Source organism: Trichosurus vulpecula, chromosome 2 (assembly GCF_011100635.1).
Source record: "Trichosurus vulpecula isolate mTriVul1 chromosome 2, mTriVul1.pri, whole genome shotgun sequence".
Taxonomy (NCBI): domain Eukaryota; kingdom Metazoa; phylum Chordata; class Mammalia; order Diprotodontia; family Phalangeridae; genus Trichosurus; species Trichosurus vulpecula.
The window spans coordinates 33,036,884-33,175,630 of NC_050574.1; the positions used below are offsets into that span (position 1 = coordinate 33,036,884).

The 138,747-nt window shown below is 50.9% G+C and overlaps 6 protein-coding genes across 10 annotated transcripts in view; 2 read left to right on the plus strand and 4 right to left on the minus strand.

The window, feature by feature from the left end:
* Positions 1 to 1,691: 1,691 nt before the first annotated feature.
* TAS1R3 (taste 1 receptor member 3) lies at positions 1,692 to 10,872 on the minus strand. Its single transcript, XM_036743644.1, has 6 exons — positions 10,785 to 10,872; positions 8,477 to 8,777; positions 7,132 to 7,917; positions 4,752 to 4,958; positions 3,859 to 3,979; positions 1,692 to 2,653 (listed from the first exon to the last, which is right to left on the minus strand). The coding sequence occupies exons 2-6, from the start codon at positions 8,765 to 8,767 to the stop codon at positions 1,692 to 1,694; spliced, it is 2,367 nt and encodes a 788-aa protein (XP_036599539.1). The 5' UTR covers positions 8,768 to 8,777; positions 10,785 to 10,872.
* An 8,254-nt stretch (positions 10,873 to 19,126) lies between these two features.
* Positions 19,127 to 26,025, minus strand: LOC118838726 (ceramide-1-phosphate transfer protein). Of its 2 annotated transcripts, none has more exons than XM_036746089.1 (4): positions 25,960 to 26,025; positions 25,255 to 25,345; positions 23,598 to 23,732; positions 19,127 to 22,474 (listed from the first exon to the last, which is right to left on the minus strand). In XM_036746089.1, the coding sequence occupies exons 3-4, from the start codon at positions 23,717 to 23,719 to the stop codon at positions 21,952 to 21,954; spliced, it is 645 nt and encodes a 214-aa protein (XP_036601984.1). In that variant the 5' UTR covers positions 23,720 to 23,732; positions 25,255 to 25,345; positions 25,960 to 26,025; the 3' UTR covers positions 19,127 to 21,951. The 2 variants fall into 2 exon arrangements, with proteins under 2 accessions (XP_036601984.1, XP_036601985.1); XM_036746090.1 differs by having other exon boundaries at positions 25,127 to 25,345.
* A 172-nt stretch (positions 26,026 to 26,197) lies between these two features.
* On the plus strand, positions 26,198 to 54,587 carry INTS11 (integrator complex subunit 11). Of its 3 annotated transcripts, none has more exons than XM_036744873.1 (18): positions 26,198 to 26,222; positions 27,572 to 27,718; positions 41,019 to 41,116; positions 42,089 to 42,162; positions 43,272 to 43,500; positions 45,005 to 45,103; positions 45,214 to 45,248; positions 46,107 to 46,245; positions 48,077 to 48,141; positions 48,730 to 48,919; positions 49,523 to 49,606; positions 50,274 to 50,363; positions 52,003 to 52,165; positions 52,707 to 52,814; positions 52,942 to 53,003; positions 53,292 to 53,434; positions 53,573 to 53,702; positions 54,106 to 54,587. In XM_036744873.1, exons 2-18 carry the CDS (start codon positions 27,691 to 27,693, stop codon positions 54,169 to 54,171), a joined length of 1,803 nt encoding a protein of 600 aa, XP_036600768.1. In that variant the 5' UTR covers positions 26,198 to 26,222; positions 27,572 to 27,690; the 3' UTR covers positions 54,172 to 54,587. The 3 variants fall into 3 exon arrangements, with proteins under 3 accessions (XP_036600768.1, XP_036600770.1, XP_036600769.1); XM_036744875.1 differs by having other exon boundaries at positions 26,212 to 26,222; positions 27,630 to 27,718; XM_036744874.1 differs by having other exon boundaries at positions 26,220 to 26,265.
* On the minus strand, positions 54,585 to 71,570 carry PUSL1 (pseudouridine synthase like 1). Its single transcript, XM_036744877.1, has 8 exons — positions 71,429 to 71,570; positions 66,602 to 66,659; positions 65,575 to 65,762; positions 63,157 to 63,303; positions 62,676 to 62,849; positions 57,908 to 57,962; positions 57,365 to 57,527; positions 54,585 to 57,065 (listed from the first exon to the last, which is right to left on the minus strand). The coding sequence occupies exons 1-8, from the start codon at positions 71,485 to 71,487 to the stop codon at positions 56,977 to 56,979; spliced, it is 933 nt and encodes a 310-aa protein (XP_036600772.1). The 5' UTR covers positions 71,488 to 71,570; the 3' UTR covers positions 54,585 to 56,976.
* Positions 55,013 to 56,136, minus strand: LOC118837782 (G-protein coupled receptor 183-like). Its single transcript, XM_036744876.1, has one exon. The coding sequence runs from the start codon at positions 56,121 to 56,123 to the stop codon at positions 55,029 to 55,031; it is 1,095 nt and encodes a 364-aa protein (XP_036600771.1). The 5' UTR covers positions 56,124 to 56,136; the 3' UTR covers positions 55,013 to 55,028.
* A 6,336-nt stretch (positions 71,571 to 77,906) lies between the features above and the next one.
* Positions 77,907 to 138,747, plus strand: part of ACAP3 (ArfGAP with coiled-coil, ankyrin repeat and PH domains 3) — a 66,018-nt gene continuing 5,177 nt past the window's right edge. Inside the window, exons 1-24 of one of the 2 annotated variants that reach the window (XM_036745360.1) lie at positions 77,907 to 78,116; positions 96,340 to 96,397; positions 98,655 to 98,774; positions 100,795 to 100,848; positions 103,306 to 103,364; positions 106,798 to 106,981; positions 109,509 to 109,553; positions 109,981 to 110,076; positions 110,323 to 110,397; positions 120,235 to 120,246; positions 120,523 to 120,635; positions 121,312 to 121,363; positions 122,045 to 122,145; positions 122,375 to 122,486; positions 122,699 to 122,907; positions 125,357 to 125,426; positions 125,528 to 125,622; positions 126,839 to 127,068; positions 127,349 to 127,456; positions 127,789 to 127,884; positions 133,112 to 133,204; positions 133,802 to 134,016; positions 136,679 to 136,788; positions 136,910 to 137,020. In XM_036745360.1, coding sequence (XP_036601255.1) covers positions 78,070 to 78,116; positions 96,340 to 96,397; positions 98,655 to 98,774; positions 100,795 to 100,848; positions 103,306 to 103,364; positions 106,798 to 106,981; positions 109,509 to 109,553; positions 109,981 to 110,076; positions 110,323 to 110,397; positions 120,235 to 120,246; positions 120,523 to 120,635; positions 121,312 to 121,363; positions 122,045 to 122,145; positions 122,375 to 122,486; positions 122,699 to 122,907; positions 125,357 to 125,426; positions 125,528 to 125,622; positions 126,839 to 127,068; positions 127,349 to 127,456; positions 127,789 to 127,884; positions 133,112 to 133,204; positions 133,802 to 134,016; positions 136,679 to 136,788; positions 136,910 to 137,020 — 2,465 coding nt within the window. In that variant the 5' untranslated portion in view covers positions 77,907 to 78,069. The remainder of the gene's footprint in view (positions 78,117 to 96,339; positions 96,398 to 98,654; positions 98,775 to 100,794; positions 100,849 to 103,305; positions 103,365 to 106,797; positions 106,982 to 109,508; positions 109,554 to 109,980; positions 110,077 to 110,322; positions 110,398 to 120,234; positions 120,247 to 120,522; positions 120,636 to 121,311; positions 121,364 to 122,044; positions 122,146 to 122,374; positions 122,487 to 122,698; positions 122,908 to 125,356; positions 125,427 to 125,527; positions 125,623 to 126,838; positions 127,069 to 127,348; positions 127,457 to 127,788; positions 127,885 to 133,111; positions 133,205 to 133,801; positions 134,017 to 136,678; positions 136,789 to 136,909; positions 137,021 to 138,747) is intronic. The other variant, XM_036745361.1, reaches the window with a different exon arrangement.

Sequence of the window (138,747 nt, forward strand, 5' to 3'; positions counted from 1 at the left end):
AGGGTTCACTCTAATAATAGTAGCTAACCTGTCACTTGAAGGTCTACAAAGCACTTTTGACCAGGGAGAGTTGCTGTTCTGTTGTCTTCTTTCCATGGTACTTCCTTTCCTGCACCTGTAGCTGAATCTGCATGGGATGGTTCCCCAATCCTGTGCTGTCCAGGCCTCCCACATCAGCCCGATCAGGGCTAAGGCTTGTGTGAGGTCAGAAACACATCTACAGCAGGCTCTTCTCTGACCCTAGGCTTCTTGGTCATGATCTAGGTTGAGCCACCTAAGGTTCCCTCCTTCCTCCAGAATTCCCAATTGCCTCCCTTTCCATTCCAGGGGAGGGGGAAGGGGGTGGTAGTAGTGGTGGTCCAGATAATCCTGGAGTAGATGATCCATAATTGGCCTCTGTCTGGCTAAGGCCAGTGCTAGGATGAGCCTCTTTCCTGAGCTCCCACCTACCAATAGGGATGAGGAAAGAGAGCAGAGTCTGGAGCTGACCTGGGGGTGGTAGTATCAGTGTTCATGGAGATAAACCACAGACAACAAAGCTGGCTGCAAGTGAACTCCCCACAGTTAGGTGGCAGAAAGAGAGCTGACCTTAGCAACAAAGAACCTGGATTCCAATTGTACCTTTGTGGCTTATTAACTATGTGACTTTGGGCAAGTCACAACCTCTCTGGGGTTCAATTGAATGAGGAAATTGGGCTTAGATAATCTCTGATGGCCCTTCTAGGTCTTTGGGTGCTCAGAGGTGCACCAGCAGTAGCCAGGCCTGGGGCCCATGCTCAGATCTCTCCCCTGCTCTGTACTTCAGCCAAACTGGATTCAACCCCTTCTCTTGTGTCATCTCAACCTTCATTGAGGCCTGCTCTATTTCAATACCTCCTCCCCTAATCAGCCAGAAGTGATCTCCTCCTCTCATCAATCTTGAACCCGTGAAAGCTGGGACTTCTTGTATCCAGTCCTATTAAATTTCTCTGTGCCCGTGTCTAATAGATTGTGAGCTTTCTGAGGGCAGGACAAGGGTCTCCTTAATTTTTTCTATCTCTTAGTGCTTGGCAGTTAACACTTAGCCATTGTTCCTTGGGTTGGTAGTGAGCTGACTCAAGCTGATGATTCCACAGGCAGGAAAAGTTCTCCTTTCAGGGAGCTGTCCAGTTTGGGGTGATCACCTGAGCCTGAGCTAGACTTAGGCGGGGGCCAAGGCTGGCTTCTTTCTCATTAGGGATTCTTTCCTCTTTTGCAACATGGCCCCCTTCTTAGATTTCTTTAAATTCATAAAACAAAATCCATAGGATTAAAAGGAAACTAATTATATTGAAATAGTTATAAAAATGTTTTTAAACCATAGCATAGACCCCAGGTTAAGAATCTTTGCTTTAGAGACTGCACAGAACTTGGAGGGGAGTGGTCACTGTGGGCCAGAATTAAGGGACACTGGTTTCATGGGGCCAGGTTTGAGGTAATGGAGTCACTGAGGTCAGGATTGTGGGACCTTGTGTTACTGGGGTTGGGATCGCAAAGACAGGATCATTATGGGGCCAAGGGGAATCTCAGGTTAGAGTTGGAGTGGAGTTAGAGTCTTGCTGAGGCCACAGTCTTAGGTTCACTGAGAGTGAGTTACTGTAGGGCTGGGATCATGGGGTCTTAGATCAGAATCCTTGTGGAGTTAGGGTCAGCCCAGGCCTAGACCTCAGAAATCACTGGTTCCCTTTCTTTGCAGCCTTCCCTTCCTGGTCTTCTCCTCTATCCCATGGCCCCAGCTCCAGAAAGCTCTGGAAAAACTCTTGAGTGTTGAGGTGTGGCTCCCAGAGCATCAGGTAGCACTTGGGCAGGTAGAAAGTGGCCAGGATCCCAAGGGCACAGAGCAAGATGGCAGCCATCTGCATGGCTGGCTGGTAGAGCTTGTGCACATTGGCAAAGAGTGGGATGAAGGAGATCCAGGTGATGAAGTACACCAGCATGGCGAAGGTGATGCCCCTGGCCAGATTATATCGCCCAGCCTGGCTCTGCACCATGAAGGTACCCAGGAAACAGAGGAAGGCCAGTGCCACATTGACTGTGTGCACCAAGCCAAAGCCAAACCAGGAGCGTACCCGGCAATGCACCAGGGCCTCGCGGGGCAGCGCCTGCCAGTCAGTCACCATGAATTGGGGGAAAGCAAGCAGGTACCAGGTGCAGAGTGCTCCCTCTACGAGCATCAGCAGAGCCACCAGCAGCCAGACCTGGGGCCCGTGTAGCCAGCTGCGAAGCCGCCCTGCCTGGCCTGGGAACTCTGATGCCAGGAAGATCTCGGCCGATTTAAGGAAGAGGGTGCTGAGGCATCCAGTGAGTGGCAGGTGGAAGAGGGGCTGCTGAGCCAGGCAGCTGACCCTGCTGGGCTGGCCTGGGAACTGGAGGACACTGAGGCAGACCAGGGTCAGGCAGCCCAGACCAAAGCAGCTGAGATTGCCTCCCGAGGCCCGCACCACTGGAGAACTCCAGTGGTGGCAAAAGAGCCCCAGAGCTGCCAGACTCAGACTCACCGCCAGCAGCAGCAGCAGAAGTAAAGCAATTACCACCGGCTCTCTCCACGCCAAGAATTTGATGGTCCGGGGAAAACATTGAGTGCTGAGATCAGGAGACCACTGGTGGTGTTCACAGGCAGTACAGGACAAGTTATCTGCAAAACAGCCCAGAGGAGGAAGGGTATGGGGCAGGCAGGCAGACAGATTCCGCTCTCCCCCACTCATTTCCTGGACTCCTGTTCCTTCAGGTCATAGATAACTGAGAGGGGGGTGCAGACAAGGGACCGAGAACCAGGTCCCCAGAATCTCTGTCTCTGAAACCTAGCTGACAGTGACATCCCTCCCAGAATCATCGGATCTTAGTCCTGAAAGAGCTCTCTGCAGACCTCCATGAAATCTCCGTAATATCCCCCAGGGGTCATCTGGTCTCTGTTTGAGACCTGACACCTCTGGTGGCAGCCCTTTGCAAATCTGGACAGCTCTTAACCGTTAGCAGAGTTGTCCTTATGCAGACAGGTCAGTGTGGTAGAGTAACAGAGCCCTGGACTTGGAGTCAGTCATTGGACCTAGATTCAAATGCTGCCTCAACCACAGTCAAAAAATATTTAAGTGCTTACTGTGTGCCAGCACATAGTACATTAAACACTAAGGACACAAAAAGGGGCTCATATTCTAATGGAGGGAGAAAATGTAAAACACAATCATGTACCCAAAAATGGTATATATGGATTAAATTGGAGGCCATTTCTTAGGGAAGGTACCAGCATTAATGGGAGCCAGAAAAGCTTTGGTTTCTTCCTCTGGAAAATGAGGGAGTTGACTTCAATGGGCCCCCAAGGTCCTATGATTATAGAAGTTTGGCTGTCAATGGTGCACAGGGGATAGTTAGACTGCTGAGCTCAGGAAGAGGCGGGCAGTGCAGTAGATTGAACACGGGCCCCAGGATCAGGAGAACCTGAGTTCGAATCCAGCCTCAGACACTCACTAGCTGTGTGACCCCAGGCAAGTCACTTAACCCTGATTGCCTCAAAGAAATAAAATACATGCAATGATTGCTTGCTTCTTCCTGGTTTTTTTTTCCCCTTCCTGTGATCATATGAACTAAAATGTGCTTCCCTTCTTACATTTCCCAGCCCCCCCCACCCCCTTACATTTTATTCCAAGGGCAGCTAACTTGGGGGCAGCTTTCTGAGGCCACCTCTTTGCACCAGTCTTAGAAATGGTACTATCTCTTCTTGGAAGGGGCTGCTATGAGGGCATGAGCCGGTGCTAGAAAGGCAAAAGGGTCTGAGTCACGTTTGGGGGGGAGTTCTTGAGTAGATGCATTCTCAGGCCAAGCTGGGGCTGGGACCGGGCTCACCTCTGTTCTGTCTGTAGGTTCCAGCTTTGCAGTCCAGACAGTCATAGCAGCAAGAGTGGAAACCTTTGACCCTCCTCACCTGGCCCTCCTCACATTCTCGGGAACACCTGGACACAGGTTCCTGGGAAAGGTAGTGGGGGAGAAGGGGAGAAATCATTGGCTAGACACAGCTACACAGCCTAGATCCTGGCTATTCCCAAGGTCCTGGGACCCCTTTCCCATTCCATCGCCATAAAGGAAGCAACTTCTTCACTAATCTGGAAGGGCTTCAGATTCAAGTCATGGCTCAAGCTGCTGACACTGTCTGTTCTTTAATGATCTGGACCTCAGTTTCCCCATCAGAGACATGAAAGAATTACCCTGGTACCTGCTGACAACTTCTGGGCTACATGGGGAAGAGGGAAGAGAGAGGCCCAGGAGGCATCTTTAGTACTGGGATCCCAGGTTCTCCCCTGGCCCCTCCACAGATAGGCTGGTACATAATGGTGAATGCTAGGGGGCACCATAGTGCATAGAGCGTTGGACCTGGAGTCAGGAAGATGCATCTTCCTGAGTTTAAATGTGGCCTTAGACACTTATTAGCTGTGTGACCCTGGGCAAGTCACTTCACCTTGTTTGCCTCAGTTTCCTCCTCTGTAAAATGAGCTGGGGAAGGAAATGGCAAACCACTCCAGGATCTTTGCCAAGAAAACCCCAAATGGGGTCACGAAGAGTCATAAACAATTGAAAAATGACTGAAGAAATCCCTAATACTTGGCATAGTGCCTAGCTCAAAAGAACGTGCCTCCATCTCCATGCGCACATGTTGGGACTGGCCTTGCACATAGGATCTTTTTTCTTTCTTTCTTCTATCCCTCACTCCTTCCCTCCATCTGCCCAGATGCTCCCAGTACCTGATTCCCTTGACTGTGCCAGCGGATCCTGGAGCGATTGAGCTTCAGGCTCCCTCGGAAGGAGCCCACGGTAAGAAACTCTGGCTCCGAGTTATTGTGCCAGACCCACAGCTTCAGGTCATAGGTCATGTCCACGCTCCCACTGTTGTCGAATTGCAGGGTGAGGGAGCGGGCGGGGAAGCGCAGATCATACATCTTGCTCACGAGCTGTGGAGAGGAAAAGGAGCAAGAATACCCAGGCCAGGCTGGGCCAAGGACAAAGAACAGTCGGGGAGGGTGGAGGGAAAGACGGCAATGGGATCCTGGACTGAGGAGGGCTTCAGTCATGCCCCATTGCTGATGAATGAATGAATGAAAAAAAGGTATTAAGCTTTTGCTATGGACCAGTCATTCATTAAATGAGACAGTACACACTAGAAGGAACCACAGCAGCCTTCAGGTCCAACCCCCTCACTCTACAAAGGAGGAAACAGGTCTGAGGAGGTTCGTGGGCTCGTCAATGAGGAAGGGATGCTCAGGAGTCATCTGAGCCAATTCCACTCTACAGAGAAGGAAACAGGCCCAGGGATGTGAAGCCCCAAATCCCTTAGGTAGTCAGGAGGAGAATGTGAATTAGGGGCCAAGAACTCGGATTTTACAGTGAAAAGCTTGGTGGACTTGGAACCAGAGGATGTGGTTTTATATCCAGACTCTGCCACCCAGGAGAATGTGGCCAAGTAGTAGAGCTCTGAGACTTGGTTTCCCCATCTGTAACCTGAGAGGGTAGGACCCTGCCAACTCAAATCTCTGCTCCTATGATACTCCTCTGATGCCTTGTCATACCCTGAATATGACCGTGGGTTTCACAGGCTGTCCCAAAAGAATGCAAACCCTGGCGAGTTTTACCATCCCAACAAAGCTTTGAATGCAATATCCATAAAAGTCTCCATCTGCTTCCTGAGGACTGGCCTAACTGATTGTGGCTGACCACTTGGAGATGGACTCTTTGGCTGTGGAGCCCCATGAAGAGGCACAAAGGGGCTGGAGTCTGCACCCTTGGAGGGAATGCAGACGTCAAGGAGATCCCAAATCCATTGGCATTTTACCACCACCGCCATCATCACCATTTGTCCAATATCTCTTTTCCTTTTCTTAGCCAGACTTCTCAGAAAAAAAAAAAAACCATCTACATCCACTGCCTTCATTTCCTCTCCTTTCACTCACTCCTTAACCTTTTGCAGACTTGTTTCTTTATCCAAATTAAACCACTCTTCCCAAAGTTACCAATGGTCTTAAAGTGCTAGTTCTGATGGTCCTCTCTTTGACCTCTCTGCTGCATCTGACTCCATTCATCATCCTCTCCTCCTGAATATTCCCTCCTCTCTGGGTTTTTTGGCCGCTGCCCTTTCTGGCTTCTCCTCCTGCCTCTCTGACCCCTCCTCAGTCTCCTTTGCTAGTTCATCATCCATATCATGCCCCCAATCATGGCTATTCCCCAGAGTCCTCTTCTCCCACTCTACTCCCATCTCTGTGTAGACGACTGTATATATCCATCCCTCATCTTTCTGCTGACTTCAGCCTCACATCACCAATTGTTTATTGGACATTTTGAAATAAATGTCCCATCTCAAACTCAGCATGTCCAAAGAAGAATTTGTTACCTTTGTACCCCCGTCTGAGACCCTTTTCCTTAATTTCCCTATTTCTATTGAGTCGTCATTGGTTTCTTCCTTTGCCACACTCCTTGGATGCAGGTAGTTGTTAATTCTCGCCATCTCTACATCCAAAGCATCTCTTGCTTCATTCCCTTCCTCCCGGCCCTGATCACCTTTTGCCTGGACCAGGGTGACAGCCTTCTAATCTGGCCTCTCTGCCTTTCCATCCTCTGCTCAGCCAAAGCAATCTTTCTGACATGGAGGTTTAACCGTATCACTTCCTGTCCAATAAATCCAGAGGCTCCTTATCACTGCTAGACTCATATTAAACACCTGTTGGCTACTGTTCATTCACTTGGCCCCCACCTACCTTCATAGCCTTATGACACAGGGCTCCCCTTTACATTCTTGACATTCTAGCCAAACTGGCTGTCTTTGCTGCCTCTTGGACACGACACTCCATCTCTGGCCTCTGGCCCTTTGCAAAGGTTGTTCCCCATGCCTGAAGTGCCTTCCCTCCTCACCTCCACTTCCTAGAATCCTCAGTTCCCTTCAGACTTCTGCAGGAAGACTTGCTGGTCCCCACTAGTTGCTAGGGCCTCCCTCCTCCCAATGACTTTGTGTTTCTTTTTGTATATTCATACTGTCTTCCCCAGTAGAACATAAGCTGCTTAATTTTCATCTCTCCCTATCCCCTAGCAAAGAGCTGGGCACATAGATGGGGGCTCCTCGCCAGCCTTCCTTACCTCCCAGGGCCGAGTGCGGTTCTGGGAGGGGCATCCAGAGGCGTTGCAGCCCAGGGAGAGGTGGAGAGCATGAGCTACGCTGTAGACGGCAGCATAGACAGAGAAAGTCTGGTGATGCTGCAGACCAGCTGAGATGTTCTCGAGGCTGATGTGGTCACACTGGGGACACTGCGGCCCGACCACGTCATCCTCAGTCTGGGGCGGGGCCTCTCCCAGGGTGTCACAGAAGGTCTGGTTGGCGGCCTGGGTCAGGCACTGTTTAACATAGTCACTGAATTCGGGTAACGAAGAGCCCCGCAGGAGGAAACCTAGGATGGTGCCCACCCCTTCAATGCCAGGCAGTTTGAGGACCTGGTCAGACACTAGCCAGGCCTCACTGGCCACCCACACCTTGGGGGTCACCTTGGTGAAGATGCAGTATTGGAAGAGGATGCGGGCAGCCGCCTCAGAGGAGAACAGGACCACCACCTGCACAGCACTCTGGTTAATCTGCCGCAGGAGAGTCTCCACCTTACCCAGATCCTGGGAGTCCTGGACCCTGGGCAGCGGCAGGGCGCCTTCGTGGGCAATACAGATGCTCCGGTTGTTGGCGAGGCTGGAGAAGAGGCTCAGGCCCTGGCGGCCATACTCGTCATCGCTGCCCACAGCTGCCACCCAATTCCAGCTAAACAGGCTTAGCAGCTCCACTATGGCCTGCAGCTGCACCCGGTCACTGGGGATTGTCCGGAAGAATGATGGGAACAGCTCACGGTTGCTCAGCCGGTCGCTGCCAGCCCCATAGCTAACCTATAGGAAGAAAGGCTGGGTCAGGAGGGTGGCTGATGTGCCCTCAGCCAGGGCTAGTTAAGAGAGTAGAGGCCCACTGAGGGGATGAAGCTATCAGGGAGGAGGTGAGGACTTTGGTGAATGGGGATGGGGGCTCAACAAGTGGGGATGGGGGGGGACAATGAGAACATGGAACATTCCTGACTGGGGTTGTGGTTTTGTGAGTGAGGGCAAGGAGGAGAGCTCAATGAAGGGAACAGAGGTCCCTGTTCACTGGATGGAGATGGGTATCTCCACCTAGATAAACCCCAGGCTATTTCCCAGCTATGCCCTCTGCCCCCTTAGTTAGGCCTCATAACATTCAAGTCCCACCAGATCAGGAGGGCAAAACTACTGCCTAATGTCAAGCCAGCGTTTTGTTCCCAAGTCCAAGAGGGCTGTTTCTCATGTCTCCTGCCACGGTGTTCCATTGCAGAGGACAAAGGGGTGACTCCATGCCTAAGAGCCTAAGACTCCATGCAAGGAGCTGGGGAAGGAGCTTCAGTCAGCAGCCCAGCCCTCCCTCCTGGGTTCCTGGTACCTGGGGCATCAGGAAGAAGCCAAAGAGCTTGCCCGTGATGACGGCAAGCTCGGAGGAGTGGGGGCCGATGACTGCCACCACGCGGGGCCAGTACTGGGTGTAGTTGCAGTAGGCGCCGATGTCCCGGCTCCCAATTTGTGACATGAACAGGAGGCTGGGCTTCATGGTCACCATCGGCAGGGTGCAGGTGTCATAGAGGTCATAGCCCAGGTATACGCCTGGCAGTAGTGCTGATGAGTTGTTGATCTCCTCGATGGCCATCTTCATAGCCAGTGCCCACAGCAGTCCCATTGCTGAGAACCTGCATTGCAGGAGGCCTCATCCTGAGCCCCAGGATCTCTCTGCCAGCTTGGGAAATCCCATGGGTCCTCCCACGGCCCTGACTTGGTACATCACCCCCTCCCCTGCTCCTCATTAATGCAGCACAGTCTCCTAAAGCTGCCCTCTTATTTAGTGTACAGATGCCCTAGGGATCTCCGCCCTTACCCAGTACAGAGATGCCCTGGAGCCCCTTCTGCCCCCTCAACCCACCCCCATGTCAAGTTCCTTTAGAGCAGAGAATGTTCCTCAGTTAATAAATAGACTTATTAAGCACCTACTATGTGCCAGGCACTGAGGTAAGCTCTGGAGATACAAAGAAAGGCAAAAAAACAGTTCCTGCCCTCAAGGAGCTCACCATCTAAAGGGGGAGACAGCGTGCAAACGAATGTGTACTAACAAGTTATATACAGAATAAATAGACAATTATTGGCCAAAGGAAGGCACAGAATTATGAGGGATTGATGAGGAAAGGCTTCCTGCAGAAGGTGGGATTTTAGTTGGGACTCGAGAAGGGAAGCCAGGAAGTGGATGTGAGGAGGGGGAGCTTCCAGGCACAGGGGCCAATGTCCAGGGACAATGCCTGGAGGTAGGAGAGGTTTGCAGAATCAGCAGAAGGCCAGCATCACTGGGTGGAAGAGGAGAGTAAGGTGGAAAGAAGACTGGAAAGGGAGGAAGGGCAGGGGATGAAGGGCTTTGAAGGCCAGACAGAGCATTTTGGAGTTTATTGAGGAGGGGCTGACCCATGGTCGGACCTGTGCTTTAGGAAAATCCCTTTGGTGCCTGACTGGAGGATGGATTGGAGTGGGGAGGGATCAAAGCAGGCAGCACCCCACCCTCCCTAGAAGCTACTGCAGTGATCCAGGGCTGAAGTGATGAGGGCCTGCACCAGGGTGGAGGCATTGAAAGAAAAGGAGGTGGACTCCAGATATGCTGCAAAGGCGAAATCACCAGGCATTGGCAACAGCTTGGTTGTGTGTGTGTGTGTGTGTGTGTGTGTGTGTGTGTGTGTGTGTTGGGGGGAGCGTTGGGGGGGAGTGGAGTACAGGATGAACCCTAGGTTGGGAGTCTGGGGGATGGCAGGAGGGCGCTGCCCTCTCCAGTAACAAAGGTTGGGGTGGGGGGAGTGTTCTTGTCTTCCTCTCTCCTGCCTAGCACTTTTTGTGGGGGGAGGGGGCAGATTAGTGACTGCATCAGCTAGATCAGAAGAATCTCTGCAGCTCAATCTTCGAGGAGAGCTCCTTTGGGCATTGAGAGGAGGAGACAGAATTTGCCCAGGGTGATGCAGCCAGCAGTGTCCAAGTTGGGACTCGAGAAACCCCTGGCTCTGAGGACGACTCTCTGTCTGTACCGCTACGGCTACCTCTTCTTGGCACATATCAGGTGCTTCATGAATGATCATTGAATGAATGAACTGGCTGGGATGTTCTAGGGCTGTTATCTGGCACTGAGATCTCTTGCCTTCCTTATCCGGCTCACACTCTCTATGGCTGCCTCATGCCTGGCCTGGTACCTGCTCTCTATCTGCCATTTCATTTACATGACACAAAGAATCCCCGGGGCCCTGCTCTCACCCTGCAAAGAACCTCTGAGTCACCCTTTCCCTGGCACAGCTTTCCTCCATCTTCATCCTTTACCTGCTCCACATTCCCTGGGGCTCTTCCTCTTCTCTGTCTCACAGACCCCCAGTCCTTCCCCACTTAGGGGTTCCCTTCATTTACCTGGCACAAAGACCCTTTGAGATTTCCTTCCTTCTTACCCGGTACTTGGACTTCTCCCTTACCTGCCATGCAGACCCTGGAGATCTCCTCCCTTTACCTGGAACAGATTCTCTGGGGCTCCCCCCTTTTCCTGTTATGGCCTCCCTGGGGCTTTTCCGCTTGTCTGGTCTCCCCACTTCCACTGGTCCCCCTCTTACCTGGCACACCCTCCCCTACCACAGGCATTCTCCCTCCCTCCCACCATCTCAGCCTTCCCTCCCCCTGCATACTTGGTACAGAGCACCCCCTTTGGCTGGGTCCGCTCCAGAACTGCATCTTCTTTGATTCCAAAGGGGAAGAGGCCCCCCAGGATGTAGTCCCCATTCAGCTTAAGCTGCCTAGAGAGGCACAGCTTGGCCTGGGCAGTGGAGCAGGCCAGGCCCAGGCTCAGGCCCAGGCAGTGCAAGGAGCCCCACATTGTAGAGGGAGGGTGTGGGCAGCTTCTTCCACAACAGAAGGGAAGGCAGACCCTAGCTAAATAAATGTGACCTGGAGCTGGGGGGCTGGGGAGCAGAAGGCCTGGATATTTGGTTAGCAAAACCCTCTCCCTCCTTGCTCACTGGCTCAGGACCCACTAAGCAAATTGGCTGGGGGTGGGGGCAGGAGAGCCGGGGAGGATTTTAATAAAGCCGCTTTACATAGCCCCATCAATGGAGGAATTTGCACACACTCCCAGCCCAGGCTGCCCAACTGGCCTTAGCATTAGGACCTGCCTCAGAGGACTCCCCCCATGGCCACAGCTATGGGACCACGAGTCCTAAACAACATAAGCCGGCCAGAGATGATCCTGGACCTGGAGGCAGGAGACTTGTGAATTCCCTACTGACGTGTATATTTTGTTGTTCAGTCATTTCAGTCATCTCTGACTCTTCATGACTACATTTGGGGTTTTCTCAGTAGAGATACTAGAGTGATTTGCCATTTCCTTCTCTGGCTCATTTTACAGATGAGGAAACTGAGGCAAACAGGGTGAAGTGACTTGCTCAGGGTCACACAGCTAGGAAGTGTCTGAGGTCAGATTTGAATTCACTGGGCTTTCTATCCATTATGCCACCTAGCTGCCCACTGACTTGTATATATAGAGTCATCAATTTAGAGCTACAGGAGACCTCAGACCTTCCTACATTTTGCAGGAGAAGAAACTAAGGCCCGGAAAGGCAAGGGCATTTGCCCATGGTCACACTGGTAATCAGTGTCACAGGCAGGATTTGAACTCAGGACCTCTGACTCCAGAGCAGGTTATCTTTCCACTGTGCCAGTCATACGTGAAACTCAGGTGAGGTTCAGTGACTTGCTGAGGTCAGGTGGGCAATAAGTGGTTAATTAAATCTCCCCAGTAGAATGGAAGCCCAAGAAGGTGGAGACTGTTTCACTTCTGTCTTTGGATCCCCAGGACCTGCTGTAGTGCCTGGCACATACCACTGTGCTTCCTAATTATTTGCTGGATTGAAAGGAAGTGGAGTTGAGGATCCCCCAAATGGCAATGAAGAGGGGCATGGGTTGGGGGGAGGGGTGACACAGGAGAAGCTTCATAAAAGAAGTTGCTGGAGGGATACATGCTTGGAAGAAACAGGGGTGGCCCAGATGATCTCTTGGTAGCCACACCCTCGTTGCTGGACATTATGGGAAGGATACTGACAAGCATCACCTGAGATGGGCTAGCGTGTTTGACTTGCCACCTGCCTTGATGGAGGGAGGGGTGGAGGAGATCTCAGATACATTGCACCTTAGAGGCCCTCCAGTAAATCAGGATTTCTTAGCTGTTTTTCTATCCTGGACCCCGCCCCCAACAGGCTAGACCCCTAAGGATCCCTTCTCAGAATTGTGTTTTTAAATGCACAAAATGAAATACATAGGATTACAAAGGAAACCAATTATACTGAAACAGTTATGAAAAAAAATTTTTAAGTTTAAAAAAAGTTGACAGACCCCAGGTTAAGACTCCCAATCTAGACTAACTCCTCTCATTTTATAGCCTCCCTTAAGGGAGGCTCAGAGAAGCCGAGCTGCTCAGAACTCCTCCTTGTGTCGAGGTGGGCCTGGGGCCTCTTCCCCTCACTAGGAGGAATATGGTGTGGCAGGCTGGCACTCCCCCTCCCCCTCCCTACCACGGTGTGGGGGGCAGGCCATGCAAATGGCAGAAGATCAACAGAAGGCAAATTCTGCCCTAATGACAGCACCCTTATACCAACAGCCTGGGGGGAGCTGGGCTGGCTCCAGATGGTGGCCCTTGGAGGAGGGTTGAGGGGGAGCCAGGGCATGAGGCAGAGATGTGGATGATGGCAGGCAAGGGCCAAGGACAGGGGTGCCCAGACATTCATTGTAGATGTGAGTTGCTCTAGCTAAGGAGTGACCTGGGAGGAAGCTGGCTCCCTCTCCTGGGGGTGGGTAAGCAAAGGCTGGATGGACTGAAGGAGAAATGGAATTGGAATTAGAAAGTCTCCATCTTGGTGTTACCACCCTAGGTGACCTTAGCCAAGTCACTCCCCTTGTTCCTTCCCGTCAATGGGAGGGCTGGGTTGCATGACTTTTGAGAGTTCTAACATTTTGGGATTCTGTGAGCAGGTACGTCCGGGTTCTCCATACTTGTTCCTGCTCGAGGGACAGCAGGTGAGGGAGCTATTTCTGCAACCTCTTGGGGCACCTCACCCAGAAACCATCAGGACTGGATTCACCTCTCTAGGCTAGTGAGGACCATGGCTGAGGGGGTCTCTGGTTTTCAGATCATTGGCAGGTGGGCCCTGCTGGCAGTTCATTGGTCATCTTTAGCCCATCCCCCTGAGCTTTTCTGGACAACTCAGGGGTTCAGGTTACCCCAGGGGAGGTTCTTTCATAATCCCACCTTCATGATTCCGCAGAGATTTTAATAAAACAATTTTTACTTTCTCTAAGTGAAATATCTTCTCATTGCAAACTCTCTTTCTACTAGGTCACCATGCAGGGCTGCCCTGATCCATGAAGTCCAGGTTCTTGCCCTGCCCTGACCCTTTACCCTTTATTAGATGCCCAGGGCTCCAGAAAGGTGTTAGGGCTCTGGTGACAATCTTCCCTATCCCAAAGGGATTCATGCCCTCTATGGAGTAAAGAATTTGTTAAAAAAGTATCACAAGTCCCAAACAAACCAGGGAGGCATGGGTGGGGGCAGCAGCTTGGTCGCAATTCTGTTTAGAGTCAGGACTGGGCTGGTTTCATTCCTTGCACTTGTGCTTGGCACAGCAGCTGCTTCATAAACACTTTTTGAGGGGCAGCTAAGTGGTACAGTGGATAGAGCACCAACCTTGGAGTCAGGAGGACCTGAGTTCAAATCCAGCCTCAGATACCAGCTGTGTGACCTTGGAAAAGTCACTTAATCCCATTGCTTCCCCAAAAAACCAAACAAACAAAAAACACAACACCCTACTTGTTGATTGATTGACTCTACTTGGTGGTCCCTTCACTCTTCTGGAATTCTCTCCCCCCAATACCCCCAGTGACTACTTTCAGAACCCCTTTCTACAGGACCTTAGTCAGTGAATTGAGTGCAGGGGAAAGAGCACTCCTCTGGGTTCAAATCCTATCCCTGCCACATACTGCCTATGTGACCTTGGGCAAGTCACTTAGCTTCCATGGGCCTCAGTTTCCTCATTTGTAAAATTAAGAGGCTGGACTGAGGCCTCTTCCAGCTCAGGAACATGATCTGTTAAATTATTCTGCACTGCAGTTTAAGCAAAATATAATTTAAGGTATTTGCTCTGTATATGGAACTCATAAAAGACTGAAAAGTGAGAGAAGTGATCATTTCTCTTATATTAATCAATTATTGAATTAGGACCAAGATTTTCTCGGAAGCCTGTAGGTTGTTCAGTTTCTCAAGGACATTGTTGATGGATTGAGATTGGTCCAATCTCCAGCTTTTGGATCCTGGGTGGGAGATCCCACTCAGCTAGAAAACCTTACAAAGAATTTAATCTAAGGTGAATTCTGGCCCATTGTGTTCCACTCAGCCAGGCTTGGGTGGAGGTAGACCCCTTTTGGTCTAGATTGCCCTACTTGAGGTAGTCTGGATGAGAGATAAGTCTCTTGTCCAAGACTGAATGATCAGTCATGTCTCATAGCCCCTCATTAGAATAAGCCCACCTCTCATTGTAATATCCATTCTTCTCATTAATTGTTAACCAATCTGAGTTGATTGCTGCCCTCAGGAACACCTACTCTTCTGAGGGCATGTAAGCATTGAGTGGGTTCCATGAAGGGTCTTAGGCATTTGAGAGTGTTACTGACCCCTTTTATTAATTATCTTCTAGCATGGTTAATACAATGATTAATTACACAGAAACTATGTCTCTTGAACTTTTTACGCTTCACAAAAACTTGAGAGGGCCCCAGCTAGGGTTCCCAAGAGAAGAATTTCAGACACAAGACAGGGCTTACCTGGTGTCTAGCCTCTGTCTTACTCTGCCTAGCATGAGGCCACAGGCTTATGGCCAATACTCTATTACTGCAGAGCAAAGAGCTACTAACCTAGGGTATGGGACTATTAGGGAAGCTGGTGGCCTAATGGATAGCACACGAGGCCTGGAATTGAGAGGACCCAAGTTTGAGTGTGACCTCAGACACTTACTACCTGTTTCCAAGAGTCCTTGGGAAAGTCACTTCACCCCTGTCTCTTCAATTTCCCCAACTGTGAAATGGAGATAATGATATAGCAACTATCTCTCAGGTTTGTTGGGAGGATCACATGAGATAATATTTATAAAGCTCTTAGCACCATGTCTGGCACACAGTAGGTGCTGTGACAATTCAAAAGGCTCAAGACTTCTGGATAATTAAATCATTTTATCAATAAGGCCAGCACATTATTATTATTTTTTGAAGTGGGGAAGGCAGGGCAATTGGGGTTAAGTGACTTGCCCAAGGTCACACAGCTAGTAAGTGTGTCAAGTGTCTGAGACTGGATTGAACTCAGGTCCTCCTTACTCCAGGGCCTGTGCTCTACTCACTGCACCACCTAGCTGCTCCCAGGCCAGCATTATTATTAATAAATTTATATTATTAATAAAAGGATGATCATTTGCCCAGCTCTCTTAGACGAAAGACAATCATAGTGGAGAGCTCAGGGCATATGTGTTCTTTTGGAAGAGGAGTGGCTATCAACTCTGATTGGCTAACACAATGGGAGGTGGGCTATATTAAAATGAGGGGCTGAGTGACATCACAGTCACCCTTGGACAGAGAGTCTTATCTCTATACCCTAGCACTCCCAGCTTTGGGTAATCTAATAAAAGAATTTATCCCCACCCAACCTTGAGTAGAACACAATGGGCTTCCCCACCTGAGATTAAATTCCTTCCAAGGTTGGGTGGGGTCTGACCAAGACTGAGCAGATTTAATTCAAACTCATTATCAGTAATGTACTTTAAGATACTGAACTTTTTACTTTTTAAAAATCAGGACTTTAGAAGAAGAGGAGAATTTTGGATCTCCTCAAATTATTGGTTATTAATAATCATTTTTATTATTGCTATATAAATGCTTGTTCTTTCACCCATTTAATAAACTATATGTACATACTGGATATGATATATACACACATATATATGCTCTGATTTTGCATGTGAGGAAGCTGAGAAAGATGAGGCTAAGTCATTTGGCAAAGATCTCATAGACCTACATGCTCCCTGCTGATCTCCAAGTTCACGTCTCCAACGGCCTTTCAGACATCTCACACTGGGTGTCCAGTAGTCATCTCAAATTTAACACGTCCAAAACAGAACTCATTGCCTTTCCCCCTAAAACCTCCTACCTTCTCTATTAAGGGTAACACCATCCTCCTGGTCTCCCAACCCAGGTCCTCCCTCTGTTTCATCTCCCATATCCAATATGGTGCCAAGGTCTATCAATTTCACCTCTGTAGCATCTCTCATAGATTTCACCTCTGCAGCATCTCTTGTAGATTTCATCTCTGCAACATCTCCCCAATACATCCCCTTCTCTCCCCTGACACTGCCTCCACCCTGGTCCAGGCCCTCTTCCCCTTGCACCTATTGCAGTGGCCCATGGTGGTGATGGTGGTAATGGAGCCACATCTGCCTGCCTCAGATTTCTCCCCTCTCCAGTCCAACCTCCATTCAGCCACCAAAGTGATTTTCCTAAAGCACAGGTCTGACCATGTCACCCCTCCTACTCAATAAACTCCAGTTGCTCCCTATTGCCTCCAGGAACAAATACAAAATGCTCTTTTTGGCATTGAAAACCCTTTATAACCTAGTCCCCCTTCTCTTTTTCCAGTCTTACACTCTACTCCCCCATACTTATTCTTTGATCCAGGGACACTGGCCTCCTGGTAGTTCAGTAAAGAAGCTTCCCCATCTCTCAGGCTCTAGGCGTTTTCTCAGACTGTCCTCAAAGCCTGGAATGCTCTCTCTCTTCATCTCTGCCTCCTGGCTTCCCTGGCTTTCTTTAAGTCCCTGCTAAAATCTCATCTTTAACAGAAAATCTTTCCCAACCCCTCTTAATTCCAGTGCTTTCCCTCTGTTACTTATTTTTTATTTACCCTCTACAGAACTTGTTTTGTATCCCCCATTAGATTGTAAGCTCCTTGAGGGCAGGGACTGTCTTTTCCCTCTTTTTGTATCTGCAGTTCTTAGTACAATGCCTGCCATATAGTAGGTGCTGGACCTTCTAGGCTTGTAATCCTGGGTTAGTAACCTTTTGCAAAGCAGTAAAGGATTATTACTCTTGTGGCCTTATGACAGGTCTCTGACACTGCCCTTGAGAATTCCTAGTAGCGCCCTTTACAGCTTTTCAGTTTTTTTTAAGAGTTCTCTATAAAAAGCAAATATTTTAAGCTAGTGGTGTCCATCTCAAATAGAAATGGCTGAATATTTACTTAGAAAACCACAAATTAACATTAATTATGTTGTAATTTTTAATTTGTTAAACATTTCCCAATTACATTTTAATCTGGTTCTGGCCTCACTTATCATTGAGTTCTAGCCCTAGATTGCTTGACACTTACTGAATAAGTGTCTTTCCTGCACCTCAGTAAGAAGAGGGGACTGTGGTCCCTTCCAGCTGCAGATGTAGGAGAGAATCAGATGAGGTACATGATGCTTTCTACAAGTGTGATTTGCTGCTATTTATTTTCAGCTTCTTGGCACCCATTTCATTCCTCTTTCCTCCTGGTCTCAATCCCCAGCTGGGTCTGTTCCTTCATGAGCTATGGGAAGTACACGGCACTGACCAGGGACACTTCTGGCCAAGAGCCAGCCAGGAGGAGCATCAGCCAAAGACCCAAGCTGCAAGATGGAGGAACAGTGGAGACAGGAGCGACAAGTAATGTTCCTGAGAAGGCATTCTTGCTGGTTCGACTTGGGTAGTGCAGGTGCCCACAGGGGATGTGGCATTATTAGCCTAATGGGAAATAGCAGGGTAGGAGAGATGAGTGGAAGGCAGTGTCAGACAGGGTTGGAAAGCCCCTTGGACTCCAAGATCCAGAAACAGAGGTTAAAAGTTGCCCATGGCCCAGAGATGATGTCACTTCTCCTTTCCTTGGAGGGCAGACAAGGCTCTCACCGCCCCAGTGGCTTGTTTCAAACACATTACCTTGTTGCCTGGTTTGAGGCACTGGGTGGGGCCCTGGGGTGACTGGGAGGATCCCACATCCTGCTAGGGAGGAGACAGAATGGAATGTTGGCCTTTGGATCACACCTCGGCCAAACCGGTCCCAAAGCACTTTTGGTAACCTATAACTGAAACAGTCAGTGCCTGGACGGGAGGATGGTGGGATGAGCCACTTAAACTGGATGGCACTTCCCAGGGTTTTGGGACGCCCAGACTGCAGAGTCCATAAGGAGTTAGTGACTCAGAGCACCCAAATGTCCTCACTCTTCACAGTGGTGATCTAGGGAGGGGAAAGTCCATCCACACCTCTGGAGTTTCAGGGTTTAATTCTGGGCCCCGCAGTGTAGGAAGGACATTGATAAGCTGAGGGCTCCAGAGGAGAGCTCCATACGGACAAGCTTTGAGTCCATACCATAAAAGGCTCAGATGAAGGGACTGGGCATATTGGGCCAAGAGAAGAAAGTTGTGGGGTGAGGTGGAGATGGGTGCAGGACATCAGAACCACCTTTGAGCATTTGAAAGGCTGTCAGAGGGATGGGGGATTAATTAGGCTTTTTCCCAGATGGCAGAGCTAGAAAACGGTGGCAGGTGGGAGCTCGGACTCAGACTTGGGCTCCATAGATACCCAAGATAAACATCTTAACAAGGAGAGCTATCCCAGAGTGAAACAGGCTGCCTCAGAAGTGGGAGGATCTTCACAGGCTTTATATAGTGAAATAATGGCCAGCATTTATACAACGCTTTAACTGTGACAAACCATTTCACAATCGTTATTTCATTGGATCCTCCTAATAATCACATGACGCAGGTCCTATTATCCTCACTGTACAGATGAGTAAACCGTGGCTGAGGTGACCTGCCCAAGGTCACACAACTGGTAAGCACATGAGACAGGATTGGAACTTGGATCTTTCTGACCTCAAAAGTTTTTTGTCCCGTGAACCCCTTTCAACAACAACCAAAAACTGTGTTGCCATCTACTAGGCATGACACTCTTTCCGATTTATTCATTAAGTGCTTACAATAACTACAATGATACCTTTTGCCCCTCAAAGCTCATGATGGTTTTGAATTGGTGCAGAAAAACGAGTCATGCTTTGAAACACATGCACATATTTGCAGTCATAGAGAGAAAATATATTGGTCACCTAATTAGGGGATTCTTTCCAGCTGAAGGGACTCTGACAGCATCCTTGGACCCCAGAATTGCTGGTCTATTCACTGTGCTACTTGCCGCCCTCTGGTGGAGAAGCTTGGCGGGTGGAGTGCTGGAAAGCCTCCCAGAGCCTTGTTCACTCTATAGGCCCACAGAAAACAGCTCTCCTACAGGTTCACTCAGTACACTTCCATCCACCAAGTATGATTTATTTTAAATGAAATAAATAATCAAACACATTATGATTTCTCCCCACCAAGGAATGAAGTCATACAGTCCTGCTGTATACATGTTACAGAAAGGGGCAGATCTGCAGAAAGTGCATCTCCCAGGGAATGTGGAGTCAGTAGCAACAGAAGATGCAGGGGAGTAATAGCCAGGGCAACCCCAAAGCCCTGTCCTTCCCCTCCCCCACCCCCAGCTGTAGTGAATGTCACAGATGTCAAGATCTGATCAGCTTCAGATCATCCGGTCCGTACCATCAAATCTGATACCATGTGGGCAACAGGGGCAGGAGAAGACCCTCTTGTGCTCCCCTCCTCCATCATAACAGAAGGCTTAATGTTTCCATTTCTGGGGAGAGGGAGGGAATTGGGGCACAAGGGGATAAGTGCCACCTTCTCCCAATTCCTCAGCTTTCAGTTAACAGCTCATGCAAGGGCCCTCTCTGTCCAGGGCTGCTGCCACCCCCTCCAAAGGGCAGGGCCAGAGGATGGAAGCCCATCACCCTGGGCTATCTGCCAGAAACCTTGTAGGTCAAAGGGATAATACAAGAAAGGAGAGCAGACAGGGGAGCCCAGATGGGGCAAAGATGGAGAAGTTGACTCGAGGGCCAGGGAAAGATGGTTACTGTACCCCAGTACCCTATCCCACATTCCAGACACCAGGCCAAGCGGCAGTCCTTGGGGTCTCATGCATAAGCCAAGGGCCCACTCTAGAAGCCACAAGTCAAATGAAGACCTGTTTGAAAGCCAAGTGGGAAACACGGCCCTTGGGCCTTTCTGCTCAGTTTGCTTAGAGCAACAGATGCCCCTCCAAGCAGCATTTTCAAATGTCTCTAAGAATGGGAGGTCCCCCATTTCTCACTGGGTGGGCGCAGGGGTGAGTATTTCAGTTCCAGAAGAGTCACAGGCTTAGGGGTAACCATTATGTGTTTTCCAGAGGAAACCTCTTCGGCAATGTGATCCCCAGGAAGGATGCAATATTGGGGAGAACTGCATAGGAATAGGCGTTTTGCTTTTTTTTAAGGATGACTCCTCAAAAGAGAAGAGCTTGGCTGGCATCTCCTGCTTCAAGCCTCTACCAGGGGAACGAGTCAGCCCCTAACATGGCTGCTTTCGGGCTATCAGCTGCTGCTCAGCAGCCACCCAGCCAGAATTTTGCTCTGCTGGCCAAGATGTCGAATCCACAGCATTTTTGTGAAGAGATCAGGAGGCAGCCAAGGTCTCATGCCAGGTGGGGACATGCCTAAATTTCTAATATCACGTATACGGCTAAGGTCAAGCACCCTTGAACTGGTCTCTTCAGCTGATGGGACCACTGCCTGATTTTAGCTGGTCTGTTATTACTTATAGCAGCTGAAATAGGGCCCTGGCATCCAAGGAGCAAAATACCAGTAGAGATGCAGATGACAACACTGTCTTTGGTAAGACACCAGAGATGCATACTGGGTACTTTGGTTTAAAAACAAACAAACAAACTCTTTAAAAGCTGCTAGGGGAAGTCCTGTGTAGGTTGTGGCTTCCCTGGCTAGAGATCCCAGAGCAGGAGGCCCGCCTTTGCTAGCTGAACTAGAAAGATACATGTAAATGTTTTCCTTACAAGAGGTTAGAAAAGAAAATAAATTATTTTGCCCCTGAGATAACTGGAATCTACCCTTGTGGTTTTACATATCACTAAAGAACATTTTCAGACACAAGGTTGACAAAGTAGTCAGAAATTAAAATGCCAGGTCCCTGGAATTGACTATAAGAAGGCTCCTTCTCTTATCCCCAACTCCCTATTTAAATATGAAAATGCTTCAGCCCACTGCCTTCCCCCATAGCTTCCGCTGATTCAAGTTTGTATAGCAATCTGGCCCAGGGAAATCCCCCCGGGTCAGACTTTTGGCCTCATTACTCCCAGCAGGCTGGGATATGGCGTCCTTCCCCAGGGGGAAAAGGAGTTGGAAACAGAATAGGTGGACATTTAATCATATAGACTTCTTATGTTTGCAGCCTGGGTACTGCAGCATGATTCAAAATTAAAAAAAAACTATACCAAGTTTTTTCTTTCTGCTTTTGATTAGGACAGTGAGCTGTTCAGAGTGAGGGCAGAGGTCAGGGCAGAGTTGTCTGACTTCCCTGGAGGCTACATGATTTTACTTAAACCTGGCCCCCTGGTTTCCAATGATCTCCAATCCATGGATTGTCAATGATCCTTTGGTGCTCCCTGCAGAGAGCCATGTGGCCCTGCAAATACTTATTCCCAGCTGAGTGACAACCAAGTCCAAGCTTGGTGGAAGATGGGGGAAGAGAAACCAAGGGAGCTCTGAGTAGGGCCTGAAGCATCAGTAAGTGCTGGATGACAGGTTTTGGTTGTATCTTCTCTACCTGGTATCTAAGGTAGGAGAGTCACCTTGGGGCCCGGCCTCCCCTCAGCTATGGAAGGTCCAGCAGGGTATGCTCCTCAAAGAGTTTCTGGGTGATCTGGTAGACCTGGCAGATGAAGGGCATGGCTTCATTCAGCATCTCCACGGCCTCCTCGGGGGGACCCACATTCATGGTCTCTAGGAAGGCATTGCGGCTGGGCAGTGTGCAGAATGCCACGGTGACAGCTTTGCGGATGATCCAGGGGTGGTAGGAGGCCAGGGTGGTGTTGTAGGAGTCAGTGCAGAGGACTGAGGTCTTGCAGTCCTCCTGGCTAGTCCTGAGCCCCTCCAGGAACATCTGCAGCCAGTGCAGGGCCCGGTGCAGGCGGAGGATGGTACGGCAGCCAGAGTCGGGGTGTTCAGAGCGCTTCTGGAGGTCCACCAGCTTGTTGTTGATCTCATATTGCACCATGGCCTGAAAGTTGGAGTAGTTTTCCTTCTGGTCACTGCTGCGGAACCTCTCCATGATCTGGATTTTGGTCATCACGTCCTTTGAGATGAAGGAGAAGATGGCTCCAAGGTTGTTCAGGAACCTACATTTTCAAGACCAAACAAAGTATCATCATTCTGGGGGAGCCTGCAGTGGCATCTCTCTGAAAGGGGGCTCCTCCACTGGGGAAGGACACTACCTCCCAGCCTGGTGAGAATAATGAGGCCAAAGGTCTGACCCCAGGGGATTTCCCTAGGCTAGACTGCTACAGACACATGAATCAGCTGAAGCAGTGGGGGAAGGAGTGGGCTGAAGCAAAGCCAGGTATTCTAGTTCTCAGGGGGAGAGTCACCAACACCAACGATGGGAAATCGAGGAGGGACATAGGTCACCTAAGTTCTCCAGCAAAATGCTACTTCCAAAATAAAAACAGCAAGACCACCTTGGAGCTGCTTCTCTTTCCCAGGTACGGCTCTGGTGGCCAAAGAGGGTGTCGCTGGGATAACAGGGTGACATCTCCTCAGTACAGATCCTGTATCAACCCTTGCTGCCCCAACTGTACCCCCCCAAGTGGCTACTGTGTCAGGAGGGCACACTGTGGGCCTCATGGGCCGATGGGAGAATCCAGTCACTGGTGCTTGTAAAACGCCTGTAAGGAATGTGGACTTAAGGAATGTCGACCGGCTGTCTAGCAAGTCTTACTCCATTCATGTGTGGCCCTGTGCCCACCCCCATCATGTGCCGATCAGCCCCCCACAGCTGAGTCCTAGATGTCCTCGTACCCAGGGCCTCTTCCCAGCACAGCCTGGCCTCCCACACTTGTCTGGTCCCCCTCTCTCCCACAAGTTGTTGGACATTCATGTGTGCTCTCCCCCTCCTCACACAAAAAGGAGAATAATGATGATGATGACAGTTCACATTTATACAACACGGTGCCAGGCACCACACTAAGCACTTTATAAACATCATTACATCTGATCCACCCAACAACCCTGCGCATAGGTGTGATTACTATATCCATTCTGCAGATGAGGACGCAGAGGCACACAAATTAAATGAATTGCCCAGGGTCACTCAGCCCCAGTAAGTGCCTGAGGCTGGATCTGAACTCAGGCCTTCCTGCCTCCAGGCCTGAAGCACCCACTAGGAGCCCCCACCAGTGTGAGCTCACCCTGGCACTCTAGCCAAAGCCCTTGGGATCCAGAGAATGACCCCCGCACACTCACCTGACAAGCCCTTTCCAACCAGTAATGTAAGGGTCCACGAGGACCTCCTCCTTCTCGTTGAGGCATTGCTTGAAACTGAGCAACACGACCTTGAGGTTAAAGTCGTCCTGTTCATTAGCCATGGTCCACCACAACCTGAAACACACAGAAGGTCCCTGGGCAATCGGGTCGTGTGTGTCTGCTTTGGAGGACGGGCTGGAATGGCAGACCTGATGTAATGAGGCATCTTTCTCAACACTTGCTCCTACTCACCCAAGTTGCTGCAGGACAGAAGTGCCCTATCCAAGCAGAGTCGGGCTCCCACGAAACCTTGGCAAACACAGCTTACTCACTGAATTTACACATCTGCCAGGAGCCAGTGGCTGCACAAGTCTGAGATGGGAAAGGCAAACCTGGAAGATGGGTCCTGCCCTGGAATCTCCCAGGCACCCTGGATTCTTTAGTAGCCCCATCTTTCTATCCTGGACCCAAGCCCAACTTCCCAGGCAGAACAGGAGACAGAACAGAAATTATTCAGATGAGAGAATGCAGGAGGTAGAGGAGAGAGTTTGCAACATTCCAGGTTGTTGGCTGTGGGCAGCTCCCATGTCCCCAGATTATGGGCTCTTTAAAGGAAGATGACATCTTAGACTTTTGTGTCCCTCTGTGCACCCAACATGGTCCCAAACACGGAGTTGGCATTCAATATAACCCTCAATGTCTGCCTGGATGATTAAAATTAACAAAAAGGGATGGGAACAGATTTAGGAATGGGGATCGAAGAGCTGAGAACCGCAGGACTCTAAGATGACTGAGAGTGGCTAACAGAAGACCATGGTTCTAGGAGTTAGGACACCTCATTCTCTCTTGGTTGTTGACTACTTCCTCCCTCTGGACCTCAGTTCCTTTATTCGTAAAATGAGAGGGTTGCATGAGATGATCCTCAAATTCCCTTCCAACTCTGACATTCTACTGTCTAAAGTCTCTTCCAGCTCAGATGGTCTATCACGCAATGATAGATCAATTTACTGTTTAAACAGCCTTGTGCTTTCTCATGACAGAGAATGAAACCAGCAGCAAGCAGGAAATTGCTGTTGAACTTTTTAATGATCTTTGGCCCCACAGTCTGCTATGTAGTACCGAGAAAGGAAGAAACTAAATGGTTTTGAGCAGGCTGCACAGCTGAGGTTACAAGCCGAGGATGGATGGGCCTGGCTCAGCTTCTGAAAGGTAAGGTCGATACCCCCACCAGACATCACTTTGTCACTTTGACTCCGCCATGATTACACTCTGTTGTATACCATTAGTCAGAGCTTGAAGGTCAGGGATGAAGAGCTGAGCAGGAAGAAGGATGGGGGCGGGGAGGGAGTAAGAGCAGCCAAAGAAACAGTCTCCACACTCTCCAAAGAGCCTGGCTATGCAGGCTCTCACGGGCACTTTGCCTAGCTCAAACCAAAGGCTCTTAGAGTACTCGGTCCAGGGTTTGATTGAAAGCATGCTGGCCCCGGGCTCCCATTCCACCTCATCTAGCGTGTCTATTGAACACTTACCACAAGCAAAAATAAATTTCAGAGCAGCAGAGTCTGAGTCAGCACAGAGCAACCTGGAGAAGGTCCCCCTGTCCCCTCCATGGAAGGAAGTGGACCCAACCACAGTGATACAGCAGTGCCATACATACCGGGGTCAGATGGGGAAGGTCAAAGGGGAGGGGATCCCAGGGCTGTACTCCTGGTTCTTCTGTCACTGCCTTGGGGTCCTAGAGTCACATCCTTGAAAAGAAAACACGAGAGTGGCAGAAAATCAGGCCTGTGGACCCCTTCATCCTGGGCATAAAATACCTACATTACAGAAGAAACTATACGTGTATATAAATTATATATATATGTACAATATGCATTTATATATACAGATATATACACAGTATATATACACATATACAATATACACAAATACACATTCAGCACAAGTATAATATAAATTCAGTTCTCAAGATTAAAGCTTAAACCCCTTGATTTTAAAGTCAGGAAGGGAGGACCGCGAGGTCGGGAAGGGGTCCATCTAGTCCTGCCCGCTTTGACAGATAGGGAAATTGAGGCCCAGAGGAGGTCACCCAGCGAGTCAGGCGGGGAGGGGCGGTCAGGGCGGGGACCGCAGCCCCGGGTGCCCCCAGGCCGTGACCCGGGACCGGGGCCCCTTCCCCCGGCAGCGCTGGGGGACCCGAGGGCTCAAGACCCTTGACCCCGCCGCCCCTACCCCGGGCTCTTGGTGGGGTCAGGATCCCCATCTGCCCTAGCACCCTCGACTCTCACCTATAGCTCCCCGACCCCCGGCATCTCAGAGCCGGCCCCCTGGCCCACCTCACCTTCACCTGCACCTTACTCACCTGACGTTTTCTCTATCTGCAGGTTCTTGGGTCCTGTCCTCAATCCCCTCCAATCACCGCCAAGACCCGCCCCCAAGTCCTCGCCCCTTCTTGATTGACTGGGACAGAATCCAATGGAGAGCCGGCAGAGAGCGCCGGCCCAGGAGGGCGAGTCCTGGGTGCAGGGAGGCCGACTCATAGGCTGGGGTTGCGCCTGCGCATTGACTTCGGGTCGTTGCCTCCGTTCCCGCCCCTTGCGCAGGCGCAGTGTCTTGGGACTAGCTGTGAGTACGGAAGCCTGTGCGGCTTAGCTTGTGGAGGGCTGAGGTGGGGCAAGGGAAACGTTGAGGACCCTCATCGTGGGGGGTGGGGAGCGGAGGGCCGGCCGATTTCCTAGGGAGCCTGGAAGTCTCCCTCTCTCACCTGCCTGCCTCTCCCAGCGGCCCCCTGCTCAGGGTCAGCCTCCCTCGGGTGGGCGGCCATGAGCACGATCCGGACTGGCCCGCTAGGATGCGGACCAGTGACGTCACCGCGGGCGAGCAGCTGCTCCGAAGGCCTGGGGGAGGGGGGCGGGGGTTGGGGAACTCCGGGCTGGGGAGACTCAGGGGAGCCCAGGGAGAAGCCATGCTGGGATCGTGGACCTTAGGCGTTCTCCCCCAACTTTCTCTTCCACCCCCACTTTACAAGTGAGGAAACTGAGTCTCCAAGGGCCTGTGGAACTTGCTTAAGGTCAGCGAGTCAGGGATCAGAGCAGAAACCCAGCTCCTGGCCCAGAGAATGACTTGCCTAGAGTCACCCAAGTATTAAGTAGCAGAGTCATGATTCGAACCTGGGCCCCTTGATTCCAAATCCTGTGCTCTTTTTTGTAATACCACATTCCTTTCTGTATGATAAGTAAGTGGCTTCTGCCGCTGGTGCTCCTAAGCCACAGCCTGGAACGAGCAGTTGACCTGTAATTCAAGGGATGGCTATTAAATTTTTTTAAATTATTTTTGGAGCCAGAAAAACATTTCAGACTAGTAGTTCTTATTTATTGTGGCCCCAACAGTTTACAAAATGCTTCCCTTAAAACAGCCATGTGAAGTAAAGAGGCTCTGTGATATACTGGGAAGAACACTAGATTTGGAAGTAGGCTCTCAGTGTTGGAAGGGTCCCCAGAAGTCATCTGGTCTGGCCCATGCCAACTCAGACTGGATTATCTGTGTGGCTGTGGGGGAGTTATTTAACTCCCATGGCCCTTAATTTCCCCTTCTTTAAAATGCAGGGGTGTGGACTAGATGATTTCTAAGGTTCCTTCTATCTGTAAATTCCCTGAGATAGCTAGGCAGTACAATTGTGACTTTCTCTATTTTGTAGGTGAAGAAAGTATCTAGAACTCAGGTCTCCTGAACCAAGTCCAGATTAAGATAGTGATAGTGGCATCATCACCATGGTTTCCTAGTATGCTTTCCCCTCCAGAGACCTCTAGTATGCTGATATGTTAGTAGGTAGATGGCCAGTATTTCAGACTGCTTTGGCATAGAGCTGAGGAAACCTTGCCCAGAATTGGGAGTGGTGGTGTCCCTGTTTCAGCACCTATTTCATGGTCATTGTAAAAAGTTACAGCTTTCTGTATTGGCCCCTTTCCTTTTAGAAATTATGGCATCCAGACAAACAGTACCTGTGTGATCTCAAAGACCTGTGCTTTGTAGGCACTGCTGTATTGTGTCCTGCATCTAGCCTGATGAAGTACTGAGAACTTGGCCACTCAAGATGCCAGAGATTAAAGTCACTCCCTTGGGTAAGTTAAAAGAAGTTAAGTTTGATTTAAAAAAGGTTTTCCAAATTAAAGTAACATCAAAATCAACAAAACTTTATAGTAATGTACTTGGATGCTGTAACATCCTCTGTAAGAGAATATATTGGTCACAGCTTAGCTCTTCATTCTGTGCTCAGTTCATATCAATATGAACCGAGTGTCTTTCCATGCCCACTGATGTGGGCAATGTGGTACAGCTGTCCAGTATCCCATTGATGCTTTCCTTGGGTGGTCAGTGTTATATGCAGAAAGCTCTCTTTCTGAATGATATTTTCCTTTGGCTTATGGTAAAACGAATTCACCTTCCCTTGGGGGTGACACAGTGGCATTGCAGGGCATTAGCCCAAAAGTATGTAGGAGAGTGAGAGATAATTCATTTTGTGGATCAAACATTTTAAGGCAGCTTATTCAGAGGGGAGAGAGATAATTGGGAGCTGGAAGAGTCAGAGACGTCTTCCTAGAGGAGGTAGTAGGATGTGAGTTGGGGATTGAAGGGTGGATTGGATTTGTTGAGAAGATGATGAGGCAGTGTCAGGTCAGGAGAGTGGGGAACTATGTTCTAGAGCAGGGAGATGGGCTGGAGAGCAGGGGGAAGGAAAGTAGCAAGTTCTGCTCTGGTTCAGCTGGAGGGGAGGGCTTGTGAGTGGCAGTCGATCCTTCACTCACTGTGAAGTAGGAGCTGATTCCACATTCTTTTGGGAGGAGGCAAGAGCATAGTAGATACTCAGTAACAACTCCCAGTCTGCCCTTGGGAGAGTATAACAACAATTTGGCTAGCAGCTGTTGTGGGGTGTAAGACCCAGTAAGCCCAGCAACAAGAGCTGCCAGCACAGATTCTTTGATCTGCTTTACTAAGGAAAGTAACGTTAAGGGGTTAACAATCTTACTTTAATCCATCATACAAATGTCATTCACTTAGTTCAGGAGGAAAAGCCAGCACCTTGAACTTCAGAGCAAATACAAACAAATTACAAACATACATTTTAAACAGACCAAATACAATTCATAGTTACCAAGAAAGCTTCAACACCTGGCTTGACAAGCCTGGAGACTCTTAGAGCGGCTGCCCAGAGTCTGCACATCAGCCCTCCTCCAGGAGTGAGAGCCTCAAACAAACAACTCTGTTCTCTCTTTTTACACAGCCTTTAGATGTTATCCTCGACTAGAATGTCATCTGATCCACCAGAACTTAGGTACATACCATTGGCTCTGGGCTTAGCAACTCCCCTTAGGGCCCTGGGGGCTTGCCACCTCTCTCAAACTAGCAAACTAGTTTGCTAAACAGCCTGGGGCTTCACACCTAATTAGAAAAAGGGCATGGGCCTGGGATTTAGCCCTAGTAAGACTCAATCAAAGACAATTAATTTATCATTCTAAAAAGTAAAAAAAAAAATCCCACCTTAATTAATATTACAGGGAGGAGGCCCCACACAGAGTAACAGGAGGTGATGTGGTTTGGGTCCCATAGCATTCCACCAGAGGGTGCTCACCACCAAGTTTCCAGGAATGGAGCAGAACCATCCAATTTAAAGGTTCAAGGGTGTTTTTGGTGTAGAGTGGAGGCCTCCTACGGTGTGACTTCTCTGAGACACAATCCTGTAAATGGAAGCACTTCTAGACTGATTCTTTGAGTTTTTGATGCTTAAACGTTTTGATCAACTTAAAAGTTGGTACTTAAAGGTATTTGGCCTCTTAGGTCCCTCCAGACATTACTAATATGGAGTCTTCAGCCTTTGAATAGGAAGATGCTGTGCCTATTCTCAGGACTTTTTCTCAGTTTCCATTATCAGTAGTCATGCACTCTTCTTCCTTTCCCAAGGATCTGTTGAGCAGAGACCTGGGATGGATCCTGAGGGAGATACAAAGTCTAGAGGAGACCCTGGTGGAACTCACAGTCTGGTGGGAAAATGCCCAGGAGCCCTTGACCTTCTGAGGTCCCCTTTGGCTTCTGTAGTGCTGGTGACAGTGTTGGAAAAGGGGGCAGATGGAGTCACGGTGTCAGACTGTCTGTTGTCAGTAACTTAGCTGGTGGTGGTTATAAACATGAGACTCTTATCCTGTGACTAGTGAGGGAGAGGACATGTTCCTGGAAGAAAGGAGCCCTGCCAGTCCTCACCTGCTCACTGTCAGTAGGACCGGAAGACAAGTGGGAGTTGGAGCTGGGCCCAGGGGTGGCAGCTGCCAAAGGAAGGAGCTGCTTTTATTGTGTAGCCAAAGGCAATCAGAAGCATCAAAGGGCAGTTAATCCTTTGGTCCATCAGTGCTTTTGATAGGTATCCCCCCATGAAGGTGTTGGCAGTGATAGCAAGATGGGGAAGAGAGTACATTCTCAGAACTGAGAAAGCCCCACCAAAGGGAATCAGCCATCAGGGGCTTTAAAGCCGAGGTGTGCAGAGCAGGGGACGATGAAAAATAGTTGGGAGAACATGAATTAAGATGAAGAATGAGGGGCCATAGACTGGTAGTTCACACAGAAGCCTCACACTAAAATGCTCTTTTTTCCTTTTCAAAAAGCATCATTGATACCTTTTGATTTTGAAGTTATTTCCATACGTACATACCCCTGCTGCTTAGACAGATGATGGTGCGGTGGATAGAACACTTGCCTGGAGTCAGGAAGACCTGAATTCACATCTGACCTTGGATACTTAGTAGCTGGGTGACCCTGGGCAAGTCACTTAACCTCTGTGTGCCTCAGTTTCCTCAACCGTATAATGGGGTTGATAAGCACTTACCTGCCAGGGTTCTTGTGAGAATCAAATGAGATATTTGTAAAGCAGTTAGGACAGTGCCTGACACATAGCAGGCACTACAGAAATGCTTATTCTGTTCTCCTTCCTTTATTCCCAAAGAGGCTTCTTCTGAAATAATGAAAACCAGTTAACACCAACCTGGGACCCCTCAGGTAGTGTTTACAAAATTTCACACCCATATCCTCCCACCTGTCAGACAGAGGGAAAGGTGTTACTTTATCATCTTTTCTTTGGACCCAAGACTTACTATAATCATATAACATTTGGGCTTATTTTATTGTTCTTTTCACTTGCAATTTTTTCTAGATGTTGTGTCTATTGTTTTCCTGGTTCTGCTTGCTTTACTCTGTATCAGTTCATGCAAGTCTTTCCCTGCTTCTCTGATTTTCACGTTTGTCATTTCTTACACTTCAGTAGTATTTTTAACATTCACACACTAATAGTTCAATCTGCCTCCATTTGATGGCCACTGATTATTTCTAGTTTTCCTGCTACCACAAAAAGTGGTGCTATGAATATGTTCGCAAATATGGCACATTTCTTTCTTTGACTTCTTTTGTGGTATTTGCCTTCTAGTGGGATTTCATGAGTACTTTCTTCAAGGTGTAGTTACAGGGGTGGGGAGCCTGTGGCCTTGGATTCAATGCTCGAGGATGTAGAGGGCCACATGTGGCCTCAAGGCAGCAGGTTCCCCACCCCTGGTGCTGTAGTGTATGGTGAACACCAGTAATACCATGGGAAAGGCAGAAGATGATAAGAAGTAATACTTCCTAAATGTTGAGAAGCTGTAGAAGGAAAAACATTTTACAAAATGTATAGCAAATACCCAACAAACACTAAGCCAGATTATCCCAAGGGCATTTAAGGATGAAACTGGATGGAAAATGAGATAGACCAATAATTGGAAAGCTCTATAAAGATTTACGTAACAAACTTTTTTTTAATCAGTGACCATGGAGCCTTTGCTTTTGAACTTGGTGAGTCTATGGCAGTAATTACATGAGGAAGTTGAAATGGCACCAGAGAAAACAAAGCTGGAATAAACAGTGACTAAACAAAGTATACAGAGATGAGGTCTGCGCAGGAAATGGCATGATTTTGAGGGGTATCTGAAAGGATCAAATACCAAATACCAGGAAAAAATACGGGCCTGGTTCTTATTCAGAAAAAAGGCAAATAAAAAATGATCAGTAATTAATGATTTATAAAGCTACTTTCCCATCCCTATGAAAATCTTTACAAGAATATTCCATCCATACTGATGAAGGTTTAAGAAGGAAACAGGCAGGTTTTTATAAATGATATTCTGTAGCAGATAACATTTCTGTAGTCACACAATTGACTGAAAGGTATAGAGAATGTAAGATCCCAGGATGTTTGAGCATTGTCTGAAATTATCTGTTCATTTCTTATGGCACAAAAAAACCCATTACATTCATATTACCATCATTTGTTTAGCTCCCTTCCCAGTAGGAGGACACTTCCTTAATTTCCAGTTTGAGGCTACATTAAACAGAGCATCTACAAGTGTCTTTTGTACATATAACTCCTTTTCCTCTTTCTTTTATCTCTTTTAGTGATCCAATGGGTGAAAGAATATGCGCATTTTGGTAACTTTCTGGGTGTAGTTCCAAACAGCTTTCCAGAATAGCTGGAGCAATTCACAACTCCACCAACAATGTACTAGAATTACTGTTGTCCTATAACTCCTACCATTCTTGACATTTTCTCTCCTTCATCTTGGCCAGTCTGCAGGGTGTGTGGTAGAATCCTCAAAATTGCTTTCATTTGCATTTCTCTAATTATTAGTGAGTTACAGTATTTTTCATATGATTGTAAATAATTATAATTTTAATTTTGTCTTTTGCAACCTACCTTTTCATATCCTTTGACTATTTCTTGGGGAATGGCTTTTAGTCTTCTAAATTTGAATTGTTTCCTTATACAGGGTGCCCCAAAAGGTTTAAAACTGTACTTTTAGCCTTTTGGGACATGCTCTATGTCTTGGAAATGAGATCTTATCAGAGACACTTGTTGCAAAGATGCTGCAGAGATGACATGATGGGCCTTGGTACCATATTGGATATGGAGAGTGAGAGAGAGTGGGGAGTCCAGGAAGGTTCCTGGGCTGTGAGCCCAAGGGACTGGGAGGATCGTGGTATCCTCTAAATAAGAGGGAAGGTAGAGGAGGTTTAGGTGGAAAGATCATGAGGTCAGTTTTGGACATGTTGAGGTTAAGATGTCCACTGGACATCCACTGTGAGGTATCCTGTAGGCAGTTGGAGATACAGGACTGCAGGTCAAGAGAGAGGCTAGGGCTGGATAAGTAGATTTGGGAATCCTCTGCAGAGAGGTGGTGTTCCTTCTCAGGCTTCTTGGCTGGTTTGTCATGTCTTGTCCACTAACTGTAGGTGTCCCAATCCTCTTCCCTGGGCCCCATTCTCTTCTGACTCTATCCCGTCTCACTTGGTGATCTCATCAGTTCCCAGAGGTTCAAATATTTTCTCCATGCAGAAGATTCTCTGCACTATACGTCTTAGCCCTAACCTCTCATGTGACCTCTAGTCTTGTATCCCCACTTGCCTTTTGGACATCCCGAACCAAATACATCTGCCTGTCCAAAGTATGGTTTATTCTGCCCCCTATCTCTCCCCTCTTCTGAACTTGCTGTTACCGTTGGAGACATCCCAGTCCCCCCACCTCACAACTTGGGTGCCCTCACTGTCACTACTGTCTGATCTGTGGCCAGGCTTTGACTTTTGTATCTAAATGCCATTTCTTGTACACATCCCTTTCTCTCCATGTATTTAGCCACAGCCTTTTTGGGCTGTCATCACCTTTTGCCTGGACTACTCCATTAACCTCCCTGCCTCCAATCATTGCATACTCCATTCGGAGCTCTGGCAGCTCCCTGTCACCTTCCACGATCCTTTGCTCATTGTTAAAGCCCTTCACAACCTGGCCTGTCCAGATGGTGAGACCCCCTAGATGCTCTGGTTTGTGGGTGACTTTGTTTTGCCTGCATCCAAACCCAGTATGTCGCAGACCCTCCTAAAAGAGATTCATAATCACCCAGGCATTCAATTGAGTTGTCCACACAGGAAGAAAACAAACCAATGAAGAATTCAGTATCTACAATGTGGCTTCTGACTTGGAGACACTTGGCTAGAGAACCCGCAGAACTGGCCCATCAGCCCATAGATCTTGAACAAGACAAGTGTTTGTTTGGTTTTTAAAATCTTTTAAATTCAGAACCTTGCAAACACCCAATTAAATGGACTTTGTAGAACAGAAAAAGAGAATTGTACCTGAAACTGGGAGTCCCTTGTCTGCATCTTGCTTTCCTTTTAAATATATACAATTCAGCACTTGACTTTTGAAACTTGTCTTGCTTGTTGATGTTTCCTTCTGGCCTTCTGTCTTTTTCCATGCTTTTAAAAAATGCTTGAGGAACTCTCTTTTTCTCCCACCAAAAAACTTGGGGAAAAAAAAACAACTACAAACTTTTCCCCCCAAAACAAAATCTTTGCAGCAAATATGCATCATCAAGCCATCTCCATTGTCTTTGAAATGTCTGCTTCATTCTGCAGCTTAAGGCCATAGCCTCTCATCAGGAGGCGCCTTGTGTGTACTGGGAATCGTGGGTGGTAATTTCATTGAACACAGTTGAACAGACACTTTGGATGGGCTGTGTTTGAACAGGAGGAGAGTGGGCCGGATAGCCTTTGGGAAATTGCAGAGTGCTTTTACTGGCCACCAAACAACTTTCTGAAGCAAAGGCCCATCTTTTTAATGTTAACAGTTAGGAAATGATGTGTTTATTCAAAGCGCTAGGCATTGGGTGATAGATACAGAAGTGAGGTCGGCCCTGACCTCTAGAAACTTACATTCTGCTGGGATGATAGATGCTCACAGAAAAGTAGGATCTGGGCATATACAAAATGAATGCATAGTAAAATTTGGAAGGAGGCGCTAACAACTGGGGGAATGGGGACTGGCCTCTTGAAGGAGATGGCATTTAAGCTGCGCCTTAATGAGAGCTATTGGTTCCAACGGGCAGAGGTCAGGAGGGAAAGGAGACTAGGTATAGGGATAGCATATGCAAAGGCATGGAGGTGGGAGATTGGATGTTGTGTGTGGGAAACCTCAAGTCGGTCAGTGTAGTTGGAGTGTGGAGTTTGTTTGGAGAAGTAATGTGCAGTCAACTTGGAAGGATTGGATACAACCTGATTGTGGAGGGCTCTAAGTGCCAAGCATGGGGGTATGTATGCTATATTCTAGAGGTAATGGGGAACCACTAAAGGTCCTTGAGGAGGGAGGGGAGTGACGTGATGAGATCTGTCCTTTAAGAACTCCACTTTGTCAGGGGTGATACTTGTTGACTGACTGAGGGATGGATCCTGAAAGCAGTCCGGGTGAGAAGCAGTGAGGGCCTGGACTTAGGGTGATGGTGGGATGAGTCATGAGGAAGAGCTGCGGTGAGATGTTGAGGAAGTAGCATCAAGAAGACTTAGCGCCTGGTGGGAGGGAATGAACAGGATGAGTCAAGGATGACTCCATGGCTGCAAACAAGGTGAATGACAGAATGGTGGTAGAAACAGCGGGGCTGGCGGCAGGGGCTTAGGGAACACGTAGTGAGTCCAGTTTCAAACTTGCTGAATTTGAGGAGAAGTTCGGGAGGAAGTTGGAGATCAAGGCCTAGAGCTGGGAGTGCAGCCCAGAAGCACCAGCACTGAAAGTCTGAACTGCCAGTGCTGGGCCATGGATCTAAGAAACAAAGGGAGTTATAGCGCAGGACTCCATGCGTGTGAAGGGCTGTGCAGGACTCCACCAAGCCTAAGGGAAAGAGCACAGCATCCCATTGGGGCTATTTCTGACCACCCAAAAGTTAGTTGGGGCAGAGACCTAGGCTGGTGAACTGTGAATCACCCAGAAGGATGCTGCTACACTTTGAGTTTCAGTCCCCAAGGAAATCAGAATCAGAGAGGAAGGAATAAAAAGTGAGTCATAAGGAAAGTAAGGGGGGAAACATACTAAAGGTTCCAAGAAGAAGAAAACTCAGAGGCCTTGAGTAAAAACAGATAAATGAGCAGGACAAACAGCAACAACAGAAGGAAATATGACTTCCAGATCTAGTGAACAATTTCAGGCATCTATGAATAAGTACTGCAAAATGAAGGAAAATGATTCAACACTTGATGAGACAGATGACCCTGTGGAAGTTGAGGAGAACATAGAACCACAGTTTACTGTTCTGAGTGGTTTAAAAAGAGAAATGAGGATTATGAGAGCAGAATGCATTTTCTGCACAGCAGAAATAATGAGCAGAATAGGAAAAACTTGCCTCTCAGGGCAAGCCTCACCAAAAGAAAGAAGAGCAGTAGATTAGGAATGCAAATACACAGAAGTTAAGGAGAGAGAAGAGAAGCAAAAACATTAAAAGAAAATATTACACTTACGATACACGCAGAATGTGCAGATCTTGAAGAAAGGATGCATAGAGACAACATAGGGATCATAGGGTCTCCCAGAAGAACATGACAGGACCAAAAACCTTCACACAACAATGAAGGACATGATAGAAATAAAGGAATACCTTCAAAAATGTAAACTATCCAAACTATCAGAAGACCAGAGAGAGATTTTAAATAACCCAATCTCAGAAAAGGGAATAGATACAGTTGTAAAGGAACTACCAAAACAAAACCCCAAAACTCTTACTCCCGATGGATTCACAGGAGAATTTTAATCAAACTAAATTGAGAAAGAACCCTATTAGAATCTTTTTAAAAGACAAATATAGTCCTAATACCCAAACCAGGAAAGATAAAACACAGAAAGAAAACTATAGGCCAATATCATTAATGAACATTCATCCAGAAATTTTAAAGGAAATCCTATTAAACAGACTACAGCAATTATCCAAGAAATCATTCATTATGATCATGTGGGATTTTTACCAAGGATGCAAGGACAGTTCAACATTTGGAAAACAACACAATTTCATTAAAAAGCAAAACTTCTAAAACCACATGATCATTTCAATAGCTGCAGAAAAAGCCTTTGACAAAGTACAGCACTCTTATATTTAAAACCCTATGAAGTAGAGGCATTGAGGGACCTTTTAAAAATATCAAAATCATCTGTCTAAAACCAAAAACAAGTATCATATGCAGTGGGGATATACTAGCACCTTTTCCTATAAATATGAGAGTGAAGCAAGGATGCCCAATTTCCCCACTGTTATTTGATATAGTTCTGAAAATGTTAGCAATAGCAATAAGACAAGGGAAAGGAATGAAAGGAATGATGATTAAAGGGAAGATAAAATTATCCCAGCTGATTGCTGATGATATGATGGTTTACTTGGAAAACCCCAGGGAATCGGCAACAATACTGAGACAATAGTGTCGGCAAAGTTGCAGGTTACAGAATAAATCTTTAAAAATAAATATTTCTATATACTATCAAAATACAAAAAGCAATAATGAAATGGAAATCTCATTCCAAATTACTACCAGATACATAAAATATCTGGGGATCAGCCTCCCAAAGCACACAAGACTTTTGTAGATTCAGTTACAAAATGTTCCTTAAATAAAGAACAACCTAAGTAACTGGAGGAATATTCAGTGTTCATGGCTAGGCTGTGCCAATATAATAAAAATGACAATACTACCAAAATTAATTTAAACTTTTAATGCCATACCAGTCAAATTAGCAAGGGGATACTTTACATAGCTTGATAAAATAATAACAAAATTCATTTGGAAAAGTAAAAGATCTAGAATATCAAGAGAATTAATGAAAAGAAGGAAGGCTGAAGGGGAAATAGACCTCAAACTGTTATAAAACAGCAGTTATCAAAATCATCTGGTATTGGTTAAAGAATACAGAGATAGAGCAATGGAACAGACTAGACAAGGTAGATTGAGAAGAAATAGAACTAAACTACCCATTGTTTGACAAAGTGGAAAACATAATTTATGTAGGGAAAAACTCTGTTTATAAAAACTGCTGGGAAGCAATCTGGTGGAAGTTAGGCTTAGACTAATGCCTTACACTGAATACCACATTTCTAAACCTTTATATTAAAGATCACAGTATAAAAAGATTAGAAGAGAAACATCATATAGCTCTCACAGCTCTGGGTAAGAGATGTATTTTAACCCAACAAGAGATACAGGGAGTTACAAATGATAAAATAGATAACTCTGATTACTTGAACCTGAAAAGCTTCTGCACAGACCACACTAGTGCATCTAAGATAAAGTCATTGAGTGAGAAAGAAAGTCTTTGTTTCAAATTTCTCTGATGAGGGTTTGGTGTCCAAGACATATAAACAATGAGCGCGCGCGTGTGTGTGTGTGTGTGTGTGTGTGTGTGTGTGTGTGTGTGTGTGTGTGTATAGAGAGATGGGAAGATAGATATCTAAGATATATTAACAATGAGAGTGTGTATATAGATAGATAGGAAGATAGATATATAAGATAGATATCCAAGATATATAAATGATGAGTGCATGTGTAGATAGGAAGATAGATATCCAAGACATATAAACAGTGAGTGTTTGTGTATAGATAGAAAAGTAGATAGACAGACAAGCTAATAGCCGTTCTGGTCAGAGGATTTGAACAAAGAAGAATTGTAAAGTATTCACAACCACTTGAAGAAAGTGTTCTAAACCACTAATAGTAAGAGAAATGCAAATCAAAACAAGCCTGTGATTTTACCTCATCCTGCACATTGGCAAAAAATGACCAAAGATGGCAGTAGTTACTAATACATTGTTGGTAGAGTTGTGCAGTGGTACAACCATTTTGGAAAACAGTTTGGAACTATGCAAATAAAACGGCTAAGACATCCGTGCCCTTTGAACCAGAGACTCCATTACTGGTCTTATATCCCATCAATGAGAAAAAAGTCCCCATCTATTCCAAAATATTTTTGAGATAGCTGAGAATTGGAATCAAAAGAGATGATCATCAGTTGGGTAATGACTAAACAAATTGTAGTGTGTGGATGTAACAGAATATGACTGTGCTGTAAGGAAGGATGTGTGTGACGAATACAGAGAAGCGTGGAAAGATCTGTGAACTGATGCAGAGCCCAGAAAACAATCTACGTACTAACAGCAACAGTTCAAATCGAAAGAACAGTGACACCAAAAAATCATAAGCAAACATGCGGGATTATAACGATCCAGTGGGACTTGGATGGAGATGAGGAGACGCCCCTAACGTGCGCCTTCCTGGGGGTGGGAGAGCCACAGGTGTTACACATTGAACATGCTTTGGACTTTTTCAATATATTGATCAATTGCGCTTTTTTTCCTCTTAAAAAAATTGTCCTATGGGATGGCTCTCAGGGAAGGCAAGGGGAGGGATACACGAGACACTGGTGACGTAAGAAACAAAATAATAAAAACATTTTTAAAAAGAAAGAAAATCAGGAAAGGAGAAGGGCTGTTTGAAGGGGCATTCTCCTGGAGGAGAATTGGGAGAGTCAGTACACAAATAGAGGAATTGGCTTTGGCAAGGAGAAGGGCCGCTTCACTTTCTGAGCCTGGAGCAAAGGAGAAGACGGTGTGTGATGTCGAGGTGATTGGAAGTGCAGAGGCGACTTGGGAAGCAGGATGCTTTGGACAGCTTGGTCCTCTGCCAAGGGGGAGGGGGGAGGTGGTGGTATTGGTAGTTTGAGAAGAGAAGGTTTGGAACAGAGAATTGATCAGGGAACAATGAAGGGATGTTTGTGTGACTGTCTCCAGTGGCCTGCAGCTGCATGTAAGCAGGAGAGGGGGAGGTCCCTGGGGGGTATAATCCAGGGTTGGAGTTTGGAATGGGATATCTGGCGATGGGATGATGGGACGGGAGTCAGAGGTTGGGCTCAGTTTGAAGCTGAAGGGGTTAACTAAATGGTTGAGATTTTTGAAGGGAGGAAAAGGCTGGCCAGAGCAGGGTGATGGTGATGACGGCCTAGAAAAGCAGGGAGGGATGGGAATATAGGCTATATGTGGTCAGATGGAGGAATTTCAGAGTTGTGGATTATGGAGGTAGAAAGTTTGTGAGTGATGGTGACGAGATCTGGCGTGTGACCATCCCTGTGTATGCCCAGGTGCAGTGAAGGGGCAGATCGTAGGAAGGAGGACATGATGGCTGGCTACAAGGCTTTGGAATGCCAGTCTTTGAAGGTTGTGGGCACCTCAAGGTGGGCATGAGGATGACTAGAGAAGTTGGCAGGACAGTCGTGTAGTGGAAGCAAGGGGATGCCAGTGTACAACCCACATGATTCACGAGCACCCATCCAGGGGTAGAAGAGCTGGCAGAAACCATGTCGGGGAGGATTTACAGAAGGACGGGGACAGACAGGACTCACACGGAGTGGGAAGGTGTGGATGGCTTGAGGCATGCTGCACATGGGTGAGATCTCAGCTGTACATGTATCAAATGTTGGCATGCCTCGGTTAGTCCCTTAATGATGCTGGGGCTTAGCTTCCCAAGCAGAACCTGAGGAGAATCAACCCCATCTCACACACGCATGTTGGGAGGACCTAGTGGAGCAGTGAGTTCAGCCTGGCCCAGCGTAATGCTGCTGTAGGGGCAGGCAGGCCTCGCCTTGGGGGCCTAGTCACATAGGCTTGAGTCCTTCAGACTCTGTTATTACTGTTGATTGGGAAGTGTACTGGGATGCCCAACAGACAGCAGGCACAGCTTCCGTCCTTTGGAAGCCCCAGGACCCCATGAGGTGTTGGCTGAGTTTCATACGTGGTCTTTTTTGGATGAATCAGTGACTCGATAGGTGTGGGTATTCCCTGCACCAGTGTAGATCACAGCCCCTCCATGCCTCCCCCTCCCTAGACAGGCAGACCTGATGAGATCTTTGATGCTGTTTCTCCTCTGCCAGTTGGTAAAGGGCTCCTGACAGCCTGCAGACACCCACCACAAAGCTTTCCACTGCCCTTTGGGTGACTTGTGACTTTATCCTCCCAGTGTGCGCCTGCACATGTGCACGTACACACACCTACAGCCCCCCCCCCCCCGCGCATGCACAGACCCACACGTGTACATGTACATGCACACAGCTAGAATCTTTCAAAAATAATTGCAATTGAATTTAAAAAAATTAATGATATTTTTATACAATATGTTTTTCCTCCTGGGACTTACCCAGAGAGCCATGCCTTTAAGCAAACAATGAGAGAGAGTTGGGGGTGGGGTGGGGGGGGAAGAAACCAGTTCAGCAAAACTCTAATGCCATTGAGTTTTAAAAGTAAGCTAAGTGCCCTGTGCCTGGAGAAACAAGAGCAAAGGGCTGGGCTGATTTGGGTGGGTAGAATGAGCTAGGGAAGACCTCTTGGAAGAGATGAATTTTGTGAGCAGTAGAACAGACCTGGAATGGGAGACAAAGAGAGAGGGAAGGGAAGAGAGAGCAGCGGGGGTGGGAGGGCATCCCATGTCAGGGGATGGTATGGAGGAGGATGGTGCTTAGCAACCACATGGATCTGGATCCTCACTCTGCTCTGGTTGCAGGGGCTGGTCAGGACGTGGGCCGCAGTTGTATCCTTGTCTCCATCGCAGGCAAGAACGTCATGTTGGATTGTGGGATGCACATGGGTTACAATGATGACGTAAGTTCTTCAGAAGCCCCAGAGGGTGGGGAGGACTCTCAAGGTGTGCCCAGAGAAGCTCCCAAGCCTGGGGAGTAAATAAAGCTGCCTTCCCCCCATCCCCTTCCCCTTCCCATTTGGGTGAGGATCTCCATAGACTTAGTGAACCTTGTTCTGCCTTTTAATAGCCATTGGCACCAAGGCCCCCATCTCAGAGCCACCTGATCGCCCTCAGACTGAGTCAGGCACCAGGGGCCTGGGCTGGAAATGGAACTGTGTAGGGAGCTGCCTTCCAGTTCCCCCATTGTTTTCCTTCCCAGCACAGCCTGGCTCAGGGGAAAGCAGGGCCTTCAGGGCAGGCCAGGCCAGGCCAGGAAGCTGGATGGGAGGCTCTCTTCCTGGCTTGCTTGTTTGCTTGTGAGCTGCTTGGGAGTGGGGGAAGGAGGGTGTCTGTGAGCATTTGGTCTAAGTGTGGGAGAGCAGGCGCTTTGGTCCAGGCTCTGGGCTCTGGCCCCTGCTGTGCAGGTCTGCCTCTGCATTGGCTCCCACCATGGGCTCCCTCCCAGCCCTGGGCTTAATGCCATGACCAATTTTGGTTGTGGCTGGGCTTATATTGCCCAGCACCCTGTGCTTAGGACCTTTCCTGTGGAGTAGAAGCAGCCTAGTTACATTAAATGAGAGTTTGAAACTGCCTTTTTTTTTTTCTTTAAAATAGCCACAAACGTTTAGGCATACTGACTGGTTTGCAAGGTCACCCCAGAGCCCCAGAGTTGGCAGCATTCCCACCCTTGACTTCTGAGCTCTTCACGGCTTTAAAAATAAATGAGACAAAATAAGAGCTCCATGGGGCCCGGTCCGGTGGCCCAGCTCTGATGTCTGACGCCATTGTTCCAGCCCAGTCTGGTTCGGCTGTCTCCCTGGGCACCTTGGCTCTGAGTCCTCTGGGCCCTCCTGCTGAATAACTGAGCCTCCTTCTGTCTTGCTTTCCTTCAGAGACGCTTTCCAGATTTCTCTTACATTACCCAGAATGGAAGGTTGACTGACTTCCTGGACTGTGTCATTATCAGGTAGGAGCCTCTGTGGGGTTATTAGAAGTAAGAGGCTATATTGGAGTGGGAGAGCCTGGCCCTGGAAGGCAGTGTCCTCTGGTCCTACCTCTCCCCTGCCCTGGGACTTGCCAGGCTCGTATCTGCCTCCTCATCCTTGGAGTAAAGGTGGCTTCCTGCTTGCGGCGGGAGCCTGGGCTCTGACTGTTCCTACCAGGCAGTAAAGCCCCTGGTGGCCTGCCCTCCACTCTAACTCGGGCACAGCTAGACGGTTAACTCCAAGGGGCTGACCTGGGAGCACAGGCTGAGTCCTGGCCTCAGCGTGTCTTCCTCACATCTGGTGGTGACCGGTCTTGTCACAGGTGCACAGGCCGAGTCCTGGCCTTGGCGTGTCTGCCTCACAGCCAGTGGTGACCGGTGTGGTCACAGGCCTGTAGATCAGCTGCTCTGACCTGCGTTTATAGCATGTCCTCCTGTTGGGCTAATTCCCCCAAATCGAAGGTGCACAGTCCTCGCCTTTGAGTGTCATGGGGGAGCTGGAACGCACCCTAAACAGAGGGGAGAATGGACCCTGATGGACCCTGAAGTCTGGGGGGCCACATCCTGGAGCAAACATTGAGCTCTTAAATGCCAAGGGGGCTGAGGAAGGGGATTGTTTGGGGAATTGGGCTGACTGCTGTGGGAAGGGGCGAGTCTGGACACTGGGCCCACACAGCTGACAGCCTCAGGACTCCCACTCCAGGCCACTTTCTTTTCTTTTGAAAAATGTTCTTTATTGATAAATTATGTTTTAATGCAGCAGATAAACATAAACCCTCAAACCAACCACAGTGTGTACTTCCTGAGGACTGTTAAACCAAACAACAGAAGAGTGTTTACAGGGACGGCATGAATGCCCTTTTGTGCTTTACCACTTGTTAGAAGAGCAGAAGTCCAGACATTTTAACAGGAGAATCCCAGTGCTGGCCATTGTCTTAGCCCGACTTTTGTTGCCATCGTAGATTGTCTTGATTTGCTTATAGTAGGTGTGCTGCTTATTCTCCTGGTCCTGCCACCTTCTCTCTGTACTTTATTTGAGTCTTCCTGTTTTGTTTTTTAATTCTTCATGTTCTTCATTCTTGACAACCTAGTCACTTCCACTTGGACCACTGTGGGGCCTTGCCTTACTTCAGTGAGATGGTGGGCTATGATGGACCCATCTACATGACTCATCCCACCAAGGCCATCTGCCCCATTCTGCTGGAGGACTACAGGAAGATTACTGTGGATAAGAAGGGGGAAACCAACTTCTTCACTTCACAGATGATCAAGGACTGCATGAAGAAAGTTGTGGCTGTCCACCTCCACCAGACTGTCCAGGTCAGGGGGCAATGCCTGGGAGATCAGTGGCTGTGAGCTTCCCCAGGGCACTGGCATCACTTACATCTTGGGATTAGTTAAAGCTGGCTTCCCCTCTAGGAGCCAGCTGGGGTGTGTTCCAGAATGCAAGCTAATTTCAGCACTTCTTAAACTGGGGTTGTGAGTGGAGGAAGTTTAAGAAGCCCTGATTTCCAGCCTTTGCCCAGTCTATTGCAGGTACAGCGGGTTAGGTCAGGGCTGTCCAAAATGTGGCCCGCAGTGTGACTTATGGGGCCCGCCTACGAGCATAGAAATTTACATAAATGCTTTAGTAAATGAAGCCAAGCTACCACAGAGCTCTCATTAAAATGGCAAATCAAAATATGTTGTCTAATGTTTCAGTAAAAACCTAAGGTTGGACAGCCCTGGGTTAGGTATTCCAGAGCTGAAATACAAACAGCCTCTGTTAGTGCAGATGAGTGAGAGCCAGCCTTAGCCATGAACTAGAAAAGCACCTGGAAAAACCAGCACTTCCTGCTGCGTTCTGCTTTGTGTAACAGACGTCGCAGGGGTTGTGTGTTGAATCACGTTTAAAAGTTCTTTGAGGGCTTACTATTTCACAGCAGTCATTTTGTCCAATCCATCCTCCCTCCTCCAGAACCAAACCCAGCCTGGATGGTGACCCACCTGAAAAGGGCACCCAGCCCCTGCTTGAAGGCCTGCAGTTTAGGGGAGACCCTGTCCCTCTCAGGGCAGCCCGTTGCTCCCATTGTTAGGGCTCTGACAAGCTCCAGCTGTTAGGAAGCTTTTACTAATTTCAAGCCAAAATCTGTCTCTGCGCTGTCCACTCGTTGTTTCTGGTTCTACCCTCTGGGGCCCATGCTTGAAGGCAGCCCCATGGCCTCCAACTCTTCTCTCTTTTAGCCTTGTGAACAACTCCATCTTAGCTTTTCTCTTTTGTAAATGGTGAGGTCCGTACCTCTGTTAAGAGCCTCCTTCTGCCGTGTGCTGTGCGGAGCAAGTTGGGCAGCACTGTCCTTACTCTCAAAGAGCTTCCCATTTGGGAAGGAGATACTAAAGCACATTGAGGAGCCTTAAACCGTGGGCAGAGATGCCCCAGCTGCCCAGGAGGAGAGTGGGGAGGGAGGAAGAGGAGAAGATCCTGGCAGGAAGGTCCTGGGAGGTGCTCAGGGGCTTGACAGAGTCTTGGCAATCTTTGGTCTGAGGATGTTGAGGGAAAGGACCCATGAGCTACCGTGAAGGATGGGGGTGGGCTAGGCCAGGAACCATCTTTTCTTTTCCCTTTAAAACCCTGACCACAATTCTGATGAGAGCACTCCCTTTAGAGGGTAAAGGCATTTCTGGTCGCAGGTTGTTTTTCTGGCAAGCCTGAATTCCCAGTTGTGGTAGTGAGCAAAAATTGGGTTTGTGCCTTCCCTGTCTGTGCCGGCTCCCTGTGCTGCCCATTCTGTACTCCCTTCTGTCACAGCCTACAGAAACGAAAACTGGCTTCTTCCCTCTGTAGGTGGACGATGAGCTGGAAATCAAGGCCTACTATGCGGGGCACGTGCTAGGTGCTGCCATGTTCCAGATCAAAGTCGGCTCTGAATCTGCGGTCTACACGGTGAGACGCCCTCCCCGCCTGGGCGTGGGGGGAGGTGGTTTGGGGAGGGTGGGCAGAGACGCTCTCTAAATGGTAGGCTGATCTCTACTTCCTTCTGGTTCTCTGGCTAGGGCGATTATAACATGACTCCGGACCGGCACTTAGGGTAAGCGGGCCGATGAGCTTCTGCTCAAGTGAATAGTTTGTTGGCTTTTCTGTTTTTTCCACGTGGGGGATCTGCAGCAAGGGTGCCTTTTAACCTGTGTGGGTGTGGGTGGCCATTTATGTTCCCTGCATGATTGTCTGCTTAGATCAGGCTGTGCTGTTGGAGCGTTTGAGAGCTGCTCTTTTCACTGTAACTGTTGGGATCGATCCCTCCCAGGCCCCCTGAAAACTGAGGGACAGTGGCCTTCTTCAGGCACTTAGCTGCCTGCTTTTCATGCCAGAGTACCAGGCACAAGCTCTGCTGCATAGACGACCAGGGTGGGCTTTGGGCGGCATCCCTTTTACCTGCCCTCTGTCATTTTGGGGGCTTTTATTTTGACCTTAAAGTAACTCCACCAAGAAACTCAGAGGTTTCATTTGCTCAGCTTGTCTTCACGGAGAACAGACAGCTTGAAAGGATTGATGGGGACTCAGAGCTCCTTAGGATCCTAGAATTGGAGCTCAGAGAGACCTTTGAGGCCATCGAGTCCAACTCCTGCAGTGGCTTGTCCAGGGTTACAAATCCCCAAGTCTTCCTGACTAGGCCCAGTGCTTTCCGCTATGCCTCATCAGAAGCCCCAGATAGTTACTCAGGAGGGCCAGGAACATGACTTTCTTGCATCACTGCCCTTGTTGAAAGGTAGTGGCTATTTGATATACTCAGTGCTGCCCAGGGTCAGGCAGATGGGGCCTCCTTGCCGGGAGCCTCCTGGGTGACTGTTGAGAAAAGTGATGGCAGACCTCAGTGTAGACAAGGAGAGCTGGGTAGGCTCTGGTTAGGGTGGGAGCTTCATGGCAGGCGTCCTGCCTTGCCTTGCAGGGCTGCCTGGATCGATAAGTGCCGCCCCAACCTGCTCATCACTGAGTCCACTTACGCGACGACTATCCGAGACTCCAAGCGCTGCCGAGAGAGGGACTTCCTGAAGAAAGTCCATGAGACTGTGGAGAGGGGCGGAAAGGTAACTGATCGAGGTGGGCCGGAGCTCTTGGGTTTCACAGCTTGGGCGTGAGATGGTGGAGAGGAGTGGAAAGGTAACCGAGCGAGGCAGGCTGGAGTGGAAAGGTAGCCGAGCGAGCGAGGTGGGCCTGAGACTGTGGAGAGGGGTGGAAAGGCAACTGAGCGAGGTGGGCTGGAGTCTTTGGGCTTCACAGCTTGGGCCTGAGGGTGACAGGGTCTTTCTGCATTAGAGGTGAAGTCAGTCAGTGAGTGAGCATTTATTAAGCACTTGCTGTGGACCAGGGCCATGCTGTGCACCTGGAGTGCACCTGGAATGCACCATTAGAAAGACAGTCTCTGCCTTTGAGGAGCTTCCATCCTCACTGGGGCAAGATGGTACATAAGAGGGAGCTGAGGAGGGGAGGGAGAGAGGGCCCCCAGGCGTGGGAGAGCAAGGCCTGCAGACGTGAGTCTTCTGGGCAGCCTAGGGAAGACTGAGGCCCATGGAAATCCTCTCCACCGACTCATGGAGGCATTTGTGATGCTCTAGGATGACTGAGGGAGGCAGAGCGCCCTGTGTTTGCTGCTCGGTGTGCTCCTGCATGCTGGTCCTCACCATGGCTGCTGCCCCTCAGGGCTGCCAGGCCCAGGCTCTGCTGCTTCTCTCCCAGTGTGGCCCAGAGCTCTGTGTGTGGCTGTGGGCTGCCCTTGGGGTGAACTCCCATTCACCTCCCAGCCTCTGGCACCCTCGTTTCTGGTCAGGTGGCCCATTCAGCCTCTGCTCGTTTTGTCTCTTCTCCCCTCTCCCATCTGCCAAGGCATAGGTCTAACGATGTCATTCCTCTGCTCCTTAAACCCCAGTGGCTCCCTATTACCTTCAGGACCAAATGCAAAGTCTGTTGTTTGGCATTCAAGGCTCTTTACGGCCTGACCTCTTTCCCCCAGTCCAGTCTTACATTCTGCTCCTCTACACTAACTTCACGATCCAGTGACACTTGCTGACATTTGCTCTTCCTCTCACTCTCTGTGTCCCCTCTCCAAGCCTTTGCACTGGCTGTTCCTCATGCCTGGGGTGCCCTCCCTCACAAACATCAGCTCTTAGAATTCCTGGCTTCTTTTCAGCCTCAGCTCAGTGGCCACATTTCTCTGCTGTGTTCTGATCTATCTCTCTTGTCTTTGCCGCTAGAATGGGAGCTTGGGGAGGGCAGGAACCATTTCCCCTTTTTCTTGATACTCCCAGCATACAGCTCAGTACCTGGAACCTTCTTGTTGACTGGCAGATAATGTAATGGCTCAGCCCTCCAAGGGTCAGGGCTGGACACCGGAGAACCCCTCAGCCCCAGCTCTTGCTGACGCTTTTAAGCAGCATCCTAGGATTTGGAGCTGGAAGGGACCTTGCAGATCACCGAGTGTAGCCCCCTCCTTTTAAGTAGAGGGAAGCTGAGGCCAGAGGCCAGGACTCCCAATCCTGCAGCGTATTTTCTCCTAAGTTGTCACTGAATTAGGAAAGCCAGCTGAGGGTGTCCTCTGAGACGAGTTGGCATTCTGGGAAAAGAAAATAATAATTCCTTAAAAGCGTGCATGTGTGAAACACAGGCAGCAAGGCAGCGGCCCCCCGAGCCTTGCTTTTCTTAGCGGAGCTGGGCGCTTCCTGGCGGCGTCCATCCAGAGAGCAGACAGAGCCGGGGAGGGATGCCCCCAGACTGGTTATTCTCTCCTTCTTGAGCCAGTTAGAGCTTTTCCTTGAAGCTTGAGTGGGCTGTGGGAATGAACCATCCCGGGGCCATGGATAAGGGCACAGATGAGGCTGCTCCAGGCTGATGCTTCCAGACCCTGGGCCCTTCTCTCCACAGGTGCTCATCCCGGTGTTTGCTCTGGGCCGGGCTCAGGAGCTCTGCATCCTGCTGGAAACGTTTTGGTAAGAGGACCTTTGACCCTGGCCTCCTGTACAAGCCTAGCTGGGGTGGGGGGTGGGGGCCAGGGCCTCTCATTGGCGTTTCTGTCCTTGTATATACATATATATATATATATATATATACACATATATACTCGTGTATGTAGAGAAGCAATCCCTTGAAGACTAGTGTCCTCACAGATAAACATCTCTGTATGGCAGTGATTTCTAAGAGCCCCTGGCAGCAGACGCAGGCCCGGCACAATGCCCAGGCTGTGGCAGTGTGACATAGGCATCTGCCTTTTACTTTGGGATTCTGCTTGTGGTGGATGGGCGAAGTGGGGAGCGCATGAGTTCATCAGGTCCTTCCAGGTGATGCAAATAATTCAGACCAAGCATAAAAATGTTTGAGCCAGCTGTTCAGGCAGAGCTAGGCCCACCTGTTTCCAGCACAGACAGTCACACAGGTCAGCCTGGGCCTGCAGCAGAAGGTCCTCAGCGGGTCCTTTGCAAGATCCCTCACCCCAGCAGGCGGGTGGCCTCACGTGGATGCTGGATGCGGGGAGACAGCTGCTGGTAAACACTTAGCACCTTCCATGTCTCTTCCCAAAGGGAAAGAATGAACCTGAAAGCCCCAATCTACTTCTCCACGGGTTTGACCGAGAAGGCCAATCACTACTATAAGCTCTTCATCACCTGGACTAATCAGAAGATCCGGAAAACATTTGTGCAGAGAAACATGTTTGAATTCAAACACATCAAGGCTTTCGACCGAGCTTTTGCCGATAACCCTGGACCGATGGTACGAGAGGGTGGGGGTCTGCTGGGCCTCTCGTCCAGGCAGGGACCCGGAGCTTGTCAGGAGAGCAGACACTGCTGCCCACACTGGGACGCACTCACAGCAGTGCCCCTGTGGGGTAGGGGGAGGCAGGAGTGGGCTGATAGCCTCAGCCTCTAGTGCTCTCAGAGGAGGGTCAATCGGAAACTAGCCTAGAACGGGAATTGGGATGGGAAAATCCACCTCTGGGCAGATGTCCAAACCTTGTTTTCTAGTCAGGGTGTGAGGTAATGCCCCTTTCTGGACCTCATGGCTTTGAGGCCTGGTGTTGGCTCTGCCAGGTGGGTGGAGGCTGCTGTGATCAGGGGAGCGTTTGGTGGCGGGTTGGGGAGTGTGTTTCGAGGGTCTGGCCCCTGAGGGGCTCTGGCTGCAGCCTAGTGTGGTCATGCTTGAGGATCTGAGGTTAGGGCTGGGTCTTCTTGGCCGTATGACCCTGGGTCCTGGCTTGGCCCAGGCCCTCGTGTCTGTCTCGGCCCTGTGCCTTCCGTGTGCTCTCCACGGCTGGCAAGGGTATGAGGGCGGGCCCTTGGGGTTCCTGTGACCACCGCTTCTCTTCTCTCCACCCAGGTTGTCTTTGCAACCCCAGGCATGCTGCATGCTGGGCAGTCCCTGCAGATCTTCAGGAAATGGGCCGGGAACGAGAAAAACATGGTAAGGGGGTGGCTGTCACCTAGTGACCGCTGCTGGCCCATGGGACGGCAACTGCAGTCCCTTGATCTTCCTGGTTATTTAAGGAAAAACTAAAGGGTGGGGCAGGGACAGCTGTCCTCCATGCAGGAAGGACATGTGCTGTGGCCTCAGAGATGGGAAGGGCTGTGGAGGAGGGGGCTTGGGGCCCAGCTGTTCCTCTTTAGATGGGTGGGCTGGGGGGCAGAGGGGGTTTGGCTGAGGATGGCTCCTTTCTCCCTGGTAGTATCATGCCTCAGAGCTGGGTCCTGGTGCCATCTGGGTTCCCTACCCCCTCCTGTCCCCCAGCTAAACTCTTTTCCAGGGAGGAAGGAGGGAAGCCCATCAGTACCCACCTGCCTTAGGGCCTCCCCTGCCCAGGACAGGAAGCCTGAGCAGAGCCCTGCCCGCTGCCCCACAGAGTGCAGAGCTCACATGGTCCTGCAGGGAGCTCAGTACTCACTGCTCCTTTAGTCGCACTTCCCACCTGCCCTTCATGGGGAGCCCTCAGGGAAGCCTTCACAACAGCGCATAGCACAGCTCAGCCTGCCCAGAAATGGTGCATTTAGTCTTAGTCACATGAAATTGTGCTGCTTGGGCCCCAAAGGAGAGCCTTGCTGGTGGGCCTCACTGTCTGGTTTCTGGCTCCCAGGTCATCATGCCGGGCTACTGTGTGCAGGGGACCGTGGGCCACAAGATCCTGAGCGGGCAGCGGAAGCTGGAGATGGAAGGGAGGCAGATTGTAAGTCCCTTGAGCGCTTGTTGGGGACGGGATTCTCAGGACAAGCCCGGGTACCCACCAGCTGGCCTTGCCTTCCACCCATCTGGATTTGGAACAGGAAGCCCTTGGGTATCTTCTGATCAGGCACTCTCGTTTTACAGAGCGCAGATAGCGGACGTTGGTGATTTGGAGTCAGGTCCTCACTCTACCGCTTATGGCCTCTGGCTTTGGGGTCTCAGTTTTCTCATCTGTAAGATGTGGGGGCCAGACTCAGTGACCTCGTAGGTACCATCCAGCTCTAAGCTCCCGAACCTTTGAAGGGTATTTCAAGGTTCTCAAAGCCCCTTCCCCATCTGTTTCACTGCGTTCTCCTAAGAGCAACTTGAGGTGGGCCCCAGCAGGTTTTGGGTGGGGAGCGCTGCTGGATGGAACCCCAGGTGGAACCCTGGAGCCGGTCAGTGGGTCTGAGTTCAGATCTCACCTTGGTGACCTGGGACAAGTCACTTGGCCTCCTTGGCCTTCCTCACAACAAATGTCTAGCTCTGTCATCAGACACCTTGGCTTGAAATCCTTCAACTGGTCTATTTACGTGACCTTGGTCAGGGCAAGTCACTTACATTGGTTGCCTTCCATTCATTTGTCTGTCAGAACGGGCCTGGTCTAGAGCTAGGATCCCAGAAGAGGAAATGAGAGCTCACAGGGTCAGTTTATCTGTCCAGGGTCACCCAGGAAGGGGCAGCTTTGGGGTCTGAGCTGGTGGGAAGCTTGGGATTGCAGGAGGGTCACGGGCTGAGAGCCTGTGGGCAGGGGCAGGGGGTTGAGGCGATGCATTCCAACACTCTTCTTTGTACTTACTGAGGAGAGCCTCCCTCCTCAGTAGGTCTCATGGCCCGAGCTTTTCTTCTGCCATGCCCACTTCTTGTCCAGTCACTCCGTGTTGTCTTTGATCCTTCTTTGCTAACAGTAGCTACGTCATCCTGAGTGTCTCGTGCGGTCGGCAGGAGGCTCATTGTGTATTTATGAGCGGCAGCAGCAGCTGCCGCCTGCCAACCACCAGCAGGGCTGAGAGGCAGCCCTCTCCTCCCACAGGGGTCCTCAGTGGCTACTCTGGGAAGCTCCTCTCCCTAGAAGCAGAGACAGGGCTAGACCCCAACCCTGCCATGCCCCCATGCATCCATCGTGAGCCCTCTGCAGAAAGGGGCTCGCTTCCACTCCCCAGGGCTCCCCAAGACCCCTCTCTCACCTCCCAGGGTCCTGGGTGCTCCTCCAGTCCTGTGGCCATGCACATGGCCCTGCCACCCTAGAGTCAGTCCTGGAGCTGAGCAGTGACTGGGCATGGGCTGGAGGAGGGCCAGTGTGGCTGTGGCCAGCCCCAAAGGTTTGCACAGGTAGCTCCCCACATAGGCTATCTCGATTGATCCTTGGCAGTTCTGTGATAGGTGGGGCTGTCACCCCCATTTTACAGAAGTGTAGTGCCTAGGGTCACAGAAGTATCAGAGGCAGGATTTGGACCCAGCTCCTCCTGCTTCCCACGTCCCATGCTCCATTTCCTGCACTGCATGGCTTCACTTGGGCAGTGTGACCTAGGCAGCCAGGCTCAGTGGTGAATTCTGCCCGCCTGTCCTTCATCTCTATGTGTCTCTCTTCCATCTGTCCCCAGCTAGAGGTGAAGATGCAGGTGGAGTACATGTCCTTCAGTGCCCATGCTGACGCCAAGGGCATCATGCAGCTGGTCCGCCAGGCCGAGCCAGACAACGTGCTCCTTGTCCACGGGGAAGCCAAGAAGATGGAGTTCCTGAAGCAGAAGATTGAGCAGGAATTCCGTGTGTGGGGCTGGCCTCGGGGGGAGCAGGGTGGCAGTGCTCTCAGGAGCCCCCAGAGCAGCCCTACTGTGCAGGTGGAGCTAGGTCTCCATGTCCTCCCTCCCTGCTGGTGGGCCAAGGCAGGGGGCCAGTGGTTGGGGTGGAGCTTCCTGGGATAGGGGGCAGGAGGCTCCCTACGGTGTGGTTTCTGGCCAGTTTGGTTATTGATGTATCCCCACTCATTGGCCTTGGTGCAGTGGGATGGATGGCCTTCCCAGGAGGCCCGAGAGGTGTTGGGAAGGACCCCTGCCCCCTGCCCCTGCGGTAGAGAAGGGCCTGCTGGGTGTGGGCTTCTTGGGTTTGATGTGTCTGGGTAAATGGTCCAAGTTGGCCCTGAGGCCTGTGGGAGCTGTAGTAGAGCGTTGTCTAATCAGTGTTGGCAGGATGAGTGAGGAGGGGAGGCCTGGGCCCACCTGAGGAGCTACAGGAATCTGGGTCACCTGCAGCAGGCTGCAGCCTCCTCTGCTCAAGTTTTAATCCTTTGACATCATGCCTTTGTCAGATGTGAACTGCTACATGCCAGCCAACGGAGAGACAGTCACCCTGCTCACCCACCCCAACATCCCTGTGGGCATCTCGCTGGGCCTGCTCAAGAGGGAGATGGCACTGGGTACGGCCCTGTGAGGGCAGGCAGGGGCATGGGAGGGAAGCCAGGTAGGTGGAAAGACCATGGTGGGGAGAGGCATGGGCATCAGGGAGGTGGTGGTGACTGTCCCTTCTGCCTCCCCTCCCACCAGGACTGCTCCCTGATGCAAAGAGACCCAAGCTCATGCACGGCACTCTGATCATGAAGGACAATGTGAGTGGCCCCATCAGGGCTGGGGGGTGAGGTGGGAGGGGTGTTGTGGTCACAGGAGGCCTTCCTGACCCACCTCACTTCTTGTCGCTGGCCTGGCCTTCAGCTTCCTGGATATATGGCTGTGATTCAGGGAGCTTCTTGGGTTGGGTGAGCCCTTGGTCTTGGACAGTGCCTGACATTGGTCACTTGGGCAGAAGGGGAAGGTCACCTGGTGAAGGGAGGGGTTGGGCAAGGCGTTTGGGGGCCCAGGAGAACCATGACACTCCCTCCCTTCCCCCGCCCTGCCAGAACTTCCGCCTGGTGTCCTCTGAGCAGGCCCTCAAGGAGCTGGGCTTGGCTGAACACCAGCTCCGCTTCACATGCCGTGTGCACATCCATGACACACGCAAAGAGCAGGAGACTGTGCTACGTGTCTACAGCCACCTGAAGAGGTAGGAGGGGTGCTGATGTGCATTGGGGCCTGCTGGGCTGGGGCTCCGCTGGAGGGTGGCCTTGGGGAGACACTGAGACCAGGGCCCAGGGGCTGCTGGGGGGAGGGGGCCTGCCCAGTCTCATCTCTGTCCTTTTAGTGTTCTGAAAGCTCATTTGGTCCAGCACCTGCCTGATGGCTCAGTCATGGTGGAGTCCATCCTCATCCAGGCCACTGCCCACTCAGAGGATCCAGGCACCAAAGTGCTGCTGGTCTCCTGGACCTACCAGGTGAGAGACCTCCTGCCCATCCCGCCCCCCATGTCCTGTTCGGTGATCCCTTAGGAACATCGGGGTGTCCACCTTGGTTTTGTGGGGCACCTCCCTGGTGAAGGGCCATTTCTTTACCCAGCTCCAGTCCTCCTTCTGGAGGTTGGGAGGGCAGCTGCCATCCCTCTTCCCAGATGAGTTAACAGGCCCAGTTTCTGGCCACAGAGCAGCCAGTGCAGAGAATGAGAGCCTGGATCTCCAGCTCCGAGGCTGTCACCACTGCATGGCACCACCCCTTCTGGAGGGATACCCTGCCCTCCTGCTTCCACACCCGGGTAGAACTTGGGCCCTGTGCCATCCTCAGTGCCCCGCCATGGGCCTCTCTGGAAAAGCGCTGACCCTCTTTCTCTATCTTGGTGTGTAGGATGAAGAACTGGGCAGCTACCTCACGTCCCTGCTAAAGAAAGGGCTCCCGCAGGCACCCAGCTGAGGTGCTGCTTTCAGCCCGTCTCCTCCTCTCCAGGACACTTTGGAGGGAGGGACCAGGGATCTTGGTCTGGCCATTCCAGGGAGGGGCTTGTGTGCCCTTCAGGCAGATAGCAGCAACACAGCTTTCTGGTCTATGGCTGGAGCAGGGGATGAGGCTCCCAGCCTTAGCCCAGGCCCACACGAGGTTACCCACTTCAGCCCTGGGTGCCCTGGTCCTTGCATGTGGTTTTCTAGGCCATGCTGACTTCCCTTTGCCTGGTGGGGATTTGAGGCTGACTTGTGAACTCTGCGAGGGCATGGACTGTTTTGTAGACTAGCTCCAATGCCACTCCCCTCCAAGTGCCTAGAACAGGGCTCAGCCACTGAACTCTGTCTTTAAGGATGAGAATTAAATAAAAAGCCACTCAACAGCTTGGACACCCTTCTTCCCCACCTTTTATTCATCTGTAGCAACAGCCCCTTAACTTGGGACTTGGGTCCCATGGTCATTTATTTCTCCCCACTACATGAACCTGCTCCTCAGGGCCACAGAGGCAAGTGTAGATGTGCCAACCCTGCAGTGACCAGTGGATGGGCCAGGGTGAGGCCTGGGCACCTCTGCCTCCCTCTGATTGGCTCGGGGTAGTAGGACCCTGCTTATGAGGTAGAAAAGAGGCTGGTGGGTGATCTGGAAGGAGAATGTGGACTTTCCTCCTGACCTCTGGACAGGTACAGGAGGAGGTTTTGCCATCCCCAGGCTCCTAAGCAGGGCTGCAGGCCCAGGTTCCCTCCCTCCATGGTCAGCTTTCCCAGAACTGCCAGCCAGCTCCTCGTGAAGAGGAATGGTTTCATTCTTTGTACTGTGTCCCTGTGCTTGGCTCAGTGTATGGGGCCAGGAGCCAGGGTGGCCTCTCTGGGACACTTGTCATTGCTTGCCTCAAGGCCTGCTTCTCCAGCCTGGGTCTCTCCGTAACTTCCAAACTGGCCACCACACCCCAGTCCCTGGCTGTATCCCGTCGGGGGGCAGGAGGTGGATTCCACCAGGTTGCCATCATAGATGGTAAAGATCTTCTTGGGTCTGCGGGAGCAGAGGCGAGCCCAGCACTGGCAGCTAGCCCGGGATGCCCACGGCAGGCAGATGACAGGGCTGAGGCAGGAACTCAGGCTGACCAGCATCAGTGTCACCCGACGCAGGTAGCTGAGGAAGGGGCTGGGGCCGGTGAGTTGTTGCAGCAGATGGGTAAGGGAGTAGGGCAGGAAGCAGATGGCACATACAAACATGCTGAAGCTGAGGGTCCTGAGGGTCCTGCGGCAGCGCCAGCTCCTGCGGCCAGAGGCCACACGCCATGCCAGCAGGGGATAGCCACCCAGGATGATGGTGCAGGGCACCAGGAATCCCACCACCAGAGCGTAGGCACTGTAGGACCGAGGCCCCGCACCTCCCACAAAATCCTCAAAGCAGGAGGTGCGATTGTCAGGGCCGGTCCAGCTTAGGGGGCTACCCAGGGCCAGGGGGCTGGCCACACCCCCAGCGAGCACCCAGAGTAGTGCACTCCCCACAGCCCAATGGACCTTGCCGAGCTGGAGGCGTGTGAAGGGGTGGGTCAGCGCCATGTAGCTGTCTAGGCAGAGGCAGAAGAAAGAAGTGGTGCTCAGGAACATGAAGGCCCAGTGAAGGGTGGCACTCAACCGGCAGGCCAACTCCCCAAAGTGCCAGTCACCCCCATGCAGGTGGTAGTGGATCTGCAGGGGCAAGGCACACGTGAAGGCCGTGGTAGCTGTTGTCATACTCAGCAGGAGCACCGACGTGGGGCCAGAGCGCTTCAGCCGCAAGAGGAGGAAGCTGCCGGCCACCACGTTCTCAGCCAGGCCCACAGCAAAGACCACGCCATAAGCCACGGCCAGCGGCCGGTGATGGCTCCAGAACTGGGTGATCAAGGGACTTCCTGTGTCGTTCCCAGTCGTTGGCATCATGGCCAGGCAGGGCTGAACATGGCCAGGCAGGACCCCACACCACAGCTCCAAGAACCTGCTGAAAATGACCAGGATTTCTCCACCTCTTGGTCAGGGTGGGGTCAGCCCAGTTTGAGGGCAGGTGAAGGACCAGTTGAGGCTCCTTGCCAGTCACTTGTGAGAGAAGGAAGTAGTCATGAATACTCACTCTGGGCCAGGCTGGAAGGGCTGATCCCCTCCTCCCTTACACCTCTCCCTCCCAACACACCTCTATTCCTCATGTCAACTCCTCCCCATAGGAAAGCTGGGAGAGTGACGGGGGGCCCCTCATCTGTCCCTCCTCCCAGGGGAAGCCTCGTTTCCTGGGTTCTGAGCTGGGCCTGAGGCCCCCTGACCTTGGGGAGGATGAAGCCCAGGAGGAATGGGTCTCTGCCAGCTTCTACAAGGGGAGACCTGGTTCTAGAGCCTGTGTCCCCCAGCCCAGCCCCATAGACTCCCCTCTCTCCCGAGGTTTACTCACAGGAGGTAGGCTGAGCATCCACTGCTGGGCTCTGCTGAATTCTGAGCCACAGGAAATTTCAACCTCTGAAAAGTGACGTGTGACACCTCCCCCTCCCCACCCCAGGGCCCTAGGCGGCTTTCAGCCCCAAACCCACAGGAAATGATCGGAACAGGCTGGGGCTGCCTGGAAATGAGGCTCCCCACAGGCCCAGAGACCAGAACAGTTCAGTTCTGGGTGGGTGGGAAGCCTACCATCAGTGTGGGGTGCTAAGGGCAAATGTGGGGAGCAGGGTTCACAGGGACACACCCAGGAACAGTCCAAATGTCTCCCCTTTATTTGACCAAACCAAATTCTGGAGCATCCCTGGTCCCATCAGAGCCCAGGCCCCTCTGGCACATCTCCTGGGCTGTGGCCTCTTGAGACAGATGGGCGATTGTACCAGTCCTTGCCAGGGCCCCAGTCTGTGAAGGGAAGGCGGAGCCCCGGATATGAGGGGAGAAATGGGCTCCTGCTGGCCCCAGGCACCTGGAGGCCCTTGAATGTCTGTTCATATCCTGCCTGCCCCCACCTCCTCCAGCTGAACTGAAAGCATCTTTTGTCTGCTGAGCTCCCAGCCCCACCAAGGGTTTGGGGTCCAAGAAGCCCGGGGGGTGGGATCTAAGCTCAGGACCTTCCACATGGGGCTCTTGCTGGGCAGCAGCAGGGAGGCCTGAGGCACACAGGGGCAATCAGGCCCGGGTGGGGGTGGGGAGACACTCACCAAGGCCATCATAGTGCACAGATTTTAGGAAGAGGCCCTGGGCAGGGGCCACCAGTAATCCAGGTCCACTCCGGGGGTCCTGACTCTCCAGCTTTTCCTTCACCTGGGAGGGTGTCAAGGTCCCCAACCCCACGGCCACCAGGCATGCGGTCATCCTCCGCACCTGCAGCAGGGCCCTGAGGGTATCAACACCAGTACCCCTCCCCACCTTCCCAGAGGTAACGTCCCACTTCTGTCCAACCCCCCAGGATGGCAGCCTTACAATGCTGGGGGAAGTCAGGTGACACAGCTACTTATCCCCCCTCAGTGAATGAACGCCCAGCCTTTCCTAGAGGCTGAGCAATGGATAAGCCTATGGATGACCCCAAGAAACCTGGCCCTGTGCACAGCCTGGTCCTTCATCACCACTAGGGGTCACTGTGAGCCTTGGCAATCCTTTTGTTGATCCCCATCACAAAAGGGGTTGGGGAGTTTGGAAATTCTTGGCCCCGCCCCCCCTTTCCCCCAGCCTCTATCTCCCTGCCTGTAAAATGGGTCACATACCTGTTTGTACAGAAAGGATTTGCTCTCAAACTCTATGTCCCAAAACTGCACCTTCCTGCAAATACAAATGGACTGACTCAGGCCCCCCACCCCACCCCTCTCCCGAGCCCTGGTGTCCCCCATTCCACCTACAGACCCCTTGCCTGCTCTCTGTCCCCAAAAGGTGTCTTTTGACTATTGACCGAAGGAAAAAACCGGTGCCCTGGGTTGCCTGGAACCCGAGCTCCCAGCTCTATCGGGGCGTTGGCCCATGCCCACGCCTCTTTTTCTGCCTCTTTGCACCCAGTCACCTTCTTTGTCCTTCTTTTTCATTGATAAAATGAGAGGTTTGGACCACATGAATTCCGAGCTCTTCCCACTCAGCTCTAAATCCCTCCTGTCCATCTCCTGGGAGAATGGGGGGGGGGGGCAGCGGGAGGGAGGAGAGAAGGTGAAAGCTACCACAGCTCCTGGCCTTCACACCAGGGGCCCTGGCTGCTGTGTGTGGAAGCCAGACAGGGCCAGCAGTGACCTGGCAGGGCATGGGCCTCCGTCCTGGCAGCCAGGCAGACCCCTGCACCAAGCCCCAAGCTGCCACCCCTCTACACAGGACACGGGCCAAGCAGCCAGCCTCGGAGGAACCCTGGCCAGCTCCCGTGCCTGAGCTCAGCTCAGTTCTAGCCCTGAAGATAGCGCTGGATTCAAATCCCAGATGTGTGACCTCAGTCAAATGACTTAACCTCCCTGGCATTGGTTTTTCCATCTGCAGAATGGGGGAAGGGGAGCTGGGCTAGATTACAGGCACACAGATTCAGAGCTACCAAGGGCTTGGAGGCAGGCTGTTGGTCCTGGAGTCAGAAAGAGCCGAGTTCGAATCTAACCTCAGATGCTTATTGCTGTATGACCCTGGGCAAGTCACTTGGCCTCCGTTTCCTCACCTGCACAAGTTGGATCATGACAGCCCCTATCTCCCAGAGGGGTTGTGAGGAGCAAATGAGACAGTGATTGTGATGTGCACGGCACCTGGCACATAGTAGGTGGCTTTATAAATGCTGGTTATTTCACAGATAAGGAGAGAGCTCAGAGAAGTTGTGACTTGCCCAGGGTCACAGAACTAGCATTTGGAAGCGCTGTAAGATCTTCCCAACACTGTGTGCTTCTAAGTTTGACTTCCGCATTTGATGTCCACAGCCATCCTGGGAGGTAGGGGCTATTACTCTCCATTTGGTAAAAGAGGAGGCAGAAACCCAGGAAGGTGACTTGCCCAGGGTCATCCAGCTTAAGTGTCTAAGGCTGGATTCAAAGTCAGGCCTTCCTGACTTGAATCCTGGCACTCTAGTCACTGGGCCAGCTGGCTGCCTCTGAGCAGGGTGATTCTCAACTGAATCCTGAGTTGGCCTCGTTCTGGAGTGGGAGCCTAATGTCAGGAGCTAGGTGGCAGGAGCTCTGGAACAGTCTAGAAATGGTGGCTCTAGAATACATAGACTCGGGAGCTGATCTGGGCTGGGTCCTGGCATAGAGGGCAAGGGGTCCACTGGGAGCCACAAGACACTAGAGGGACTTGGGAGATCATCAGCAAGCTCCTTCATTTTACTGATGCCAGAAAGGAGAAACAGTAACTTGTTCCAAGACACAGAGTATCACCCCCTGCCCCCCACCATCGGGATGGTCGATAGTCAGGGAAAGTCTAAATTACAGCAATCTCCCTACTGCCTAAGCATGGATGAATAGGGAGCTAGCATAATGCCGGGTAGACAGCAGGTGCTTAATACAAGCTTGACCAGCAGGGGATGTGGGGGAGGGGCCCCTCTCTGCCCCCTCAGCTCAGCTAAGAATTTTAAAGGCAGTTTCCAAGACACCAGGTTGGACAGTGGGCTGGCCAGTGCCAGGCACTAGTCTTGCTTGCCTACCATGGCTGTTCTCACCCTTATCTCCCGCATGCCCCTACCCCCGCCCAGGCATCTTAGTGCTTCCCAGCCCCATGGTGAAGTGTCTGAGCCCAGAAGAAGATGGATGAGGGCCCAGTCGTTCACCCCCCCCACAATGGGCACCTGCCCCGCACTGGCTGCTGAGGACAGAGCATCTCTTTTCTGGCCTCTTCTCTCCTTCCTCCCCCCACCCCCACCACATCTGGCACAGAGACCCGGCTCCCATCTTCCGGGGTCCTAGGAGAAAGGCTCTTTCTACAGCTGCCTGGCTTGCACCTGCCCTGGAGGGGCAGAGCCCACCCCTATCCTGCCAGGGAAGCTGATGGCACCAGATGAGGCTCCAGAATGCTCCCAGATTTCAGCTATTTAACCCCTGACTTCCTCAATTTACAGAAAGGGAAGTGGGGCCCAAAAGAACTTGGCCAGGAGTGGAGAACCTGTGGCCTCGAGGCCATGTGTGGACCTCTTGGTCCTTAAGTGTGGCCCTTTGACTGAATCCAAACTTCCCAGAACAAATCCCCTTAATAAAAGAATTTGTTCTGTAAAACTTGGACATAGGCAAAGGGCCACACTAGAGGACACAGAGTGCCACACATGGCTTCAAGGTTGCAGGTTCCCCACCCCTGGACTTGACCGAAGCTACAGAGAAGTTAATAGCAGACCTAGGCCTAAAATTTCAGTCTCCTGGATCAGTCCAGGGGTTTTGTTGGTTTGGTTCTCCCCCTCGATAGATCTTATATCTAGTTGTGGGTGGGGATAGGACAGAGCTGGCCAACTGGGCACAGGACTAGGAGTCCAGCTCAGGCAGACAGGCCTCAGGGCTCAGAAGGTCAGAGCATAGTTCAGGTATTCTGGTAGTGAAATGAGGACCCAGATTCAAATCTGGCCACCACTGCTTTTGCCTCAGTTCCCTCTCTAGGTCTCTCAGGTCCTTCCAGCTCTAAATCCATGATTCCTCTGAGTCAGAGACAAGCTTTAGAAAGCAGGAAGGGACCCTAACCATTGGTCCGACACTGCCTGCCCAATGTGGTGTGTGGGCTTCGCATCAGGACCAGAAGCAGGGTCATGGGGGCAAGGGAGCCCTGTTCTGGGCAGGGGCGAGGGCTGTTGGGCCTGGGCTAGCCAGAAGGAGATCAGGCTGCCTGCCAGACACTCAGGAGATATCAAAGGGAGAGAACTCAGAATCCCCTTCCCCAGGTCCAGCACCAAACTGGGCCCCAGCAAAGACCTGGAGGGAATAGATCTTAAGTTCACTCTCCATCTCCCCTCTCCCACCCAAAGGATCACTGTAGAAGCTATCTCAATGGCCTGAGGGGCACCGATGGTGACCCGGGCCCCCATCTCTCTTCCAATCTTTCTTCCCTCCCTGGGGGTGGAACCACGAAGCCTAGAGGAGAGGAGGTGGGCAAAGAGAAAGGCGGACATTATTTGCCTACAGGCTCTGGCATCGACCCCAGTGCTGGGGGGTTGGGGGGGTGGGAGAGACAGGTGATGGGGATGCATCTTCAATGAGTGGCTCCCATTTGCAATTCAGCTGGAGCATGGGGCCTCAGAGAGGCTTTCATGGTTGCTAGGCAACCCCCGAGAGCCCCCGCCCCAATCCCTTCTGTGAATAGACAAGCAGCCAATTGAGAAAGGGGGCAGGAGGGGAGGGGGAGCAGGCCACAGGAACAACTGAACAGTTTCTCCTCAGCCTAGGCTCTCCTGCCTGCCCACCAGGGTCAGCAAGGACTCTGCCCCAGCCTTCGCTTAAGCCTGGAGCTGGATTCCCTGGGATCCCCGGATCTGTTGGAGGGTCTCCAGGGTCACTACATCCATCCCTCTGTCTCTGGATGAGGCCTCCCACCCCCAGCTCTCCACTTGATCAGCTCTGGAGCTAAATTTAGCCTGGCTTCCACCCCCAAGTCACAGAGCATGAAATGGAATTTGTTGGAGCTGGGTACCCAGGGGCGGTAGGGGGGTGGTGGTGGAGGGGGGCACAGCTGTGAACACGGGCCTTAGCAACTCCGCCCCCCCCCACCATGACAGGCCTGGCTTAGCTCCGGCACTGATGCCCAGTGGGGATGGGGCATGGGGAGGAAGGACAGGAAAAAGCCAATTGCAAGGGCCAAGGCCTGGGCTCCATGTGTCCCCAGCCCAGGGCCCACCCCCAACACAAAGAGCTTCCAGACAGAGAGCTTCCCCTCTGTACCCCTGCTGCTCCCAGGGACAGGCTGGCTTGGGGCTTTGTTAAGTGTCCTGGGTGCTACCCAGATCTGGCCCTTGGTGTGAGAAGATTGGGGATACTGTCAATACCTTCCCTCAAAGCAGCTACTGAGGCTAGAGAGAGCCTAAGGCCAGAGAGCCTTCAGAGTTTTGGAGGAACCTGGGCTCAGAACCTGGGCCTGGTTGGCCACAGCTCCCCCAAGGCTGCTCTTCAGGATGCTGCTGTCTTGGTACCCCACCCCCAGCTCTGCCCACTCCTCTGGGCAGGCTAGGCTTGGTACCTGAGCCACACCTGGCTGGCCCCAGGACATGAGACATCAGACAGGCCTGGGGTCAGGGGCAGCACTGCCCCCTGCCCAAGACAAAGGGAGGGAGGGATGGGGGTCACCAACCCTTAGCAGCACAAGGTATGCCATCCAGCCATACGCTCCATTGCCCTGAGGGTTAGGGGAAGCTCTCAACCTCACAGGTCCCACAGGGCAGGGAAGCCATCTGGTCCTGAAGACGTAATCCCCTCCAGGGAGATCTGAGAGCCCTCCCAGGCTCTGGGGACCTGATGGCTGTGGAGCTGAATTAAGACACAGTCCAGCCCCTGTTGCTGGGGAAACTCTAGTCTCCCAGTCTGAGAGGGTTACCTGGCCAGATGTCCTCCTTACCTCTTCTCCTGGGGATGAGTGAAGGGGCTGGCTGATGCAGGGACCACAGAGGCCCGGAGCAGTGTCTTGACGGGGTTTTGCCAATTATTCTCACTTACTGACCTAAAGGCCTGGAAGTTGTGGGTGCCCTGGAGATGTTGGGCGGCTTCCTGCATGGCTGCCACATCCAGGTGACTGTGGGCAGAGGAGGGTGAGAAGCCATGAGGGTATTCTTCCTACTCAAGGCCTCCAGCCCCCACCCAGCCCAGGGACTGGCCTTCTCAGTGGCAGCACTGAAGAAGGGATGGAAAATGTTCTCTCCTAGCCCAGGGGTGGGGAACCTGCAGCCTCAAGGCCACATGCAAACTTCAGTTTGAATTTGGTTAAAAGGCCACATTTGAGGACCTAGAGGGCCACATGGGACCTCGAGGCCACAGGTTCCCCACCCCTGGTAGCCCCTTCCCCTGAATATGTACTAAGGGGCCATAGTTGTGGCACTTACTCAGCCCCGAGTGCCCAGCACAGGTTCCGTTCAAACACAGAGAGTGTGTCCAGGGAGCAGCCGGTTGCCACCCGGTATAAGTAGGTCCTTGATGTGGCTTCAAATCGAGCATGGAAGTCGTTGGGGGCCCGAAAAGCTCGGATCACCCTGGAAGGGGAAGTACTAGGATCAGACTCCAGGAAGAACTTCCAGCATCCAAGACTAGCTGAAGATCGCAGAAGACAGGAAGATACATTGGTCCCTCACCTGTACCCACCTCCCCAAGCTAGGACAGCCAGTGTAGAGGCAGAAGGTGAACCACAGGATCATGGACCATGGACTTCCAAGATGGCCCTGGTGACTAACTCAGTGGTTGGAAGTGGGAACACCTGGGTCCTACATGTTCCGCGCTGAGACCCTCTACTCCTCAGAACCAGTTTGAGAAGACCTGAGGTTGGGGTACTTCTATACCAACCAATCAAATGATCACCAAGGATTGATTAAGCGCCTACTATGTGTCGGGCACAATGCTAGGGTAGTGAGTGAAAGGATCCCTGTCCCCACGAAGCCTACGTTCTAATGAGAGAGACAAGGCTGCGTGTAAGCATACACAGAATGAAAACACAGAATCAGTGCATGGTAATTAAGGATGGTCCCTAGTAGCTGAGGGGAACAGGGAAGGCAGGGTCAGAAAAGAAACCAGGGATTCTAAGGGACCGCTAGGACGAGGGAGGAAGTGCCTTAGGAAGAAGGGAGGTGGAGAGCCCTGTGGGAGGGTGGGAAAGGCAGTGAAAAGCAAAGAGGCCAACTGGCATAGTGGGCAGAGAACCCATCTCGAAGCCAGAAAAGCCTGGGTTCAAGTCCCACTTCTGACACATACTAGCTGTTTGACTGTCAGGTCAACTAACTTCTTAGTACTTGTATACCAACAGTGTTGAACTCAAAGAGAAATGGGCACCACTAATCAGTTCATGAGGAGGCCTGCGGGCCATGAACTAACAATGATCTTCGTTTTATTGGATTTTTATTTCTTTTGTTAAAGATTTCCAAATGGTTTGGGCTGCACTGGAGGGCCGCATGCTGGCCTGTGGTATGGACACTTATCCTTCAGGCAGAACCCCACAGACTCTAGGTCACACAGAAGGTGCAGACCTGCATTGGTGGAGGGAGTGTCCTCGCCCGGAAGTTCCCTACATGAATGGTATCACAGATCAAGCCACTCTGGAAAGGCAGGCTGGAGCCAGGTTGGAGAGGTCTTTACCAGGAGTTTCTATCTGATTCTGGAGAGGACAGGGAGCCACTGAAGTTTATTGAGTAGGACAGTGACATGGTTAGATTTATGCTTTAGGGAGATCACACTGGCAGCTGTGTAGGGGGAGATTCCTGACTGACTGGAGGTTGGATGGCAGTGAGGAGGGACTGATACCAGCAGCCACTGCACCAGTCCAGGTGTGAGGGGATGAGAGCCTGTACCAAGGTCAGGCAGGGGCAGAGGAGAGAAGGGGGCGGATTCGAGAGATGTTACGGAGGTAAAACCAACATCTGACAACAGACTGGATGGGGGAGGGGGCAGGAAGAGGGGGAGTCAGCAAGGACACCAATATTGGAAGGATGGCAGTGGTCTCACTAGTGACAGGGAAGTTTGGGAGATAAGGATGTGCTGAGTCTGAGATGCCTACAGGACACCCACTAAGAGAGGATTGTCACTCGGGACAAAGGCTGACCACCACTGGCTTTGTAGGTCTGGCAATCAGCAGAGGTGAAAAGGAAAACCAGAGAAGCTGATGAGATCATGGAGAGAGAGTATATCAAGAAAGAAGAGGGCCCCAAGCAAAGCCTTGAGGCCTGTCCATGGCCATAGGGGTCTGGTCTGGTCTGGTCCCCAAAGCCACAGGCCGAGGTCAAATCCTGGGCTAGGAAGAGGCTACTTCCTGCCCTTCCCAGAGCCAGAAATTATCATGAGCCTTGGAGAGGCACTAGACAGACTGGCACTATGACCCACCCAGAGGCCAACCATGCCTGCCTCTATACTCATCCTGGCCTCCCACTCCAGTCACTCCCAAAGGTGGGCCACCTCTATTTCCTGCTCTCAGCAATTCCAGGAAGGGGCTGTCCAAGATGCTGGGTGCTGATCCTTGGTTATGTGAAAAGTCCTTTCTAGGACAGAGCCACAAGAGGCTGAGATATGAAGGGAGATCCCAAATCCTCGGGGCTGATATTAAGGATGACCAGGTCCCACAAGCTTGGCAAAACCTACGGATTTGATCATGGGGCACCGGGGGAGAAGGTAAGCCCAGGCTCCCTCCAAAACCTGGGACAAGACTGTGCCTTGAGGAACATTCATTAACCGATTAAGGATGGTTTAGCCTAGTCTGTGGGGTGGAGCGAGAGAGTGGCTGGGCCTGAAGGATCTAGAGTGGGGTGAGGCGGTTTCTGTACCTGATGTCAGGGTGCTTGAGGTGCTTATTGAGGGCCAAAGTGAGGATATCAGGTGAGAAAGGGGGTCGTCCAGTCAGCCGCTGAACATCTAGATGGGCAGAGTTGCCAAGGGCATGGACGCCAGCGTCTGTTCGGCTGGAGATGTTAAACTTGACTGGTGTGATGGACCTCAGCCGCTCGGCAGCTTTCTGAGAGTGGGTGGGATGCAGGTGAGGCAGGGGGCCCATGGACCCACTTCCCCTGCCCTCAGCTGGACAGCACCCAATGGCAGCACAGACAGAGCCCCTGAATCTGGAATCCTCAGAAGTCCTGGGTTGGAATCCTGGCCCTGCTCCTAAGTAGCTAGTTCTGTGACTTTGGATGAGTCTCCTCCCCAGTCTGGGGCCCATGATCTCTAAGGTTCCCCGCCCCCAGCTCTGAGTCCTATGACCCAACGCGCCCATAGGCTGGAAGTTCCCCAGGGATCTAGAGGAATCTTGCCCCATGGCGGGCAAGCATCCATCCACTTGCTCCCAGTCCCTGCTTCAAGTTTAGATGCCTTGGTACAGTCTATGTCCATGGGGATCTAGGGGATCCTGGACTTGGCAAAAGTTCAAGCCCTACCTCCCATCCCCCTCAACCCCCCATTCAGTGACCTGTTTCCAGACAGCATGAGGTCATTCTGTCCATTCCCCTGCCTCCAGGTGGGGCAGCTGCATCTAGTCCCATCCCCCACAGAAACAGAGACTTTAATCAAGGGGTAGGGCTGGAAGGTTGACAATGAAGATGGCATCTGCACCAACATGCCAGCCAAACCAGACTCCTGGCTGTTCCATCTCCAGCCTCATCCCCTTTGTGCAGACTATTGCCCACACTTGGAATGCCGTCCTCCCTCACAGCCACCTTGTAGCGCCTTTGTGGCTCCCACACTGCCCCCTAAGGAGAAGCCTCTCCTGACCCTGCTGCCCCCTCCCCAGCTGCTAGCGCTCTCTCCTTTTTCCCCAAACCACCCTGTGTCTATATCCTGGACAGTGACAACTCAACTCACCTCCAGAAGATTCTGGACTCCGACCCTCTGTTTGGGCTGTTTGATAGCCATGACCCCACTGTAGGGAGAGAGAGAGGGAGAAAGACAGAGACAGACAGAGACAGGGAGAGAGAGCAGAGACAGAGAGAGAGATAGAGACAGAGAGGGGGGAAGGAGAGAGACAGAGAGAGAGAAAGACAGAAAGGGGGGAAGGAGGGAGGGAGAGAGGGAAAGGAGGGGGGGAGAGAGAGAGAAACAGAAAGATGGGGGGAAGGGAGGAAGAGAGAGACACACAGAGAGAGACAGCAGAGGAAGAGAGGGGGGAGAGACAGACAGAGAGACAGAGTGGGGGGAGGGAGACACACAGAGTGGGGAGGGAGAGAGGGGGGGAGAGGGGGAGAGAGAGAGAGAGAGAGAGAGGGAGAGAGAGAAAGTGAGTTAGTCACACGTATGCACCACTCCCACTCTGGGAGGCAGGGACCCTAGAGCACAGAATGTCAGAGCTGGGAAGAATCCATAGGCCACCCATCCAGTTTAACCCCCTCAGGTTAGAGACAGGAAAACTGAGGCCGGGGGGTGCTGCCAACACTGCCTCATGGTCCTATCAGTTCGCAGAAGGCAGGGGCTGCTTTCAGTGCCTGGCACACAGAGGCCCTGTTTTCTTGGGTTAGTTGTTCCAATCAGCACAGGGGCCACCTCTCCTTGTGAGGGAGGCCTCCAAGGAGCCTCCAAGATCATGCAGGCACCCATTTCTGGCCTCCCAGCATTGGGGCTCATCTTTGGAACCCCAAGCCTTAACACCAGAGAGAGAAAAATGGTGTGTGTCAAGATGCCTTTGTGCAGTGGCCCCCTTTCCCCTCCCATGGCAGACTGCGCACCCGATGGCGACCCTCCTCTAGACCTTCTCACGCTGTATAGGTGTGCGAACAGAGGATCCAGACTTTATCCCTCACTGCTGTACGACCACTCTTTTGTTCCTTCCTATCTATTCTGACAAGTTACTGCTCATGTGACCTTGAGTGAATAATTTCTCCTCCCTGGGCCTCAGTTTCCTTATCTACAAAATGAGGAGGTTGGACGAGGTAGCTTTGAGGTCCTTTGCAGCTTGAGAGCTATGAACTCTGTTATAAAGGGCCTCAAACTTTGACCTCAGGACCCCTTTACCCTCTTAAATATGATTGCATTTTGGTTCATGTGGGCTTTCTCTATCGATATTTACCATATCAGAAATGAAAACATCTTAGTGTTATTAAGAAAAGAGTTTTTAGCTTAAGGAATGCTAAAAAAACATCCTTGAATCTTTCTGTTTCTGCCTGTCTCTGCTCTCTGTCTCTGCCTCTCTCCCTTCCCCCTCTCTCTGCTCTCTGTCTCTCTCTGTCTCCCTACAGTGGGATCATGGCTATCAAACAGCCCAAACCAAGGGTCGGAGTCTAGAAACCCCTGAAAATCTCAAGAGCCTCGAGGGGTCCCCAGACCACTCAAGTGCACGCCCACTTGGCCTCCATGTTAAGCTTCTATTTCTAAGCCACCTCTAAGCCACCTCAGCACCGGCCTTCCACTCAGGCTTAACTGAAGGGAGCGAAACCCCTCACCAGCAGCCCCGTCTTCCCCAAATCTCTGTTTCCAGTCGCCTCCACTGCACCTCCTGTCACACCTCTGCCCAGACTCAGAGGATGAGGGGGCCTTCTCTTTGCCCCCCGGCTTTTGCCATGAGTCCTGGCCCCTCTTGGCTCCTCCCGGGGCCCGCCCCTTCCACCTTCCCTTCTCGCCACCTAATTCCCAATTCCTTTAATTTCCCTCGCCACAAACACCACCAGATCGTGGCCAAGTCTAAAAAAAGCCTGCTTTGACATCCCCTCAAGCAAGTGCCCTACATCTCCCCTTCTGGAGGAAAACAAAGCTCCTGGCCTATCTTCACCTTGATTTTCTCACCTCCTACTCACTTCTCAAGCCCCGGAAATCTAGCTGTGTCCCCACTACTGATGAAACCACTCCTGCAAGGTCACCAGGGATCATTCTGTTAGCCTGTTCTTAGGTCTGGTCGACCTTCAGTGGCTGGACACTGGTCACCACCCCCCCTTCCCTGGGTTTGGGTGGTATGACCCACTGGTCATAGTTCTCTACCTCCACCTCCCTGGAGAAGCTCTGAGCCTCCTGTCTCCTCCTGTAGAATCGGCCTCCATGGGTTTAATCATCCCCTCTGTGCAGATGACTCCCAGGTTTATACTGGTTGTTATTCAGTCGCATCTGACTCTCCATGACCCCATTTGGGGTTTTCTTGGCTAAGATACTGGAGTGGCTTGCCATTTCCTTCTCCAGCTCATTTACAGAGGGCCAACAGAGTGAAGTGACTTGTCCAGGGTCATACAGCTAGTGAGTACATGAAGCCACATGTGAACTCAGGTCTTCCTGGCTCTAGGCCCAGTACTCTATCTGCTGCACTGCCTAACCCTATATATCCAGCCCTAACCTCTCTCCTAAAGACTGGTCCTGCATCTCCAACTGCCTACCTGTCCAGAATCTCCATCTGGGTATTCCATTGGCTTTTGGTGGCCCAGAATCAAGAAGACCTCCATTCAGATCCAGCCTCAGACACACAGCCTAGCTGTGTGACCCTGGGCAAGTCACTTAACCTGTTTGCCTTAATTCACTAGAGAAGGAAATGGCAAACCTCTCCAGGATCTTTGCCAAAAAAAAAATCCAAGGGCAGTGTTGGCACGCTATGGTCCACAGGGTCACCAAGAGCTAGGATCAGTCAGTCAACAAGCACCTGCTGTGTACTAGAGAAGGAAATGGCAAACCTCTCGCATCTTTGCCAAGAAAACCCTATGAACAGGACTTGCATACTATGATCTATGGGGTCACAAAGAGCTAGAATCAGTCAATAAACACGTATTAAGCACTTGCTGTATACTGGAGAAGGAACCTGCAAACCCCTCTAGTATCTTTTCCAAGAAAACCCCATGGACTGTATTGGTGTGGCGTGTGCTAACAACACACATGCTGCTTTTCTCCAAGAGAATAAAAGCTTTTTTAAAATTTAGTTTTTATTTGTGTAGGTAATTGGGATTAAGTGATTTGCCCAGGGTCACACAGCTAGCAAGTAGAACAGAAGTTTTCTCAAGGGGAGGGACTATTTTTGTCTTTGCACCCCCAGCACCTGGTATGGCACCTGGCACACCGTAAGACTGTGAGTTCCTTCCCATGATGAACAATGCTCTCCACCTCTAGAGACAGAACTGATGAACTCTGAACTCAGACTGAAGCAGATTTGTTTCACTTTATTTTTCTTGGCTTTTTTTTTAACTTGGCTACTACGGAAATATGTTTTGCACGACTTCACATGTATAATCAATATCACATTGCTCACCATCTTATGGAGTGGAGGAGGGGCAGAAGGAGGGCAAGAATTTGGAACTCAAAATTTAAAAAAAAAATGAATGTTAATTTTTATACATTTAATTGGGAAATATTTAATGCAATAAATAAAATTCATTTTTTTTAAAATTGAGAACTCCTTGAGGGCAGGGACTATCTTTTGCTTCTTTTTTTGTAAATCACGGTGCCTGGCACATAGTAGGCACTTAATAAATGTTTACTGCCTGACTAGATGACAAATGCCTGTTGAATTAAATTCTTTAAATCACAGCTCCACCAAGGCCTTTGGTGATTCCCCACCAACCTCCACTCAGTTGTGAGTTTTAATTTCCCTCCTGAAATTACTTTGGGTTGCTTTTACATGGTCTTACTGTGGTTGAGAAGTCATCAGAGGACAAGAGTTCAAATCCTGCCCGAGACCCTTATTAACAACCCAGGCCTGACCTTGGGCCAATCACAACCTCCCCGGCCTCAGTTCCTTATCTGTAAAACCAAGAGGTTGGAGCAGATGACCCCTGAGGTCTCCACCCAGCAGCGATGGGTGATTTCCTTATATCCCTCCGTTCCCCTCCCCGCAGCAAAATATAAGCTCTCTGTGGGCACGGCGTTTTTTTTTTTTAAATCTGAATCCCCACCGCCTTGCCAGTACTTAATTAATATTTAAATTGAACTTGATTCCCCACCCTCCAGTGGGGCTAGGTTAAAGTGCACAGGTCAGTCCCAATTAGGGTCCCTTTGACCCTCCCCCCCCCCATAATAGCACACAGGCAGTAAGTCTAAACAAAGCTGTTTCCCCATCAGGCAGAAATGTTTAGAAACCCAGTTTCCTGGACACATCTCCGAGTCTGGGTGCCTTCTTTAAATGGCCATCCTAAACTTAGCTCGGGTCCCAACCTTCCATCTTACCCTGCCCCCCCACCCCCACCCCAAGCCAAACCTGGTTACAGTCTGGCCACATCCTTCCTCTGCTCCAAGAGAGGAAGCGGGGGTTGGGTGCGGGCTGCGGGCTGGGTAAGTCCCCATCCTCGGCGCCCGGGTCTCTCTGACCACGGCCGGCCACCGCGCAGCCACAGAGCAGGCGCTTAATAATTGCTGGCTGGCTCGTGGGCTGCCTAAGCCGTGAACCCCCAAGTCACTGCACTGGCTCCAAAACGGGAAGGTGCTTAGAGATCACTGACTCCAGTCATTCTAGGTCCCGGGGCAGGAGGGGAAGGGGCTAGTGCGCTGTCCCCCGGGGCGGTAGCAGAGGGGGGCTGTAATCGGGGCACCCCACTGCCCCGCGCCGGGGCTGCCTTCCACGCTCCTCCTTCGGGCTCACTCCATTCCTTCCTGCTGCAGCCCCCCGGGTCCCACGTGGGCGCCCGGGCAATCTGGGGACACGGGTGGGGGAGGGGGCCCCACGAGCAGGGGGCGGGGCCCGATCCCCTCCCCCAGTGGGGTCCCGGGGCCCCAGTCTCCGCCCCTACATACCTAAAGGCGGTCCCCACGTATTGGAAGAACACGAGGTAGCGCGCGCGGGGCGAGTCCATGGCCGCGTGGGAGGGGACCGCTTGCAAGGGGGGGCGGGTCAGCCCCCGCCGCGCGTGCCCGCCCCCGGCCCAGCGGACCCCGCCCTCCCGCAGCGCGCGCGCCGGCCCGGCTCGGACTCCAAGGCCACGGCTCGCGATTGGACCGGAGAAGGGGGGCCGGGGGGAGGGGGCGAAATGGAAGCGCGAGGGGGCGGGGCCCCGAAGGGCGGGGCCTCATCTTAGGGAGCGGGGAGCAAGTGACCTCCGCGTTCAGGAACGCACAGAGGGCGGGTCGCGAGGGCCGAATATCCCCCAGCCGAAAGAGCAGCCTCAGGACCCCTCCAGGGAGCGCTCCCGCTTTACCCTAGACCCAAAGACTGTGCCAAGGCCAAAGGACTTGGGCTGCCCACACCAAGACGCTCTGGCATTCCCCGCACCTGAGATCGGTGGAGACGCGGCCCCTCGGGGTCCCAAGTCTTCCTGGGAATGCTTTGGGGTCCGCGCCTTCTCTGAGCCCACCCTTTCACTTGTATCCCCCCGCCCGGAGCCTGGGGGTGGAGGCTTGTTTTTGGAGGGTCCTGTGTACCGCTCCCCCCCCCCCCAAGTTTTATTTCTCTGTCTCTGTGTCTCCGACTGTCTGTCATACTGTCTGTTTCTCTTTATCCCTGTCTCTCTGTTTCTGATTCTGTGTTTCTTTGGCTCTGTCTCCGTCATACTGTCTCTCTCTCTCTCTGAGGTCTCTGTGTGTCTCTTTGCCTTTCTCTTTCTCCGTCTCTTTGCCTCTGTCTGTCTCTTTTTCTCTCTGTCACACACACACACACACACACACACACACACACACACTCTCACACGCCTTTAACAGGACACCTCTGAGCAGAGAGACCCAAAAAAAGCGAACAATCCGGAAGTCAAGTCGCTGCTCTGGCTTCTGTCCACGGACGGGAGAACGCTGACTGAGTCCTTTCCCAGCTGCTCCCCTCCCCCCTCCATTCACCGCTCCTGCCAAACTAGACTCTCTGCCCTCCCAAACACAGCCTGTGCTCTCCAGCCTTCGGAATCCCAGAAACCCAGGGCTGGGAGGGAACCTTAGAGAGAGGCTGGTCCAACCCAGACCTGACTGAGGATCCCTCGGACAGGATTCCCCACAAGTGGGCTCTCGGCCAACCAACCTGGGCTGGAAGACCTCCAGCGCTGGAGAGTTCACTGTCAGCCCAAGCAGCCCCATCCACTCCGCAATGTCTGCAATTTGAAGGAAATTTGTTTCTGCAATGAGCCTAAATTTCTCCCTGAACCTTCCACGCATTACTTTGAGTTCTGCCTTCTGGGGCCAAGCAGGGAAATCCCTCGTCCAAATAGCAGCCTTTCAACTATTCAAAGAGAGCCACCAAGTCTGGTCCTTCCCCACCCGCTTTCTCCTCTCCTCTCCTCTCGTCTCCTCTCGTCTCCTCTCCTCTCCTCCCCTCCCCCCTTCTCTTTCCCTCCTTTCCTCTCTCCCTCTCCTCCCTCTTTCCCTCCTTTCCTCTCTCCCTCTCCTCTCCTCCCTCTTTCCCCTCCTCTCTCCCTCTCTCTCCCTTCATCTCTCCCTCTCCTCTCCTTTCTCCCCTTTTCTCTCCCTCCCCTCTTCTCCTTTCTCCCCTCATCTCCTTCTCCCTCTTTCTCCCCCCTCCATCTCTCCCTCCTTTCCCCTCCCCTCTCCTCCCCTCCCCTGTCTTCTTCTCGACTCTCCCAAAACCCCCATTTCCTTTAAGGTTCCTCCATGGACCCAAGGCACTTCCCGGTCCTGTTTGCCTTCCCCTGGATGGACACTGCAAAGTGTCTGGGAGAATTGTGACCAGCGTAAAGGCGCTATACAGTCCCCCGGACTAAGCTCTCCCTCCCTTGCTCTGTGTGGGGGGGGGGGGAGGGGGAGGGGGGTCTGCCATGTTGCACTGTTAATTCTTGTTGGGCGTGCAGATCCAGTAGCACCATGAGGCACTGTGGTTTAGTGACTACAGCACTGGACACAGGGTCAAAAGGACCTGGGGTCAACTCCAGATTCAGACCTTTATGAGTTATGTGACACTAAACAAGTCACAACCTCTCTCTGTTCCTCAGTTTTCTCATCTGCAAAGTGGGAGAGGGGACTTGGGCTCTCTAAGATCCCTTTTAGTAATCGGTGGTCCCATGATCTCTAGCTAAGCCTCCCCATCCCAGACCTCACACTCCTTCCATTCTATCATTCCCTTTCCCCGAAGGATTTCTATTCATTAGCCTCAGCGGTCCTCAGTTTCTTTGCCAGTAAAATTGTTGGGGTTTGGGGTTGGAGCAGAGGTTGGATTTGATGATTTCTGAGGGTTGCTAGGTGATTCCAGGTCTGGAGTCAGGAAGACTCATCTCCCTGAGTTCAAATCTGGCCTCAGACACTTAGTCACTTCACCCTGTTTGCCTCAGTTTCCTCACCTGTAAAATAAGCTGGAGAAGGAAATGGCAAAGCATTCCAGTATCTCTGCCAAGAAAACCCCAAATGGGGTCACAGAGAGTGGGACACAACGGAACAGAGGTCCCTTCCAGTTTTAAATCCATGATCCTTTCAAGCCCCACCGGCTTCCTTACATTCATGTCCACCCTGCCATTGCCCCCAGAGGCCTTCCCTGACCCCCTTCCCCTTTGGGAAGGACCTTCCTTTGGCTCCTGGCTTCGCACTTCTCTGATGTGCTCATTTTTCAGCATATTTAACCAGACCTGTGGTTTCATAGGACACTCCAGGGCAGGAACTCTGCTTCCTCTGCTAAGGGCTTGGCTGTTGATATAGCCTTGGACAACTAATCGCCTGGGGCCCTGAGAGATGCCCCTCTCCCTGGTGATTGCCTCTAAACTTTGGCTATTGTAGCTAGTTGGGTATCTTTGAAGTGCATGGAGTGCTGGGCTTGGGGTCAGGGAGTTCCTTAGTGGCTTGTGACCCTGGGCAAGTCACTTGACCTCTGTTTGCCTCAGTTTCCCTGTCTACAGAATGGGGATAATAACAGCACCTACCTCCCAGGTAGATGTGAAAATCAAATGAGACATTTGTAATAACTGCTACATAGATACTATTACTATTGTCCCTCTATGCGGGACAAATGAGGGACAAAACACATCATCCCCCCCCAGAGCTCAGCACAGTGCCACCCCCCATAAACACACAGGAGGCGGTAATGAGTGTTGGCTGAATGGGCAATAAAGGCTTCTGTTTCTAGAGTGAGTTAAGGCTTGCAAAGCCCTGAACTTTCAGTAGAGCTTTACCACACCCCTGGGAAGTAGGTGCTATTATCACCCCCATTTTCCAGGTGAGAAGACTGAGGCTCAGACGACCGAAGTTGTTTGTCCGGAGTCATATAGGAAGTCTCTGGGCCCAGGGCTTCCCAATTCCAAGTCTGGTGTTCTAACCAGTACACCATGCTGCCTTTCTAAGAGCCCCAGAGTGAACCTCAGCCCTGAATCCCCCTCCTTTCACTTCCTCAATTCTATTTAATTCAACGTTCATTGTGCAGGCTGTGTGGAGGCATTGTACTCAGAGGCCAGTCACTGTCTTCCATGTAGATTTATCCCCAGGGCTCAGCACAGTGCTTGGCACCTAGGAAGGGCCTAATAAATGCTTTTGCATTCATTCATTCATAGCTGGGATACCAGCATGGGGCCCTGCACATACTAAGTGTCAATAGACATTCGTTGAATTGATGTGAATGATACAGATCATTCATTCGGAGTTGGAAACGCCCTTAGAGGTCAGCCAGGTCTCTCATTTAGGGATGAGGAGGCTGAAACCCAGGGAGGGGAAGTAGTTTGCCTGTGGTAAGAGATGGAAGTGGGATTTGAACTCAGGTCTTCCTGACTTCAACTCCAGTGCCCTAGCCAGTAGATCAGCCTCTGCCTTGGAGAAGCTTACTGCTTTCTAAGGAGCCATGCTGACATAGGAGTCCTATGAACAGCTAGGTGGCACCATAGTGCATAGAGCACTGGCCTTGGAACCAGGAGGACTCATCTTCATGAGTTCAAATCCAGTTTCAGACACTTTGCAGCTGTGTGACCCTGGGCAAGTCACTCTACCCAGTTGGCCTCAGTTTCCTCATCTGTAAAATGAGCGGGAGAAGGAAATGGCGAACCACCCCAGGATCTTTGCCAAGAAAACCCCCAAATGGGGTCATGGAGAGTCGGACATCCTAAGACAGGAGTCCTTTCTCACTCCCTTAGATAAGTAGGATCATAATGTCATGCATAAGTCACAGGGAGTCACCTGGGGCACAGAGTGGTGAAGTCACTCTCCTGCGGTCACACAGCTGAGAAGTAAAAGTGACAGGATTTGAATTTTTGTCTTCCTGATTCCAAGGCCAGCCCTCTGTCCGCCCTACCCCCACGGTCTCCCTGAGACCGCACACATTTTCATAAAAAAGCATGACACAGAATCGCGTAATGGAGCCGAGGACAGCGAGAGGCAGAGCATGAGGAATCTGAGGTGGACAAGAGTGCTTTCTAGTGGGAGGGTCCTGGCAGGCTCTTTGGAGGAGATGAGGCACGATCCAGGCTTGCAAGGAAGAGGGCATTGAGGCAGAGTTGGGGAGAGATGCCATTCCAGGCACAAGCTCCTTGAGTTCTGGGAGGGAGGGGTAGGCGGGAGCAGATCTAGAAGGAGTTGATTGGAGGGGGGAGTATGTGATGGGGGAAGGAGGGATGGGAAATGGGGCTGGGAGGGTAATGAGGCAAACTGTGAGTGGCCTTCAGTGCCAAGGCAAAGAGCTTTTTATCCTTAGGAAGGATTGTGAGAAGGGGAATTACACAGATAGACCCAGATCTATAGCTGGAAAGAGGCTCTGAGGTCAACAAATCAAAGCCCCTTCTGTTACAGAGGGGGAAACTGAGTCCCAGGGAAGGGAAATGTGATTAAGGTCATACCATAGTAAGTGGCAGAGTCCATAGGAGTGTTATTTTGGCATTAGTGTGGGGGATGGTGGAGATGGTGAGTCTAGGGGCAAGGAGGCCCTAATGTAACAAGCCAGGAAAGATGGGCTAAGGGCCTGACCTGGGGAGGGTGGGGGTGGCCATGTATGTGAAGAGGAGAGAAATGTGAGAGATAGCCTGGAGATTGAGGGGTTGAGGCAATGAGAGAGTGATCAAGATCATACGAAAATGAATTTAGAGCTAAAAGGTTCGAATTAAACTCCATTTCCTAAGGGGAAAATGAAGCTCAGAGAGGTTAAGTGACTTGCCTAGTGTCACACAGCTAGCCCATATCACAGGCTGGATTTGAACTCAAGTCCTGTACTCCATCCACTCTGTCTCTCCCGGTGTGGATGACTCTGAGATTTCTGTCCAGTTTTTGGATAGAAGTGTGGGAGAGTCATCAATTGAAATAGGTGAGTTGGGAGGGGGTGCAGAAGTTTTTTGGTGGGGAGGGAGTTTGGCTCCGGACATGTGAAGTTTGAAATGTCTAAGGCACGCTCAGGCAGAAATGTTTGACAGGCATTGGGAGGTGCCAAGTAACAGTGGGATACCCTGGGAAGATCCCAGATGATAGGGGAAAAGGTCTGTGTTCAAAACCTGCCTCTGAGGTTTACCATCCATGTAACGTAGGGCAAGTGCCCTAAGCATTATGGGCCTCAGTTTCCTCATCTGTAAAAAGAAGGGGTTGGGCCAAATGGCCTTAAGAGTCACCTCGAATTTTAAATCTATGATTCTATGACCAGTGCTCACCACAGTGCCTGGAATACAGTAGGCGTTTAATAAATGCTAATTGACTGACTAGGTGACCTTCCAGTTCTAGGTCTAAGATCCCTCCCTCTGGCACAAGGGATGATTGTGGAGGCTGGAGATCAATTAGTCTTATGAATAGAGACAGGTGCTCACCTCGCTGGAACCGCGGCCCCACCCAGAGGTTACCTGGTCCATCTGGGTTCGAGGAGTCGGAGATTTCGGAGGCATCCCCGAAGTTGAAGGAAGCCAGGGGAGCGCTAAGGGAGGGAGCAGGGGTCACCGCGCTGAGTACATAACCTTGGGGAGCCCTCTTCGTTAAAGGGGCAGCGGCAGCTGGGTGCATCAAAGTGGGGCGTCAGAGAAAGACCCGGGCCCTAGCTCTGCTATTTACTGACTGGGTGACCTTAGGCTAGCCACGTCACCTCTGGGTCCTCAGTTTCCTCCTCCGTAAAAGGCTAGAGTCTTCCTAGAGGACCCTCACGGGGTCCCTCCCAGCTCTAAATGGAAGACCCAGTGATCTGGGGAATTGCCGCCTCCGAGAGGGGGAGGAGTCGGAGGCGCGGGACAAAGGCCAGGCAGATGTAAACGACACGCCGGTGCCCGGGGAGGGGCTTACGGGTAAAGGGGGCGCGGCGGCGGCGGTGGCGGCTGCAGGACTTTGGCGACGCTCCCTGCGCGGTGACAGGCCCGGCGGGGCGGGCAGGGGCGGGCCGGAGCGGGCGCTGCGGCGGCCTCATTCCCCAGCCCGGGCGGGCTGGCTGGCTGGCGAGCGAGCGGAGCCGACGGGAACGGGCAGAGCAGAGCGGAGCGCAGCGCAGCCCGGCCGGGGCGAGCTGGGGTGGCCATGGAACGGGCGCTTCCCCTCTGAGAGCCCGGGCCGCGGGCGGAGCCGCAGAAATGACGGTGGAGTTCGAGGAGTGCATCAAGGACTCGCCCCGATTCAGGTGAGATCCTCGGACCCGGGACCGGCTGCGATCGGGGAGCCCTGGGACGTCGGGACCCCGCGCGCCCCTGGAGACGGAGGAAGGCAGGGACCGGGAGACGCGGCCAGAGACGGAGGGAGACGGGGGCCAAGGCAGGGACCGAGACACACCCAGAGGACAGAGAGGCAGAGGAGACACCCACCCAGAGAGAGAGACAGGTCCAGAGAACATGAAGGCAGGAACCCAAAGCCAGAGACAGGGAAACGCACCCCGAGAGAGAGAACCAGAGGCGCAAAGACCCAGAGAGAGAGACACGCCCAGGGAGAGAGAGAGAGAGAGAGAGAGAGAGACAGAGAGACAGAGAGAGAGAGAGAGAGAGAGAGAGAGAGAGAGAGAGAGCTGCCTCGCCTCCGAAACAGACAGAGACAGGGACATAAAGAGAGACAAGAGACCCACACACCCGGAGATGGAGGCAGACGGAGGCAGACCGGCACACGCGCACACACACACACACACACACACACACACACACACACACACACACACACACACACACACACACACTGCCTGGAGCTCCCACGATTAGCCTCCCTCCCCTTCCTGTCCGAGTTCCACGTGGGGCGTGTCAGTGACAGACTCTGGAGCCTTTGGCCCCCTTCTTCCTGGACGCCCCCCTCCCCCCAGGGCCCCGCAGCTCCTTCCTGGCCCTGAGTGCTCTCCTGGCCCCGGCATGGTTTGGGTTTCCTTTGAGCTCTCTGAAAGGGCAAGGGTCTAAGTTTCAGGGCATGCCTTGGGGGGCACCCCAGGCCCTGAAGGCAGACATAGTTTTGAGGGCCTGGGTCTGTTTATCTAGAAGATACCCCCATGAGAGAACCCCATATCCTTGCTGGAAAAGAAGGAAAACAAGAGAGGAGGGAGGGAGGGTCTTTATGTGAGCAGAAGGCTTTCTACTGTGACAGCCCATCCCCTCCCCCACCTCCTGCATCCAGGGTCTCAGGCCCTTTGGAAGGTCGGGTGGAAAGGCCAGTAGGGTGGCAGAGAAGGGGCTGCTGTTTCAGCTTCAGGCTCTCCCCCTGCTCCATTCCCTCCTGCCCCAGTCCCACAGCCCTTTCCAAGGGAACAAAGAGACCTTTCCAGATACCAATTGTCCCAGAGAGAAAGGGACAGAAGGTTTGAGGTCCCTGTTCATTGGGCTCTGGCTGCCTTCCTGTACGTGGCTGTCGATTGTCCATTTGTCCATCCCTGTACCCCTGTCTGTCCGTCTTCTACACTTTGTCCATTTGTGTGTCCCTGAGGCTGCCTGGCAGGGTGGGCAGTGCCCCCAATTTCCCGTTGGTGTGAGCTCTACTAGGAAATGTCTACCGGATAGGGAGATGCTGAAGAAGTGCCCCCAGCCTCAGAGGCAGCTGAAGGATCAGGCAGGAAAGCTGGCCAAAGACCTCACCAAGCTGCCAAGCCGGGGCCTCACCCAGCAGCATTGCTGGTGTGTGTACTTTGCACACACGTGTGCATACATGTGCACCTGTGCACAGACACTTGGTACCAGAGTGTGCTTGTGTGTGCAAGGTGTGTATATCCACACACATGCATGCATATTCACATGCACACTCACATGAACCTGTGTTTATGTGTGCAAACATGTACGGGGTGAGTGGGTGTGTGTTTGTGCTTGGATTCTCTGAAGGACTTAGGCCTGTGACTCCATACTCTTTCTCTAACTGCTCCGGGAGACAAAGACAGCAGCCCCTTCCTTAGCTTAGGCCCTCCCTTCCTCCTTTCCTCCCTCCCTCCCTCCTGCTGTCTCTTCTTCCCATGACTGTCCTGGGGACTCAAGCATTCAGGGCCCCAAGAAAGAAATTAAAGGCAGAAGTGAGCTAGGGGAGCATAACGGAGGTTGTCTCCCAGACTGGACAGTGGCGGAGGGCAAAGGTGGGGGTTGGGGTCAAGGTGCATGTGTGCTGGGGGGTGGGGAGGGGTGGTAGTAGGTGGGTAGATTCCTGTTCAGGAATTCCTATGACTATTCAGTTAGTCTTTACAGGTTTGGAAGGTGCAGAGGGCTGTGGGTAAAGATGGGGGGGATGAGTGGAGAAAGTGTGAGAATCAGTGTAGGGGAAGGATTATGGGGAGGAGGGGTCTCTGTTTCTCAGGGAGAAAAATCCTATTCTAGTCAGTGGGAATGAGAACCCCTTCAGTCTGTCTTCCTTCCTTTTCTGAGGGTTGTTCCTGCTTGGTCTGGGCGCTTTGGAGCACTCGCTCCTGTCCTCCTGTCTGCCTGTTTCTCTGGAGAGGGAGGGAAGAGAGATTCCTATGGAATATCCTCAGGGCTGGACCACCCCTTCCTGACCTGTCCCACCCCCATCCTGGCCGTAGGGTGGGGACTGGTCTTGGTAGGCAAGGTGGGATCTCACTGCCGGTCCTGTCCGAAGTCTGGAGGAGAAAGGGCCAGGGACCAGGATCGGGAGACGGCGCTGATTTTTTAGAGACTGCTTTTCCCTACCACTCAGCTCTTCCCATTTCTCAGAGGGTTTCCAAACCTGAGGCTGATCAGAGTTCAGGTTTAGCAGCAAACTCTCCCCCAGCCCAACCCTGTTTCTTCCTCTGTCTTCAGCCTCCGGCCCCATCCTAGAAGCTTCACTGTCCTAAGCTCTTCGTGCTTGGGTGGGATAGGGCTTTGGGATTTCTGGGGTTCCTATAACTGTGGTCTTTCTCTGTGGATCTAGTGCCACGGGATGGGAAGCTGAGAAGCTTTTGCCCTCCCCCCTCCACACCTTTGCTCTAGTCTCCTCCCTGCTCAGGCATGCCTGCCTGACCTGGCACTACCTGTTTCTGAGAGTAGCCCTGGGGGAGGGCCCTTGGGGTACCTCTCCCCCTCCTAAGATATGCAGAGTTCATCCTGGCCACTGGAGAAAGTCCTTCTAGATTTAGATTCCAGGTTGGTATGTGTTCTTAACCTCAGATTCCACCCACCTTCCCTGCCCCCCCCCCCATATGTACGGGAGCCCACTTCACCTGAGTTGGAGTCCAGACTCTTTTTTTTAATTAATTAATTTATTTTTAGTTTTCAACATTCACTTCCATAAGATTTTGAGTTCCAGATTTTCTCTCCATCCCTCCCTTCCCCCCACCCCAAGACGGTGTGCAATCTGATATAGGCTCTCCATACACATTCATATTAAACATATTTTCACATTAGTCATGTTGTATAGAAGCATTAGAACCAATGGGAGAAATCACGAGAAAGCAGAACCAAAAAAAAGAGCAAGCAGTGTGCTTGAATCTGCATCCAGACTCCATAGTTCTTTTTCTGGATGTGGATGGCATTTTCCATCGTGAGTCTTTTGGAGTTATCTTAGGTCCTTGCATTGCTGAGAAGAGCTAAGTCTATCAAAGTCAGTAATCACACAGTGTTGTGGAGCCTAGACTCTTGAGCCAACTTTGCTGTGTGACATGTCCTCCCTCTCTGGTTCCCTTTTCCTCAGTCAGGATGGGGAGAGGGGGTCTGTGTGCCTCAACACTTAGCAGGGAAAGCGTTAGTCAGAGGCTCTGGGAGTCCCCTCTGAATGCATCATTCACTGTCTACGGTCTCTCTTGCAGTGGTGCTGGGGGAGGGAGGGGTCCTTGCCACACCCACCAAGGAATGAGTAAAGCCTGCCCAGTGGGTACGGGGGAGGAGTTGTGGTTTGAACCCCTGGAAGCGGTGGCCCTTGGGGGCTTGTTCAGCTAGTGAGGAGGACTGGGAAGACCCCCACACTCCTGCTCCTGCCAGGAAGGTGTCTGAAGGCTGAGGATGTGACACGTTGGGGGATCTAGCTCCAGTAATATGAGCTAATGGTGGGGGGGGGGGGCAGAGACGGATCTGGGGGGAGAAATCTGTGGGCAGAGAGGAGCCAATGTTTGGGGGGAGAGGTGGAGAGTGGAGAGGATGTGGTCAGTGGGTGTCTGCTCACAGGATCGGGATCACCATGGCTTCGGGCTTGGGGGAGCCTTGTCTGCTTCTGCCTTGCCCCCTCCCAGTGTGGGATCCCTGGGAGCAGGGAGGAGCTGGGAGCAGGCACCAGATGTTCTCCATCTTTGCTGGCCCCAGTTGGTTGGGAACTAGAGGAAGGAGGCTGAAGCTGCAACAGGAGGGATCGAGGCTAGACCTCAGCAAGGCTTCTCTCGCAAAGCATTAGAATAGGCTGGAGGTGTAACAGGAGGCATTGGGCTTAGACCCTGGGAGCTGGAGGAGCATTAGTAAGGATAGTAATAGTCATAACTATGGTTCTTCGACCATAAAAGAGACCGGTCCCCAAGCGTGATGTCCAGGCTGTGGCTATTGCTGCCACACCCTCTAAGCAGCCCTCCCCTGGCCCTTCCCCCGCCCTGCTCTCCAGTCCCTGGGGCTCACACATACCTTTTTCTGCTCTCTCCTTCAGTTCTCTTCTCCCCCTTGCCTCCTAACCTCTTTCACACCCCCTGTCTGCTCCAGCCTTGACCTCTGTCCACTGCCCTGACACAGACAGACGGTCTGAGAGGCTGCTTGGAACTGTAGAAGAGGTGCAGAGTTGAGAGTCGGAGGACCTGGATTCAAATGCTGACACTGCCTTATTCAGCAGGTCACTGCTTCTCTGGGCTTCAGGCTTCTCATCTGTAAAACGGGAGGGTTGAACTCGATGACTTTGATGGTCCGAGGCTTGGCTTAGTGGATAGGGACCTCCTGGGTTTAAATCCTGACTTCACCCTTTACTGGTTGTGATCCTCAACAAGTGCCTTCCAGTGTTGCCCGCCGTGTAAATGGAAAGCCCTGGACTGGTTGGCTCCTAAGGCTCTGGCTCCAAACCTGTAGCAGCAGGATCCTGTGACAGGATGGGTCTCTTCCTCCTCTGAATCAATGACCATGAGCCAAGCAAGCTGCTAGTTTTTGGCAGATGTCAGAGGCTGTGTGAGATTCCCCAGGGCTGAGGTCCCGCTTTCCCCGTGGCTTCCTTTCCTGCCCATTTCCAGTGGGGAGGGTGGAGGGTGCTGGATCCCTGCACTGGTCCAGTTTGGAGGGGAATCAGATTCAGAACTGCAAGAGCTCTCCTTAAAAGTCATTGAGGCTAAGTGGTCAGTAAGTAGGTGTGGGCGTCTACACCACCTAGCTGTTTAATTCAACGGCACTAAGCACCTACTATGTGTCAGGTGAGACAGTGAGGTAGATGGGAGACCCAAGTTCAAATCCAAGCTCAGACACTTACTAGCTGTGTGACCCTGGGCAAGTCACTTAATCCCTATTTACCTAATTACTGAAAAAGGAAATGGCAAATTATTATGGTACCTTTGCCAAGAAAACCATTCATCAACAACAACCCGTCAGGCACTGGGTTAGGTGTTAGGAATACAAAGGCGAAAGTGACCCAGGCCCTCGCTTCAGGGAGCTTACGTTCTGCTGGGGATACCGCAGGTAGACAGGTGAGTAAATAGGTAAAAGTGCTTTCCAGAGGGGATGGGTGAGTAGGGAATGGGGAAGGCCTCAGGCAGGATGGGGCCCCAGGGGGGCTCCAAGGAAAGATGGAGCTCTCTGGGCCAGAGGTGAGGCAAGTGAGCATTCTGGATGTGGGACACTGCCCCAAGTCCTTGTCCTGGGAGCATATTCCGGGCACAGCCCACCCATGCGCTCGCACACCCGGAGGTTGGTTTAACAGGATCAGAGAGTGCGTGAAGGGGAGTTAGCAGAGCTAAGCCTGGAAAGGTAGGTGGGAGCCAGACTGGGGAAAGTTTGAAATGCCAGGCTGAGGATTTCCCATTTGATCCTGGAGGCAATAATGAATTGCCGTGACCCTGGACAAATTACTTAACCTCTTGGAGCTGCCTCCAGCAAATGAGGAGAGTGGATTAGTTGGGCCCCGAAGTCCCTGCGAGCTCCAGCATTCTGTGACTCTGGTGAGGAAATTCTGATGGGGGAGGAAGCCAGCTGAGAAGTGCCGCAGGCCGGGGGAAGATGCTTCCTTAGAGCCTGCGCTGCTGACTAGGCTGCATGCGCCTCTGGGGAGAGGAGAATTCTCAGGGATCCTAACTTAGATCTGCTTTAGGTGTTTTGTAAAGATCTTCTGCCCTCGAGTCAGAAGACCTGAGTTCAAATCCAGTCATAGATGCTTACTTTACTAACTGTGTGACCCTGGGCAAGTCACTTAACCTCTGTTTGCCTTAATTCCTCACCTACATAAGAGGAGATTGGCCTAGTCTTCTGAGGTCCTTCCAGCCTTCTAGGAGCTTACATTTTGTGTTTATATTTATATACAATGCATGTTATATTGACATAAACATAGGTTTAATATACGACATTACACATACATATGTATATATAATATATATTATACATGTGTCTCTAATATGCTATATAATGCACAACACACACACTACACAATGTGTGTATTTACAGTATTAATGCACTGTATTAGACACGTACGAACACACATATATCACAATATACAGACACATATGCATGTGGTTCATTGTATTACATGTGTGCACATATATGTCACAATGCACACATGCAGGCAACATATTATATTGCCTATTAATATCTCATGTATACATTGCATACAGCATGTTACACATATGTACATAGCACATTATATATCATACCTGTATGCAGTTATTGCACATACACAATATATTACACACACACCTGTCTCCCTCATTAGTCTGTTAATTCTCTTTGACTGATTGGTTAAGGCAGCCTTTCCTCAGGATGCGTCACCCATTCATTCTTGCAAAGAATATTTTTTAAAGGGCCTACCGTATGAAGCTCTGTCCTGGGCACTGGGGGAGAAAGCCAAGTCTGGAGAAGGCCAGCTCTCTGCTCTCCCTCCGTTCCGTGCAGCCAGCATTTAGGAAGGCTTGACTCAGTGCCTGGCCTGGGAGGGGAAGGCCACAGAAATCAGCAGTCCTGTTCTCAGGGAGCTTCCACTTCTGTTTGGGTGGAAGGGAGGGGAGACCTGATGATGTACAGGGATGGGGTGTTTCGTAAGTGCATACTATGTGCAGAGTCACTTCTTGGATTCTAAATAGAGCAGTCATAGGCAGCCACACCCTTCTCTGTACTAAGGATGGTGTTGATTTGAGAGGTGTAAGGGTGGGGTCCAGAGGGAGGCAGGTGGGTGGAGGGTGAACCCCTGGCAGGGCTTGGCTGCTTCCAGAGTGGGGAAGTGCCTTGGAGGTGCTCCCCCTGAAGTCAGCAGCCACAGCTCCTCCATTCCAGGGTTCGCACCTTGACACACATTAACCTTATTTAATCCTCACAGAAATCCTGTGACGTGATCACTCATTGCTTTGTGCCAGTTAGATTCTATTTTTTTGGAAATCCCCATTTTACCATGAGGAAAGTGAGTAGTAGAGTCTAAGGTTAAGTGACTTGCCTAGGGTCACGAAACTGAGTGGTATCTGAGGTTGGACTTGAACTCAGCTCTTGTTCTAAGCCCCACACTCGATCTACTGCACCGCCTGGCTGTCCAAGGAGAGCCTCTGGCATAAGAAGATCTTGGCTTAGAATCCCATCTGGCTTCTGTGTGACTGAATAAGTGACTTTAATCCTCCGAGCCTCAGATTCCCCATCTCTAAAATGAGAGACTGGGACAAAAGAGTCTCTGATGCACCTTCCAGCTAGGATTCATGACCCCAGCTTCTCTAACAAGCTCGGGGTCTAGGAGGGAGATGGGGCATCATACCCAGATAGCTCTCTGTTGAGTGCATTTTTCATAGACTGAACCTGTGATCTCGGGTCACACAGCCAGGCTAGGTCAGAGGTGAGATTTTGACCTCAGGCCTTCCTGGCTCCATGCTATGTGGGGTGCACTTATCAAACAAAATACTAGGTGAAATTTCTAGTGGAGAGGGCAGGGAAGGCTCTCTGGAGGAGGTGAATTGAGTTAGATTTTTAAAGGACAAGTGGAAATTAAGCAGGTCAGGAGAATAAAGAATAGCATTCTGGTCTAAAGAAGTGTGAGAAGAGGTTCAGAGGCTGCAGGGGAGAGAATGGAGAACAGAGAATATGGAAGAGCTTGGAAATAAGTCTGGAAAAAGAGGGTGGTCCCAGCTGGCGGAGGGCTTGCCTTGACTGCCCTGAGAAGGAGCAATGGGGAGCCACGGAGGAATTGGGAGTGAAGCCTGAGTGCTGTGGGACCTCCCCCCAGGCCACCTGGAGGATTCTAAGGTGGGGGTCCCCTGGGTGTCACCTAGGCGTGATCTAGACCCTTGCCACCTCCATTATCGCCTGCCTCCGTCATCATGCCCACAGACTCAGTGGCCCGGTGATCTCAGATGATCCCAGGGATAACCCAGAGAACATCTCATGATCTTGTTCTAGCTTACCCCCTGAGCCTGAGCCCACAGCGACCCAAAGGGATGGATGGGGGATCCTTCCATGAGAGACCTCAAGGGCTAGTGGCCACAGCCCTCTGGTTTGGGCTCAGTAAAGGCAGGATTCAATCCCACCTCTGGCACCGCCTAGATGGACCCGGGGCAAATTACCCAACTTGTCCATTTCCTCCTTTTTAAAATGAAGGGTTGGCTGAAGTTAGATGACCTTGAATGGTCTTTCCAATTTTAATCCTATGAAATTTCTCTGAAGACCTTCTGGGGTCTGAGTTACTGGGCATATTCTTGGGCTTGGAGTCAGGGAGACGTGAGTTTAGATTCTATCAGCCATTCACACAACAAGTGGCTTTGCCTCTCTTGTCTTAGTGTCCCCTTCTATAAAGGGGACTGGACTTGATGGCCCCTATGTCCTTCTAACTCTAGAGCTATGATCCTCAATTTCTGCCTGTGTGACCGTGGGGTAAGTCAGTTTCTTCCTCTGTAAAATGGAAGCTTCTGGGTGGCTTCTGGGAGGGATCAGGGAAAGCTTCAGGAGTGTGTGGCATCTGGGCTGCAGTAAGGAAGGGGTTGTGATAGGTTACTAGGAACAGAAAGCTGACCTGAGTCTGGGGGACAAAGAATGCTGGGAGCCAGGGGAGCCTGAGTGCAGGGGGTCTGAGCTGGCTGCCCCCTCTGGGGAAGTAGCAGCAGATGCTGGACATTTAAGATGAACTGATCACTTGGTGCAGACCCTTGGGAGATCTGGAATGTGAAGGCTGACCCATTCTAAGTCCACCTTAAGAGCTGGCTAGTGTGTGCTCCAGACAGGGACTCGTGGGACCAAGGGCCAGGATTTAGGAAGGAGAGCAGCGCAGAGAGAAAAAAGCCAGGGGAGAGAAGAGAAGGGGATTTCCTGAGGAGTGGCAAGCTGGGGGAGCAGCCCGGGAATGACTGGTGGCATCGGGCTGCCATGGTATAAGACAAAATCAATGGTGACTGAAGAGAAGGGTTTGAATCTGGAATCTGCCACTTAACATGTGAGACCTCTGGCAAGCGGGGCAGGGATGTCTGGTCTGGAGAGAAGGAGACCTAGGGAGGCAGAGATATTCAGGTCTTGGAGGGGCTAGTATGGGAAAGAGGGATTGGCCCCAAAGGGTGAAACTGAGCACTGGGCAGAAATACAGGAGGTTATGGGTTTGCTGGAAGGAGAAAACTTCCCATCATTTAGATCCTGTGCAGAGGTGGGCTGGGCTGCACAGGTGGAGGGGAGGCTGCAGGGGCTCCCGATCTCTGGAGGTCTCTGTGTATGGAGATTCTGCGACCGCTTGGCTTGGCACAAAAAGGTCCGGGTACAGATTGAGCCAGATGACTTCTGAGCTCCAGTTCAGTTCGGAGGGTCTAGTGATCCTGACAGATTCTCTGGTCACCTGTTTGTCTTGTCTATCTCCTCTGCATACACTCATGTTTGCTGAGCGGCTCCTCCATTAGACTGGAAGTTTCTTGAGGGCAGGGGACCATGTGGTTGCTTTTCATTGCAACTCACTTCATTGCAATTCACTTGCACGTCATGGCATCACCTCCCAGTTATCACGGTCCTCCTCTTCAAGAATAAAGGACAAACTACTGGAACACCCTCGGGGCTTAATAAATGCCCTGGTCTTCACAGGATCGTAGATCTGTAGTGGGAGGCATCATAGGAGTCATGAAATCCAACCTTCCTTATGAGCAACAATAAAACTAATTCATTTTTACTTTTCAAGTAACAAGTATTTTTAAAATTAATCTGCCCTTCCCCTTTCCCATTAGTGAGCATATTTAAAAACAAAAACCCAAGCCCTCAATACTTAGGTGTACAGTTGGACATCAGCTATGTCCAAAAATACGTCTCTGAGTTTTTAATTCATCAGTTCTGTTAGGAGATGATTCGGCTTTCCTTATTTTACAAATGAGTAAATTGAGGCCTGAAGCATGGCAGAAGCTTGCCCAAAGTCACAGAGGTAATTAATGCCAAAGTTGGGATGATAATAAATAATCATAATGATAGTATTAATAGCTGTTTATATAGGACTTTAAAGTTTGCAAAATGCTTCGTACCTGTTAACCTCTTTGACCTTCACAATAACCCTGTGAGGTGAGTGCTGTCGTTGCCTCATTTTACAGATGTGGAAACTGAGTCTAGGAGAGGGTAAAAGTGAATTGCTCGAGTCCCTAGAATGAGCAAGTGTGTGAGGCTGGCTCCAAACTCAGTCATCCTGACTCCCTCTCCCTGTCCCTGTCCAGAGGGTTTTAACCTCTGTTCCCTGACTCCAAATTCAATGCTCTCTCCTATTGTTCCGTTCTCCAGATTCGGAGTCAGGATTCGGGTTCAAACCTTGCCTCTCTATCAGTTACTGTGTGATCTAGGCAAGTCACTTACACTCTCTGTGCCTCAGTGTCTCCATCAGTAAAATAAGTGGGTTGGACTGGATGCTGTTCAAAATCCCTTTCAGCTCCAAACCCTGGGATCTTGTCTCTTTCTTCTTCTCTTGGACTTAAGGATAGATAGAGGTACTGACTTCGGAGGTAGTGCAGGACATCCTGAAACCATTGGGAGAATATCTGGGGTCAGGGGTGGGCTAGTAAATGTTTAACAACCAGATGTGGAGAGGTTGGGGTGGGGAATGTATCAGGACACATTGTCGTTAACATCTCCATCCCTTTCTTAAGTCCAGATAATCAACAAAGGAATAAACCAAGCCCTGATTTTATAGAGTTTGAAGATTTTAGAGACATAAATGTTCACACTGAAAATTTGACAGTGAGCTCTCCTCAGTCCAGCACGCACCTGCTTGGGGTCCAAGGACAGGACCCCTCTCCTGAGCTAACAGGGAGTTAGCTGAGTTGAGGCCGGGTCAGGAAATAGAAGGAGCACAATAGAAGGTGTAGTGTAAAGGGTATTAGATTTGTAAAGAAGTTTATAGATTCAAATTCTGCCTAGGAAATTAACCAATATGTTACCTGGGCATTGTACCCTGAGTTTCTTCCTCATTGAATGAGGGGATTGGACTTGTCTCTAGCTCTAAATCTGTGATTCTTTGAATAATAATGAGAAGGGTGAATCAAAGAGGGGCAGCCAGTAGAAGATAGGAGAGGCAGGAGAGGGTGTTCTGGTCATTTTGAAGCTGACCCTCAGCTCTGGTGGGGGTGGTGTAATCAAAAAGGTCAGGCCCTTAGACCAAGATCTGGACTCCCTTTAGGGGGCCATATTGTTGGATGCTTGCTGACTCTGAAACCGACCCACTGTGGAGGAGCCTCTTAGCCATCCGTCACCATGACCAAAGCTAGCATTTCTGGATTTCTGGCTCATTTTAAAGTTTGTAAAGTGCTTTATAAGCATCTCATTTGATCAATGATTAGGGAACCTCAGAAGGACTGGGGTGGGGGTTGGCCCTCTGGTGACACTCTGGTGACCCAGGAAGCTGCTTAACCTCTTGGGATCCCCAGAGAAGGAGGTGAAAAGGGCTCCTTCATCACTGGTGACCCTGGCAGTCTGTTCTTCCATCTCTCCAGGGTTGATAATGGATGGGGGTAGGGAGCTGAAATTGCTGGTCAGGGTCTCAGGGGATTTGCTTCAATACCTCTGCCCTCACTGGTGCTAATGGGCTAAGGACAGGAAGTTGGATCTGACTGGGGGTCCTGACCTTATTAGCTAGAATAATAGCTAACAGCTTACATTTATAGAGTGTTCTAAGATTCTTAAAACACTTTGCATGTTATTTTTTTTGAGCCTTATAACAACCCTGTGAGGTAGGTGCTATTTTTACGGGAGGGAAACTGAGGCAGATTGGTAAAGTGACTTGCTTAGAGTCACACAGCTAGTAAGCCTCTGAGGCAAGGTCTTCCAGACTCCAGGTATAGCATCCTATTCTTTCTGGGCTGTGGCCCAGGGCATCTTCCCCGGGGCAGACTTGTCTGTGTGTCCTGGTCTGGTGTTGGTAACACAGTAGCCTTGCCGGTAGCTGAATCAAGCTAGAGGACCAGTCTTTGCTGGGGGTGGGGAACAGTGGGGATTGGATGGTATACACATCCGTGCTCTCCTTTCTCCCTCTTCCATTCCAAGTGCTGATGACGGGGTGAGGGTCTGGGTGAATGAGGAAACTAGCCTTGCTGTGGTGGGGCACAGGGGACTGTGCTCTCTCCCTCTGAGACCCCAGCCCCTCCATCCCTATGGAGAGATAACCAGGGAGGGTTCTGAGAAAGCTGGGGATGCCCCTGCCTTCTTCTGTCACTGTCCCTCTCCCGCTCCCCGGGGCTGACAAAGGGCTGGGGGCTGGGGGACGGAGGCTAGGTGAGGGGATGGGAATCTGGTTCTATCCCCGAGACAAGTCGGTCCTGGTTGGGCTGAGATCGGGCTCCGAGACAGTCCTCCCCGGGGCTGTCAGTGCGCTGAGAAGGGATGGCTGTGGGGTGGGCCAGGGAGCGCTGACTCCGTCCCGGATACAAGTTAGATAGACCCGGCTGGGCTGAGGCTGGACTCCTGCCTATTCGGAGTCTGTCCCCCTCCTCCTCTTCGTTGGGATAGACAATGGGCTGGAGGAGAGGGTACAGGGGCAGAGTGGGGGGATAGGAATCTAGCTCCGACCCGTAGCCGCGATGGTCCTGGTTGGTCTGAGGCTGTTCTCCTGCCCATTCCGAGCCAGACCCCTACCCCTCCTCCTTCTCCCTGGGGCTGACAGTGGGCTGGAGCAGAAAGCACGGAGGTAGGGTGGGGGCATGGGAGTCTGGCTCGATCCCGGAGACAGGTTGATCCTGGTCGAGCTGAGGCTGTCTCCCTCCTCCCCCTTCTCCTTGGGGATCACTGTGGGTTGGAGGTGGGGAGACAGGGTACGGTCGGAGAATGAGCTTTGACTCGGGCCGGGAGAAAGGTTGGTCCTCGTCAGGCTGAGACTGTACCCGTCTCCCCCCTCCTCCCGGTCTGACAATGGGTTGGAGGAGGGGGTACGGGGTCAGGGTCGGGGGATGGGGATCTGGCTCGGTCCCGGAGACAGGTTGGTCCTGGTCGGGCTGAGGCTGTACCCTGGCACCTACTCCGGGAGGGGCAGAGCCGGGAAAATGGAAACCCAGCTGACCCCAGAGTCTCCCCCTCCCCCGCGGCTAACGGCGGGGGAGGAGCTGGGATACTGGGGAGCCTTTGTAGGAGTAGGGCTGAGTTCCCATGGGGAAGCAGATGGAAGGGAGGGTGGCTCCAACTGCAAATTGGATTGTGTTGGGTGGGGGGGGGGTCGGGGGATCTGAGACCCTAATTCCAGAGGGATTGGTGGGGGAGGAGGGGTTTACGATCACAGCTTTATTTCCTGTTCCCGGACACAAATCCGATTGGGGGGAGGGGGAGGGAGAGGGGAAGGGTCACGTGGTCTCGCTCCATCTGCCTCATCCCTTCCGGGGATTCTCCATCTCTTTCGGGTGACGTCATTTGTTAACCCTTCCCTTGCTGTCAGGAAAGGGAACCGGGTGGGGGGTGGGGAGGCATCCAGGATGGGCGAGTCCCAGACTCAGAGGGGAAGATGGAGGTCAGAGTCATTCCCTCCTTGGGAATCCCAGTTGGGGATTGGGGATGGGGACAGGGGTAGAGAGAGGGGCAGGGTGGCCCATGGAGGTCAGTGGGGTAGTGACCTCAGTTCTGTCCAGGGGATGGGAGGATGAAGTCCTAATATTCTGGGGTCCTTGAGGGGTTTGAGGGGAGAGGCATGGCTCACCTCCAGGAACCAATAGACTGATGGAGAGACCTGCCCTCTTCTCTTATGTTGAGGGGACACACATGGCATCTTCACTTGCACTGAGTGGAAGACGTAGCCATGGCTTTGGGGTCTACCAGGCTGAGGTGGAGATGTGGGACCTGCCGTCAGCCCCACCAGACCCCCTTTTTAAAGATGAGGTATAGCCTCCTCAGGGACACCCCTTCAATCTGATGGGAGACATATGATCTTCCCTGTAGGGATCCCCCTAGTCTGAGAGGCTGGACTCAGTTCTATGTTTATTGAGGAGCAGCACCCCCCCCATGCCCAGAGGACTGTAAGGGGATCCCCCTGGGAGCCTGGCCTCTCTGTAGAGTGGAATTCTGTATGCGCCAGGGGCAGGTTTGGGTCTCAGCCAAAGGGACTTGGTTCCTGTCTCCATCCCCAGGGAGCTGGTGGGGCTCAAGAGTTTCTCCCTCCCTATTCCACCCCCACTCCCACCCCAGGTTCAGGGTGTGTCAAGAAGGTTTTATTTTCTGAAAGTCTCGGAGCAGGGCCCCAAACTGAGACAAAACCTTGGGCTGCCCACCCCGCCTGCCCACCCGCCCAGTCGGGAGCAGAGCTGGGTATTAATAACCTCACACAAAGGAAGTGATTGAGGGAGCTAATTAAACACTCGTTTCCCCCCCACCACCACCCAAAAATAGGGGGCCTGGAGTCGTGGGGTGGGTGGCACTCTGTCTCCTTTCTCTGGGACTATTTTGGGAACCATCAGAGCTACGCTGGGCAGGGAGGGTGTTTGGGGACCCTGGCCTGTGGAATTCTGCTTCTGGGGACCCTATGGATGGGGAACAGTGGATAAAGGCTTGCATTCAGGGGAGCCCATGGTGGAAAGCCTCTGGAGACAAAGTGGTGCCTTCATTCAGTCAATTAACAGGAAACTATTAGGGGTATAGTATGTGCTAAGCAGGGCAGCTGCTAGGTGATACACAGTGGACAGAGCACTGGGCTTGGAGTCAGAAAAACCTGAATTCAAATCTAGCTTCAGACGCATACTAGCTGCGTGACCCTGGGCAAGTCACTTCACCCTGTTTGCTTCAATTTCCTCATTTGTCAAATGAGCTGGAGAAGGAAATGGCAAACCGCTCCAGTATCTTTGTGAAGAAAACCCAAGTGGGATCATGACTGAAAATGAGTGAATATGTGCCAGGCACTGAGGACATGAAGATGTAAATGAAACTGTCCCTTCCCTCAGTGGGAAGACCTTCCATCTGGAGTCAGAGGACCTGCCCTGCCAGACTTCACCTGTAAAATGGGTTGGACTAGATGCCTTCTGGGGTCCCTTCTTTCACTAGAGTCATGACCCTATGACTTGAGTCTTGTTTCCTGGGCAGCTTAGTTCACCGGCAAGTCAAGACATCCCCATGATGGCGTTGATCCTCCTCAAAATGAAGGGTGAACGACACCAATAAGATGTGTGAGGAAGGGGGGTCTCCAGAGGTCATCTTGACCTCCTCCCCTACTGTCTTGTAGAAGGCCTTCCTCAGGACACTCCCCCCCTCCCCTGCCCCCCGCCACCACCACCACATTGAGTGTTACCTTCCAAAGAAGAAGAATGTCCGATTTTGTCCAGGAGCTGACTCTGTCCCTTGGTGTCTATGAGGTGACCGTGGGTTAGTGTATGGAGGGGAGAAAGGGCTGGATAAGGATTCCCAAAGCCTACAACCTGGGTTCTATATGTGTATCAGTGAGCATATCTTAAGCCCTTACTGTGTGCCAGGCACTGAGAATGCATAGGAAGGCAAAATCAGTCCCTGCCCTCGAGGGATCGACGTTCTAATGAGGAAGAAATGCCAATAACTGTGTTCATGTAGCATGAAAGGGAGATGATCTCAGAGGGTAGGCATTGGTAGTGGTGGGGCACCAGGTAAGGCCTATAGGCGTATGTGTTGGGGATTCTAAGACCATCGATCTAGAACTGAAAGGCAACTTAGAGATGATCCAGTCTAACCTCTTAATTTTACAGAGCAGGGAAACTGAGGATCGTGACTTAGCCAAGGTTACCTAGCTGGGATTCAAACCCAGTTCCTTTGACTCTAGGGCAGCCACTTTTTCACTGTACTACTGTGTTGGTCTGAACAGAGAAGGCTTCCGGCCCGGCCCAGTTGGCTGGCTCCCCCCTCATTCCCAGCCCCCCCCCTTGCCTCTCACAAGCAGCAGGCAGGTCATTTGGGGGCTGGGCCCCTCCTTTCAGCCGCAGGCTGCTTCCGACCTAGTTAAGCTTGGAGGCCCGGGTGGGAATCGCAGTGGGAGGGAAGGCCGGGGAGCCCAGAGTATTTGCTTGTGTGTGTGAGCGAGTATGAATCTCTTCCAGTGCCTGAGAGCATTGACCCTCTCCCGAGGTCCCTCCCTGCCCTCCTGCTCCCCAACAACTGCCCCTTCTCTGGGCCCCTGCCCTGAGCTCCCCATCTTACTCTCCCAGCTCTCTGGGGATCCCTGGGCAGGCTGAGAGGGATTAAGATCTCTTGGGAAGGATTGAAGAGCAGAGCAATGTTTGCAAACACTTTCGATCACCCCCTCTATGCACAGTGATGTGGTGGGGCCCTCTTGGCATTGAGGCCATGGGAGTTTGGAACCTGGACATGCAGCCGCCCTCATTCAGAATGGAAGCCTGGGGCCAGAGGACTGGCTTATTGGGTGTGGCTCCTGTGGTCACTGTGTGTGGGGGCCGAGGGATGTCATGGCCCCAGCATCATGATCCTTGCCCCCTCCGATGGCCTTGTACATTTGGACCAATTTGATGGTGACCTGGCTGCTGCCCAAAGCTCCTTCCCCCCCTTATCCCCTACCTACATCGAAGTGGCTTCAAGGATATCTAGTGGTTAATCTGTCCACCCTCTTCCTCTCCCCATTCCACTGATTCTTCCCCTATAGGCACTCCTGGAGATTGGCATCCTGTATAACCAACCGCTCCCCCCCCCAATATTTCCTAATTAATTATCCATTTGACAGACATTAAGTAACTACTCTGTGTCAGGCAAAGCTAATGGATGAGAATAGAAAATAAATATATAAAATATTACATGTGATTTTTGTTATGTATTAATTAGATGCAATATTTTAATAGATCATGTTTATATATTATGTTTTATTATATATTTATATATTATGTTATAGATATCTTATGTCATTATAGATAACATATATGATATAAACATGTATGTGTGTATGTATAGATGTGTGTGTTTTATGTCTGTATGTGTGTACGTATGTGTGTGTGTTTATAAATGGATATACTAATGAAACAGTATTTGCCCTCACCCCTCCAGGACCTTCCACCCTGGCTTTGGAATTCTAGTGTTGTCCTCCCCATGTGGCTAGCCCCCTCATGGAGATCTTCTCTCTTCTCCTTTCTTCTTCTTCTTGGCTCTTCCCTGCCTGGGGTTCCGTCTCAGCCTTCTGGCTTTATCTTCAGCTCTAGCCTCCCTGGTCAGGCCCAGCAGACCCTCAGGGAACAGAATATCGAGCTAGGGCAAAGGAGCTGAGGACACAAACAAAACAGACTGCCAGGAAGGGAGGCCGATGGCCGGAAACACACACAGATAGATGCCCTAGTGGGCCTTTTCCAATTTGGGGTTCATTGAGAATAACCTAGAGGCTGTTTTCTGTCAAAGCCAATGCTGCCTTCCCCCTGGGGGGCTCACTGCAGCCGAGGAGAGTCTGTCCACTCTTCCTGTCCTGTCTTAGAGTTCATGGGAAGGAAGGCTGTTCTTGCATGAGCAGGGAGAACTTTGAAGGCATGAGTTGGGACTAGAGTATGTGTGTGGGTGGAAGGAGGAGGTCCGGGGCTTGGAGATGTGGAGGGTTAGAGCCCTGGAGGTCAGCAACCTTGTTGGATTCACTATGTGACTCCTGAGGGCCGAAACTGACAGTGGTGACTCAGAGAGTGACCAGTGGGAACTCGCCTGGCTGCAGGGATGGGCAGGGGAAGCAGCTAGGCTGGTCCTTCCCCTCTGACCCCAAAGAGCCACTTCCCTTTTGACCCTTGCCCCCCCATCCCCTGTGGAATCTCCCTGTTGGCCTCTTACTTAGCAAGGGATGCCTCACACATCTGGGGAGAGAAGAGCCTCTCTCCCCCCTCCCCCCACCCCAGGCCCTTTCTCATGTCCAGTATGTCCTTTTAGTCCTCACAATGTCGGTCCTTTTCTTTCTAGGGCAACCATAGATGAGGTGGAAACAGATGTGGTGGAGATAGAGGCAAAACTGGACAAGGTGAGAGACCTCCCCTACCTTTCCTATAGCTGCAGGAAAGGAGCCCGTGTTGATACTGGGGGGCCTCTGTCTCCAAGGCTGGGGAATGGGGATTGGGGCATGGAACTGGAAGAGGGAGGGAACTGGGAATTGGGTCCTTCCTGTGACTTGGATAGATGGGAGAGGAGAGGGGAGAATGCTGGGGGACAGGGTGTGGCTATCTGAACCTGGGAGGGACCCCCTAGACTTTCCCCTCAGGAAAGGGGGGTCTTGTTCCCCTTAGTCTTATGGGGGGAGTTTCTGGTACCCAACATGTGCATGAGGGAGGAGAGTGCATGCATGTGCTCATGCCTGTGCGTGTGTACCCGGGGTTGCTGTGACCATGTGTCATGATTCTCTCCAGGCCCCCATGCTGAGCAGCAGCTGGTGTATCTCATGGCTTCCTGCCTTGGTCAGACTTGGGAGGGGGGGAGGGTAAGGGAAGGATGGAAAAGGGAGAGGAAACCTACAGGACTAAGAGTAAGTAAGCCCAGAAAGTCCGGAAATAGCTTGGGGTGGTAGCTAGAGTTCTGGTCTTGGACACAGGAAGACCCAAGTTCAAATTATGTGTTTGCTACTTCGTAGCTGTGTGACTCTCGGCGGTCACTCAACTTTCGTGTGCCTCAGTGTCCTCATTTGTAAAGTGAGAGTGTTGGACTCTAAGGCACCTCTTATGAAGAAGATTCCTGGCAAAGGGTGTGGGGGTGTTTGAGGTCAGGGGGACACTTGTAGAGCTGATAGTCTCCAGGGGACACACTGGCTGTCTTCAAATTCAGTTTCTCTGCTATTGACCTTTGGGTCCTGGGTGTCCAGTTCTGTTTGCAAAGCCCTCGAACTCATGGTCAGAGCCTGGTGGGTTCCCAAGCCTGGTGTGATAGGATCTTCAGTCATGTCCCAGGACCGGCCTCTGAGGCTGGTCTTTTCCCTGACTCCAGGAACCCTCCCAGTGGCCCTGGTTGAGGATGAGTTGCCTCCCCTGGGCTTAGGCCATCTTGTACCAATGTTGGAGTCACTTCTCTTGCCTTCCTAGAGATCTCTCTGGCTTCTGGCCCTGAAAGTCCTGACCTTGCCCTGACCCATTTCTGTCTGCATTGGTTTGTCTGAAATACATCCCCAGTGTAGGCTGGCTTGGAGGGTTCCACCTTTCTCGAAAGCTCGGTTTTTTGACCGATGGTTATGAAGTTCCTCCTTGCTGCTGGTCAGGAGGGAAGGCACTGGATCAGCGCCCTGGGAGGGGGAGAGAAAGAGCTCTAAGATAGTGGGGGAGGGGACAAGCACAGGGGGCTTCCTCCTTGAGCTCCTCCCATGTCAGCCATCCCCTCACTTGCTCTTGGCATGTCCCTGGTCTCTATACCAGAAAAGGAGAGAGATTGTCTCTACCCCTCTGCCAAACCCCCTCTGCCCAGCTTAGAATATCTTTGGTGGGCACCACCTGAGGGCTTCAGACTTTGGTTACAGTACTCCTGGTTCTGTTAGAGCTGAGGATCTGAGTTCAAATCCCCCATCTGCTAATTACCCATGTCACCTTGGGTAAGTTACTTAATAATAATAATAACGTTCATTTGTTTCAGTCGTGTCTGACCGTTCATGATCCCATTTCTCGGCAAAGATACCGGAGCAGTTTGCCATTTCCTTCTCCATCTCACTGAGGCAAACTGGGTTAAGTGACTTACCCAGGGTCACACAGCTAGTATGCGTCTGAGGCCAGATTTGAACTGAGGAAGACGAGTCTTCCTGACGCCAGGCCCAGCGCTCTAACCACTGCACCACCCGGCTCAAAAATAATAATCACTAACATTCGCATAGCCCTTACTATGTGCCAAACACTGTGCTCGGCGCTTTACGGTTATCTCATTTAACCCTCACAACAACCCTGGGAGGCAGGTGCTATCATTAGCCTCATTTCACAGGTGAGGAAACTGAGGCAGACAGAGGTTAGGTGACTCTGCCCAGGATCACCCGGCTGGTGAGTGTCTGGGGCTGGAGCTGGAGCCGGGTCTCACTTCTGTCCACTGGGCCATCTAGCTGTCCCAGATCTCATTTTTCTCCTCTTGAAAATGGGTCTTGAGCCAGATGGTCTCTGGAGTGATGATTCTATGACACTGGGCAGTTAAAATAATGGGGTTAGACTAGCCGGCCTCGATCTGGAACCCTGCGCTCCTTTGGCCAGGGAGGGAAGCTTCCCAGGTGTGGCCATCCTTCACTCTGTGCTCTGTGCTGCTCCCTTTGTCCCATGCAGCTGGTCAAACTCTGTAGCGGGATGATCGAGGCAGGCAAGGTCTACATCACCACCAACAAGCACTTCGTCAGCGGTGTCCGGGACCTGTCCCAGCAGTGCCGCAACGATGAGGTGGTCTCGGTAAGAGGGGGTGACGGACGGCGAGGGTGGGCCGGGGCTGGAGAAGAAGCCAACTCCTAGAACAGGCCACCAGCTGGATGGGGGTGGAGGTGGGGAGGTGGTGACTGACAGCCAGGGGGCCATGGGCTGAAACTCAGATGATCCCCAGCTCTTCACTGGAAGAGAGGGTCTTCCTGCCTTTGGGGGTGGATGCTTGGCTTGGCAGGATCAGCCTACACCATGAAGGCTCTGGTACAGAAACTTTCAGAGAAAAGATCCCCAGACCCCTGACTAGTGGATTATCTGTGCCCAGGAATGCTGCAGGAATATCACGACTTGAGAAGGACCTGATGGTGCAGGCTGCCGCTGGTGTGATGTGGGAAGAGACAGAGAGAGCCAGCTGTGTAGCCTAGAATGTCTGCCATACCCTGGCTGTGGGGCCCTGGGCAAAGGACTTGGTTTCTCAGTGCTGTAGTTTGCTGTTGTTAGTCATTCAGTGGTGTCTGACTCTTCGTGACCCCATGGACCATAGCGCACCAAGCCCTTCAATCTTCCACCATCTCCCAAAGTCTGTCTAAGCTCTCGATCCTTCAGCAACTCTCTAAGACTGGAGGTGGGGCCAGTCTTTACTGGCAGAGGGGATTTCCTCACTTAGGAGTTCCCTGGGCCAGTGAAATCACAGATCTGCTCTCTGACATCCCTAATAATGAGACATCCATGTTCTTTCTGTCTGCTGCCCCAGAGATGTCCCAGGGATGCTCCCAGGGAGCCTCCAGAGGATGGTCGCGGTACTTTTATTCAGTTACAAAAAGCAACCGTTTTGTCCACCTGTGCCTCAGACTGCAAAATGTTAAACATGAAAAAAAACCTGCAAGATAATAACTCATCCCAAGACTATTTCTATCTGGACTCCATCACATGAGAGGAGGATGAGGATGAGATGAAGGGTATTAGCAGTAACAGTGACTTGTCCGAGGCCTCTTTCTCGTCAAACCCCATCAAACATAAAGATGAGAACTCAATTGCCAAAATAATCATCTTGGTTATTTTGGGCCACACTTGTGAATTTTCACAGGTGGGGACTTCCTGGCATGGAAACTTCCTCCACGCATACAGATTGGCCACTCTGTATGGGCTTAGAGAATTGTTTGGGCGTGCTGAAAGGTTATGTGCTGAAACGATTAACAGCTTTAGCCAAGTTACAGGATATAAGCTAAACCCACGTCAATTATCAGCATTTCTGTATATGACCAACAAAGCCCTGCAGCAAGAGATAGTGAAATTCCATTTAAAATAACTATAAACAATATAAAATACTTGGGAGTCTAACTGCCAAGACGACCCAGGAACTATATAGAACACAATTACAAAACGCTTAAGTCAGATCTGAATAACTGGAAAGATATCAATTGCTCATGGATAGGCTGAGCCAATATAATAAAGATGACAGTTCTGGAAAGGTTAAGTGAGCTACCCTATGTGTGTGTGACTTGGACCCAAGCTTGATTCCAAGGCTGGCCCTCTAGCTGTTGTAATAATGATCTCCCCAGTCCACTTTCTATGTGTTGGCCTTAGTCTGGTTGTTTTGGGCGATTCAGGGGTCAGATTGGGGTGTAGAAGAATTGAGAGCCATGTTGATTAAACACTACCAAGATGCTACCGAGGGTGGTGTGGCTATGGCTGTGGGTGGGTGGGGTCTCCATGTAGCCACGCTTAGCCCAGGGCCTCAATGAGCATCCTGGTCAAACTAGGAAGACATAGAAATAGGTTGGGAGTCATAGGGGGTTGGGTAGACAGTGGCTATGGGGCCACCTGCTCCTGGATCCCAGAGTCTCATCAGCAGGGATGTAAAGAGAGAGTGTCTGGGGGTCACCATGGTTCAATGTATCTCGGGTTTCTGTGATGATTCCTTCTGAGCCTGGGGTGGGAGTGTGAGACCAGAGCTAAGTGCTGGGGGTAGATAGTGGGAAGGCTGAGAGAATCAGGGGTCCTCTAGCCATTGCCTCCATCTCATCCTATCTTCCTCCTCTCTTCCCCCTAGGAATGTCTGCAGAAGTTTGGAGACAGTCTTCAGGAAATGATCAACTACCACATGGTAAGAACAGCTCCCCCCTTCCTTCCCCATCCCCAGTGCTGAAACAGGGGGCTCAGAGCTAGTTAGATAGTCTCCACCCTTGGCTCAGTGGCTTCAGCAGCATCTCATTTGCATGTCAGGCTAAGTCCTCATAGACTCCAAGCCCAGTGAGTCTCCAGTTGGGGGAGGGTTTTGCTGGGCTGTGCCCAGGGAAGTTCTCGTATGAGGAGGGACAGGGAATTCATGTGATCCAGTTTACATGGGCCTTGTGGGTGGTTTGGGACTGTCTCTGAGTCATTGGGAGACACCTTCTCACCCCAACAATCTCCCTTAGGGCCATAGGCTATGTGTTGGGGAAGCCAAGGATGGGGTGGGGTGGGGGGGATGGACGACACTGTGGATCTGTCCCTTGGGGCAGGAGGGACTCTGGCCTGAGCTCCAGGACACTGGCTTGAGGATGTCTGGCTTAGGAGCCAAGAGTCTGGCTGGGCCCCAGTCCAGTGTGAGGGGGAGGGGGGAGAGGAGAGGATGTAATCAGAGCTGTGGGTGTGGGAGGGGCAGGAGGAGCCCCAGAAATAGCCAGATAGGCTCTGGAAGAGACAAGGGGCTGGGGAGGTATCTGACGAAGGGAAGTCGGGGGCCCTCAGCCCTGCATATTTGGGGTAGCTCATGAGTTTAAGTTAGATTGGAAAACATTTTCTGTGTTGTTTGGGGTGTGAGTTAGAGATCTCTCAGGCAGGGCTGGGGCTGGGGCTGATTTGGTTGGAGGCAGGGAGATGGACACAATGACCTTTGGCCCCAGTGGCTACTGTTGGGACTTAGAGCCAAAATATGCCCCCTTCTTCCACTCTGTGCCCCCAGTCTGGGGAGATTGCTCCCCTGGGGGTAGGGGGAAGTGGCTTCTTAAAGCTTTCTCCTGCCAGATGTTGTCAAACATCTGTCCAGACAGAAGGGAAAAGGCCAAGGCTGAGCTTCTGGCATGGACTCCTTTAGGAGGAGGGATGGGGGGCAGGAAGGCCGGATTCCCAGCTTTCTCAGTATCCCAAGCACTTAGCACAGTGCTTGGCACGTAGTCAGTAATTGTTGGCCAGTAGACTGACTGGCTGCAGGTCCCCTGGGCTGTTTAGGGAATATTCGGGTGAGTGGCAGGGCTTGGGGATGGCCAGGTTCTCTCCTGCCCTGTCCATGCCACCACACACGCTGACGTGCACCAGCTTGGACCCCAAGAACCTCACGGCCACAGAGGTGCATGAAGGTCCCACGTGGATAAATAGATGTCCACGCTCTGGGTGGTCGGGACGTGGCCTGGGAGCCTGAGCCCAGACTAAACAACCCCCCCTTCTCCTTTCCCCACCCACCCAGCAGGGGAAGTTCAGAAATAAACACTCCCCAAGCTATAAGACAGTGAGTGATGGGGCTGCCCCTGGGTCCAGTGTGGAGCAGGGTCCCTCTCCTGTCCCTGTGCCATCCTGGTACCTGCCCCTTAGCCAGGGGCTAGCCCCTCCCCCCCCAACTCCGGATTCCCTCCTTGAGTGGGAGAGAGCAGTATTTTGTCAACTTCCCCAGGGGCAGCCTGGTACAGGGGGAGAGAATGATGTACTAGTCGCCTGAGTCTAAACTCAGTCCTCACCCTGTTGCTTCCTAGCTGCGTGACTTTGGGCAGGTTCCCTAACCTCTGTGGGCCTCAGGCTCCCTATCTGTAAAATGATGGAGTTAGACCAGATTGTCTCTGGGGTCCATTCTAGTTCTGTTTCTAGGATCCCACAATCCCTTGCCCTTAATGGCAGCACCTTGTCCTACGTCGCTGTTGGGGGTCCTGAGGATGGGGGTGGAGTGTGTGGCTATTTGTGTGCACCCAGGAGGGAGCTGGACAGAGGCAGCTGTGGATACCTGTGGGCTGTGAACCTTGGCCAGTGGGAGGGGTGGGGTGCAGAGACAGCTGCTCCTATCCATTGGGTAACACTGATCCCCGCCATCCTGAGTCCTCCTTACTCCCCCATATGGGTCCATGTAGGGGTTCTCAAGAACAGAGACTTAGTGGGATTGCTGAGTTACTCAGGAAGCCCTTGATACCCCCAATCAGAGAGAAAAAAGAGACTCCTTCTCCCCAAAGCTGTGCAAACATCTGGGCAGCCCTAGGCAGCAGCGCCATCTGCTGGCCATGCAGGGAAGCCTTTGTGTAGAGATGGGAGAGGTGGTCAGGCTTCTGATGGATGGCCAGATGGGGAAGAGGTTCTTTGTCTGGGGAGAGAACTCTCGGCATCAGGGGTCCTTCCCTAGGGAAAAGAGCAGTCCTGGCTCGAGTGCTGGACCCTAAGCCCAGCTCCTAAGCTGGTGGGGGAGGGGGGAAGAGGGAAAGTCAGGAGAAAATTGACCTCAGGAATGAGAGCCAAGATTCCCCCAGATGTTGCAGCAGCAGAAAGTAAAGGCTCCCCTGCCCAGGTCTTCCCCAAATCCCTCCCTTTTGGATGTTTCTAGATCCTGTTTGACCAGGCCCAGAGGTCAGTGCGGCAACAACTCCACAATTTTGTCAAAGAGTGAGTATAGCATGGCCTTCTCCTAGAGGCGTTCCCTCTCTCCTTCCCAGCTCCCCCATCCTACCTTCCCCCCACCCAAAGGTGCTCCCTCTCCCCTTCCCAGCTCCCCCATCCTACCTTCCCCCCACCCAAAGGTGCTCCCTCTCCCCTTCCCAGCTCCCCCATCCTACCTTCCCCCCACCCAAAGGTGCTCCCTCTCCCCTTCCCAGCTCCTCCCATCCTACCTTCCCCCCACCCAGAGATGCTACCTCTCCCCTCATCACACCCTCCCCCACCCAAACATACACAAGGAAGCCCCAGATGCCTTTATTCTGGATGAAAGGGGTGAACTGGAAGCTGGCTTGGCCGCTGCCAGTCCAGGTGACCTTGGACAGATCCCTCTCTATTTATGGGATTGTCAGTCTGGCGGTAGAAGGGGCCTTAGTGCTCGTCTCCTCCCACACCCTCGTTTTAAAGAGATGAAGGTGAGATGGGTAATGTTTTGGTTAAGGTCCTGCGGGTCACCCTCCAGGCTCTCTCTTCTCTTGGTCTCCTTCCCTTTCCCTTCCATTCTATCTATGGCTCTTGGCGACCTCATCCTCCTGAGTTCAGCGATTGCCTCTGGACTGTTGCCTCCCAGGTCTCTGTAACCAGTCCTGGCCTTTTCCCAAGCTCCCTTCCCATCTCACCGACTCATCACTGGACATTGCCCATGAGACGTCCCAGGGGCTCCTTTCTCACGCTCAGGATTGCTTAGCTTCTCCCCGAACTCTCTCCTCTTCAGAACTTGGCCATTCTTGGCCCTGCCAGTCATCCAAGTTGGCAACGTCAGAGTCATTCTTGATTTTTCTTCTCCCTCATTCCTTGTGTCCAGCAAGCGGACAGATGTCTCCACTCACACAGGGAGCCTGCCCTAGGTTAGGCCACTCATCAGCTCTTCATTGGACTACTGCTGGAGCCTCCTCATTGGCCCCCTGCTTCTCCAATTCATCTTCCCCATAGATAACAAGTTGGCATTCTGTAAGCACAGGGCTGACCGTGCTACTCTCCTGCTCAAGAACCCTTAGGGGCTCCTGATTGCCCCTAGTAAAAATGATCTGGAGAAGAAAATGTCAAACTACTCCAGTATCTTTGCCAAGAAAACCCCAAACGGGGTAACAAAGACTCAGACTCAACAGAAAGAACTCAACGATTGCCCGTAGTAATACAAACATGGGCAGCTAGGTAGCGCAGTGGAGAGACGGCTGGGCCTGGAGTCAGAAAGCCCTGAGTTCAAATCTGCCCTCAGATATTTACTAGCTGTGTGACCCTGAGTAAGTCACTTAACTCCTTTTGCCTCAGTTTCTTCACCTGTAAAATGAGCTGGAGAAGGAAATGGCAAACCACTCCAGTATCTTTGCCAAGAAAACCCCAAATGGGGTCACAGAGAGTTGGACATGACTGAAAACGAGGGAGCACATGGACATATATATACATACACACATACAGTAAAAGCTCTATCTTAGATAAACTTAGAAAGGGAGCCTTAAATCAGGCTATAAAGGACTTTCAAAGTTAGACGGAGGATATTAAAAACAATACACGCATGTATACCTACATACACAGAGAAAGATCTATGTTAGCTCATGCATAAAGGAGTGATCTAAAATCTTCTAGTATATATGTGTGTGTGTTTGTATGTGTGATTGTGTACATGTGTGCCTGTGTGTATGTATTTGCAATATGAATATACTGTGTGCATGTGTATGTCGTATGTATGTGTGTATGTGTGTGTGTGTGTCTATCTCTGCATAGCTCTTGTTTGGCCCTTGGAGTCCCCACCATCTGGCTCCAAGCATTTCTGGCCCAGGACTCCACTCTATGTCCTCTCTGTTCCTGCTAACCTGGCCTCTGGGCTGTCCCCGCCCGGTGCCTTTTTTCAGGTCCCCGTGCCTGGAATGTGCTCCTTCCTCAACTCTGCCTCTCAGGATCCCTAGCTTTCTTCCAAGATTGGCTCAAGTGCTTCCTTCCACATGAAGATTTCCTGAGCCCTCCATGCCCAGCTGCTGGTGGGAAGTTAGGGTGTATATATTTTGTATTCAGTTTTCTGTGTATCTGTTGGTCCCCTAGTTAGAATGGAAGCTCCCTGAGGTCAGGGACTCTTGTTGACTTTTGTATACTCAGCACCTAAGCCTTCGTAGGGACCCAATAAAAGCTGCATGAATCAATGAGTGATGACCGGATTAGGATTCAAATACAACTCAGGACTTCAGATCCAGTTTTTTCCCCCTCCACCACACTACATTGTCTTTAATTCAGCGAGTATTTATTTAGTGTCACTCACATGCTGGACTCTGGGGACACAGACACCAGAGAAATGTCTCTATTCTAAGAGTTTGGGGCACATAAGGTAGTGGAGAAAATTCTGGGCTCAGAGTCAGGAAGACTTGGAGGAGAATCCTGCTGCAGATGCTCACTAGTTGTGTGTCCTTAGGCAAGATAATTAATCTCTCTGATCCTCAGTTTCTTTAAAAAGAATGAGGCTGGACTAGGGGAACTATGAGGTCCTTTTCAGGTCTAAATCACTGATCCTTTGAATCCAGCACTTATGTGCCTCAGTTTCCCTGTCCGTAAAATGGGCTGATCAAGCTAACATACCCGATTTCACAGGGTTATTGTGAGAAAAGCATTTTGTAAAGATGCTACAGAAATAGAATAACCTGCCATTCAAAGCTTCCTGTGATGTACACCCATCTTGTCCATCTAGCCTCATTCTAGTTTCCTTCTCTCCTCCCTCCCTCCGTCTCTCCCTCCCTCCCTTCCTTCCTTCCTTCCTCCCTTCCTTCCTTCCTTCTTTCCTTCCCCCTTCCCTCTCTTCCCTCTCTTCCCTCCCTCCCTCTTTCCTTCCTTCCTTCCTTCCTTCCTCTCTTTTCCCTTCCTTCCTTCCTTCCTTCCTTCCTTCCTTCCTTCCTTCCTTCCTATATTTTTTGTTTGTTAAATATTTCCCCATTACACATGCAAAAATTTTGACATTCCTTTTTGAAAATTTTGAATTCCAAATTCTTATCCTCCCTCCACCCTTCCTCCACCCATTGAGGAAAGTAATATGATATCGCTCATACATGTGAAGCCATGCAAAACATATTTCCATGTTATTGGTTTGCTTCCTTCCACACTTATTCCATCCTGGCAAAGAGCAGGCGCATTTCAGCTAATAGTCCTTTGCTCATGTGGCTTTTTGAACTTGGGCTTACATCCCTGCCCCCACCCCTCCCAGAGTCAGCATGGCCAGGACACATCCTCTTCCCTTTGAGGAGAGGGAGTTCTGCCCATTTTCTGGATAAAAAAAAACAGAGGCCCCAAGGTTGACGACTGTCAGGAGCCCACACAGTGAGACTTAGGGTGACTGAGACCTTTCCCTCTGCCCTGACTCCCCCTCCCTCACCAGCTGACCTCTCCTCCCCGCTCTCCACAGTGACGTTAGGAAATTCAAAGAAACAAAGAAACAATTTGACAAGGTCCGAGAGGACATGGAGATGTCTCTGGTGAAGAATGCGCAGGCCCCGCGGCACCGGCCACACGAGGTTGAGGAGGCCACTGGAGCGCTGACCCTCACCCGCAAATGCTTCCGCCACTTGGCTCTGGATTACGTGCTCCAGGTTGGTGAGGGGTCCCTGGCATGGAGGGGAGGTGGTGGGCAACACCGTTCAGCTTCCCTGAGACTGGCCCCAATGCTAGCTTAGAGCAGAGGACCTAATGTACTTAGGGGAAGGGGCTCTGGAGTGGGAGGCAGGCAGAAGACCGGGGTACTCATCCAGCCTCTGCTGCTTGGTAACTCTCAAGTCTTTCTCCCTGGGCTTCCTTTTCCCTCTAGGTAGGGGCCCCTTCAAGCTCTGATGTTCCAGGATTCACAGTGTTTTTGGAGCAACTGTGCTGGAGGAGGGAGGGGGAGAATCCTAGGATATTAGATCTGGAAGGGCCCCGAGAAATTAAGTTCAGCCCCCTCACTTCATGGATGATTCACCCAGATAGTTAAAGCAGGGAGATGAGATGAGAAGTGGCAGAAGTCCCTGAGTGATCAGGGTCAAAAGAGAGTTGTATCAGTCAGTGCTGGGGGAGCCCAGAGCCGGGAGAGATCCTTGGGATCTGGATCGATCTCAGAAGAATTCTTGGAGGATGTGGAATTTGTTGACATGGAAGATTTGGAGAAGGGGAGAAAGGAAGGATGGAAAGAAGGATGTCTTATGTGGAAGAGACTATGTATTCACAAAGAGGCAGAAATGAGGAGAGAGTACATTCCAAGGATGGGGGTGGGTGGTTGGGAAAAAGCATGGAGATGGGAAATGGACTGTTGCATGTGAGGAATGAGAAGATGGCCAATTTAGCTGGACAGTAGAGTACATGAAGTGAATTGATGTATAATAAGATAAGACAGGTAGGTTAGAGCCAGGTTATGACTGGCTTTAACTACCAGACAGACATGTTTGTATTTGACCCAAGAGGTAATAGGGAGCAATTAGGAGTGATATGGTCATATCTGTGCTTTAGGAATATGGCTTTGTGGTCTGTATGATGGTTTGGAGAGGGGAGACATTTAGGAGGGGAGCTTATTGCAGAGGATTCAGTAGAGAGGTGATGAGGGCTTGAGCTAGGGTGATGGAGGTGTGAGCAGAGAAAAGGAGATGGAGACAAGAGAAGATTCAGAACAATCAATATGGCGAATAGGGTAGAGAATCGATTTGTTTTCTGATCACACCTTTGATTTCATTAGGCTAGGGAGCTCCCATGGAAGAGCTTTCCCTTTTAATGAAGATTTAGGCAATCAACAAACATTTATTAAGTGCCTACTGTGTGCCAGGCACTGTGCTAAGCACCAGAGATGCAAAGAGCCCTTCAAGTTGCTCCAAGTCTCATGAGGGAGACAAGAGAGCAGTAGTGGGTGAGGGCAAGGTGGATTCCAGAGGAAAGAACCAGGAAACTGGCAGGAAAGGGAGACAAAGTAGAAATAAGGACCTGGGAAAAGGCTGAGAGATGGAAGGAATGGAGGTGCCAGTGAGAATGAAAAAGAGAACACAGCCAAGATCTTCTTCCCCTCTTGGCACAGGTCTCTAGAGAACTGTGGCTATGGAACCAAACAGTTTTACTGAACTGAATTTTTTTCTCTCTCCATATTTTTTTTAACTTTTTGTTACAAGGGATGTCTCTCTGGGGAGGGCAAGGGAGAGGGAGAGAAATGTATTAGAAATAAGGTGATATAAAAGCACAAATCCTTTTAAAAAAAGACATATAAGCAAAGACCCAGAAGTGGAAATGAGTCAGGCATGTGACAGCTAACACTGGGCCTGAAGTCAGAAAGACCTGAGTTCAAATCTAGCCTCAGACATTTATTAGCTGTGTGACCCTGGGGAAGTCATTTAACCTCTGTCTGCCTCAGTTTCATCATCTGTAAAGTAGGGATAAAAATAGCACCTACCTTCCGGTATTGTTATGAGGATCAAATGTGCTAACCTTTGCTCAGTGCCTGACACATAATAGGTACTGTATAATTGATTTTATTATCTGGTTAGGGTGGAGTATGGAGGCAGCTAGGTGGCTCAGTGGATAGAGTGCTGGGCCTGGAGTCAGGAAGACCTGAGTTCAAATCTGGCCTCAGACACTTCCTAGCTGTGTGACCTGAGGCAAGTCACTTAACCTCGGTTTGCCTTAATCCGCTGGAGAGAGAAATGGCAACCATTCTAGTATCTTTGCCCAGAAAACCCCATGGAGAGTCCATGGGGTCATGAAGAGTTGGATATGCCTCAATGACTGAACAACAAATTGTAGAGTGTCCTTTGAAAGGAGGAGGCTGGACGGTCAGGGGACAGATTAGGAAGGGTCAGGAGTGGCAGGCTAAGGGTTAGCGGTCTGAAGAGGATTCTGGAGGCCATGGAGAACCCTTTCTAATTGTTGGGCTGGGTTGAGGCTTGATGAAGGTGGGCAGTGCCAGTGGTGGCCTTGAGGGACAATGAAAAGTGAGCAATGTTTGGGCTGGGAGCCAGCCTGGCTCAGTGCCTTGCTCCCTGCTGCCTCCCCAGCCTCCTCAGCCCCAGGGGGCCTGCTTCCATGCTGACATGTTCTCTCTGTTTTCTGTCTCTGTCTGTCTGTCTGTCTGTCTGTCTGTCTGTCTGTCTGTCTCTGCCTTTATAGATCAACGTCCTTCAAGCTAAGAAGAAGTTTGAGATCTTAGATGCGGTGAGAACTCATCTTCTCTCCTCCCTCCCCTTGCCCCCTCCTACTCCCTTCCCAAAATAACACATTCTGTGTATGTGTATGTGTATATTGGGGGGAGGGAACATTTTATGTCTGGGTGTAAGACATGTTTACCAGCTTGAACCTGTGCCCACCATGCTTGGACACGTGTGTGCTAGGACACTACTTCCCCATGCTCCCACATGTGCTTAGACACATGGAGACCCTTAGTCCTGGCCCCATATGCTGGGATGGGCCCATGTGAATTGAGGCACATGCTCAGGACTGTGTGTACCTGGTATGTGGGCATGGGGGCCTATCAAAGCTGGTGCTCCCATGTGAGATCTCAGTGCAGGGGAGGCTGGAGGTACCTTTAGACTCAGGTGTGTGCCCTGGTATGGGCTGAACATCACCACCATTCATCCCACAGATGCTGTCCTTCATGCATGCGCAGTATGCCTTCTTCCAGCAGGGTTACAGCCTCTTACACCAACTGGACCCCTACATGAAGAAGCTGGCGGCAGAGGTGAGCCTGGGGCTGCAGTCCAGCCAGATTGGGGGAGGAGAATCTGGGAGTTGGGGTAGACACGGCTGGAGCTCCCTCCCTGTCTGTCTTCTTGGGAACCTGGCATTGTGGCCAGGCTTGGAGTAGATACTTTATCAGAACTTTGTTGAGTGAGTGAATGAATGAATGCATGAATGAATGAATGAATGTAGACTTCTAGGACAGCTTCTGATGTGACACAGAACTTTCTTCTCTGTGTCTCAATAGCTGGACCAGCTGGTGATTGACTCTGCAGTGGAGAAGCGGGAGATGGAGAGGAAACATGCCCTGATCCAGCAGAGGGTAAAGGGGAGAAAGGGGGAATTCCATAGTGTATATTATATACCAGGTGCTGGGAAGGGCAGGGCCAGGACAGCCAGGTGCCCCATATGTCTCTACCCTGCTGTCAAAGGGCCGTCCCGTGCATTATCTCATTGGCAATGACAACAACCTTGTTAAAGTGGGCAGGAAAGATATTATGGTCCCTTTTTACATCAACTCACTGGCAGAGCTTCGAAGTATAGTAACTGAGGGAATGCCAGCTTCTTGGTCTCTCTGAGGGGCCTTTCCCTCAGAGTGCAAGGCCTTTGTAATGATAATATTACCTGCAGCTACTGTGGAGGTGTAAGGCCAATAACACCAGCACACAGGAAGGCTGCTAGCACAGGTTCTTTGATCTGCTTTTCTAAGGGAAAGCAACTTTAAGGGGTTAACAATCTTACTTTAATTAAACATACATATATCATTCACTTAGTTCAGGGGAAAAAGTCAGCACCCTGAACTTCAGATCAAATACAAACAAAAATTACAAACAGAGAAAGAAACACAAATCAACAGACAGCCTTCCAACTGTCTGACCATAGCAATATATACATAGTTACCAGACAGAGAAGCACCAATTTCTGGGTTTTCAAAGCCAGGGGGCTCCTTAACGGCTACCCAGAGTCTTGTCTGGCCAAATCACATGAACACTCTTCTAATGAGTGAGCCCCAAAGCAAAATGCTAACCTCTGAGTATATATACACATCTTCAGGATCAGAGGGTGTCACAACCATGTGACTCAAACTCATGTGACTTAGGCTTTCCTGTGACTTAAGCAGGTCATCAAAGACTCTTGATTCAATCAGACTTGATTCAAACAAAGGCAGGACTCAATCAAAGGCACTTGATTGCCTTTGTGCTGAGAAGCATTCCAAAAGATGAAACAGCAAAAAGTCCCACTTTTCTTGCCATTGCAGCCTTGTAGGTCAATCCTTCAGCTCAGTCTTTTATTTTTTAAAAAATTTTATTAATACCATTTTTTTTACCCCAAAGTAATTTGTCTATATAGCTCACTCCTTGCCAACCAATTGAACTCTTCTTTGTAACGACAACATTAACAAGAACAACAAAAAGTTAAATAGAACCAATGGACTCATGGGGAGGTAGATGGTAAGAAGGCTGTATTTGAAGGCCTGGGTAGCTCCTAAGGTCCCTTCCAGCTATGACCCACCACCTCTGGCAATGTAGACTACATTCTTCCCCCGTAGTCCCCCACTTCTCTACTAGAAGGCAGGTGTGTTCTGTGCTATATCCTGCAGGGTCAAGATGGACCATTGCAGTGCGTCAAAGTTTAGCTGCCTTCGAGTATTATTTTTATGTACGTTCTTGTGGTCATTGCTTATATTAGTCTCCAGGTTCTACTTTCTTCATTTTGCATCAGTTCATAGAAGTCTTCCCGTGCTTCTCTAGGTTCTTCATGGTGGTTGTTTCTTATGGCACCATAACTATTTTCCATTTGTATGTTCAGTCATTGCCCAATTCATGGGCATCCACTTTGTTTTCTGATCGGACTGCTATGAATGTTTTGGTCTATATGGAGCCTTTATTTCTGTCGTTGACCTTGAGCATATGTATGCCCTTGGTCAAAGGGCTTGGACTGCTTAGTGACATTTTTTGCTTAATTCCTAATGGCTTCTCAAAATTGTTCAGTGTGCCTGTCTTCCCCCAGCCCTTCCTACACTGGATATTTCTAGAATTGATCATCTTTGCCACTTTTCTGTGTGAGAGATGGATCATCCATCCTGTCCATGCTCAATGCCTGCCCTTCTGCCACCTGATAGCCCAGGCTCTTTGTCCCAACTTCCCTGGCCCTTGGAGAAGTGAGGTTCTCTTGTCTCTGAGCCCCAGCTCTCCTCTGGGCTTCAGGTCAAAACCATCTCCCTCCACAGATTCCTAAACCCTAAGTTGGCAATATCCTTGGACTCTGCCCATGGAATTTCCCTGGGCCAAATTCTCCCTTTTGTGACATGTGACCTGGGGTTGGTGGTTGTCCTTCATTCTCAAAGAGGACCAAAATGACATTACTGTGCTAGAGTCAAGTTACAATGAGTCTAACTGGGGCTGATCAGACCAATATGAGCTCAGAATGCTGTACCACAGGTTGGACACAAGTAGTCCATGTGAACATTTAGGATGAATTATCCAAATCTGTGCACCTTACATTTCTTTCGAGCTACTGCAATTTTGCTTTGCTCCTAGAGCACAACACCTTCTCTGATGAGGGCATGCCATGCTGGGCAGTCCTGTGCCAGTGTCTCCCATGTCACACAATCAATTCCAAAGTTCTTAAGAGACACCTTGAGAGTATCCTTGTATGGCTTTTTCTGACTACCATGTGAGCGCTTGCTCGCATGTAAGCTTATAAAGGTTGCTTAATCCTCAGCTTGGCTGGGCTGATTTTCGGTCTGCCTACTCTCCTAGTCCCAGTGATTCAGAGCTGACATCCTCTGGGAGTTAAAGCCCCTTTCTCTTGCTACCTGTACGTGGTATTGTCATCTTCATTCACTTCAATCCTAGCCCTTCCTGGTCCTTTTTATCTTCTGACTTCCCTTTCCATTGCACCCTCTGGAATTCCTGCTTTGTCATCAACAAAAGTCTCTTCCTCCTTTTTGATTTTCATTTTTTCATGCTTTCTATCTTTTTATGCCCCAGACCCTGGCTGTCCAGAAGACAGCCTTTCCAGTGCTGGCTGTTCTTTCCCTTACAGCCCTGACACACTAAGCCAGGAGGAGGAGGAGGAGTTGGCATCTCCTCCCAGGCCCTCCCCCTCTCCCCCTACCACTCAGCAACCTCTCCTTCCATCTGTCACCTAGCCCAGTTTCTTGATGCTTGTGATCTGTTGGCCTCCAGAACACTTTCCCTCTCATCTCTGGTTTTTATTTTGCAATTTTTTTTTAAAAATCCCATGTGTATCAATACCTTTTGTTTTTAAATCACCTTCCCTTCTAAATATATCCTTTCTCCGCTTCCTACTCAACCATCCGTCTCTTGTAACAAAGAATGAAAAAAGAAAGGGCTGGAGAAGGGGGAAGCAGGTCAGCAAAACTGATGACATTTCAGCTGTCTCTGATTGTATATGCAACATTACACAGCCATAGTCACCCACCTCTGCAAAGAATCAACCATTCAACAAGCATTTATTAAGCAAATTCCATGTGCCAGGCACTGTGCTGGGCATTCCTGCCCTCAAGAAACATGTTCTACTAAAGGGGAAACAGCATGCCCATGTATAAATGCATACAGGATACATAGAGAATGCAGACAAGGTAGTTTGGGGAGGGAGGGAGAGAGCTAGCTGTGCACAGGGGATCAAGGGAAGTCTTATGGAGAAAGTATTTCTTTAGCTGTGTCTGGAGGGAAACCAGAGAGTTCTAAAAGACAGAGTGAGAACAAAGTTATGGGGGAGAAACTGTGGAAAGGCACAGAGTGGGAAGTGGATTGTCTCTGAGGAGGGACCGTTCCCCTTTTCTGAAGGAATTCATTATCTTCCTCACAGACTTTCTCTCCAGCTCAGCTCCTGTCCTCATACTTGGGGGGCATAACCCACATCCTGCCTCTGATATTTGCCAGGTGACCTCGAATAAGCTATATAACCTCTCTGTGTCATGGTTTCCTCCCCTGTAGATTGGACTTTTGTCCCCAAATCTACATGGTTATGTCCCCTCTGACAACTCGGACTCCCGGTTTCTTGACCCCCTCAAAACCATGACCTACCCCTTTGATCTACATTGGCCACCCAAAGGGATGGTCATAGCTGAGACCTCACCATCACTCACAACTGAGTTGCTTCCATGGTTTTGAACTCAGAAGTCCTCTTTTCTGACCACACTCTCCTGGCCTTCCATCTCTTCCTGTCTAAATCTCCTAAACCTGTCCTTTGTCCTCACTGGGATCTCCATTCCCTCCATCCCTCTCTGTTCTCTTACTCTATCACTCCTGCTCTAAGCTTTCCTTTCCTCTCTAATTAGTATGGACCCTATGGTTGACCAGTATAACCTATGCCCTAGACTCTTTGGCGCCTTGTCTTACTGGTGCCTAATCCCCTGCCAGTCCTCAGCGTCGGCTCTCCCCACCCTCCATTGGCCTTCTCTGTTACCACTCCTGAGATGGAGGGTGGGCAAGGGCATAAACATTTATGTAGCACCTACTATATACCTGGCACCATGCTAAGTGCTTTACAAATAGCTCGTTTGAGATTCACAACAACTGTGAGAGGTAGATGTTGTTATTATCCTGCATTTTATAGTCAAGGAAACTGAGGCGGAGGTTAAGTGACTTGCCCAGGGTCACACAGCTACTAGGTGTCTAAGGGCAAATTTGAACTCGGATCTTCTGACTCCAGGTCCAGCGCTCTGTGCACTATGGTGCCACCTAGCCGCCTCTAACAAGGAGGCGATCCCACAACCATGCTGGTGGCTACCCTCGCACATTCTTTATTGAATCCCAGATGGGTCCTCGTTATTGCATGGTGAAACTTTTTTATTTATTCCTGGTTGACTTTCTGTCCCACTCGTCCCATCAGCTGTTCCAGACCTTGTCTTTCTCCTCCTCCTCCCCTCATAGCAGATGTCCTTGCCTCCTACTTCGCTGAGAAAATAGAGGCCCATTTCCTGCGAGCTCCTCCTCCCTAACTCCATCTTTCAGAACTCCCTCCCATCCTTTCCTCCCATCTCTGCTCCTCAGAGACGAGAGTAAAGGAGCTTAGATCTTAGGCAGCCGGGAGCTTCAGTGGCTACGGCACCGGACCTGGAGTCAGAAGAGACCCAGATGCTTCCCAGCCATGTCACCTGACCTCCGCCTGCCCCAGTCTCCTCAAGTGTAAAATAATAACAGTGCCCACCTACAAGAGTGATTGTGAGGATGAGATGAAATAGCATTTGTAAAGAGCTTAGCACAGTGCCTGGTGCGTAGCAGACACTTAAGACATGCTGTTTCCTTCCTTCCTTCCTTCCTTCCTTCATTCCTCCCTCCCTCCTTCCTCCCTCCCTCCCTCCCTCCTTCCTTCCTTCCTTCCTTCCTCCCTCCCTCCCTCCTTCCTTCCTTCCTTCCTTCCTTCCTTCCTCCCTCCCTCCCTCCTTTCTTTCTTTCCTTCCTTCCTTCTTAACTTGTTTCCTTCCTTCCTTCCTTCCTTCCTCCCTCCCTCCCTCTCTCCCTCCCTCCTTTCCTTCCTTCCTTCCTTTCTTCCTTCCTTCCTTCCTTCCTTCCTTCCTCCCTCCTTCCCTTCCTCCCTCCCTCTCTCCCTTCCTTCCTTCCTTCCTTTCTTCCTTCCTTCCTTCCTTCCTTTCTTCCTTCCTTCCTTCCTTCCTTCCTTCCTTCCTTCCTTCCTTCCTTCCTTTTTTCCTTCCTTCCTTCCTTTCTCCTTCCCTCCCTTCTTCCTTCCTTCCTTCCTTCCTTCCTTCCTTCCTTCCTTCCTTCCTTTCTCCTTCCCTCCCTTCTTCCTTCCTTCCTTCCTTCCTTCCTTCCTTCCTTCCTTCCTTCCTTCCTTCCTTCCTTCCTTCCTTTCTCCTTCCCTCCCTTCTTCCTTCCTTCCTTCCTTCCTTCCTTCCTTCCTTCCTTCCTTCCTTCCTTCCTTCCTTCCTTTCTTTCTCCTTCCCTCCCTTCTTCCTTCCTTCCTTCCTTCCTTCCTTCCTTCCTTCCTTCCTTCCTGTCACTTTCAGGAATCATTCTCCCCCTCTCTCACATCCTCAATCTCTCCTTCTCTACCCGCTCCTCTCTCATGCTTAAAAAAGCATTTGAGCCTCCCATCCCCTCCAATAATGGCCAGATAGTTTGCCTCACTTTCCCCACCACACTTAGAGAAAGAATCTTCTTCCTTTGCTGCCTCCACTGCCAACCCTCTCATTCACTTCTCACTCCCTTGCAATCTGGCTCCCAGGCACCACTGCTCAACGGACATGGCTTTCTCTGAGATTACCCATCATCCCCCAGCAGCCAAATCCCTCTTTGCTCATCCTCTTTTCTCTCCCTGCAACTAATGCGGACCGAGCCCCCCTCCTTTAGGTTTCTGTCCTGCTTGTCCTCCTTCCTGTCTGGCTGCTCCTTCTCAGTCTCCTTTCGTGGATGATTATCCTTAGTTCTCACCTGCCCCCCAACTGTGTATGTCCCCCGAGGTTCTACGCTGGGCCCTCTGCCCCTCTTTTGTCTCTCTATGTCTCTCATCTTCCTCTGTTCACATTACCCCCACCCTTTCTCTCACCTCTCTGGCTCTTATCTCTCTCTGTTATTTTTGTGTCTATCATTTCTCTGTCTGTCTCTGCCTCTCTGTGCCACTCTGTCTTTTTTCTCTCTGTCTCATTTCTCTGTGTGTCTCTGCCTCTCTGTGTGTCTCTGTCTCTCTGTCTCAGTCTCTCAGTCTCTTATGTCATCACCTCCCACAGGTTCAAGTATAGTCCCTTTGTGCATGACTCCCACCCAGCCCTCATCCCTCTCCTGAGCCCCAGTCACTCATCATTCACCTGGAGACGTCCTCCTATAGGCTCCTCAAAATCAGCATCCCCAAACCAGAACTCAGCCTCTGCCTTAAACTTATTCCTCCTCCAGACTCTCCTGTTGCCTTTGCCCCCAGCACCATTTTTCCAGTCACCCACATTCATAACCTTGGAGTTACCTTTGATGCCTCATTTTCCTTTACCCGCCCGCCTCCCCGCATCCAATCAGCTGCAAAGTCATCCACGCCCTCTTCTCTTCAGTCACTCAGCCACCCTTCTAATTCAGGTTCTTATATCCTTTTGCTTGGACTGTTGTAATCTCTGCCTGATTGGCCACTTGAATTTCAATCTTTCCAATGCATCTTCCACAACTTGCCAAAATCATTTTCATGGTCTGACCATGTCAGTCCCCTGCTCAAGGACCTTCAGTGGCTCCCTATCACCTCTAAGATAAAATACATAATCTCAGCCTAGTGTTTCAGACCCTCCACAGCCTAGCTTCTACCTGCCTTTCCCATCTTCTTTCACATTACTTCCCTCTGTACAATTTAACTTCCAGCCAAGCCAGACCCCCAAACACAACATAACTCCGGCTCAATGCATTGCCCCAAATGTTCTCCACACTTGGAAACTTTCCTCCTTATCTTTGCCTTTGCTTTCTTTTTCTCTAAGGCTCATCAGAGCTTCCTCCTCCGAGAAGTTTTCCTTGCCCCCCCTCCCATGTTGCTAGTGCTCACTGCCTCCTCAAAAGTCATTGAACCTGGGTGTAAGATGTGTGGCCCTCCCCTCCCCGTCCCCATTCCCCCAGCAGAATGGACACTCCTTGAGGGCAGGCACTGTCTTATTTTTGTCTCTGTGACCTCAGCATCTGGACATTGTGTTGGAACATAGGAGATGCTTAATAAGGATTTGTTGGGCTTAGGTGAAGCCACAAATGGATTTGGGGAGATGTTTTTTGTTTTGTTTGTTTTTTTTTTCTGTAGATAATTAGGCTTTACCAAGAGTCTTTACAGATTGGATTCTCTGTGTCTGTGCCCAGTCTAGGCCCTGTGGGCTCCTCATTCTGTAACATTGTCCCCCACTTCCTCTTCTTCCCCCTCCCCCTCCCCCAGGCCCAGGGGAGGGGCTGGGAGAGAGTTGCTGGAAGTGCTGCTTTGTGGGGTAGGGGCCGTTCTCCTGTCCATCCTATTGGCTCCTCTCCTTACACAGCTGGCCAGCTGCTCTCTGTGAGCTATCCCACTGTTACCCCTCAACGTGGTATGGCAGGGTAGCACACCAGACTTGCCATCAGGAAGATCTGGGTTCAAATCCCTCCTCAAACACTTACAAGTTAGGCAATTCTGGGAAAATTTCTTGACTTTTCTGGGGCCTCAGTCTCCTTGTCTACAATATGAAGGGATTGGACTCATTGACTTCCAGAGTCCTTTATAGCTCTGGATCTGTGATTTCTTTCTCTCCAAGGTCCCTATTTGGGGGTACAGTGATGTCTAGAGATGGGAAAGCCTGTTTTTTATGATCCCCTCAGGTTCTTTGAATCCCTCCACTGTCAGCACCCCCAGTAGTTCTTTTTAAAGGGGGAGCTGGTCAAGGACTCTAGGTTTTCAAGACAGAAGGAATGACCTTCCCATGGGGTGCCTTGTCTTCTAAGCCTCTCAGAGATCAGACCATCTGCCAGCTAAGGCTGGCCATGAGGAGCTACCCTCCTGCTCTTGGTCAGGGCTTTTCCCCAGTTCAATAGATTTTGATCAATTCTGTCTATTTTTTCAGTGCATCCAGGTCTAACTGTTCCTTCCAGGTCATAAGACTGATGGGAATATACTGGTCAATGTTTAACAACCAGCTCCACCCCCCCCCCCAAAATGTGTACACAATACACTTTCATGTTTAATCCACATTGCTAACATTTCCCTAATCACTTTCTTAAGTCTGGACAATCAACAAAACAACAAATCAAGCCCTGATCTGTAGCATTTGCTGATGTCCAAGGTGTAAATGCGCACGCTGAAAATTTAACAATCGACTCTTGTGAGTCAGCCTTAGCTGGTTCAGCACACCCCTGACTGTATTTCTCAAACTGAGAAGGACCTCAGAAGGTATATAGCCCAACTCTCATTTTCAGATGAGGAAACGTTGACCCAGAGAGATCAAGTGATTTTTCCAAGGCTGCATAAGGAGTGAGTGGTAGAGCTGGGATTTGAACTTGGGCCTTAAGATTCTGAATCCAGTGTTGTTTCCACTGTCCCACAGGTCAGGAAGCACTTGCTTGTGTCTAATTTAAGTCCCTCCTACTTCATCTGCCATTGATAGAGGTGGAGAAGAATGAGTCACCTTCGTCTTTGGAGATTTCAGTAGGTGGAAGGTAGTCCCACTTGTTGGCAGGGCAGCTAGGTGGCACAGTGGATGGAGTACTGGCCCTGGAGTCAGACCTGAGTTCAAATCTGCCCTCAGACATTTACTAGCTGTGTGATCCTGGGCAAATCACTTCACCCTGTTTGCCTCAGTTTCCTCATCTGTAAAATGAGCTGGAGAAGGAAATGACCAACCACTCCAATATCTTTGCCAAGAAAACTCCAAATGGGGTCACAGAGTCGACCACGACTGAAAATGACTCAACAAGAAGTCCCAAGGTCACTGAGGGTCATTCGGGTGTCTTTGATGTGCTGTGTCATGTCCTCAGGCCAGGGATGGGAAATCTTAGGTGTGAAGGGGAGAACCCAGTCACCTTCGGGGAAGAACCAAAGACCAAAGGATGACCTCATTGGGGAGAGTTGCCGTCACTGTGTAGGACATGGGGACCTCAGTACCCAAGATCACTGTGGCTTTTTTGAGAAGTATGAGGAGACTATGAAAGAGTCCTCACCTGGAGGGAGTCAAAAGTCCTGTGATCTGGCTGCAGCTCTGCCAATGGCTGGGTGTGCGATGCTGGGAAAGTCACCCTTCCTCTCTGGGACTCCATGTGTACAAAAATGAGGGATGGCAGTTATGATCATTTCTCAAACAAATCCTAGGATGTAGTGGAAAGAATGTTGAACTGAGAGGCAAAAGACAGCTTCCCATGTTAACACTTCAATTTATCCACTATGTGACCTCAGGAAGATCACTTAACGTCTTAAACTTGTTTCCCTATGTGTCTGATAATGGTGGTGGGGAGTTGTTGTGGAATGGATATCTAAAGACACTTCCAGGTTTTTTTTTATAAAACTTTAAGGGGGAAATAGGGAAAGACTGGTCTCCTAATATGAGATTGCCCTCTTGGGGATCCTAGAGTGCATTATTAGGAAGATGCTCCCTTGGAGTAAGGAGAGAGTTGGCAGCTGTCATCACTGGGGAGGCCCTTCACTCACTTTCCTTTTCTCTTCTTTCTTGCCCTCGGGAACCTGTTGACTTCAGACTTTGTTGCAGGTAAGTTTGCCTATTACGCTGAGGCCCCTGGGGAGGAGATAGAGGGGAGGAGGTGGTGGCCGAGGGTCTTTAGATTGGAACAAGAAGCTGATTTCAGTACCATGGACACCTCCCCTAGCTGCCCCTTCTCTTCCCTTCAGGGAGGGGAAGGAATGAATCTATGGGTTTGGACGTGATGGTATTTTGGTAATTTGAGAGCATGGTGGCTAGGGGGAAGAGGATGAGGTGCCTCTCCTCTCATTCTCTGACCTCTCATCCTTCCTGTCACTCCACCAGGACTTCTCCTATGATGAATCCAAGGTGGAGTTTGATGTAGACGCTCCCAACGGTGTGGTCATGGAGGGATACCTTTTCAAGAGAGCCAGCAATGCCTTTAAGACGTGGAATAGGTGAGAGTTGGAGTGGATGTGGTGGAAGAGAAGGGGAAGTATGGGGAAATCAATGGGTCACCCCACAAGCATTCAGTAAGTGAATTACTGTACAGGTACTGGGATACAAATGCAAAACCAAGACAGTCCCTGCCCTCCAGGAGCTTACACTGTACTGGGGGAATATAGCATGTTGGAAGATAAATAGATGCAGGATAGATACCAAAAAAGATATTTGGATGAGGGAAGGCATTAAGTACTAGGGGACTCAGGAGAGATTCTGGAAGGAGGTGGCGCTTGAGCTGAGCCTAGAAGGGTGCCAGGGTTCTGAGAGTTCAAGGTGGGGGGAGGGAAGACATTCCAAGCGTGGAGAACACCTCAGGCAAAGGCAGGGAAGTTTGAGCTAGAATGTTGTATGTGGTGAACAGGAAGGCTGGTCTGGCTGGAGCAAAGCCTGGGGGAGTGGGAGTAATGTGTAAGGAGCCTGGAAAAAAAAAAGGTCGGAGCCAGAATGGGAAGGACTTTTAAATACCAAACAGGAGTTTTAGTTTAACTAAAAGTGGAGGAGAGACATAATGAGATCTTTGCTTTAGGAATCTCACGAGGTCCTCCAAAGGAGGAAAGGGCAGGCAGGTTCTGGGGTGGAAGATGGCTCTGTGCCCTGACTCTTTCAATCCTTCAATACTCCTTTGTGTAGGAGGTGGTTCTCCATCCAGAACAGCCAACTGGTCTACCAGAAGAAGCTCAAGGTAAGTGGGCAGGAGCTGAGCCACTGGGGGCTAGGGCTGCTGGCCTGGTGGGTCTGGAGCTTTTCTGGTTATTTCCATCCCACAGTGCACAGCTGAGAATGAAGTGGGAGAGGAGGAGAGGGTGGGGAGAGGGTTTCTTCTTCTCCCTCTTGATCCCTTGAAGCCAATGTCTGGGGGCTTTAGGGCCTCATTATTTCTTCCCCCAGAAAGGGGTCCATGGAACCATCTCATGCTTTTCTCTCTCCTCTTGAGTGGTCTCAGGGCTGCGATTGTGGTGCAATCACATAAGATAACATATGTGAAATGTTTATAAACCTTAAATGCATTATATAACATACGTGCATGTAACCCATATGACAGAATATATACAATGCATTATATAACATGCATATATGTAGCACCTATAACATAATGTATGTACTACATCATATAACACGCATGTATGTAACATAATCCATTCTTATTAGTCCTCATCGGTGGGTAAGAGTTCCGGGGCTGAGTGGTCAGGGGGTCAGTATCTGGCGCCATGGTCAGGGGGTCAGAATCCAGGACAAGGATTCAGTGGGTTAGGTGCTGGGCCTGTGATTGGGTGGGACAGTACTCTGGCTAGCCAGGGGCTGGTTTGTGAAGCAGTCCGAAGGTCTGGGGAAGGCTGGGCTTTCAATGGATCCATCCCTCCAGGACGGGTTGACTGTGGTGGTGGATGATCTCCGTCTCTGCACTGTGAAGCCATGTGAGGACATAGAGAGGAGGTTTTGCTTCGAGGTGGTCTCTCCTACAAAGTAAGGGGCCTGGACCCTGGCTGGGGAGGAAGGAGGTTCCAGTGGTGGGGAGGGTGGTGATACCAGCCTTCTTCTCCAGATGATGGTGGGTTTTCTGGAGGTGGTGCTCCCTGTTCCAACTGACTGTCTATGGAGTCAGTTTGGGGAATCTTATATGAAATTAGGGGCTCCCTGGGGGAAGGGCTGGGGACTTGGCTCCCCTATCCCAGCGTTGATCCCTCCTCCCCAGGAGCTGCATGCTACAGGCTGACTCAGAGAAGCTCCGCCAAGCCTGGGTTCAGGCAGTCCAGGCCAGCATTGCTTCAGCTTACCGGGAAAGCCCCGACAGCTACTACATCGAGGTGAGCCTGGGTCTGGAGACAGCCAACTGCTCCAGGGACCAGCACAGTGGGGCTGCCCTGCCATCTGCTGGCCACACCTGGTAGTGCAACATCCCAGCAGGGTCTGTCTTTTTCTCGTGTTTAGGGCATGGGGGTGGGTGGTAGGTGGATGGATCTGTCCCTGCTGAGAAAACCCATGCCCAGGTGTCACCGCCAGCTCTCTCCCTTCCTAGAGACTGGACCGAACGGCATCTCCATCCACCAGCAGCATTGACTCCGCCCCAGACACCAGGGATAGAAGCAGCAAGGGGGAGAGCATCCTCCAGCGGGTGCAGAGTGTGGCAGGCAATGGTCAGTGCTGTGACTGTGGGCAGCCTGACCCCCGCTGGGCCAGCATCAACCTAGGTATCCTGCTGTGCATCGAGTGCTCGGGCATCCACAGGTGTGTATGTGGGGAGGGGAGTGGACAGGAGATGAGGAGGAGGAGGCAGGGGACCCAGGACCAGGGCTGGCCTTAGGGACTTCGGGGCCAAGGCTGGGACCTTAGAACATCAGGGCCAGTGCTGGGGCCACCTAGGAGGTGCCACAGGTATTATCTTCATTTTGTGAATGGAGAAACCGAGGCTTAGGTGAAGAGACGCCCAGGGTCACTGGGATTTGAACACAGACCTTCCCAGCACTCCATCCCCACTGGGTTAAATACTCAATATCCTGGCACTGGGGAGGTGAGCTGAGTACGCCAGGGCTGGGACTCTGGGGGAGGAGCCTCAGGAGCCTCAGGCCAAGACTGTGGGTAAAGTAATGACAAATAATGGATGTTGATATAACACTTTATCATTTGCAAATTGCTTTAAGTTCATAATCTCAGTGGACCCACCTCCCATTAGCACTGTGAGACAGGTCCTGTGGGACTTATTATCCTTATTTAGGGATGAACAAATTGGGTCTCAGAATAGTGAAGTGACTCGTCTAGGGTCACACAGCTAGTAAGTGATGAAGGGATGATCTGAACCCGGTTCTTGATGACTCCAGGTCCAGCATTCTATCCACTGCATCATGCTGATCCACCATTTTGGCCTAGGGCCTCAGGAACCCCAGAAGCAGAACTGGAGATCACAGATTAAAAGCCTCAGGGGATGATACAAGACTTACTCTAAACCTAAGAGTAGGATATAGGGACAGATTGGGGTATCCCGTAGACCGACCTCTCCCTGATCTCAGGCTGCATCGAGAGTCAGAGTATACAGAGGAAGGGAGGTCTTACCTCACTGTAGCATCTGATAGCATGTAGGCAGCTAGGTGGCGCAGTGGAGTCAGGAAGACCTGAGTTCAACTCTAGCCTCAGATACTTACTAGCTGTGTAACCTTGGGCAAGTCATTTGTCTTCTGTTTGCCTCAGTTTCCTCAACTGTAAAATGGAGATAGTAGTGGCCCCCACCTTACAGGATTGTCATGAGGATCAAATGGGATAATATTTTAAGTGCTTAGCATAGTGCCTGGCACATAGTAGCTATGCTATCATTACTATCATCGTCATCCTGTTTACTTCTGGATGTCCCAACTTCTTATTCGTTCGTTTTATATTATTAAATAATATTTAATTTTCTAAATTTAAAAATTCCCCCCCAGTTACATATAAAGACAAATCTAACATTCATTTCTTAAAAAATTTAAGTTCCAAATTTCCTCTCTCCCTCCCTCTCCCTGAGATGGTAAGCAATTTGATATAGGTTATACATGTTCAATCATACCAAACATATTACCATATTAGTCATGTTGCGAAAGAAGATATAGACCTAAAGGGAAAAACCACGAAAAAAATACAGAAAGTGGAAAACGAGTATGCTTTGATCTGCATTCGGATTCCATCACTTCTCTCTTTGGAGGTGAATAGTATTTTTCATTATGAGTCCTTTGGATTTGTCTTGGATCATTGTATTGCTGAGAATATCTGATCATTGTACAGTATCGCTGTTACTGTATACTGTATACAATGTTCTCCTGGTTCTGCTCATTTCACTTTGCATCAGTTCATGTAAATCTTTCCAAGTTTTTTCTGAGAGTGTCCTGCTTGTCATTTCTTATAGCACAGTAATATTCCATCACAATCATATACCCCAACTTGTTCAGTTATTTCCCAATGGACGGGCTGGATGTTCCAATTTTGAAAGGACATTAATAAGCTAAAGTGCATCTAAGGGACCAAGGATCCATTGAAGGGACTAAGGATGTTCAGCCTACAGAAGAGACAATTTGGGGGCGGGGCATGCTTGTTGTCTTCAAGTGTTTGAAGGATCGTTGAGGAAGAGGGAAGAGCTGGGACACTCTCTGCCACACCCCCCTCCCCTCCACCACTGTGGAGGCAGGGAAGAGTATTTGTCGATGGACAGACCTTAGTTTGATGTACAGAAAACTTTGGCAGTAGCTAGCTCCTTTGGAAGGAAGGCACTTTCCCCTCCCTGAAAGTGTCTCAGTATGGATGAGTCCTGGGACATTGTAGAGGATTCATGCCCAGGCAGGGCTGGGTTCCTGGCAGCCTCAAGGTCCTTCAACCACTCAAGAGGGTTCATGCAGCTTCATCTGCCTTTGGGGAGTGGAGAGAGCAGCAGGCTGGGTAATCTCTATAGCGAGGAAGCTTGGGATAATCCCCAAATCATTTTCATCTGTCTTTGGAATGCATCATGAGAATCTAGTCTGGGAACAGATTTCCTTTGCTAATCACTTCCAGCTTGGGCTGATGTGACCGAGGAGATGAGCAGCCTAGGGGAAAGTCTCACATTAGCTAAGCCATATGTAGCTGAGGATTATCCTAGGTCAGCCCTGGGGAGACTGGGTTTGAACTGAGCCCCTTCCCTGACTCTCCATTTTCCCCTTCCTCCCCTACAACCCAGGAGTCTGGGGGTCCACTGCTCCAAGGTCCGGTCCCTGACACTGGACTCATGGGAGCCAGAGCTGCTAAAGGTGAGTGTAACCCCTACAGGAGTGTGTGTGTGTGTGTGTGTGTTGGGATTGTGTATCAGAGCCACTGATGAGGCTTAACCCTATTAATCTTCTCCTCTCAGCTGATGTGTGAGCTTGGGAACAGCACCGTGAACCAGATATATGAGGCTCAGTGTGAGGAACTGGGGCTCCAGAAGCCAACAGCCTCTAGTCCCAGGTTAGTAGGTCAAAAGATAGGGTGATGGATGTGCTGGGACTGGGGGTTGGGGTTAGGGGTTGAGGTAAATGGAAGGGCATGGTCAGAGGTTGGAGGGATATAGCGTTTGGGTCATAGCAAAGGGATGGAAGACTGAACTCACACTGGGAGGATGGAGGGATGATATCATGGGTAGAGAGATAGAGGGATGGGTACATGGGTGGAAAAATGGAGTGACAAGGTCATAGATAGAGGGATAAAGAAACAGGCTCAGGGTTTGGAGGGTGTGGGGATGGGGACCATGGGCAGAGGGATGAAAGAGTGGGCTTAGATGTTGAGAGCATGGGGGAATGCAGTCAAGGGTAGTGGGATGGAGAACTGGACCCATATGTTGGGGCAATTGAGTGATGGAGTTATGGACTTGGAGATGGAAGAGTGGGCTCAGGTGTTGAGAGCATGGAGTGGCGTCAAGGATAGAGGGATGGGGACATGGGCAAAAGGTCATGAAAGAGGAGATAGAGGAGTAGTGTCATGGGCCAAGGGATGGAGGAATAGTCTTAGAGTTTAGGGGGTGTAGGGATGTGGTCATGGGTTGGGGGAATAAAAAGTGAGTTCAGAAGTTGAGAGGATGGAGGACCAAGGATGGGGTCATATGTGGGAAGATGTGGGGACGAGGTCAGGAGGTGGGGAGTTAGAAGAGTGGGCTCAGGGGAAGTGTGGTCAGGGATGGGAGAGATAGAGGAGTGAGGTCATGGGTTAAGGAGATAGAGGAGTGGGGCCAGGGGAGGGGGATGGGAGATCGGATTGAGAGGCTGAGAGGGCATGGAACAAGAGGATCATGGTTTGTTGAGACGGAAAGGTGGGGTCAGAGATTAGAAGGATAGAGGAGTGTGGAGGGCCCAGGTTCAGCTTAGAATGAATAAGCATTTATTAGGCACTTACTATTTCTTAATTACTGTGTTATAACCTGGGATGCAAGGAGAAAAATAGAGATTGTCTCCATTCTCCCGGAACTTACCCTATTCTCCTGTGGGGAAACAATATGTAAACAAGTTAAAAGTCAGGGATTTATTGATGAAACCTGGGTCTTGAGGGGCATGAGGCCATCGGAGCAGGAGGTCTCAGGGGCCCAGAGGTTGGGATCATGGTGGAGCTGTGGGACTGGCCTCAAAGAGTGAGTCAGCCATTTGTTATAGCCTTTGGTCGTGCATCCTCACCTTCACCTTCTCCTCCCCAGGCAGGACAAGGAAGCTTGGATCAAGGTCAAATATGTGGAGAGAAAGTTCTTGAAGAAGCTTCCAGGGGCTGGGGCTGAGGCCAGTGAGACAGCTGGTGGGGGAGAGGCCAAGCCCCGGCGATGGAGCATGAAGAAATGTCGGCGGCACCAGAGTTCTCCTAGGGTCCCCAGGATGCGACGCCAGCTCCGGCAGGAGCCCACCGCCATCTCCCCTGCAGCGCTGTCATCAGGTGGGGACCCTCGGACCCCAAATCTTTCCTGCCCTCCTTTGGCTTTTGTGCTTGGAAATTCTGCAAGCCACCTGGCCCGAGTCTCCTCTGCATCTTTTGTCAAATGAACACTGCCTGCTCCATCTGTTGTCTCCTTGGCCCCCAACCTGCTATAGCCTCGAGGGGGTGGGGTGGGGGAGACTTGGGGGTATTGGCCTGATAGCCTCAGGTGCATGAGGCCTTATGGGAGGTGGGGATGCTGAGCAGTGCTCTAACGTCCCTCCCCCTCCTGCCCCCTCAGCCAGCACTTTGGAACGGAAATTTCGACGTGACTCTCTCTTCTGTCCAGATGAGCTGGACTCACTCTTCTCCTACTTTGACACAGGAGCAGCTGGGGCAGGACCAAGAAGTAAGTGAGAGGGTGGCTGGGTGGGAGCAGCTCAGCTCATCTCCCTCCCTCCCCTTCCTCATGTTTCCACCTTTTTTGCTGTCTCTTGAGTTCGGGGCCTCTGACATAGCTACTTGAAGGATTCAGAGGTAGGATTGGGGTGACATGTCTGTGCTCCTTTACAGTGCTGGGTTAGGACAAGTCCTGAACCACTTCCCCTTCTTTGGATCCCTGGCACCCCCCTACCCCACCCTGGGGATTGGGGGACACTGTGGGCTCCTGCCCATCCCCCTCTGGCTTCCAGGAGCTCTGCCCCATTAATCCCCGTCCTGTTCCATCCACCTTCCTCGTAGGTGCTGGCCACATGTCTGCGCAGGCCCCCCCAGCAGCTGGTCAGTGGGACAGTGGCCTGGGCCCCGGGGGCACCGAGGCGTGCCTCCCGGCCGGAGGTAAGGTAATCTCGGAGCAATGGCCTGCACGGAGAGGAGGGAGGGAGAGAGAGAGGGGGACAGTCACTTCCTCCACTCCAGTGTCTCCCCTGCCCCATCCCATGTCCCTACCCTATCCTGAGTTCCCTGGCCAACAACCTCAGGCTAGAACTTTGCTTGTTCCAAGGAAACACTTTGTTCAGGGGGATTGTGGGGCTTTGATGGGCTGTGAGGACTACAGAGATCCGTAGAGACATCACCCCAAGGGCGCCTAAGCTAGAACTTCAGGTTCCAGCATTTCAAGGAGGCGACTTGTAGGGTTGGGGGTAACGGCTAGGCCAATGTGGTTATGTAGGGAAAATGGCTTAGTTTATTAATTTTTAATCTATCTTTCCATGGCCCTTTATTAAATGTAATTTTTATTGCATCAGGATCTGAAAAGGATGCATTTAATATTTCTGCCTTTCTGCATTTGTGAGGGTTTTTTTGCCCTAATACATGGTCAGTTTTTGTGTAGCTGCCATGTACCACTGAGAAAAAGGTGTATTCCTTTCTATCCCCATTCAGTTTTTTCCAGGGATCTATTATATCTAACTTTTCTAAAATTCTCTTCACCTCCTTAACTTCTTTCTTGTTTGTTTTGTGGTTAGAGTTATCTAGTTTTGAGAGGGTAAAGTTGAAGTCTTCCTAGTTAGAGACAATGGACCTTGGATCCAGAACTGGTTGTGAATCCTTCTTTTGTCCATTACTATCTATTTGATGTTAAGAAAGGTCCCCTTTCTGTTTTGAACTCAGGTCCTCCTGACTGGACGGCCAGTTCTCTCTCCACAGTGCCACCTAACTGTCCCCAAGGTCCCCTTTTAGAACCTCAGTGTACTCAGCTATAAAATGGAGATGATACTTACACCACCCATTTCACAAAATTATCATGAGGAAGGCACTTTGTAAATTGTGGAGGGCTACATGAACATGAGCTGTTTGACCTGTTTAGTATTATCATTCTCCTTTTCCTCCTCCTCCTCCACCTTCTTTTCCTCTTCTCTTCTGTTCCTTCTCCTTTTCCCTTCTTTCTCCTTTTTCTCATTGAGAGGTCTCCTGGTACAACTGGAAGATCGCCAACTCTGGGCTTAGAATGCCCAAATTCAAATCCTTCCTCTCAAGTTCACTGCCCATCTGACTTCGGGCAGGTCCCTTGCCCTCTCCCTGGGCTTGTTTTCTCGTGGGTAGAATGAGGAGGTTGAATTTCATGGCCTCAGAAGCTTCTTCCAGTGCTAAACCCAGGATCCTCTGTTTCTTTGCTGCCCCATGACCTTGGCGAATCCCTTCTCTTCCTTAGTCCTAAGTTTCCTCATCTGTAAAAGGGGGGGTTGGACTCAGTGGACTCCACGGCCCCTTCTAGTGCAAGATCTATGACCTCATGACCCCATGAGTTTGTCCATGGGGACAATGCTCCCCCTATTGTAGTTGCCAACTCTGACTTGGTAGATGCTTCCCATAGTGGCCCTGGCCCCATTAAGGACTGACCCATGGCTTACATCAGGTGGGCATCACTATCAGACCTTTTGCTCTGTGGCCAGAGCCTTGGGAACCCAGAGTCATGCCCATGCCATGATGAGGCCCTCAAACAGTGGAGGTGTAGTGGAAACCAGTTATTCTTCTCTTCCTCTTCTGATGTCATCGGTGCCAGGGAATTCACCATTTGTGAAAACACCCTTCACTAATGCTGATTGGCAGCTTGTCCACAACTCACAGTCTTCGAGAGTTACCCAGAGCACTGAAAAGTTAAATGACTTGCCCAGGGTCTCACAGCGTGGCTGGGCTCAGACCCAGGTCCTCATGACTCCGAGGCAGACCCTCTATCCTCTGTGACCTGATGCTTCTTAGTGAAAGATTATTCCTTATTATGTTTTTGACATCCTCGTCACATGGCATTGGTATCCTTCTGATGGGAGGCAAAATCAAAGAAGGACCCTGGCACACTGGGTGTCCTCCTTGCCCCCCACCTTGGTGAAGTCACTCAAGGTGGGCAGCCACCGCTGGAAGGAATTCCTGAATGGATGAGGTCACAAATCCATCTGAAAATCTTAGTAAGCAGATACAAGGAAGAACCAAAGGACACTTTCTGTGATACCTTAGCATCCTTGAAATGTCAAGAAAAATAAAGGAAAGCCTCGGCAGGTGGTGAAATATTAGTGAGAATAGTAACTAGCATTGACGTGGCACGTTACAAATATTATCTCAGATGATCTGCACAATAGCCCTGGGGGGGGGGAGGTGTGCCTTTATATTATCCCCATTTGACAGTTGAGGAAACTGAGGCCGACTAAGTGACTTGCCCAAGGTTACATGGCTAGTAAGTGCCTGAGGCCAAATTTGAACTCAGGCCTTCCTAAGTCCAGGGCTCTGTCCACTTGTCCATTTTTCTATCCCAAGAGCACTGCAGGATGAGCAGGGATGGATGGATTATGATCTGCACCTTTAGAGGAAAGACTCAGCTGGGTGAGAACACAGACCACCAGAGTGTTGAGGTGATAAGCCAAGGCCAACCTTCTGAGCTGAAGACCTTGTGGCTGTGGGGACATATGAGAAGTAGGTTCTCAGTCAAAACCAACAGCTTCTCAGGCTCAGAGCCTAATGGCCAACTGGCATTTCCTCTTCATTTTCGTTTGGTGAACAGCTAGTTTGAACCAGGTTTCTCCATCCTCAGTGGCACAGTAGCCAATAGGGACCTGTGGCCACCAGACTTCTCTCCCGCCCATCTCCCCTGCTCCAGGATGGGCCTGAATTGAACCCTGGGAAGATGACCTAAGCAGGAAGCATAGTGGTTTTCTCCCTGCCTTTTCTCCTTCTTGGGGGACAGATCAGCGGTCCACTTGACAGCCAAGTGGCCTTGATCACAGTGACTGCGGCCGATGCCAACTTGAAGAGATGCAGTCAGAAAAGGGAGGGCAAGGGGAAAGGCAAGTGTTGAGGGAGCCAGGCTCTGCGGCCAAGTGGACCTTTGTCTCTTTGTGCCCTTTGACTCATTTCTTGACCTTGGGCAAGTTTTTCCACATTCCCTATCTCTGAGACCAACCACCAAAGACATTCCACTAGGGTGACAGGGGAATACTTTGTATCTACTCCTGGGTTACAAATTTGCTTCTAAGTCTCTGTCCTCTGATGACCCAGATGGTGGCTAGCCTACAGTGCTCTCTCAGCTTGGGATCAGGAGACTTGGATGGAATCCACTCTGAGGAGGCAAGGGGAACTAGGGAGACTGGGAGGGACTTGAGGGAGTGCATAGGGCTTTCTAGATTCTCTTCATGCACCCCCTGGATCAGGGCTGAGTCTAACTACAGCCAAGTGGCCTTGATCACAGTGGCTACGTGGTATTATATAAAGAGCAGGATTTGAAGTCAGAGCCCTGGATTCAATCTCAGCTTTGCCACTTGCCTTTGTGACTTTGGGCAAGTCATCTCTCCTCATTGGGGCTGCTTCCTCATTTGTAAAATGATGCAGTGGGACTAGGTGACCCCTAAGAGGCCAGCCCTAAATCTATCATCCTATGATCCCAGGAAAGAGAGTACTGTGGTCTGGGGGCTTGGAAGTTGGTTTTCTAGGGGGCCGGAGCCTCAGCTGGAAGGAGGAGCCCTACTTAGGTAACCGGGGAGGGCATTACAGGCAAAGAGAACTGCTGAGCCTAGACCAGAGGTAGGGATGAGCTTGGTGATGTTTGCTGATGGTGGTGTTAGCAGTGGGAGGTGAAGGAGAGAAAGGAGGAGGCTGGGAGCTAGCCAAGGTTCTGAATCAGTGTGTGATGGCTTGCTACTAATGGAAGATACATTGCACCCTGCCCTAGGTCCCTACTTCTTACAGACCCTTTTCCCTGGAGCTCTTGGGAAGACAGTCAGGCTTGGGAAGCGGGGAAGGGGGAAGCTGAGAAAGCCCAAAGGGGCCCTGGTACCCCGATGGGAATGGGGAGAACTCAGTCTGCTCTTTAAATAGTGCTTGATGTTTGGAATGAGGTAAATAGACAGCAGAAGTAATTCTTTTTTTTTTTGGAGCGGGGAAGGCAGGGTAATTGGGGTTAAGTGACTTGCCTAAAGTCACACAGCTAGTAAATGTCAAGTGTCTGAGGCCAGATTTGAACTTAGGTCCTCCTGACTCCAGGGCCAGTGCTTTATTCTCTGCACCACTCAGCTGCCCCAGTGATTCTTTTAATGTAAGATCCAACCTCAGATGGAGCCTGAGCCTGGGGTTCTCTGCCTCCAGCACAAGGCCCCAGCCAAACCAAACAACTTAGCACCAGTGATGTGGAAGGGGAGGAGAGACCTTAGCAGATCTTGAGTTCAGAGCCCCAGGTTCCAGGGGGCCAAGAGACTGAGGAGAGGTAGTCCTTCCTTCCCATGAGTCCCCACCACTATCTGTCCCACCCTTAAATATCCTGGGTACAGAGAACTGCAGCCTTCCCTTCCCTTTCCAGACATCAGCAGGGCTCTCTGACCCCAGTCTGTCTTGGCCTTGATGGGGATCATCATAGGCACAGTCTGGAGGCAAGGCCCTCTTCCCCCATCCTCCCCCCACCCCAGCTCACTGTAGCAGGAGCTGTGTGTCTGTGTGTCTGTCTGTCTGGTCCTCACTGTGGATCTCTGTGCCCCTGGAACAAGACTGCTCTTGCCTAGAGCCAGGGACTTAGTTGAATGAGTGTTTGTCTCTTTATCTCCATGTACACCCCTCACATGTTCTCGCTTTGCCTTCCCCGTCCAGTGTCCCATGCCTAACTCAGTAACCTTAACTATAATTAAGCAGAATTTCATTTTATTTTTTCTCCCTTCTAGTCTGTGGATGGGAGGGAGGGTTGAGCTTCATAGTTCTATGAAGAACATAATTTCTCCCCCCCACCAGGTTCTTGTCCCTTCTAGATGGAAAAGGGATCCAGCGACAACTCCCTTCAGTCTCTGGACCACTAGCCCTTTCTGCCTGGGGGAGAGGCTGAGTGAGATTAGGGCTGTCAGCTTCAGTCTTTACAGCCATAAGTGGGCCACCTCTTTCTTCTGCCTAAGCCTGGGCTGAGCTGAAGAAGCTTCCATGGACCCCTATTCTTCCAGTTTTCAGGACACCATCCCAGTCCCTGGTTTGATCCTGCTGGGCAGGCCCAGTAGACAAATGAGAGCAAACATCCCCTGCCTCCCAGCATGCCATTCATCCCAGGTCATTGCCCCTTGGTATTCAAGGCCGCTCGGTCCATCTCCCATTGGCCCCACAGGTCTGAGCAGTGACAGCGGCCTCGGTGGCAGCACAGATGGGAGCTCGGACATCCTGGTCTTTGGCTCTGTGGTAGACAGTGTCATGGAAGAAGGTGTGTGCTGCTCAGGGAAGGGCCATGGGTTAGGCAGGGAGGGACCTTCCAGCATTCAACCAGGGATTTGGGGGGGAGCCTAGAGGGCCCCAAAATCACCTGCCTGTGGTTTCAGAGGCCCCACTGTCCAGGCAGTGGTCAGGTGCTCAGATACAGGGCTAGAACTAGGCGTTGCGCCCTAGTGCCTAGCATGTGGGGGGAGGGAGGAGAAAGGAGAGTGGGTGAGGAGACCAACTGGGATATGGAGAGATGAAGGGCATTTCAGGCTATCAAAAGGTTTCCACACTGCTGAAGGGAAGGTGGGAGGAAGGCCTGAAGTCTGGGAGTGTTGTCCTTTGGGAAGCACGTACACTCTAGAAATGTGGCCGTTAAATTTGAGTGGCTTGGGACGAAGTCCAGATTTCCCTAGCACAGTTGTGGTTCTGTATCTATTTAGCAATGTTTTAGGCACTGGGGACCCTTTGCCTGGTTGGGATGTCCCTGTCATTTTTCCAGGCCGGGCCTGGTTCCTTTCCCTTCCCTTGTGTGAAAGAGCTGTCTGGTAGGGAAGACAGATGCTACTACCCTCACTCTCCACTCCTTTTCCCCTTCTCCCAGAGGGTGAAGTATCTGAAGACTCCAGTGCTGAGGGTGACCGTGAGACCTGGGACCTGGAGGACAGCCGAGAGCTGCACCCAGGGCTGCTGGCCTACCGGGCGGCTCGAGCCAGAAACCTGCCTGTTCTGGCTGAGGCCCTGGCCCACGGGGCTGAGGTGAACTGGGTCAATGAGGAGGATGAGAGCAAGACGCCACTGATCCAGGCAGTGATGGGGGTGAGTGACAGGGACCCCTGGGCAGCTCCTGCCTTAGAAGTCACGCTGCCACCATCAGGACATGTGCCTGAACCGTGAGCTCACCTCAGCAAGGACTTCTTACTACCCACCCTCTGGGCTGGCCTTGGAGTCCAGAAGACCTGGGTCCAAATCCAGCTTCCTCCGTTCACTAGCAGGATGACCACAGATAAGTTACTTAACCTCCAGTTGCCTCAGTTTCCTCATCGGTAAAGTGGATTAATAAGAACACATCTCACAGCATTATTTTGAGGGTTGAATAATTAATGTATAGTGATTCTCAAAGTTTTTTTTTAATCTCGTTATCCCTTTATATTCTTAAAAACAATTGAGGACTCTCCCAATGAACTTATGCTTATGTGGGTTCTATCGATCGATATTTACCGTATTTGAAATCGAAATGCCTTCATATTATTATGAAAATAGTTTTGACCTCATGGACCCTCTAGAAAGGTTCCCCTGGACCACACTTTGAGTATTTTGGAAACTTTAAAGTGCGATCTAAATCCCAGGTAAATTACCGATCTAGCAACGTGCATTTATTAAACACCTGCTGTTTGCCTGGCACTCTGTTAGGCACTGGTGATCTGGAGGCAGACAGGAATCATTCCCTGCACTCAGGGAGTGTGTGAGGCTTGTGTTCTCTTGGCAGGGGCTGGGGTGGGGGTGGAGGACACATCTTGTTCTCTGTCTTTCCCATACAACCCCGCCCTCCACTCCCCCCAGTTCGGATTCTCCTTGCCTCTCACCCAGAGAACATTAACAACCTCTTGATTGGCTTCCTCCATTTTTGTCTCTCCCCGCTTTGATCCCCCTCGTGTAGGTGGCCTTTTATCACCCCTTGCTCTGATTACTTGTCCTTCCCCCTGCCCTGGTTCCACCCAGGAACAGCTACCCTTCGCACCCCACTCCACCCCACTGTGCATAGGATGACACAGAACTTCTCCACAGAGCTACCTCCACGTCATCCCTCTCCTCTGTGGTCTCTCCAGACTCAATGTCCCTTCAGCCATGCTGGGCTCAGCCTCCCTTCTGCACCTCTGCTGGTGTTGTTCCATCTTGTTTGCGCTTAGCTCAGTCCTAGCCATGATCCCTATGAGGGGCCTTCCCTGACTGCCCCATGGGGCCCGGGGAGCTCTGGTTTCTGCTGGGCTCTCAGAGTTCTGACTGCCTGGAACATGTAGCCAAGCTTTGGGCTCTCCAGAACACCGCCTGAGCACTCTCTGGGCCACTCTCTGCCTCCAGGCCTTGGGTGCCAGTCTCCTCAACCAATCTGGAGTCTCCTTGAGGACAGGAACCAGATCTTCTTCTTCTGCCTCCCCCTTCTCCATCCCCACTCAACTTGAGGCACAGGGCTGGGCTCGGAGCAGCTTCAGGTCAATTCAGCGTACACTGAAAGCCTTCCTGTGTTCCTGCTGCACATAAGGGATTGTGGAGAGCCTTGAATGCCAGGCTAAAGAGATTATTACCCTAAGGATCAAAGCGAAACTATATCGTATATATCTGCTATAGTTACATAGGAATAATATTTATAATGTAACATTTATATAGAGTTTACTATGTGCCAGGCCCCGTGCTAAGCGCTTTACAAGTATCTTGTTTGAGCCTCACCACATCTAGATACTGTAATTATCCCCATTCTACGGTTGAGAAAACTGAGGCAGAGTATAAGTGACTTTTCCAGGACCACACAGCTAGTAAGTGGCTGAGGCTGGATTGGAATCAAGATCTTTGTGACTCCGGGCAGGTAGGTGGCACAATGGATAGAGTTCTCGTCCTTGAGACTCCTCTTCCTGAGTTCAAATCTGGCCTCAGACATTTACTAGTTTGTGTGACCCCGGGCAAGTCACTTCACCCCGTTTGCCTCGGTCTCCTCATCTGTGAAATGAGCCGGAGAAGGAAATGGCAAACCGCTCCGGTATCCCTGCCAAGAAAACCCCAAACGGGTTTGCAGAGTCAGACACAACTGAAACTACTGAACATCAAAGACTTCCTGACTCCAGGCCCAGCGCTCTATCCGCTGCAGCGCCCCCTGGCGGCTGCATCAGGACAAGGACTAGGGAAAAGCATCACCTCAGTCAACGTAGATTGTCATCTTTTCTGCAAGGTCTAGTCTTACTGAGCTCAGGCTGGGGCGCTGAGAGCTTAAGTCACTTGCTCAGGATCCCAGTGTACATCAGGGTGGAGACTTGAACTCGGGTCTTTCTGACTCCAAGGCTGGCTCGCTCCCTGCTGCTTTTGAGATTTTAGTGCTTTTATCTGATGCCCACGTACACTTAAACACTTGCCAAATCTTTGTTCTCCAGGGGTCCCCTTGGTCTAGCCTGAAGAAGTTAGATATTGGAAAATGACATTATGTACCCTTTGGTGATGGGGGAAGAGGGAAGGAAAGAAATAAACATTTATTATGCACCTACTACATGCCTGGCGCTGTGCTAAGGGCTTTACAAATATTATCTCATTTGATCCTCACAACAGCCCTGTGAGGTAAGTAGGTTAAGTGACTTGTCCAGGGTCACACAGATAGTGGGTGTCTGAGGTTGGATTTGAACTTAGGTCTTCCTGACTCCTGGCCTGCCTGACAGTGATGGGGGACCAACATGTGGGGTTTCTGGATCCATCGGACTTTCCCATTCTCTTCCAGGGTTCCTTGATCATTTGTGAATTCCTTCTCCAAAATGGGGCTGACGTGAACCAAAGAGACAGCCGGGGGCGGGCACCCCTCCATCACGCCACCTACCTGGGTCATACGGGGTGAGCACCGGTCACAGAAGGGCCAAGGCTGGCCATATGCGGAGTGGCTTTGGGGGAAGAGGGGCACAGAGGCATGGGAGCTGTGCATTCCCACGTCCCCTGACCTTCCTCCCCCTTGTAGACAGGTCTGTCTGTTCCTAAAGCGTGGGGCTGACCAGCATGCATTGGATGAAGACCAGCAGGACCCACTGGCCATAGCTGTCCAGGCTGCCAATGCTGATATCGTTACTCTGTGAGTAGGAGGGTCCTGGGAGAGTCAGAGCTGGGGGAATGATCCAGAACGTGGGGGCAGGGGAACTAGAGAAGGGAAAATGAAGCCCCAACGTATGTGTGTGTGTGTGGGGGGGGGGCAGCTAGGTGGCTCAGTGGATAGTGCTCTGGGCCTGGAGTCAGGAAGACCTGAGTCTACATCTGGCCTCAGACCCTTACCAGGTGTGTGACTTTGGGCAAGTCACCTAACCCTATTTGCCTTAATCCGCTGGAGAAGTAAGTGGCAAACCACACCAGGATCTTTGCCAAGAAAGCTCTGTATGGGGCCACAAAGAGTCAGACGTGACTGAATGACTGAACAACGTCTTTATGTGTGTGCATCCATGAGTGTGTATGTGTATATGTGCATGTGTGTGTGTTTGTAGGAATACGCGTGTAAGTGTACGTGTATGTACATGTGTATATACGTGCGTCAGTATGTGTATGTGTTTGTGTGTAAGTGTATGTATGTGTATATATGTGTGTTTGTATGTGTATAGAAGTGTATGTGTGTGTTTGTGTGTATGTGTATATGTTTGTGTGCATGTGTTTATATATGTGCCAGTATGTGTATGAAGTGTGTGTATGTGTTTGTGTGTGTACGTGTGTGTATGTGTTTATATATGTGTGTTTGTATGTGTGTTTGTGTGTATGTGTATATGTATATGTAAGTGTATGTATGTGTTTATATATGTGTGTGTATGTGTGTTTGTGTGTATATGTGTATCTAAGTGTATGTATGTATGTGTGTATGTGTTTTAATGTATCCATGTTTATGTCTGTGTCTGTGTATACGTATGTGTGTATCTAAGTGTATGTATGTATGTATGTTTGTGTATCTAAGTGTATGTATGTGTGTTTGTGTGTGTCTAAGTGTGTGTCTGTGTGTCTATGTGTATCTAAGTGTATGTGTGTATCTAAGTGTGTGTGTATCTGTGCGTACATATGTGTGTATCTAAGCATGTCTGTGTGTCTACATGTATCTCAGTGTACATCTGTGTCTGTGTATACGTACGTGTGTCTGTGTGTCTGTGTGGCTACGTGTATCTCAGTGTATCTGTGTGTCTGTGTGTCTACGGGTATCTAAATGTATGTCTGTGTCTGTGTATACGTACGTGTGTATGTGTGTCTGTGTGTATCTCAGTGTGCATCTGTGTCTGTGTATACATATGTGTGTTTCTGAGTGTGTCTGTGTGTCTGTGTATCTAAGTGTATGTATGTGTGTTTGTGTGTATCTAAGTGTATGTATGTGTGTGTATCTATGTGTATCTAAGTGTATGTATGTGTGTTTGTGCATCTATGTGTATCTAAGAGTATGTATGTCTGTGTATACATATGTATGTATCTGAGCGTGTCTGTGTGTCTATATGTATCTCAGTGTATGTCTGTGTCTGTGTATACATATGTGTGTGTCTGTGTGTCTGTGTGTATCTCAGTGTATGTCTGTGCCTGTGTGTACGTATGTGCGTCTGTGCGTCTGTGTGTCTATGTGTATCTCAGTGTACGTCTGTGTCTGTGTATACATATGTGTGTCTGTGTGTCTATGTGTATCTCAGTGTGTGTATGTGTGTTTGTGTGTATCTAAGTGTGTGTCTGTGTGTCTACGTGTATCTAAGTGTATATGTGTATCTAAGTGTGTGTGTGCATCTGTGTGTACACATGTGTGTTTCTAAGCGTGTCTGTGTGTCCACGTGTATCTCAGTGTACGTC

Excerpts from the sequence above, each read along its gene's own strand:
- PUSL1 (XM_036744877.1), bottom strand. The coding sequence starts at position 71,487 with ATGGACTCGCCCCGCGCGCGCTACCTCGTGTTCTTCCAATACGTGGGG. Across the intron at positions 65,763-66,601 it reads GAGTCCAGAATCTTCTGGAG|AAAGCTGCCGAGCGGCTGAG; the intron begins GTGAGTTGAGTT and ends ACCCACTCTCAG. Across the intron at positions 62,850-63,156 it reads TGCTGGGCACTCGGGGCTGA|TCACCTGGATGTGGCAGCCA; the intron begins GTAAGTGCCACA and ends CTCTGCCCACAG.
- TAS1R3 (XM_036743644.1), bottom strand. The coding sequence starts at position 8,767 with ATGGGACTGCTGTGGGCACTGGCTATGAAGATGGCCATCGAGGAGATC. Across the intron at positions 7,918-8,476 it reads GCTTCTTCCTGATGCCCCAG|GTTAGCTATGGGGCTGGCAG; the intron begins GTACCAGGAACC and ends TTCTTCCTATAG. Across the intron at positions 2,654-3,858 it reads AACCTACAGACAGAACAGAG|ATAACTTGTCCTGTACTGCC; the intron begins GTGAGCCCGGTC and ends GCTGTTTTGCAG.
- INTS11 (XM_036744873.1), top strand. The coding sequence starts at position 27,691 with ATGCCAGAGATTAAAGTCACTCCCTTGG. Across the intron at positions 45,104-45,213 it reads CTGAATCTGCGGTCTACACG|GGCGATTATAACATGACTCC; the intron begins GTGAGACGCCCT and ends TTCTCTGGCTAG. Across the intron at positions 48,920-49,522 it reads CCGATAACCCTGGACCGATG|GTTGTCTTTGCAACCCCAGG; the intron begins GTACGAGAGGGT and ends CTCTCCACCCAG.
- LOC118838726 (XM_036746089.1), bottom strand. The coding sequence starts at position 23,719 with ATGGCTAATGAACAGGACGACTTTAACCTCAAGGTCGTGTTGCTCAGT. Across the intron at positions 22,475-23,597 it reads GGTTGGAAAGGGCTTGTCAG|GTTCCTGAACAACCTTGGAG; the intron begins GTGAGTGTGCGG and ends TTGAAAATGTAG.
- LOC118837782 (XM_036744876.1), bottom strand. The coding sequence starts at position 56,123 with ATGATGCCAACGACTGGGAACGACACAGGAAGTCCCTTGATCACCCAG.